The 144,179-nt window shown below is 40.9% G+C and overlaps 1 protein-coding gene across 4 annotated transcripts; it reads right to left on the bottom strand.

The window, feature by feature from the left end:
* Positions 1–48,553: 48,553 nt before the first annotated feature.
* Positions 48,554–139,368, bottom strand: tafa3a (TAFA chemokine like family member 3a). Of its 4 annotated transcripts, none has more exons than XM_030050785.1 (5): positions 138,970–139,368; positions 80,571–80,683; positions 57,033–57,182; positions 56,037–56,161; positions 48,554–49,361 (listed from the first exon to the last, which is right to left on the bottom strand). In XM_030050785.1, exons 2-5 carry the CDS (start codon positions 80,680–80,682, stop codon positions 49,350–49,352), a joined length of 399 nt encoding a protein of 132 aa, XP_029906645.1. In that variant the 5' UTR covers position 80,683; positions 138,970–139,368; the 3' UTR covers positions 48,554–49,349. The 4 variants fall into 4 exon arrangements, with proteins under 4 accessions (XP_029906645.1, XP_029906644.1, XP_029906646.1 ...); XM_030050784.1 differs by lacking the exon at positions 138,970–139,368 and adding an exon at positions 84,173–84,355; XM_030050786.1 differs by lacking the exon at positions 138,970–139,368 and adding an exon at positions 84,216–84,343.
* Positions 139,369–144,179: the final 4,811 nt, after the last annotated feature.

Raw genomic sequence — 144,179 nt, 5'->3', positions numbered from 1 at the left:
ACAATTGCAGGACGAATAATTAATTAATGGCGCTTGTTTCCTCAAGCTCAAAAGCAAAAGCAATGCACCTGATAAATAAAAGCTCCTATGTGGATGATTTTTTTTTTAATTCAGTCACCTATTGTAGGGTCAGAACTGAACTACAATATCCCATAAAAAGTGTAATTACCTCTAAATGGATCCAGCAATCAGCAGTTAGCATTAGCAGTTAAAGTGCTGGGACCAGCAGTTTTATTAAGTTATTAAAAACAAATTCACAAGGGAAAAAAAAAAATGTTAAAAACCCACCCTGCTGGTCAGCCAATGAAAGAAGCTGAAGGCATCGAAAAAATATCACAGCAGTTTAGATCAAGAGCAGAGGTGAAGATACTGTACTGCTACACGTTGCTGTAAAATATACAGTGCCAAAACACAGCGATGCAGGGAAATGCTCCAAACTCCACTGTGCCACACCGAACAAACCCTGCCTCCGTGTAGCCACTCACTACTCGCCCTGCAGGGAGACACGAGGAACAAAGTTAGTGTAAGGGCAAATGCTCACAATTAACTCTTCAGGACCTTATTAGATAATCAGAGTTTGAAACTGGACATTGAAAATTCACAAAGATAAAAAGTTGGCAAGTTCACTGAGACACAGTCTTTGCAGGGGTGACAGGTGTGTGTTTCCTTTCCTTTTTCCTTTTTTAAAGGTCTTGGAAAGTTGATTCAAATGGAGCTAAATACCTCAGATGTAATAAATGAATGCCTCAGTTGTTTGTCTGTCCATTTACCAGTGATTTTATGTGTGTAGCATAATATCTACAAAACATATAGACTTCTCATTTCTGCTAATCTTTAACCAAAGCAAGCGGTCATTTTAAAACTTGGATATCATTTTTCCAAACTTTTCTCCAGCCATTGGTTTCCATTCATTCCACTACGATATGAAAATGAACTTTCAGAGACTTCACACCAGTATCCCACCACTGTAATAAAGTTGTCAGCTTGTGTTATTTAGGTGCACATGGATCAAATGATGCCAGCAGATACAGAAGATGATGCTTGGTCCTGATCAGATGTTTCAGGGACATTTACCTAAATAAATATTATAAGTAGAAATGCTTTTACTGTTTTTTGGGGACTCCGATGGTGACTTAATTACATATCAGATCAAATCTCAAAAACCCAACCTAATCTCACAGAACCTAATCTCACAGAAATAAGTGAAATGAACATGACTTTCTTAACAACGCATTACCTTAATCTAAACAGGACGGGTTAAGATTCTGTCACCATGGAATCAATGCCAATGCAAAGTCAGTTAAGAACAATTGTGTGCCTCCACCACGGGAAAGCTAGCTCATCTCTGTGAACACTTACTGCATTTGTAGTATGACTCATGTTCAAATATCTTTAGGGCCACTTGATGATGCAAATGCATGTTAAATCAGTTCATCGTATTTTTCTTTCACATGCCTACTCAGAAATGCCTTTTCAGGGCAAAATCAACTTCTGTCGTTGTCAAGCATTCTTGTTTCCTCTATACGTCAGGTCACAGATTGCCTAAAATTGCCAACAGTCAAGAATAAATAAAAACAATTTATCAAAACTAACTTTGCAATACTTGTAGTTTACCATGAATTAGATGCAACAGGTTGCTTTTGTTCAGTTATTTCCCCTCAGGGATTTTTCTGCAAGCTTTCTACAGGCTTGGTGCATCTAAAGGAAAAGGGACGATATGCTTTTACAATTCTGACATTCCATACATCAAAACACAATTCTGTTTTTCTCCAGTGTTTACAAAAACATAAAAAAAAAAAAAAAAAAAAGCATTTGGTTTTATAATACACTTTGATTTTCAGTCGTGTCTGGCGCTCATATTCTGTCGGTCCTTTTATCAAGAGTTCCCGTGCTCATAAATGTTAAAATTCAAATTCATGTAAATTACAAGGAGGAACATCTTTATAATTGTCATCATAATCACTCTCATTATATACCATTTAGTTTGATTTATGTGTTGTTTATACAGATACACAGACACTTGTGCTGTAGCAAGGATGGCAATAATAACAGCGAATTGTTGCCATATGGTGAAATCACTATATAAAACTACTGAAGAAGCAGTAATATTATTTTAATACACTATAGGGCAAAACTGCTGATTGCAACAATGTTTTTGGTCATTGCTGTAGAATTTCTGCAGATGCAAGATGAAAAATTGTTATTGCACAATCCTTTGGAGATATGAGGACTGTTATATTCTTCCACTCACACAGAAGCATGTGGTTTGACTGCTGCTGGAGAAGTTGGAGGAATCGATCCAGTAATCTGCAGGATGTGGCAGATTTGATTTACTGTGAGAGGAGAGAAGATTCTGCTATTCAGCGTCCAGGTGTGAGGTGTAGATATTGTTAGTGAATATGGTATATTCCATGCTCGAATGTTTACTGATTCAATTTAGAGTCAAAACACTCTCCCCACCTTAAATGCAGACGCTCTCCACCTGAGCTTAGACCCTCACTGCAGGTTGGTGATGCCGGGACTCTGCAGGACATGACATGTTTTGTAAATCTTTAGCATAATTACAGTGTCTTAAATATTGTGCAGATGGACCAAACCCAGATCAAAGCGTGTAAGTAACCGTCAGAGGACAGTCTCCAGCGAGGGCGGAGTGTCTGAGATTAAGGAACATCGTGAGAGGCGCTCCAATCATGACTGTGTTACAGCAGCAAGGTGCTCTGCACTGTGGCAGCCGCTACAGTGCTCTGCATCATTCAGGGCTTTACAATGCACAAAAGAAAGTCATCTCAGATATTTCCAGGTATAAAATATTTTAAGACATGAGTCATCAAATGTTATGCTGCTAAATTTCCCAGGTGAGTGTAGCAATGAGTTACTGATTCCCTGCAGGAGAAAATATAAATTCAACCTCAATTTTCACTGGGTTTGGAGTGGGGGGGAGGGAGGGAGGGGCACGACAGGCTTGGGAGCAGTACTCAAGGTTGAGGTTGTCAATAGAGCCCCAGCATTGTTAGGAAGAGGAGGCAGTGGAGCCAGCCAGAAATAGCATGGAGTCCAAACCATTGTCATGAAAGTCGTCTCCATTTCCCCATGGGTCGCAGAGACAGATAGAGATCTAAGAGGCAGCGCCGTGATAAAGATCACAGATTGACTGGGAAGCCTCCCCCAGGATTTAATTGAAGTCAAACCAAGTCACAACATCTTAGATCTAAAAGATGACCCAAGCAACACTCAATTTTTCATTCTTGCTTTTTATCAATGTGTCTCCTCCGCTATGCTTCTTCATTTCTAGCTTTCTTTCTTTTTTATTTCCTTTTTTTTTTTTTTTTTTTTTTTTTTTTTGGAACTACACAACGACCATGAAATGACTTTGAATGTCAACCCAGAAGCCCCCCCATTGGCTACAGCCCACCCCTAATTGATTGAGCTTATGATCTACCTCATGGGTTTGATGATAAATTTCAAATGTTTTCATATGCTATGTTGTGCCATTGCAAAGAAGGTTAATTTGAAATTAAAACATACATAATGTGGCATTATCTGTCATGTTACATAAATTAGACCATTTCGACCATTTCAATGCACTGTAATATGCACTGTTTTGTTTTGACATGAATGTGATTACAGCGGTGTGTATTTGATCCAGAAAAGTCCACGCCTGCATGCTGCTTCTTACCTTTTTTCTCAACGATTGGATCAATTTGCAATTCATACTGCAAGGTATGTCAGCCTTTATCTTGTATATACAGTGATTCATCTATTGTTCCCTATTGTTTTTTTCCCACCCGTTGTGGGGTCATAACACCTGTCTTTGCTCAGTCTTTGCTCTGACAGTTCCGCCTACATCATCCATTGACATTGTCAGAGAAAGTAAAGCCTGACAGCCATTCGGGAGGAATCGCTGCAGTCATGTATTCAATCCCTAATCTTAATTACCTTTAGCCTGAGCCTGCCTTGGCCTCTCCAGCACAAGTTCAAGTGCATTCTTATGGTGGGATCCAGCTCTTGTTGTCTCCGTTCAGAGCTGTCAGGGTGGGACAAGCAGTCAGTGATTGATGCATTTCCCAGAGTGGCGGATTGTTCCGCTGAGTTGCCTCATGCACCAATAATGACACATGATGGAAACCCCTGTCAGCAAGCCATGATAGGGAATGAAGATGGATAGCGTCTTGGATGGGAACTGATTTTGTCGGGCAGGAAGTTAAGAACATTTTTGTCGTGATAATCTCGCACAATTACCGCCGATGGTGCAGCGTTTTGAGGTGTGCATGGAGGACATCGATTCTAGGCTACCCTTTTAAAACCAAGTACTGCTTCTCTTTTGCTTAAATAGTATTTGTTATTATGTTCTATATCAACCTTTGTATTTTGTTGTCGGTTTACATCATGACTTACAGGGACTGGAGTTCTCAGAGTGTTTTTTAATTTGTATGAATAATGTATGCTGCCCATCGAATCCACAGTACTGCAAAAACAAACTAAATTTAGGGTATTTGTAGATGGATATGTGAGAGGGGAAAAAAAATCATGGATAGATGATAGTCTGAAGATTAATAAGCCTGCCATGTGTTTAATATGCCTGTCACAAACATGCTTTTTATATTCGCAGGATTAATAATGTTCTCGTTATTAATGGATTACTTTCTCACTGATTGTTACGCGCTTGTCACTGTCACACACATTTGCAGCCCAATATGAAAGCCCAGGAGCCCGAGGTGTGGTTTGTGCAGAGACTCCTGCGCAAACCACAGCAGGAAACTGTCACATTGTTTCAAAGGCTAATTAAAACAGTTAAGCATTTTTAACGGCGCTGTATTTTCATAAGAACTCCTTGGATCATGACACATTTGACAGGAGGGAATTTTCTCAGGCCCGCACTGTAGATTTTGGTGAAATGAATCGGTGCATGGCTGCGGCTCAGTGAGTTAAGCAGAGAGCACAGTGGCCAAGTGCACAGTGTGTACTTGAGCTGGCCTTGTCACAGGAAAACCGAGCTCGAGCCCTCCTCCTTCCCCCCGGTTCGCAGCTTTAGTCTCTTCACTTGAGCTGGGTGATTTTAATTTGTCAAAACTGTTTACTAGCATGCCTCCAAGGCTATTACCGGTATGTCATGAGGGAGCAGATAGGTAATGAAAAGCATACAAATGGCAGATGAAAAAAGAATTGCTGAGAAGGGGAGAGGGGTTGGGTGGATAATGTAGGTGGATCTTTCATGTAAAAGGAGGCCGGCAGTGATTTATTATTCCATCTTTTCTTGAGAATCAATTATGCTAAAATGCTAATCGGGGACATTATGAATTTCTCTATTTGCTATGAATAATTCAAATATTTATTGGGCGTGGGTAGACAACTAAACAACTTTGTCCTCAATACAATGCATAACCTATACAGCCTAATGAGATGATGGCAAAGACACATCAAAACCTTTCTTTTTTTTTTTTTTTTTTCTGCCTTCCTCCTCTCACCGGCTCTGCCCGTGCCTCACCTTTACCAGGTTCAATAGCAGTAACAGGCGTGAGAGCCCAGCCCCCTGAATGGATAAAAGACAAACTCTCTGTCCTCAGATGCTTCAAACTAAATCCAGTTCTAACATACAGCCCCACAAATACTCCCGTCACAGTGGCTCACAGCTAAGCAGCAATGAGAGGGGTACAATGTGCCAAGGAAGAGGAAGAGGAATGCAGCAGCAGCAGGAGGAGGAGGAGGAGGAGGAGGAGGAGGAGGAGAAGTGTCACTGGCCAAAGAAGTAATGAGGCCACACAGACACAAGGATGACAAGGACACGTCTGGCTGGCTGTCGTCATTTAAGTCCCACAGAGCGGACCACCACACAGTCAACCCGCATTAATGTCACACCAGCCCATCATGGGGAATTAATTACACAACTGTTAATGACAGGCCGCTGGAACGGTTACCTCTAATGTCCATCTGGGTTTTTCTGAGTGTGATGCCTTATCAGATGATGGTGCGGCAGTTGTTACATCTTGTAATCAGAACACACTGGCGTGCCTATGATCACTGACTATTGGTAATATGCTAACTACAGTAACATATGCCATTTTGGCAGGTGCATTTACTCAGCATAGGGGCATGAGTGCATACATTTTCAGCTTGGATGCACCCAGTGGGAATCAAACCCCTAACCTAGACAGTGACCAGTGCTCCTCTGTAGCCACTGAGTGATGTTGTACCACATATACACCTTTAACATCTTAACAGTGTAAACAGGTTAATGGTACGCTGTGTCAAATTGCATTGAAGTGAGGACCTTTTAGACTCAATTGCCAAAAAACAAACAAACAGACAAACAAACAGACAAACAAACAAGAAAAAAACATGGAATAAGCATGAAAATTGATGGTTGAATTTACATGTTTTTTATCATCATGATGATGAGGACCTTTTAGACTCAGCTGACACAACTATTCCATTCTTTTTTGTTTGTTTGTTTTTGTTTTTGTCTGTTAAATGGCTTTTTACTTAAATCACCCCTCAGTTTTGAACTATGCTCTATACCAAATTGTGGGTTGGCACAAAAACCTGGCATTTTAGTCCCATGCTGGCTTTTAACTCTGCAGCACAGCCACCTTCTGCTCTGACTGGCAGAGGCACATCCTGTGTTGGTTCAATCATACAAAGCACACTCTATATTTTAGGTAGGCAATCCTAACCTGACTTTAACCTATGCAATATAATAAATTACCAATAAATCACCATCTTTTGGATTGGACCTTGACATATACACATAATGTTTTTGTATCAAGAGATGACTGGGGTGAAATGTTGGAAAAAATACCGCAAACATATCATTTAGGTTTGAAGATTATGACAGCAACATATTAGTGCTTGTCACCACTCCACTGTGTAGTGCGTGTTGGTTCAAAACTGTGAGCACTGAGCTATCAGAGCCCTTGGGGGGCAGCGGTGTGAGAACAGCTGCCAAACTAACTTTTGAGGAGGATTCAGCAAGGGAGTGCAGCCATGACACACTAGTGTTAATTAGACGGCAGCGGTGGAGGGATCGCTTGATCCAGTGCTCTGGCAGCCAACTGCAGCCTGGTAATCAGGTCACGCAGATTGATATGATAATCCCAGGGGCACAGCATAAAAGGAAAGGCTAACTCTGCATTGGCAGGGTGCGAGCCACGGATGTGAGGGGGAGATATCCCTCTGAAGTCGGAATCATTCTCAGGCCTTGGAACGCAAGCTGAGTACTGGAGGGAGATAGGGAAACAGAGAGAGAGAGAGAAAGAGAGAGAGAGTCCTGCCTCCACATATAGATAAAAATCTTGGCTACTATGGAATTTCGCTCAGCAATAAGAAAAAAGCGGAGACTTGAGGTGCGCCAGAAAGAGGGGAAGTGGCACCCAGGACTTGTGACAGAAGATTGGGCAGCATTACAGCATCCTATCTTGTTCGCAGTCAAGGTGTTAAGGCTTAGGAACTAAGAGTAAAAATAAGATGGTGCAGAAATCCTCAGAGGAGTTTCTACGGAGTGAGTCACAAGTTAAAGTTAAAAAAAAAAAAAAAAAAAAGCTTCACCAAGGTAGGGCACATTTCACTTTGCAGGAAGCAATCAGACAAACATGAACCCGACGCATCATAAAAAAGGATTCGAGATAAAACATGCAGTGTGTGTTATAGAATCTCATGTGACCGGCATCACGTTTTACAGGACCATATGAAAACAGGAAATGTCTTGGAGATATGCAGTGGATAATCATCATCATCTGCGGGTATCTATTTGAAAAATGGGACGTGCGCCGTGCATCTCATGTCAGGATTTATCTGAAAATGTAGTGCCTATCATTTCATCTGTTCAATGCGGTCTGTCCCATTCACAAAGCATTGCATGTATGGAGCAGTTGCTGGTGTACGAGACAACAAACACACCCTCTCAGACTGACACTGTATCAGTTTGATGTGCTCCTGGTCTGCCTCCAGCTCACATGAGAGAGGCAGCATTTTCCCATATCAAAGGAGCTCGTCCCGTGTGGCTGCATCAGAGCCACATGGGGCCGCCCGGCTGCAGTCACTCATCAGCGACGCACTTTTCGTGACATTTGCAACCCGAGCGCCATTACCAAAAAGGCCTTGACTTTCCTGGACTGACATTTAGGCCCTGAGTGAGATATATCAACATTACACAGTACGAGTGGGGACCAATATCTCCTCTGCCTTCAGAGAAATGTTATGGAAACAGAGAGACTGTGTCAGGTGGGAGGAAATACCAAATGAAAAAACAGTGCCATACATATTCTGTAAAGCCATTAAGAACTCTCTGACACCTTGGCCTGACATGCTGTATGGGGACAAAGTCACAAGGATTGAGGCTCTCATGAGGGATAATTAATGATGCCTTTCCTTTTCAGCTAATCTTATTTTTTTAAAAAAGAGAGGTTTCACTTCACTGAACTTCACTTTTTACTGCAATAACACCTGACACTTCCCAGGGAAGAAGAAATAGAGGGCTCAGCCATCTTGAGGTGATGTACTATAATAATGTCTGTCATCTTCTTTATTTTAATGAGATCTCTATCCTCGGACTATTCCTATTTTTTCCACACACAAAATTTTCAATATGCATTATAAAAACCAAACAAAAACAAAAGACTGCAGAAACAGATTACACAAAATTTACAAATGTCATGGTGCGCTATGTAAAATTGCTGGGGGTCAATTTAAGTGAGGACTGCTTAAATTGTCAAAAAAATTAGCGAGCAAAAAACATAGGGTGTTTTTGCAGCAGCTTAATAGAACCTCTAGTAATTGTCTAAAATGAAGAGACCTCGGGCGTACGGTGACCAGACATCCCGGTTTGGATGTCACGATGGATGTCCCGACAAATGTAAAACACTAAAATGTCCTGGTTTTTCACTATTCAATCTGGAACTAACATTCACATATACCAAAAAAAGCTCATTATTTTCAGCTGAATTTAATGGAGTCATGGTCGAAACAACCTGACCTCTGTTTTTGACCCTACACCCCTCAGAAGCCGGTGGCGTCATGTTCAACACAGATTTTGGTAACAAAGCCACACAAAAATGTCTTGCTCTACAGGCACTTTATGTGTGTCCTCCTTCCCACATTTACAAACAAACTCAGACATGTTATACTTCAAAATGTCCCACATTTTCTGCTGAATCTAATGACATCAGGGTCGAAAGAGCTGCAGAAGTCACTGGCAGAGAAAGTGTCACAATGAAACATTTGCCTAGGCTTGTGCACACTCATTAATACCTTGTGTTTTAATTTACTCAATACATATGTTTTATTACAGCCATGCAATAATTGTGTATTTTTTTTTTAATGGTGTTATTATACAGTTTTATACAGTTACATGTTTTTGTCAGTTGTCTAAATGGTGCCCACTTAAATCAGCCCTCATCAACATCACATTCAAATATATAAGCAGAATTTTACTACGTCATCAAATCTGTGTTTGAAATACATTTGGATCAAAAGACCCACTTTACAGGCCTGTAAAGGTAAAAAAAAAAAAAAAAAATCATAGCTTGTTATTTTTTTCTGTCCAATTAAGAATGTCACGCAGTGCTTTCACAGGATATTTCACAGGTGTTTCCTAAATATCATTTCAGCGACTGGTGAGGAGTCAGGGGAGAGACATGCAGACTGCACTGAGAACAGAATGTTCAACACAGAGAGAGAAAGAGGCGCTCTCAGATACATTTTAGACACCATGTAACCCAACAGAACGACTGTGCTTTGGAGAGGCTGGATTGACCTTTTCAGTATTCATCACCAGATTGCATCTCAGACCCCTAAACCAATCAGGACCGTGGAATTTCCAGGTCGGTGTAACCACCTCAAAGTAAAGGTCAGTATGAAGGATCCAGGGTCGGCAATAACGTGGTAGATGGTGCACGACGGAGAGAGGCTTATCTTGCTGGCAAATGACACATTACCTCACCTTGGTTTGAGTCCGCCTCACTCAGCTTCAGAGCTGGCTCCACTGGCCGGGGAAGATGACCTTTCCTCTCTGAAACTTGCTGGTTCAGACGATGACAACCTCAATTCAGATTTCATTGATGTGGCATTGTTTTGGGGAAAAAAAAAAAAAAAAAAAAAAAAAAAAAAATCTGCATATTGTTACTAAGCATAGTGCTGCTACATTGTATTAGTCTGACACTGCAGGACATGAGGTAATCAAAGAAAGGCACCTAACAATCTGTTAGGTTAACACACTTATAAACAAGTGAAAGCATTACATTCCACATACATGTCTATGAATATTAAAGATGCGATATTGCTTTGAAGCATAACATGATCAGATGAAATGCCACTTTCACGTCAGCTCACATTCAGACCATCATGCAGGCCTCTTTATCTCAGTGGGCACCATCCTAGTGTTAAGATTAATCAAAAGCCTCCCTCAAAATCAAAGTGAGCCCGTTCACTTGCCCCCTGCCAGTCGAACATGTGGGCACAGAGAGGGAGAGAGAGAGAGAGAGAGAGAGAGAGGAATGTGCCCTTTTGGAAAGAAAACAGACGAGAGCTTTGCTGTTGTGTGCATGGTGATAACTCTCCCTCCCCTTGAAGCCACTCCACAAGGTGATACTTGCTACAAACATGAAGGTTTCTTACTTCAAAGTCAATTGGCCTGGTGAAATAAGGGTTAAAAAAAAAAAAAAAAGACTCGAGGAGGAGATTCTGTGGCACGACCCCCTGAAGCATGGCTCCATCGATTTCCAACAATAGTTGTCTATCTGGACTCTCCAACTCCACCTCACAGGGATAGAGATCAGAGCAGAGATATCAGAGGGCCGATGGGGGGAAAAGCACAGGACACAGTCCAAAGTGTTGTTGAATTTATCCCCAACCACTCCCACTTACTCCAGATTTAGGACAAAGATCTGCTGTTCTATACCACTAACAATGAATACAGATATGCAGAAGGGCTTCTGTTCTTCTTCTTGCTCTTGTTCTTCTTCTTTTCAAGCAAATAAAAGGGCATCTAATCCAAGATGAAGGGACGTTTGTTGCATCTTTGGGCAAAAGCAACATTTGAAATTATTTTGTCCCATAAAAGAGCCCTTGTTCTAATCACTCTGACAGATTGTATTCAATATGACAGTAAGCACAGCTATAAAAAAGCACAAGGCACAATCAACAGAGAACTCACAGCAAAAGCAGAAAAGCTTGGCTAACAACTATTTATTGCACGCTTTGATGTAAACCACAGCAGCAGCACTACCCTCTTCATCGAGCCACTGCATGTCCCTCTACAACCACACTCACAACTGAAGAATTTAACTTCCTACTGCCAAATACAAGTTATTTGGAATGGTTCTTATAACTAATTACAGTGATTATACAACAGCAAATCATGTTCAGTCAGCAATATGAGCCACCGAGTTACATACAAGTGAAATCTATCTTATTTCAAGCTTGCCAGCTGTGAGCATCTTGGCAAATCCTGTAGCAAGTGCAAACGTTTTTCTGTGACAGTGTAATGAATAAAGAAAACATCTTTAATCTTTTAGCGTGACCACCCCTTTGAGACAACCAAATGTTTGTAGTATTATGATGTTACAAGTCGCTTGTTCACAAACGTGGATAACAGCGTGGCCAACGAGTGATAAGATGAAGAGCTTGAGCATGAGAACAACAAAACATACATCAAACAGCACAATGATCTCCTTATCAAAGATGAAATGAAAAAAATTGTTGTGAGTTATTGTAATGAAATAGGTGTGAATGCATGATAATACGGAGCTTTATAGTTGCATCAGCCACTCTTCATTACAAATAAGGTGTTACATGTGCATTTTATGGGTATGGTTTTATATGCAAAGGCTGTTTTATTTAGAACTATGTGCTATTCTTAATGTTTTACCTGCAGTTTGCATGATTTTGTTTTACGTTTTAAGGCGTTCATAATAAAAATATAATGTGTTTTGTGTTTTTTGTCACATCAATTATATGTATTCATCTGTTTGCATGTGTTTCCCCCTACAGTCCAAAAGCATGCAGGTCATTTACATGGAAATTCTAAATTGTCCATAAGCAGACCAGTCACCAGGAAACAGCGCTGTCATTTTATATCACCAACAAATTGGTTGAAATGTCACATTTTGAAGTTTTGTGATGTAATACAAAGGGAGCTGAAAATATTGCATTAGGAGGTGGCTGGTAACTTAACCATGACATTTTCCAACCTTAACCATGACTTGGTCCTAACATTAACAATGACCTTTCTTAACCATGACTTTTTCCAAACCTTAACCATACATTTTTCCATACATTACCCATGACCTTTGCCTAACCAAGCCCTATTCATAACCTTAACCATGACCTTTTCCTAACCAAGCCCTATTCATAACCTTAACCATGACCTTTTCTTAACCAAGCCCTATTCATAACCTTAACCATGACCTTTTCCTAACCAAGCCCTATTCATAACCTTAACCATGACCTTTTCCTAATTATACCCGTGACCTTTTCTTAACCGTACCCAAAGCAAACAAAGCAGTGGGAACTTGTTAAAGTAGTTAACAAGCTAATGTTAGTTAGTGCTATGCTAATGTTAAGAGTCATATGATGTTGATGCAAGCTCCACCACACTGGCTACAAGTCCTAAAGTTGATATGCAACATATTGTTGGCTCAGAAACACTGACATTTCAGTGTATTTGCTGATTTGCAGAGGCACAAAATTGGAGCATTTATTCTGGCAACGGGGTTTCCAGTCTCAGTGAGAGTGACTGTCTGTGTGTATTGGACTTGTGACAGACCGGTGACCTGTTCAGGGTGTTTCACTGGCTTCTGCCCAGTGCATGCTGGGAGAGGCTCCAGCCCCCCCATGGCCAGGAACAGGAATGTGTGGATCAATGAATGACTGAATTAATATTTGTCTAGGTGAGAAGTTATTTATTATACAAATTGATTGTAAGAGTACCAGTAGAGTTCTTTACGTTTTAGCGAGATGGGCACCATAGTATTTCATGATACTGCACTTAATAAGTCAGACTTAGAGAAAGTTTTGTGCTTTGACAAGGTTCAGCAGAGTGGTATTTTAATTATTTTTCTTTTTACAGGTGCAGGTCCTGATAATATGATATCCATCATATCAAGTATATCGCAGTCACCTGGTGTAGTTGTTATTGGTTTTATGTTGTTGAGTTGAAATTAGCCTCAACACAGTTCAGATATAGAAATGTAAAATTAGTCAAGTTTATGTAATTAGCAGTGAAGCTATAGTTTTTAGTCTAGTTTGATAGTTTTGAATGCATCCATCCTTTTGTTTTGTTTTGTTTTGTTTGTTTGTTTGTTTTTTGTGACATTTGTCACACAGTGATGTGTCTTATGAGCATCCTGCATGAGTGCTGTCAGCTAGCCTATTATTGTTAGGACCACAGGCATTACAGACATACACAGGTGAACAGGACTTAATGAATCTGCCACAGTCACTTAGCACCTTCAGTAGATCCAGAGGGATCTACATGTTTGCTCAGCTGGCTAATAAGTGCATATCAATAGCATACCAATCAATACAAACAGCTTTTATTGGTTGAACATTTATGATATATTTCTGCATGTGCTAAAACTTCAGATGTCTTGAAAGGTAAAGCTAAAATAATCAAATTTGCTGAGGGTTGATTTAAGTGAGGACCATTTAGACTCAACTGACAAAAAAATATGGCATAAGCATGTAACTTGACTGTTAAGTCTAATTATGTGCTTATTCCATGTCCATGTAATTCCGGTTATTGCAGCATCTAAGAATAACTCAATATGGCAGAAAATGTCTGCTGTACCGCCCTCTAGGGGCTGAAACTTTTAGGCATGTTACACTTCCGGCCACACCCAGTACGCGGTGTAGCTGCGGGTACTTTACTAATGACAGCTGAAAAAAATCCCTGCTGCCATATCACTCACTGAGTGTGGACAGAAGGGCACCACGCATGAACGTTTGAGCAGAGTCGGAGTGCATTCCAGCAGGACAGGGGAGAAGTTCTGAAAAGTCAGACTACAAGTACAACTGTTGCAACAGACAGACGGCGGCTGAATGCATCTCTGCTGCTGCGTGGCACTAATGGTCAAGAGTGGCCACTAATGCTCTAGCGCTGGATATTTAATCACCTAATCAATCTTACCTGCGACAAAGGCTCCTCAACATCGCCTCGGCAAGAACATCTCTGACTGCAATCTCCCCCACATTTCCCCCTCAATGGAAGAGGAGAATAGGTGAAGAGGAGAAAAGAGAGGAGGGGGGAGCGAGGGGAGGAGATGGGAAGAGAGGAGCGAGGAGGAGGGGGTGTTTAATCTACTGATTCAATTCCTGCCAATGCCCGTCATTCTCCCTCTCTTGTCAGAGAGGGCAAATGGAGCATGCAGCCCAAAACACTCAGACCAAATCACATTTTCTCCCAACCTCTCTGTCTCTCTCTCTCTCTCTATCTTGCATCTCTGTCTGGCTGTAACACCTTCTCTCCTTCCCTCTCTGTGTCTCTTTCTCTCAGTCTCCGCTGCAATCCTCCTCCCCTTTTCTCACCTACTCAATCACTGATGTTCTCTCCTTCTCGCTGTCTCCTTCAGCCCACTGAAAATGAAGCTTTTGAATCTGACGGTGATCTGAGAGAATTACCAACCTGTGGACAGCTCTGGGAGAAATGAAACTGAAAAAAGATCTAACTTTGTCACCCACTCAGTACATTCAGTGCTTTAATCATATCTCTCATTTAGGTTAGGGGTTGGAAAACATCTATTTATGCGATAATGTCTGACATAGGGGAAACCAGAGGCAACAAGAAAAGAAAAAGTATTGAGGATTTGGAGACTGGATAACTAAAACTGTTTTCATAACATATAATATTAACTGCTGTGTGGTGCTGAAGGTGTCGCTTGGTTCACTGCTGTTTACATGGCACTGTTTTGCTTTAACTTGTCTTACCATCAACCTGTCCAGGAGGTACAGATTAAATTTAACCCAAAATTACTAAATCTAACACATTTACATTAATGTTATGGTTATTATGGTTCTTGCATTTTAAAACTAATACATTTATGAACTTGTAGCTTATAATTATTATTCAGACACAGGTGGACATATCCTAATATTGAATCATGCAGTAGTAGCTGTATCATTTAAAGGATTCCTCCACTGTTGCTTACAGTTAATCTCATTTTCTGGATTTACACCTCTCCCAACCATTGTTTTTGTTTTAAACCTCTGGATTGAATAAAAACTTTTGATGGCCCTCATTCTATGTAATTATCCTAACTTTTGAGGGCAGTCATATTAAAGTCTCATTTTAGCCTCATTTTGGCTAAATGCATGATAATACTGTGAAAACATCCCGGCCCTGTCTCCAAAAAATTGTGTTCCCATACAACTAAAACTGCATTCTTAATTACAATTAGGAGGAAAAATATTTTGCTGCAGATTACGTTTGTTTCTGAGGGATTGCATTTTAACTATTTTTGTTACCTTTAGCCAGGAAAACTATGTGGTTAAGGTTGGGGAACTGAATTTTAGGCATGAAAACGTTATTGTTAAAAGCTGCACCAAAGCCAGCAGCCATACCAACACATACCCTGGCTCTGCCTAATTCTGGAAGCTAAGCAGGTATGGGCTTAGCTAGTCCTTGGATGGGAGACAAACTGGGCAAATTCAAGTTCCCCTTGGAACTGGTGTTGGTGGGCCAACAGGGGCCACTCTTCCCACTAGTTCTGATAAATCCTTGCGTTATAACACAAAAATGGCTTCCATGCATTACCTAGGTGGGTACTACAACATGGTGTTGCTGAGTTCCCACTATCCTTCACTGTGAATACCGCAGGTGTGTAGATAAAGTGCTATATGAATGTAATCCATTATTATAAAAATTGGGTTTAGGCATAAAAACCACTTGGTGAAATCTGGTTGTTTGGCCCATATACCAAACAAATGTAATCCACGAAAATATACGCTTCCCTTGAAATGTAATTGAGAATGCAGTTTAGTTTTATGAGAATGTCATTTTTAGAAGACAGGGCTCAAACATGTAATTTCACCTATCAGTCTGGATAATAAGGCTATCTTTCACCATCACCAGAGGAATCCTTTAAAATGTAAAATATTAACCCACATGAAATCCCCCATATTCTCATGTTATCCAAGACAGGTCTCTATCTGCCCCCTTTCTTTGACAACACAAATAAAAACAAAGTCGGATCCTATGTATTGTTAAAGGAGTATACCAAGAAAATATGAATATGTAAGTTGATGGTGCTGCCAATCTGGTGATCCTGCAGATTTATGACAGGGGAGGTAGGTTAGGATGTCCTCTGCAGTGACTGTTTGTGGGTTAGTGCATGTGAATTGGGCTCCTACAGGATTTTTCCCCCTATGGATTGCAACATGGTAGAAATGTTTAAAATAATATGTTATCACAAAATACTTAATTATACAATCACTTGCTTAAGCATATAATTATGTTGTAATTAAACAGATAAAATGAAATGTTACTCTCTTCCTTAAGTACTTCTGATAATGAGATGCAATGGATTTCTTTTTATGCTACACATTGTTTGTTATTGGTGTGATGTATAAACAGGTCTAGGAGGGTAAATATATGTTGTGAGATGATACCCTTTTATTATTCTGTATGCTCCTGTATAATTTTCTCACTTCACCCTGTCTAATCATTCCACTGAATCCACATCTCCATCGCTGAGGCTTTCTGTAGTTTGCACAAAGAGACAGAACCAAAAGGTCGCTATACAGCAACTGACTGCCTCACTCCCAAAGGACAAATTGGATAAGTTCCATTGTGATAATTTTCATTTTTCCCTCTTGTTTAATTGTATTATTCACAAACTGCACGCTCCCATTCTTCACAGAGGTGAGTGGCTGCCATTGTTTGCCTTTGTTTGTCCAGAACTCTTGCAGGTCGGTTTGCTTAACCGTGCAATACAGTGTGCTGCAAAGTGAATGTACTTGAGAAATTCAATGTCAAATCATTGGGAAAACTTATATCAAAAAGTATACAGTATGTAATTACCGAAATGTCTGTGTCTCAGTGTATCAGCTTTGCGTTGCAATGCCAGAGATGAAGCAGCTTTCTTCATCCTCTTGCCAGCTTACTGAGTTGACAAATTAGCATACATGCCTTATGTTCTGTCTCTTTTTCGTCCTCTTTTCATCTGTGCAGAGCCTAAGGCAGAAAGTGAACTGTGCCGCTATAAGCTTTGTCACCCTCACATGGGGCCCTTAGCCTCCTCAGTCCTCTCATTTACACCCAGCATAATTAAGAGCTTCGACCCTAAAAAGCTGGTGGCTCTTGTAGAAACAACTCCCAGAGGATTTCACACCAAAGCTGCCAAAGCAGCTGAGGGAGTGAAGTCAGAAATAACACCAAGTGAGACTTCCTGTTCAATGGAATTATACTCAGTAAAGTAGAGGAAATTCAAAAAGGATGTTCCGTTGACCCTGGACAGTGCAGTAAATGGCAGACTAATATTTCTGGACGTGTTCATGTGGAGAGATTTCTCCGTATTGTTCAAGTAAAAATACCAATGTCAGCAAGTTTTTCTGATCGTCTCAATTATTTCCCTGCCACCTTTGGCACGTCTCTGGGGTTCGATGTTTTATGTAAGATCTGTAACTAACATCTGTTACCCTCTGCTGCCAGCTGGATCCATAATCCATCAATGTAAAGTGAGTCGAGCCAACTTATTGCATGTACCTTTCTTGTTCTTTTCAGGGAACAACGTTTGAAGGCAGTTGAGAGATAAGTGGCATTTGAGTAACTACGCTCAGCAGGAGCAATATAATATAAGTTACTCTGGAAATGATAGCTACGCTTTTCTGTGTACAAACCAGAAAACACTCACTTCAGTGACAGTTTTTACAGCCTCATGCAACTGAGCATTGCGTGGCATTTGATTAAAGAGACCCTGCCCAAATTACAGCTATAAATCAGACACTGCACAATGGGTCTATAGATAATCTACAATAAAAAAGCTACAATAAAACAGATGAGCCACAAAGGGGAAGAAACAACAGTGTTTTCTTTCAAGTGCCCACTAAATGTACGTTATTCATTAGGTAGCCGTTTTATTAAGACTTTTACTACTTTGAGCTCATTGGAACAAATGTCTGTTTCTTGGACAATAAAGGCAGGGATATTCAAATGTCAGCTTCTAATAAATCAAGTTTCCTCATTCAGGTCTGTAGTGGGCCACCCAGAGTGCAACCAATAACCTGCAAAGAAACTATGAAAAGAATAATCAACAAGGCTTGCTCTCCGCTCCAGCAGTCTCTGACCTCTCTTATTATTCCATCAACAGCAGAACCAATAATACAAGTAAGATTACCTACAACACATGTGTAATGTATACAGGGAATGGCAGGCGGGTGGGCTATATAATGCGCCAAATAACAACACACCTGCACAGGCTGGAGAGATCCCCTGTGTCGGAGATTAAAGATGTGACCCTTATTTCCCGTAGGAGCACTTACACCCACCCACCTCCCCCAAATCCCCACTGAATACATGATCATCGCTGAGACTGCGGCCTGGAGGATTGGATGTAAACATACCAGAGAGAGAGAGACGGAGAGAGGCTGGCTCTCTGGAGCTCTTCTATCAACTTGATGGTAGGTGTTATTTCTTAAGCAGGCAGCCAATATCCATGAGATCTGTCAAGGGCAGGCAGAGGATGACTAAGGTAAGGCAGCAGACAGCACAAGACGCCATACAACATAATGTCCTTTTGCGGATGCACACACACACACTCAAATACGCATACACAGTTGCCAATCCTGAAGTGCTTGTAAAATTTAACAATAAAAGGGATTGGAGATCTGTGTCCTGGAAAGCCACGTCGTTACATGAGAAGGATTTCATTCTGGATTGTGAAAGGATGATCATTTTCCAATCGCAGAGTGAGAACGAATGAAAGGCAACCAATTACTGCCACTGTGTCGACATGTACGCTCCACCTCATTCTGTGCAGGTATTCCCTGGGAGCAGAAATCAGAAATACGAGTCAGTAGACCAACCTGTGCCGCGGCTCTCTGGGCGGTCTTGACACATTTCATCTTCGTCACCGACACTGTCATCCTCAAATGAGCCGCTAGTTGTGAATTTATACATGCTCTAGTAATTGTAAACATCATAAAAAGGATTGCTGGACAGTAACTGTGTTTTGTTGACACTGATGCAGAGCAGCAGGTCCTCCAACCCATATGACCCCAGAGGATGTTTGTTCCAAGCCTCTAATACTACACACAGGACTGTTTCCTACATTAATAGCACATATGGCCAGTGTTGGGACCAGTTACTCACAAAACTAATAAGTTACAATTACTAATTACTTCTGTAAAAAAGTAATTTTGATTACTACTCAATTACTGCTGCAGAAGAGTAATTCAATTACTGGGGAAAGTAATTTTTATGATTACTTTTTTTCTTTTCTTAAATCCTCTTATTAATGCACATATTTTTGCGTTGCTGTTGCAATGTGGACATTGCTGTCAAATTTCATCTATCATTGTCAGTGTTGGCCACGTTACTTTGAAAAAGTAATTCATTATAGTTTAAAGTAGTGATGCCAGCTTGTCCAGGTGGGGAATTGAACCCTCGGTCTTCTGTATGGCAGGCGGAGATACTATCCGCTCTGCCGTCGGGGAACACATATGCTTCTTGTAATTTGTGCTCAGTCATTCTCCATGCATGTTGATAAGTTATGAAAAACTGCAAAGTCCGACTGGTTTGAAAATTGACACACCGCTTTTTCTCCACAAGACGCAAATTTTTTGAATTGGATAATAAAATAATAATAATTATTAGTAGTAAGTAACGGCTAGTAACGGCGCATTTTATTGTCAGTAACGGTAACGGCGTTACAACGGGGGAAACAGTAATTTCTTTGATTACTCGTTACTGATAAAAGTAACGCCGTTAGTAACGCTGTTTCTTTGTAACGCCGTTACTCCCATCACTGCATATGACCCACAGCAGCGTCGCTAGTATGACCCATAAAAAAGTTTCCTGAGTGATCGAGCTAACCTGAACTGACTAGCCATTAAAAACACTGGGTTAAAGTTAGGAAAAGGGGATGGCTAAGGTTAGGGAAAGGTTTGCCATAATGGTTAAGGTTAAGAAAAGGTCAGGGTTAAGGTTATGAAACGTTAACTGACACTTGGCAAAAATGAACACTGCTCTCTCTAGAGACAGGATTTGAACTCGGGTCAGTGTGAAAGTCTTGTCGACCCATCCGCCACCCTGCCAGCCCTCTTACATGGACTTTGTTTACCACTAGAGGTCGCCTCAATTTAAAAGGTTGTAATAAGCTGCTGTAGAAATGCCATATTGGAGTAGTTTTTTGCTAGAGGACAGTCTCTGCAGAGACATGTCAAAAGTTTGCAGAGCACCACTGAGCACCTTGACACCTCACATACAAAGTGACTGTTCATTTCCTACCAAGGACAGGTGATAAAGCATCCACAGTATTGTTTTGGCAGGAGAATCAACCCTTGAATCTGAGACAGGAAAGAAATAGTGTGCAAACTAGAGCATAGCTAATGCCAGATGTCCACAGCAGCATAATGGGCATTTTTCTCTTAACCTCCATAAACACAGCTTTGGCTTTGAATCAGTGGAAAGGATTTCCCCAGTTGTGCTTTTCTAAAGCAGTATTATTGTCTGAAATGACATCTCTTTTAAAGACATGTTCTGCTTTTTCTTATTGATTATGTTACTCTCACATTGTGTAACACCTCTCATTTTTTATTCATGCTCACTGATGTACCATAACATAGATCAGATGTTTTCTAATCAGTATGAAGTGGCAAAAAGACACATGAAACTGCATCTTTCCTATCCTGATTTCAACCTCATGGATATTTGATTCAAAACCCTGAATCCTGAAGCATTCAACTTTCATTTGGCTTATATCTGAGAGCTCAAATTGGAATCTGTTATGACAATAAGCAATTCTTCTTTCACGGCAGTTTAGCTGAGCCAGTGTTAGTGGGAGGACAGGGAGACAACAATGGAAAGAAAACAAAATAGCTGACTTGATTGGTATTTGGGGAGACACCTCGCTTCAGCCAAAAATCAAAGGTACACAGTGCAACTGAAATGTGTTTGAAACAAGCAGGAGCAAGCAGGCATAGGTAGAATAACATGACGGCTTCTGTTATTGTTACTCACATGTCCTTTCGACATCTCTGTCAGTTGATATTGGTGTTGGATATGGGTTACATCCTTGAGCAGATAAACAGTGATTCAAAAAAAAAAAAAAAAAAAAAAAAAAGATACAAAGCTATGAAAGCCTGCAGTGTGGATGTAGCCTTCAAGGTGAAAATTTGTTTTGGAACTTTAATCAATCACAGCTCAAAATGTGGGACAGTTTTATTTTTGTAAAACACTTTATTTATGGAAAAAAAAAAAAAAAAACAAAGTTTCCAACCTGAAAATAGAAATAAAATATATGTGATTCTGTCTTGTATCAAAAGCCAAAACAATATATTTCATTCGTGACAGAAATGTCTTTTTAGTCAATAAAACCCTATGTAAAACAAGAATCACTTGGCTGCTGTAATGCCCTGCCACAATCACTATAGTCTATTACGCATAACTAGTTGCTAATGACTTTATTAATTAAGCCAGTTAATGCAGTAATATGAAATGTTTGATATTAAAATGAATTTTGCATCTCAAAGCATTAAGGAAATTTGTTTTTCTCATTAATATGCAAATCGATGCAGAAAGGAGCTCCAAAATCAAATCACTCTATGGGGGTTACCTGCGGTGTCAGTGTGAAGTTCCTATCATGAGTTTCTGAGTTATTGTGTGGCATCATATTGCAATTACAGTACAGGTCGGGTCTTGAGAGGCATGAGTAATGTCAAGAATTTAATCTGTGCTCATTCTGAAATAAAACTTTTAGGGTGGAAAGCGGTGTTGGGTCATCACTCTTCATAAGTTGGCCCTGGAGTGCTCTGGTCCAGGAGTAGCTGGTTTATTATCAAGGCCAGAGGGGAATGTCAGGGGCCAGCAGAACTGTTGAGCTGGAAGTCCCAGCTTCACGGCTTGTTGCTCCCACCTCTGCGACCCACAGAACAGGGTGCATGGCTTTGAGCAAGGACACCAGAGAAAGGGAGCTTATTTGGGGCTGAGGGCGGAATGTAAGAGAGAGTGCCTTTGCCTTTGCACAAGCGAGGGTGGGTGTGTATGCAATGCATGAGTCCTCTCTAATTAATCTCTTAACATCATGTAACATAATTAATGAAATACCCCAAAGGTTGTTCGCATCACTAACTTGAATCTAAAAATGTGCCGTGTTCCTCGAAAAACGGCCACTGCGTTATCATTTCACTTGGTCTGCCTTATACCTGTTTACAATTTCTCCATGTAAGAAAAAAAAAAAAACTTTGTGCCTACAAACACATATTAATAAGCAAGCACAAGACAGTGGGAAATGCATTCATCTGAAGTATACTGGCATTTCTGCAGATGTATAATTCATGGCACACACCTGTTTTCTCCCCGGTTGCCCCCCCCCCGCTCCCTCTTTGTTTTGTATTCTGCCATGTTCCTTCCCTGTGCTATGATTATTCATTACAAGGACCTTCAATCCACTGTGACAGAGCTCATTATGATGGAGTGGGCTTTGTTTGAGCTCGCACAGCTGGACCCTCTGAATGCGGAGTAAATCTGCCTGTGCAGGTGGAACGCTGCCGCACTTTTGCTCCTTCACTTATAAATCTGGAATGTCATTTTTCAACCTGATACACTCACAGTTGATGTCCTGTTCAGCAGCAGATCTCCACCTCGCTGCTGGATCTCGTCTCTAGTGAAAGAGACAAGATTGTGGAACAGATTGGAAACATTTTTTAGGGAGTCTAAATGGATGCATAGCAATACAATCTGAAGAAAAAAAACAGCTTACAGTCTCTACGGGAATTGTCTACTGTATATAAGAATTATTTGCAAAAACAGATGAATTCCATTCCTGAAAAAATGAACTTCCTGTTGAGTCCAAAATCCAAAATTTGCCAGAAAAACTAATACCACCTATGTATTGCTCTACTAGTGTGATTACTGATTGATACCATCTGAAAAAATACGGTTTATAGAAATGAATACAGTTGGACATACCTGTTTTTGCAAATTAACTCTTCATTTCCAGTCTTTCTCTTGTTTTGTTGACAAAGCCAGACCACTGATGTATTGAAAAGATGGGCCAAAAGGCAAGTCAACCAGTTTTTCTGTTATTCAGTTTGGAGATAGATATTTTCCATAGCTTGCTGCTGAGGCAGCCTAAGTGGTGCCTTCACATTAAGTGGTGCACTGTAGTTGCTAAATGATGAAAATAAACCATCCATTTGATTGACTATGTAATTAGTCATCCTGTAGGCAATCACGGCAGCTGACACAGTGAAGAGCTGTTTATTAACTGTTATTTTAAAAGGCTGTAACAGAAAAATCCTCCAGTCTCACTGCCGAATGAGCCAATGACACAACATAACACAAATACAGACTCTTGCATAATTAGTTTCCATAAAAGTGCTGAATTCTCTTCACTGTGTATCAGCAACCCTCCAGATTCTCATTAGAAGTCACTGAATGTGTAGTACGCGGGTTTTATTCAGCATCACTACCACCCCCTGGTAAGTGAGTGTGAGAGGTAATGAGTGGAGAGGGCACGGTTCAGGACATGTAGGAGGTTGATCTGTATTCTCCACAGGCAGTCTGCCCCTGGACCCCTCTCTGGGGGTCAAACGGATCAGAGGCAGCCTGCTGCTGCTGCAGCTGCATCACAAACCGAAGTGCTGGCACCTCCATCAGCAGGATAGTAGCAATGTAGTGGAGGGCTAATGTGCTGGAGGTTTAATATGAAGGTTTATTAACGGGCTGCCTGTTCATCAGTACCTGGAATTTCTCATCTGGGTAGTTTGCTTAAGAGGGAGTAGCTGGAGTGGATGGAGGGAGGCTGAAATCATACCAGCTGGGTAAGCATAATGTTACACTAAATGGGTCAAATGAGACAGCGCTGATTACTGGAAGTAATAGAAGTGAGTGTGGGTGGTTGGCCTCCAAACCCACTGTGGGCCAACCTGAGTGGTTATTTATGTAACACAGTGGCTGGATCTTAGTCATGAGAGGGCTAAATGCTTTCCTTGAAGGGTTATGAGTAGGTATATCGGAATATCAGAATCAGACGGTATTGGCCTTGTTGACTGCCATCAGCCAATTAGATGACACTCACCCATGACTGTGGCCAATATTTATCTGTCCATTTTTGACCAGGGTTTGAGCCTAATGGTGTCCCATTGTTAAAAAAAAAAAAATGTGTTTGGGATGGACAGACTGTTCTGATTGACTCCTCCAGGACAAAAGGGACTGGTTGTCCCTTTAGCTGATTGAACCACCAGACTGGAGAAAAGTATGATTCTGAAAAAAAAAAGACGCTGCACTGTTTAATGAGAGCATCCAGAGGCACTGTCACCGATGAAAGTGACATACAAACCAACGCCAACACCAGGGAACTGCATCTTCTGATCAGAGTGGGCCTACAGGTTAGGACTGCAGGTCACAATTGATCATTTATCATTAGACATCACATCAAGTTACATTATGGTACATTCAAGCTCTATTCAGTAAAGATGACTATCAAGCAAAGATAAATTGTTATGTTATCATGTTGTGTTCAATATGTGTAGTCTTGCACATATTGAAATTTTGTTTTTGGCAGGATACTAGACTTAAATAGGCTACACTGAAGGAGAAACTTGTGGCAGTAGGTACGTGTATAGTGGGCTGGAAAGGCTTTTCAAGGAGTTAAATTAGTAAAAAATTTCTATCTATCTATTTATCTATCATGACATAACATAAAAAGATGACATAGTCTAACATAATATAACATAACCAAAACAAAAAAAGATCATGTAGTAAAGGATGACAAAACATAAGATAAGACAACATGACGACAAATTGCTGATGTCACTTGACACAAGAAACCAGATGCCTTGTTCAATGGCATGTTTAGATGGATTTTAGATGGAGTAAATCCTTGGTCCATTAGATACTTTACATTTCCATCACAGAGCTTATCAGTCTATCTTGATATGACAGCGGTGCAGGATATACCCCCGATGGAGCAGTGGGACTGTGCATGGTGTCATTTACACTGAGTCAAGTTACAGCGCTGCTCTCAGCGTGCGCTGTAACCTCACAGTAACCTGTCATCAAAACACCATTTTCAATGAAAAGGTTAGAGGTTGTTCTGTAAAGCTCTGGGGCTCCAGACCAGCTGATTTAACCAAAGCCCCTTCTCTCAGTCTCTCTGCTTCCCTCGGCTCGGTTTTGTTGTTGTATTTTCTACCCACCCCCACACCTGTATGTCTCTCCATTTCTCTCTCTCTCTCTCTCTCAGCTTCTTTTGGCTTTGACCTCATCTCCTTCCACTTCTACAGCCAACAAAGCACACACAGCATCATATTTAGCTAGTCTAAGAAAACATCATCCTCTCACAGGAGGGAATATTTAATCAATTTGAACATGTTTTAGTCGTTCTTTCTCATCAAATAATTTAGGCTTCACACACATGTACCCCTGATAAAAAAAAAATAAAAGAAATAGAATATGGTGGCATTCAAACTGCTGCGAGATAAAAGAAAATTGATTAAAAAGGGATAGCTGAAATTAAACAGAAAGGGAGGCACCCTCGGGGACATGCTTAGCATATAAATGGAAGGCAAAGAGAAGGGAAACTTCAGCGAAAGTTATTGGTTCAATTATTTAACTCCACTCCTTGGGGTTTAGTGGTCTGTATTTATTGAAGCAATCAGGCCTCTTATCACTGACACCAACCAGTCCGTCACATCTTAAACAAGCCAGAGTCATTAAAAGCTCGGTAACATATTCCTTTTATGTCCTTTAATGAAATAATGATCTGCCTGCTAGAGGACAAAAGAAAAACACTGTGGCTTTACTGGAGAGCTGAATCAGGCCCATCGGCACAGCCTGCTTGAACGCCTGCAGCAAACACGGAGTTATGACACTCTTAAAGGTCTAATGCCACGTTATGTTAAGTATAATTTAGCCTGCAGTGCATGACGTGCTAAAGAATTCATGTTGCCTATGCGAGTGCTCAGCTTTAGTCCTTTATTTTTATGTGCCAGACACTTTTAAAGGTCCACACTTGTCAAATAAAGAGAGTAAAGCAACGGCTAGTCAAATCATCCAGAATTCCTGATGCAAATTCCTCTGCAGCAAATGTCTTTGAGCATCTGTTTTATTCAAAAGTTGTATATTTGATACAGTGAAACACTTTCAGCTGCACTGTCATCTTTCTCATCTCATGGCTCAAAGCAGCCCTCTCAGCTCACTCTTGATATAGTACATCATAACACTTCCCCAGTTTTCTCACCTCACCCCGAGCACACTGTGAAAGCCTGCGCATCACACCGGGGTGTGATGATGGCCCGCTCAGAGTCACACAAGGGCATCTCAGACAACCGTGGTTTAGCATGCAAAAAAAATAAACTAGAGGTCCTACATCGCTGTGCAAAGAAACACTGCATACCCCTCAGTATTCTCATTCTCAGCGGCAATGTGATATGCTGTTTATAAACAGCCTGCAAAAAAAGCTTTTTTGTTATAATAAATAAAGATTCATTTATGTTGGTGTACTTCAGCTGTAACAGAAAATGTGTCTCATTAGGCTAGGTTGCACCAACAAGTTCCAGATTTTTACACATATACAGTAGCGGTATTAGTTGGTCTATGAGAGTGTAATGCATCCACCAAGTTAAATAGAGCTCTGTGACACAATTAAAAACTAATCCTGGCTTGGCAAATCCATGCACTTTAGCCTGAAAAACACATTGTTGCAGTGAGTAAGTGAGTAAGTCCAGTTTTGAATTTAAAAAAAAAAAGCAAGCAACTCTTTTTTTCTCTCTTTTTTCTTTCTTCTTTTTTTGTACAAGGACAATAAGTTAGGGATTGTCTATTTGGTTAGGGATTATTCATGCTATCTTGTATTTTTGCTATAAACCTAACTTTCATTCCTTAAATGTCTTCAAGGAACTTAATTCCAATCAAGGATCCATCCTCCTCAGATGTCTGTTTAAAGGTAATACCAGATCGTAGTTTAAACTGAAGTGTAAAAACTCTGGCACGATTTAAAATTTAGAGGCATATAATTTAATGGTAAACCATGATTTAACCTGGATTAAAAATTAATGCTTGGTGGTGCAAACCAGCCTCATGCCAACCACAACAACATTAGCTGTGCATTCTTTCTTTACCATATGCTGTATTGAATATGGCTTAATAACATCTGGAGGGTGGTATAAAGTAATTAGACAGGTTTGTCTGTAACATCAAAGCCCTCCATACTTGCTGACCTGGGTGGGAGATTCAATTACCAAAGCTAAAAAAACAATCAAACATCTCTTTTTTCACTGTACTGCAGCAAGTGCCCTAGAGCTAAATGATATACTTATGTTCATTTATGTTCCTCTATTAGAAAGCTAGTGTCTGTGTGTTTTACTAATCAGTGCAGAGCTTTAGTAGGCAACACACTACAGCATCGCTGTCATACTGCTCTAGTCACTCTTTCACCAACTCCAGCCCCTTTACAAATGCCAAATACGTACTAAATCGACAAATCTGGACTGTAAGTAACTGATAAATTGGCAAATTGGCCACAATCTCTGTGATAATAATGTTATACATTAGTATATTCTCTTATTTTGATCTGGCCATTCTCTATATTTTAAACATCATTGTGATTATGTAATGCAATCAGCTCACCGCTAAGTATAGAGAGGGATGATCAATACAAAACTGATCAAATTTCATGTTTCCAAATATGGCTGTCACCCATGACAGTTCACTACAGTTACCATACAGTTAGCATGGCAAGTAGCTTATCCAAGTGTCCACTCAGCATATATGATAGCATCAAACTTGATAGTTTGCTAGTATCTGCAGGTTTATCTTTGTACCTAGGGAAACAGGGTTCATGTTCTAGAGCTTTGGAGAGTCATGTGATTTGACCGGACGATCCTCCTGAACACTCCAGCATGAGTGGAGGACCATGTTCAAGTGAACTTAATTTGTAGAGTGGCCAGAGTGAATGAATATGTAGCACCCTTTGACTGACTGTAATGTCTATGCTAAATATGTTGCAGTATATATAATTATGCCTGAGTTAATCTGAAAGTCCACAGTATAGACAGTCATCACTTATAACCTCTGAATGCACCGCTCTACACTCTCACAGTCCCAAATGGAGGCAGGAGGATCAGCCACAGATGAGAGGAGACAAGTCAGCAGAATTGACATAGGAAGTTCAGAAATCCATTCATTCATTTTCCAACCTCTTATACTTATTAGGGTCGCAGGTGGCTGGAGCAAATCCAAACTTGTAGTCTTTTGAACATGAAAAATGCATTGATTGACCACAAAAAAAAAAAAAAAAAAAAAATACATTTTTAATGTGAGGTTCACAGTGAGAAATATGGCGGACAAAGTGCTGTCATTTTAAAAACTGGGTTTTACTGGGTTTTAACTAATTAAAAACAAAACACCACATGGCTCTACAGTTATGCAAAATAATACAAATTTCCAAATCACCAAATTAACAGTATATGTGCAGACCAACTATAAAGATCTTAAGTGCGGCCAACTGAGTTTTGGCTGAGAAACTAAGAAAAAAATCTGTAAAATCAGTTTAATTTTAGTTTAAAAATAGCTAAACTGGTAAATCCTAACAGTTCTCAGAGGCGACAAATATACATACCGTATTTCACCAATTAATCGCCCGGGCGTTTAATACGCAAAATCGACTTGGACCCCGGGCGTTTAAAAGAACCAGGCGGCTATTCGCTGCAGGCCTTTATTTATTTTTGCACCAGGTCATTATCGTGATGACAGCTACTGTCCAACATATTTTCAGTCGGTCGATTTAAGATTACAGTACACCCTTTTGTTGTAACGTTAGCTAGCTCTCTTATTTTGACAGAAAACGGAAGTGCTGCACAGTTATTGTGCGGCTAACTGTTTACTTCTGCAAAAATAAGGTGAATAGCCTTATTTTGGGTTACCTACATATGATGCAAATAATCGCCCCGGCAGTTATTCGGGTGGGCGTTTAATACGCAAAATGCGTGCAGACCCCAGGCGTTTATAAGAACCCAGCGGCTATTTGCGGCCGGGCGATTAATTGGTGAAATACGGTATGCTTTTGGTGTTGGGTTGTCTGGGGGTACAGCTACTGGAACATCAAGATGTGGAGCATACAGCGGGACCAGCCCTACAAACGCCTCTATATCTCTGAGTGATCCAAGTTAGACTGACAGAGTGATCAAAGTCACATGATTGGTTCACCAAACAGCGATGTCACTGCTAAACATGGAAGTGGCCAGGCATTAATGGCGGTGGCTACCATTGGTCGGCTGTGTGTTGGAGTTTTCCCATTGGCCGTTACTCTTTCACTGCAAAAAGTCAAAATCTTACCAAGATTATTTGTCTTATTTCAAGTCAAAAATGTCTTATTCCTAGTCAAAATACAGTATCTCATTACACTTAAAATAAGACACGATCACCTCAGAAGTAACTTGTTTTTAGACAACTGTCTCTTGTTTCAAGTGAAAATTTGTTTGTTTCATTGGCAAAATTTGTTTCTTGTTTCTAGCTAATTTTCACTTATTTCAAGTGAATTTTCACTTTTTCCACTGGCAAATTTTGCCAATGAAACAAGCAAATTTTCACTTGTTTCAAGTGAATTTTCACTTGAAACAAGTGAAAATTGTCTAAAAACAAGTTACTTCTGAGGTGATCATGTCTTATTTTAAATGTAATGAGATATTTTGACTTGAAATAAGACAAATAATCTTGGTAAGATTTTGCGTTTTTGCAGTGTTCAAATGCTGTTTCAGGCCGGCAGCCCCAGACATCCACTCCCCAAAGATCAAAATCCATACAAACAAGCCCCACATCTCACTACAGTATCAATGTGAAGCCCAGAATCTCCTCTTTAAAAAATAATAACATGTCCCATTGACACTTTTTATCCATACTTTTTTTTTTATTTTTTAAGATATTCACAATGAAACAGATGACAGAGATCCATTCAATTCAATCATTTTATACAAAATCTCAGATTGGTTTACTAATTATACTCGTCAGTATTAATATTTTAATTTATGCAAATTAGTTGTTTGCGTTGTTCCACTCATGGTTTTTCCCCATTATACCACAGCTGAAAGAAGCCCCCACCCTGCCACCCTCAAAAGCAAATTCTTTATTTAATGTACTGTAAGTGGTTTTAATTACTGACAACTTGCCAGTGCATACAGTAGAGCAACTTGAATTGATTTTTATTTATATATTTATGTGTTTTACTTGAATCTAAAACCAACTTTATGAGTACTCTCTTCCACCTTGAAATCAGGTCAGAGGAGAACTGCTGCCCCACCCCTCACCCATCACTTTATGGATGCAAGGTGTTACAGGGAACACACAAAGGACAAACATCATCACTGCCGTCCCAACTTGTCAGCAATGGCTGCAATTTTTCTGTCCTCTGTAGCAGAGGCACTGTATCATTAAAATCAAGGAGCACAGTGACAGGGACAGGAACATTAGGGCACATGGGTTAGTGCTAACCTATACAGTGGGCTTGCCATCACAATGAAAGTGGGTGCTACTCCTTGCATGATCAAAGATCAGTCTGCCAACAAGGCAAGTCAGGATAAGCAATATATTGATATCATATCAGCATCATGATATGGGACTAGATATCGTTCGGGATTTTGAATATCATAATATTGTGATATGGTGTATTTTTTTTTTTTTTTTTTTAACTTTTCCTGGTTTTAAAGGCTGCGTTACAGGCATGCAATTTCAGACAGTAGCTGGGTTATTATTTGCCTCTACCTGCTTGGTCACCATATCCACATTAATATAGATTGTTTATCGGAAATTTCTTATGAATAATTATTTTCTCAAAGCACCAGTAGTCATCACACAATATTGCTACAATACAGTTTAGTCAAAGATAAATGACTGTGTCCATACTGCCCACCTCCACGATACCATGCCTGTGTGCAATTTGAGTCTTTGGCATGAAGAATAATGTGTTGAAAATAAAAAGTCACTGAAACCCAATTCTTCACTTTGAGTAGGTGTTGGAAATTTCATTCTACCCTTTGACATGCCTCTCTGCTTTAGCTTTATTTAGCTGCCCCATTTTTAGTCACTGGGCACGGGGCGGAGTCAGGCCAAAACAACACCACCAACATCAACAACAACAACCAGCAGCTGATGAATGACTGCTGAGATGGAGAAGAGGATCGAAGGGATTGATCCGAGCCCTGCTATCTCATCCCTGTTTTTACCCTCTGTCAAACAGGTGCTGAGGGGAGATGGATTCTGTCTGCCGAGGGACTGGATTAATGGCAGTGGGAGAGAGGGGGGTCTGGCTGCGCCCTGGACCCAGCTGAGTGCTGCTGTCCTCTGGGCAGAATGGAGGTGGCAGAGGGCATATTGACAAGGCTCCAGGAGAAGAGGAGGTGCCAGTGCCTCCGGTATAGTGGAGAGAGGATTGAGAGAGGAGAAGCTCCCCCGCACGCAGACACACAGACACACAGCCATACACACATGTGCACACACGGCACTGCGACCACCCTCCCAGACTACCTCTAGCAGGCATAATGATGGATGGTTAGAGGGTTCAGCCTCACGTTCACCTTTGTTCAGACTTCCTGCTCTGTGAATTGAGTGGCCACGGTGATGAATATGCATGCATGCGTAGATGATGTTCACAAGCCCAACACAGAGCATATAAATTACCAATTGCTCTGAGTTAATGACACAAACATAACCCTTTGTTCAATTTCCATTGACTTACTGTGCACCAAATTAATTGTCTGGCTTCCAATTACAATGGATATTTTCAGAGCATGGAGATGTATTCTGTAAACATAGATTACATTACTCTAATTGAGGGAAGGGAAAATATGTCTAAATCGTTCTTGGTATCAAATCAGCGCTAATGGCAAAGCAAATCGGCTGAGCTCCATTAATCTTTGACAACAGTAACTCAATTAACCATGATACAATAGATTTAGCGCTGAACTGGCAATGCACAATTGGTATTCATAGTAAACTTTGAAGGTCACAGTCCAGGAGCTCGACTTGTGCGGAAAAGTGCAAGAGATTCGCTTTCTGGCTAGGAGGCTAGGAGTGTTGAGAGGATGGAGAACAGAGGATCTCTGTATGCTACTGGCAACTCACCCCCTCTACCCCCCACCCCTCCCAGCACATCTCTCCCATGAAACATCACTGACAATTTCTCAATGCAGCAGAAGTGCTAATGCTGGTTTTTATAAAAGATGCTCAGCAAGACAACAGGGTGTGCCCCGTCTCAGATTAATGAGTATTTAAATGCAAGCAGACAGCAGCGGAATTAACAACAACCTCATCTCCCTCCAACTCATCCTGCCTCCCTCTTCCCTCCCTATTTTTTTTTTTTTTTTTTTTTTTTTTTTTTGGTGTGTTGTGTTGTTTTGTTTTGTCAAGATCCTGACGACTAATTAAGGAAACCACATCATGAGACGTGCACATCCCACTCATCACCGCTTAGTCCTTCATCACAGAGAAGACGAGAGAACGCTACCGTCCCACTCTGCGCTCTGACCGTGACAGACAGGCTCGCCGGCGATCGCTGCAGTAAACAGCAACGCGGGGTTTCCGAGACACGTGAAAAAATGGAAAAGTGTGAGCAATTATGTATGACGAATCATGGTGATTCACAGGTGAAAGCGGTGTAAAACAGGCAGAGTTGGATACGTGTCAAAGCAAAATCTTATTAATACGACGGGTTTAATGTGAAGAACAAGTCGCTGCCTCAGCTTTTCACACTAGTAAACATGAGTGAAGTTATGTTCGAATATGGACTCTACATAATCACATATGACTTGACCTCTCTGATGGAAAAAGAAACACAAACCATTAAGACGGTCAATGAAGTAATGTGTTTCTTAATTGAACATGACAGTGTCTGATGCACACATAGTAGTCCAGTCATTTTATGAAAAAACCTAGGACAAATTGCAAGAGAAGTAAACTCAACTGATTTTGTATCCTCAGTTTGTCCTGAGTGAGGGAAAAAAGTCCCAAGAAATCCCATTGGTGGAAAGTTTTGAAAATCACCTATTTATGACCACATATTACCAAAAAACACTGTTTTTAACACACAGGGGAAAGGGGGTCAAACTTTTTCTTTCAGATATCACTATAAAAATTCACAAGTTGATTACACACACAAAGACAAGAAAAAAAGTCAATTACAAGTTCTTTGAATTATTCTGTTTACACATGCATATCACACATTATCTGATTTGATATGCGCTAATAAGGAATATAAGGAATAAATGCCAGAACAGATATTTAAACTGTGAATTAAAAGGTTACTATATATACAGTAACCTTTTAATTCACTGTTATGTAGTAACCTTTTAATTCAAGGTTACTATATATATAGTAACCTTTTAATTCACTGTTTAAATGTCTCTTCTGGCATTTATTCCTTATATTCCAATTAGCGCATATCAAATCATGTGTGATATGCATGTGTAAAAATACAAAATCAGTTGAGTTTGCTTCTCTTGCAATTTGTCCTAGGTTGACCCCAATTTTGGCCTAAAATTACTGGACTATAGAGAAAACTCCCATAAGCAGACAGATCACACACACAACACCTACATTATACATGTGAGCAACATATGCAATATCTGTCGCTTTTACCAGAGGAGGTTGCAGTTTTAATGTGGATGCGCAATACAGGCGGAAAGACAAGTTACATATAGGTTATTGAAAACACTAGGGCATGCTTGCTGTGAACTACAGAACTGGCAAACTACATGTGTTAACTTGAGAGTTGGGTGGGTGATGGGAGTAGATGATGGGTGTTTATTGACCTTTTGCCAAGCTACTAGTACCAGTTAGCCCCGGCTTATCTTCAGGACACCCCGCTAGAAGAATTACGATGTTGTGTGGCCGAGATGCATCATTCAGTCATGGGAGAAAGCAGCAATAAGGCCAGGAGAGATGGGAAGGTGGAATTGGGATTAAGAATCAAGCGATTTGCAGACAAGGCAGAGGCAAAGGTAGCTGGAGGGTGGGTGATGGATTGTTTTCTGTGAACAGAGGAGAGGACTTGGAGTACTTTTTCTACTGTCCCCAACTGTCCCATTTGTCTGTGTCACAGCCAAATACAGATGTGTGAGTGGGAGAGAGGAGTTCATTTTGAAGAGGGTTTGGTGGAAACCACACCCTTCTGTGATGATCAACTTGATCTATGTTTTTTTGTTTGAGACGTACCACACGAGCAGTAATCTCTGAATCTAAGTCTGAAATCTGTGCTAGGAGGCAGACGGGGTGACAGATGAGTCAAACAAGCATTTTGAACCCGGGCCACCAGAGTTCACGTCCAGTGCAAAGTGATAGTGGTGTTTGTTTGTTGCAAAGGTCACATTACGTACCACAACCACATCGTTTTTATGTCTAAACCTAACTTTTCCCCAACCTTAAACACATCATTTTGGTGGCTCAGGGTAACAAAACTGTCTAAAATGTTGCCCCACATGTTATGCAAGATATGTTGATTAGAGACATATTTGTAATACGTTAGAAACCAATGTAATCTAGCAATAAAATACGTTTCCCCCTAAACATAACTGAGAAGGCAGTTTAGTTGTATGGGAATATAATTTTTACTTGTTATTAAAGGTGTTACATTTATGTGGCATTTTGACATCATCAAGTTCACATGTTGTCACATTTTTATGACATTTTTCAGAATGGTTCATTTTCCACTGGATAGTAAGTATAATTATATTGTCATGTTAGTTATATGTAGTACTTCTTAGTAATTAACTAATATATTTGAGGAAAATATTCATTTGACTGGAGTTTAATTGATTAGAGATAATAATTGATTTGGCACCCATTGCATTCCTGGCTGGCCTGGATAGGGCTTCTCTCTCTCTATGGGCCCTCCCAAGATTCTTACATTTTTTTTACATTTATCTATCTATCTATCTATCTATCTATCTATCTATCTATCTATCTATCTATCTATCTAGATCTATATAGATAGATAGATAGATAGATAGATAGATAGATAGATAGATAGATAGAGGTCTTGTGTGTTTTCTCGTGCTTCCTCCTGGCTAGCTAAATCATTTGCCTTGTCTTTTGGAGTCTTTTGGCATCCATGTCGCTTGCCCTGTTGCCTAGCAACAGCATTCTCATGACCATAGCTCACAACTTTACTACAAACCAACGACTTCCAATTCAAAGTGGCCAGAGGTTACCAGTCATCTCATCTATGGTCTGATTTGGTCCCTGTAATTAAGACATGGTATCACAAGTCATTTGGCTACGATATTAACACTCCATTATTGAATGAAAAACAATGGCGTAAGGATGGACTGACTCTGTTTCATATATACAATACATGGTTGACATTTGTCACCGGAAAAAAATAATTCAGAGATATTCTAAACTGTATGAAACATTAAAGTGGTTCATAACTGGGGGGAGTAACATATCTGAAAGAGGCCCATGTATCAAGTAATGACCTTCCTCCAATTCTCTCCACTGTCTATCCAGCTGAGAGCTCTCCTCTGCCTGATATCTGGCACACATCAGCTGAGTTGTCCCTTGCAAGCCTCCTGTCACACAAAATAAATTGCCTTCACTGTGAATGGGTCAAAACAACACAGAGATGTCATTATTTCACTGCAATTGATCATACCTTGGGAAACACAAGTCAATAGTTTCTATAATTGCAATGTCTCCAGACCCTTAGAGGCTCTTCCATGAGGGCTCGTTGCCTCTCTTCTTACTACTGATTTCTGTTTTCATGTTTCATATTTTCATTGTCCTTGGTCTCTTGAGTTTAAAGGACATTATCCATTAGGAAAAAAATTCCTTTTAAAGCTTTGTTGGGGGGGGGGGGAGATCTTTTGAACGCTAGATTTAAAGCTATTTGTTTGCTGCATTTTTATTCTCCGGTACACAAACCTCGACATGCCTCTCTGTGAACCTCTGACTTTGTGTCATTCCCTTTGGAATGTATATTTACCACCAGCATCCAAGCCTTTACTGCTGATGTCTTTTGATCACGACACTGAAAAAAGTATTTATGCTTTAGAGGTAGTGCTTTCAACAACCAGTGGAAAAAACTGTGAATAAATAGAACAACCAATATCTGCTGCAGGATTTTGACCTTTTATTAAAAATCAGCCAGTCTGTGTTGTTCACCACCAATATGATGGATGTGCTTCAGTTTGATTACATATTTACTCAATAAATAATCAATACTACACCAGTGGTCCATGGGAAGACCTCAACCTGAATTCTAATGGCACATTTTTTATCAGATTCCATGCAACTATCCATAAATTATTATTGACATTATTATTATTATTGAAGTTTTTGTGTCCCACGGTCTAAATGCTGTTGCAAAGGCTTTTCTACGGTGCAAGGGGAATCTGAAATGAAACCTGACACTGAGCACTTGTAATTTTTTGTAGTATTTTGAATAACAACACATAATATTGGCTATTGAGTGCTTCAGTTAGATAATATGGGCCACTAAAAAACACACTGGTTGAATTTTAATCTGCTGGTTGTTAATGAACCCACATGAATCCACACAATGCACACATTTCCTTGCCAAAACCTACAAACAACATCCTGTAGTGTAACGCAAATATAGAGCAGTTATGTTTTTATTATATGAGCAGCACTATTGTAACCAAAGCCATAAGGTTTCTCTTTGCAGTCCACTTCAGTGAGCATTCATCACAGGATTAAATCTACTACAGAGCCAACTTACCTTACAGTAGATTCATAAAAACGGAGCCATGCAGGGATGCTAAAACTGTATACAGCAGTTAAGGAAGTGAAAAATGGTAGCGCTGTGCAGAGAACAGCCTGAACAAAGGCAAACGTGCTGAGACCCACTTGGAGTTTAATGAAAGTCCTGCAGAGTTGGGCCGACCAAGCCTTCTGTTAGGCCTCACTTGTTGTGACACTGAGAGAAGAAATGAGTCATGCTTGATGTGCCAGCGCTCCCCTTCGATCAGGTTCAGACAGCATCATGTTTGACGCAGCTCTCACCACTTGCTTTTTGCTCTTGTAGTTGACCTGACTTAACGGTAATAGACTGGCTTTACATGTGTTTTTAACAAACTTCACTTCACATTTACAACAAAAACAGTGCCTCCACGGTGAAAAACCCCAACACAAAGAGGAAGTAAAGCCAACAAAAAGGCAGGGAGTGCAGTTTCTATAACCTCCAACATTTCCCTTTATGAAAAGGTGTCTAAGCTTGACATGAAACTCAATATACTTATTTACACAATTTCATAAGAACATACAAACAACATATCAACAACACATAGGAAACATGATAAGTGGAAATGCTAACCTGCACCCCTCAAAATAAAGGTCCTTGCTTCAGGCCATGTATAATGGCCAAAACGTACAATGCCCTGTGCATAATGTAATGCAACAGCATCACACTGTTCCACACGGATATACTAACTAGCAAGATATCTAACAGTATACAATAAAAATAATATGGACCAAGAAAATGAGAAAGAAAAACTGCAAGCTAATGTTAGTAGATTTGCCAACCTCTGTGGGAAGTTATAATAGTCAGCTAACAGGCCAGCAGTGGCCTTACCGTATGAAAGTTGGAAGAAGCTTTTAAATTAGGCCTGTAGATCTAATATGATTGAAGATCCACCAACTAGATTGCTTATTTCTTCAATCGAACTTGTTCAGACAGATTTTGGTGGACCTCTAAGGTGAAATAAGTGAAAATTTCATTACTTACATCAGAGAATGAAACCCTACAACTAATGCTCAAACCTCACTGGCTGAGAGAGATGGGCCCTCAGGAGGAAGGTCAGGCTCAACCCTCATTGGCCCACAGAGGCAGGGGCTTCAGGGGGGGATCTGCAGTTGGGCCCTTCTCACAGAATGAGAAAGAGTTATACCATATTAGCATATATTTAGCAAATATCAGTGTGAATATTGGTTAAGATGCAGCGCACACACACATGCAGATACAACAAATGCCTGTCTGTACATGAGTTACACACATACATGCAACATCATCACTATCATCAGTCTCTAATACCCTAATTTAACACATGTACTGACTGGACGTAATTTATACACACACACACACACACATACACACACACACACTCACGGTGTGTGCATGCATGCACACACTGCATTGTGTCAATATCATCAGTCCCTAATGTAACCATCTGCTCTAGTCTGTATTTCTTTTATGCATAAAATGCTAACCAACTCTTGGCAAGAGGCCCTCACTCACCATCTCATATGCATCACAGCAAATTAATGAGTTACCTGAGAGAGAACATGAATAGATCTTTTGTGAGTCTAATGGGAAATTAAAAATGGCTAACAACCCTGAATCAGCCAAACTAAAGGAGAATGCTGCTGAGGCCTTTCTGGAAGAAGCCAGAACAGCACCTAAACTGCCAAAACACAGAGTGATAAACAAGAGGACCAGCAAGATGGCTCCATAACAGGCGGGGCAAATGAGCGATAAGTTTCATTAAAAAATAACCCACGGTGTTCCAGCAGGGAGTGCAGAACATTACTTGGTTGAATAGTGCTCCTGTAAGCAGCAGACAATTTTTTTTTTTTTTTTGGACTGAGCTGAGAAGTATTGGATATGGTTTATCTATAATGAATCTGCACACTTTAAATTCATGATTCGAGATGTGAAGTTTTATGCTGAGCTTTTCCAACTTCAGATTCAGAACTTTGATTCAAACACAAGCACAAGTGAAGAATCTGGACCAAATGCTTGCTCAATAAACAGAACTGAAGTGCAGTATGCAAACAAGTCTTTCAGCTGAGAGGCTTATAGGCAATCAAACACTTTGAAAATGCTTATGTTTGATAAGCAGTCTCTTGGGAAAACATCAGGTGACTAATTATGCTGATAAATATCCAATTCCTGCCTTAGGGTTACTAAAAATTACCTAAAATTATTTTTAAAAAAATATGCAAATAAAAATTGTGTGATATGTGACATCACACTTGTAGTAGTCCAAATGTGAAAGTCGTGTGTGCACTATGTGCATGTGTTACACTGCAAAAACGCAAAATCTTACCAAGATTATTTGTCTTATTTCAAGTCAAAAATGTCTTATTTCTAGTCAAAATATCTCATTACACTTAAAATAAGACATGATCACCTCAGAAGTAACTTGTTTTTAGACAATTTTCACTTGTTTCAAGTGAAAATTCACTTGAAACAAGTGAAAATTTGCTTGTTTCATTGGCAAAATTTGCCAGTGGAAAAGGTGAAAATTGACTTGAAATAAGTGAAAATTAGCTAGAAACAAGAGACAAATTTTGCCAATGAAACAAGCAAATTTTCACTTGTTTCAAGCAAATTTTCACTTGAAACAAGAGACAATTGTCTAAAAACAAGTTACTTCTGAGGTGATCATGTCTTATTTTAAGTGTAATGAGATATTTTGACTAGTAATAAGACATTTTTGACTTGAAATAAGACAAATAATCTTGGTAAGATTTTGAGTTATTGCAGTGTGGCCATCCTCCAGAATTATTATAAGAACTGTTTTCAAGTAGGAACCAGTGAATTTAAAGGCAGCAACATCAACACCCTTCAAATCCACCCTTTACACCTCCTTTGACTTCACCTCTTCTATCAGCCAACATGGTTTAATCTGAAACACAAGCCTCGGGTTGCAAAAGTCACTCTACATCTTGTCAGGACAATATTTTCACTGCCTCCTTTTCCCAGTGGCAATGACCTTCCTGCGTCTCTCTGATCTGTACAGCACAGACACCCAGCCCACATTATCAGGGCTGCGAAAGGCAGCCAAGCATATCTTAATCCATTCTAGCTCTGCTTGCTCTGGCCTGGGTTTTCTGAGGTGCTGAGTTCTTTCCATGTATAGGAGGGGTTTTTCTGAACCTTCTAGTCCATTAGTCAGAGTGGGAGATGCTCGCAAAATCTTTGCGTTTTTAGGCAACTGACACAACCAGAGGTATTCTGTCATCTCATGTTATGTAGCTAAAACTGCCATTTTTCTCTGACCTTCCTCCTCTTGAAATATTTAGGCAATGTTTGTGAAAGTATGCGCACTGTTTCAATTTGCTCTCCTTGTAAACGCTCCTTTGTTGAATTATTCATTGCCATAAATGTGCCAACATGCTCATCGCGGGGAATGGTGTTAAGAGCAGAAAAGCTCATCTTCGTCTCAGAAGCTGAATTCCTTCTGAAAAGGGATTCACACAGCATTAACTCTGCACACCAACTTACAGTACCTTTGGATCCGCTCACTTCCGCTCGCATGGCATATAAATACTCAAATTCCTTTCAGTTTCCTGCCTTCACTTTCTCGTTGAATTCAGCTCGTTGCGGAAAATGAATCTGATCAAAAACTTTGCTTAAGGATGCATAACAAGCCAACATGCTCAAAACTGACCACCACTCTATTGCTGTTGGTGTTTTGCAGAGCGCATTCCAACACATAACAGCTGTTGACTGCTGCACTTTACATAACTCCCCTCCCGTGGAGCTTAAACAGCAGGATAGAGGGATATTTGCACTTGAAAATGACAGCTAAAGGTGTGTGTGTGGTGCTGTGTGATGCTGGTGGGCTAGTCTCTGTGAATCTCGCGTTCCCTTCACAGATGGAGAGGAGTGCCCCAGGTAAGTGGAGACCAAGCCAAGGATATGAAACAGGGATGACCAGGCTCCCACCGGAAGACAGCAGGGGAACCGAGGGATTCTGGGATCTGTGCTACAATGGATAATTAGTCAGGAACATCTGTTGGAGGAAGTTCCCTGTACCTCAGTGGGCCGCAGATCTTAAATCACTCTTTGGCTGGGGGAGGATGGCAAGCAGCTCCAGCTATTTACTTTGATAAATCATTTGTATTAATCACCAAGGTCCACCTGTACACTACCATATGGCTGTGACAGGGCAGTATGTTGAAGCACGTTACGAGAACTTCAGTCGTTCCCAGTGTGGCATAAAGCTAACTAAATATCAAATGAGATCAACTGAATTAAACATTTGAAACAAGTCTGAAATTTCTTGGACCTTATCTGTTTTCCCTTTAAAGTTTAATCTCTCACATCTCAACAGCCCTGCTAAAATTAACTGTGTGCGGGTTATCTAATCTTCTGTGCAGCTGATTTTGTTTGAAATATGGACATATGCTCTCTCTGCAAATTACATCAAAAGCGAGAGAGGGTAGACCCCACCCCACCCCCAGCCCTTCAGCTGGCTTACAAAAAGGGGAGGTGTGCATGATTTCCGCTCGGGTGTCTGTGAAATATTGTGAGTGCGTCTGTGTTAAGCAAGGTGGAACCAACACGGAGCCATACTGCCAAATTGGATTTCTTGATTTCCTCTCCCTGTCAACATTTAATAAGCATCATTCTGAGAGACAGTGTCAGTGATGACGGGGAAAAACACAAGCAATCCATTTGCAACCGAAACAGATAAGGGACACTTACATACAAGAAATATATTTCTGGATCCCACTCAACAAAACTGTGGTGTATTGCAACACATTCTCATTCCCAGCTTATCAATTACTGCAGGTTGGTCACGCTACTTTTGTGTCTGATACCGACGCCAAACACACCCTTTGGCATCAGTATGAGACGCATCAGGCTCTATTGCTTTGGTCACGTGACTTTATCACATGTCAGTGTCACGTGGTTAGGTTTAGGCGACAAAACCACTTGGTAAAGGTTAGGGAGAGGTTAGGTCAAGGCAACAAAATGGAAAGTGTACATGGTCTCTGTCACACACGAAAGGTCTCGCTGGAAAAGGGAATCAAATTTGGGCTTCATGTGTGAGGGTCCACCTCGACCACCTCCCTAGGTGGACTTACTTGGTCTTTATACCTCGTCACCATCCCCCACATCTCATACTGATGCCAAAGGGCGCCTTTGGATTCTAATGGGTGTTCGGCGTTGGTATCAGACGCAAAAGGGGCACGACTAAGCTGCACTATTTGACAATCTGGGGAGGAGAATGGGCCATCTATAGACCTTGCTAACCTCTCAGAAGGAAAACACAGAATGATTCTTTAATTTCACCAGCATCATCAGCGTGTCCTTCAGCTCTGCAACTACCTTACTGGGGCCAGCCCAGCTCCTGATGCCGTGTAACCTGACCATTAGACAAAATCTACTCCCTCCTCTGGAAGCTATTTACAGCGGCGAGAAATAAATAAAGAAATAATAAATGCGGACGCATCATGAAATGGGGCCAAGGAGAAAAAAGGCAGTTGGAAATCCATCAGAATGTCATTTTGTCTGCGTGCATGTGTCTCTCCCTCTCTTTCTCTCTCCTGCTCTGCCCATCCAGATAGATATCAGCTCATTCCAATCCTCACTCCCATTAACCTGTTCACAGGTTGCCAAGAAAGGAAGTAGTATTTTTCACCTTTCCGTCAACTCCCTCCGCCTCTACACAGGCGCCTCCCTCCCCTCCGCCCTCCCTATCGTTTTTCTTCCCCCACTTTCCGTCTGTCTGAGCGAGTTTCACAAAAGATAATTTCCTTTTCAAATTACAGCGGGCCTTTCCGCTGACCCGCGGGCATTGTGATAATGCAGTGTGGGAGTGGAGAGTGTCTCTGATGAAGGGTAAGAGCAGATGCACTGGCCAGCACTAATGCCTTGTCAACACTATACTTGGACACAGGCGCCTATAGCATACCGCACAGCTTCGGGCTGGTGGAGCAGGGCCACTCAGTGGGATTCTGTTGGGCCGAGTAAAAACCCAGAAGCCTATGATCAGCTGCCACTTGTCTTCACGTGGAAGCAGTCGTTAGCACATGAGAAGGTACAGTACGGTACGTGTTGCAGCAAATAGTCAGGCAGAGAGCAGGCGTTGGAGAGGAGGCCTCAACAGGATGCAAGAGTGACTTGGTGTAGCGGCTTGCAGGCTGTGTTGTGATATGTCGGGCTAATCGCCTCTCAGTCCAGCCAGGCATGAGAAACACAGAGGATGAGGTGTCAGGTACAGCGCGGAATACTTTGATATTAAAATTCCAGGCGTCTACGTCTTGCCTGGAGCAGGATAATCCCATTATGCCTCGGGTCACAGCAGAGCGTACATGGAGAGAGGCACGACCGACTTCAAAATAAACTGCTTACGGATGACGAGAATAACACAAACAGCCGTCAGAAATAACATCAAACTCCGACCCAAAGTGAATTAGAACATCCAATTTAGAGAAGGAAAACACCACAGATATTGAAAACGGAGAGAACAACACAATTAGATGAACAAGCCGGGGAAGCTTCTCCAGCCAGACTTTTACAGTTCATCTTGGGTGTTTTCAAGATCGAGTGGTTTTTCATTACACTCTGTCAGCTTTCATTACAAAATGAGAAAATCTAATTTTGCTTGGTGTATATGACAGTTTTTCAAACTAATTCATCCTGTCAAGATAAAGCCCTGGCAAACCAACCAGATGGTGTTTGTGTAACTGAGAGCTTTGTTTTTGGTGTGCACATTTCTTAAAGTGCAAGACCTGGGTTGATTCAGATCTAGATGTGCAGTCTTGTGTTTCCGGGGAGACATAAAGGCATGTTTTTCTCCACTGCCCTCTGATAACTATCTCATTATTTATATTAGATAAGCTGGAAATACAAATTGGTTGTTAGTGCTCTTAATGTTTTTTTATTCAGGTGTTCCTTAATCTTAATAGTGCTTGGGTATTCCTCAGCACAGAGCAAAGAGAAGCACCACAGACAGAAAACTCTGCAGTGGGTTTCGACTAATACAGTATATCAGGTTATTGATATTTTGGTCAGGCATTGGCCTTTCATTAAAACTCAGATATCTGCCAGTCAGTGTTGTCCAGTTCAAATATGATGTAAGTTTCTCCCTGACCATAGCTTGCGAATATTATTTTTTTCTGCTATTCCTTTCATTTCAGATGGCTGACCAGAGAAATCCTCCCAGTGAGGTGTGGGTGGATTTCACTGGGCAGCTTGAGGGGAGTCAGTCTGTAAAACCTGCAATGAGACCTGCCTCACCTGCTTTCAAGAGCTGCTAACCCAGCTAAAGGAGTTTCATTAGTCTGGGTTACAGTGGAGAGTTTGCGTGTTCACAGGATTTTGCACACTGACAAGAAATACTGAATACTTGAAGGGAGTTTAATGATACTGAATACAGGCACAAGATTTTGTCTTTCAGCAGCTTCAGGCAAAAATATCTCTCTGCCAACATTTGCTGTTTTTCTTTTTTCTTTTTCTTTTTCTTTTTTTTTTAAAATATTTTCAAGACTCCTGGATCAAAGAAATCAATAGTCTATGCGAGAAATGAATGGAGTTTTATGACTTTTGGACATTTCCTTGTGTTCAAAAATTTCAGCCGTTTTTTTTTTATGATCCAAACATGATAGGGATTATTTTATAAAACAAACTGCTAACAGCTAAGTGGTTAGCCATCCGTGATGACCCATAATACAAAGTGATTCTCCCACCTCTTATCTGGTCAGATCTTCCAGGGTGCATTCAGTTTCTTCATGTTTTTTTTGCTATGGTGAAAATCAAGGGTTTCTCACTCTTGCTTGCCAATAATTTGTCCTTTAAATATCCACCACAACATTAGATAGACCACAGGTTGATGCATTACTTGTGTTTTTGACTTACTCTATTTTTAAGTACACACAGAAAAATAAAGGTGGCAACTGGGACCCAAAATGGTTCTTCAGAGTGAAGAACCGGAGTGAAGCTTTTCTGGTCTCATAAAGGGTGCTTTTCCATTACATGGTACTGGCTCACCTTGGCTCTACCTAGGCAAAAGTTGGAGCTAATGCCTGGCACCTGATACTATTTTTGGAACCACCTCTAATTGGTTGAGTCAAGTCACCGCTTATAACCAGGAAATACTAAATTGAGACTTGTGAAACTCACACCATTGTTGATAATCAATCCATGTAAAAAAAAAAAAAAAAAAAAAAAAGAAGAAAAAAAATCTCTAAGCAAATTTCGTAACCCTAACCCTAATCAATACTGCTAATGCATGGAGCATACTGCTAATAATGGAGCAGTCATCTCGAGTTGGTTTGATTTTTTATAAAATAAAATATACACAAATGTTTTTATGAAACAAAACATTTGAGTGAGGAAAAACTAGTCAACACGCCCACAAGCAACTTGCAGGGTGATGCTGTGCAGTGGAAAACAAATCCTGAAAAGTAACTGGTACCAAAAGCAAATAGAGCAGATGTGAGTAGAACAGACACTATGTAATGGAAAAGCAGCCAAAGAAAGAACCTTTCAGACCATGGTTCTTTAAAGAGGTTTTTGTTTAAATGGCTCAATGGTACCTCAAAAAAACATAAAAACAGTTGTTTGAGGAACCAGACATAGTTTCATCGAGGAAGAGAGAAAATAGCAGTTATCTTTTCTTAAAGGAGAACTAAAGGTGACAAACATGGTGCTTCAACTGTATAATTTTAACCAAAAAAAAATATTTAAAGCACCTTTTTCAAAAGTAGTTCTTGGCGGAGACAATTGGTTCAGTAAGGAACCCTTTTCAAATGTTTTTTAAATAAGAAACCATCGGCTAATTAAGTTGTTCTTGAAGTTAATGGTTCTTCATGAAGCCACACAGTCTTTTAAAGAACCATTTTAGGACCATTGTTATCAGGACTGTAAAAATGTCCAGAGATGTTAAGTTCAATGTCAACTACTTTACTGCTGGACCAGCTGATACTAGCAATTTTTAAATTTTTTTCATTACAGCTTGAGACTTCTTCCACGCCTCATCAACAATTAAAAGACACCTTCATTTGATGGAACCAAGAGCTGCAGATCACCTTGTTGGTATACAGGCCTACTGTTGTTGCTGTCCTTGAACACAGACAGCAGATCAGCATCAGCCAAAGAAGCAGATGTGGCAGCTAGCTAATCAGGTAGGCTATTTTTTATGGCTCAGCAGCAGGTTAGATTGATTCAAGTTGTAAATTTATCAGGCAAAGCCAGTCACAGAACAGCCAGCCATGAGTTTAATGGTTGCTGCAATGTTAGCTCTCTCTTAGCAAAATAATAATTTCTATTGGAAAGGGTTAGCAGAATTCAGTGGATCCAGTCCCATTTAAGAGAAAAATGTGTGCAGCTGAAAACGTCCAATTTTCACATGCCAGTTTAAATCATGGATTGTGATGGGGGTGATTGTTTGAAAAACCCATAGATTTTCCCCACAGACAAAATGTGTTGGATCCAGAATTCCATATCTGGGCAGAGGTTTGCAGTCAATGTTATGTCAGATTTCTGAGGTCTATTGGTAACAGCCCTCAAAACCAATATCAGCCAAGCCAGACTGTGCAGTGATGGAGAACATGACTTGAGTGTGGATCAGCTGCAGTTACAGGTGGTCTACTACAGCACAACAGGTGACCCATGTGATCCGTGACCACTGCCAAATTCGTCCTGGAGTGTGTGCCGCCCGTCCCGTTTTGCTGCATGGAAATGCCAAGTAGAAAAGCAGCTCATAGACATGCGAGGCCAGTTGTCAGTTTCACAACAGCTCTTTTCAAAACACACCGAATTTCATTCAACTTTTGTGAAGGTCTTTTATGCCAGAGCAGCAAAACCCAGAGGATCCATGGTATGAAAAGACATTTCAATATTAATAGAATATTAGCGCACATAAAGGTGGATGACTGATGGATTGTGTTTCAACACTATAGGGGCTATAAAGTGCACAAAGGTTAATTCTCTGATCCAAGGGTAGATTTGTATCATTATTGAAAGGGTTTTTCCAGGGGATTGGATTCATGTCTTCTCTCTCTCTTCCTTGGAGCACTGTGGCGGATTGCCGGTCTGATTTATCTTAATGAATTATGCAAATAGCCTTTATCTCAAATGATTTAGGAATGTTTCTGTATTGTTTTATTAATGCACTTTTGAATTACTCTGTATAATCACGTAGCCTTTTCTCAGCCGCTCAGTGTTTGTAATTCATCGCCAGCTCTTTATTAAATCCATGGTGGTCTCCGGCGGATTGCATGCAGGAATGAGAAATTAGTCATTACTGTAATTTAATGATTTCTAACCAAACAAGAAGTAACCTGGATCGCTAACCGTAGCAGCTCTCCACACCCCTCCTGCACTGCGCTGGTCCCTAGGGTCTGATCTTTGGGAGCATGTCTTCTACATTTTTGCTTAATTAATTATGTTCATTACAAGGAGCATTCTTTGATGAATGCACTGTTTCAATTACAGAGTAAAATTGACTTACAAAATATGAGATTCCCCATAAAGCACTTGCTTGTTTGGTGTCTAGACACCCTTTCAATCCACTAAAGGGTTCTGTGCTTGTCTGTGTGGATTAGGAAAGTTAAAGTCAACTGTGCAGTCTTTCTATCTTTTTTTTTTTTTTTTTTTTTTTTTTTTTGTTAAACCCAACTCAGCAAGATTTCTGGAAATTCTTTGATTGCAATTTTTACACAGATGGTATGCTGATGTGCATTTGGAATCACAACCATGACAGGCATACAGTGAATTTACATTTCAGAGATGTTCCTTATTATCACATCAGAGGAAAGGCCCCACATTGTATATAGTTCCCTGTCCCTGAGGTGAAAATGTCACATGCGGGTGAAATATAAACACATCTCCACCTGTTCCCTGCCAATCTCCCCGCCTGCCTCTAACCTGTGTTTGGCTTCCACCGGGAGGGGAATGGAGCTGCATGTTGATAAGGATATCAGTAATGATAATAGCCACAGTATATATCCGTGTCAAAATGGAGGGACGTGCCATTCGCCCTTGGCCCCCGCCGATTATGGTAGAAGGCAGGAAAAGGCAGCACGGGTACTAGGGCTAACTAATCCTGTTCCATTGCGCTTTGGTTTCTGTCATTGTCCATTGTCACCCACCCCCTGCTCCACACTGCACAGCCTGAATCCCTGGGATGGTTTATTTTCTGTAAGCTTTTAATGACATGCACTAACAACGCTTTTGGGATTTCTCACAGGCAGTGCCTAACAGGAAATCACTCAGACAAAAAAAAAAAACATAGGATGTCTTTGTGGATGACGGGGGGCATTCATTTAACAACCACACAATAAATGCAGGCTTGGATAATGACAACACTTAGTTTTTGAAATGAATTAAATAGGCTTAGGGTTGTTTTAGGGAGAGAGCTAATTATCAGGCTCTCTGCGGACCAGATTTCAGGTGGCTTACAGTGAAGTCTGCTCATTTTAAGAAACACTGCCATGAGATTTTCCCTTTGTATTTCTGAGCACAGCCTATTTCTGCATTTGCTGATTTTCACATTTCCATCATGAGCACAATTTTATCTCCTCTTCCTCCTCTTTGTCATATTATTTGCTTGACTAGCTAATTGCAAGTCCCAGCAGTTCCTGCTAATACAGCATATAAAACGGATATATAAATAGTGTTAATACTGAGAGTGTAAAAACCCAAACTTTTCCATTCTGTGATTTCCATTGAGTTAGATTTATTGAGATAATACTGACATTTGTAATCAATGTGAGTCACCAGGCTTTGAAAACAACAGATGTCATTAAAACAGCTTGGCAGAACTCAGCTCGTGTTAATTTAAACTGCTGCATTGACCCCTGGTGACTCCTAGTCAAACATCATCACATTATTTCTGTACTTATTGTTGTGGCATCACTTTTTGATGTGTCAAGCCTTTGAAAAGAAGACTCGATGTTCCACCAAACATAAGAAAGCCGAACACTTGATAGTTTCAAATCAACAAAACCTTAAAAAGAAGAGATATCTGCTTCGTAGGGCTAAAAGGAATGAAAATTCTTATGATCTCACTAGATCTTCAGCACAGATATGTGTCAAGAGTCCTGCTGCTCTCTGTGGAAAGAAAAAAAAAATTCACGTCACATGGTTTTGTTTTAAGGGTGTGTTTTTCTTGTGTAATCCACAGTCATTCACTCATTAAATATCTTCAGGGTAGAGTCTTCTAGCCCATAGGAATAAAACTATGATACAAATTGAAATGTCGTGGGCAGTACAGTTCAGAGACAGCTACTGTCGATGCTGGATCTAAAGTCAGTAGTCCGTTTTGGATATGCAGTCTCACATGATGTCCCCTGGTCATCGTTCTCCATTCGTTCAGTGGAATGTCAGTTATTATTGTCCATACTGGTCCCTGGTTTCCACCAAGCCTCAAAACACATCATATCCAGAAGTCCTATGGTGTCAGTCAAGGAAGCGATGTCTGTTTCCAAACAAGGTTACCCTGGAAATAGAGGACTATCGAGTGACCTAGATGAGAGGAAGAGGAAAGAAAAAAAAAAGTCAGAGTTAGGAAATGGAAGATGAGGAATTTGTGTCAGTGACACAAACGGATGCTAAGGATAAAAAGGGATTTGACTTATTAATGATGACACATAACAGTGGTAACACTCTCAGAACCAGTGCTGTCTGACTTACAGTGTGACACACACCCACTGGGAGAGCAGTGTAATAATTAGATCTACTTACTCATTCCCAGAGATCCATCTTTGGCTAAGCAGAAGTAAAGTTGTGGAGTTATATTTCAAAAATTAAAATCCAATCCAGTTAAATAAAAAAGAATTCCCCAAAGTTTATGATTAAATATCCTCTTTAAAATAAAGTGTTTCTTTTCTTATTTTGTCAACACAGGCTTATGTGGCCTACTATCCTTTAACAGGTACCATAAATCACTTCTTTATGCAGGCATTTTCAAACGGTAAATATCATCCTGTGGCTGCACATCTAACAATGGCAGACATGTATATGTGAAGTGTCACGTGGTCACAATGTTTAAAGTCCCAGCTGGCATGTCCCTCATTCACATCTCTTTGGTGTAATATTAATAGTTATATTATAAATAGGAAGAAAGTGGACTGGAAGTAAGACACAATGCGATGTCTATATCGCTGATGATTTCCATGAGAGCACAATGACTATTATTATTCATGGTGACAATCTGCTGGTTTGGTATTCTCAGGCATTTTCATGAATATTAATCTAATGGATTGAAACAAGACACAGTTTGTACTACGCTTACTTATGGCATTGGTCTATAAATATATGTTAGGTGAATGTTGTCCTCTGTTTGTTGGCTTGCCCTTTAAAAGTGGAACACAAGTGACTCTTTGACTTGCCCTCCGATGCAGGAGGTACTATCACACATACGCAAATACAAACAAGTATTCCTTTTTTAATATTCACACCCATTAGCCTTATACTGTCATTCAATTAGCGGTTGGCAAGGACTCAACTGTATGATGTAAGTGTGATTTTTCTGTTGCCTAGCACTGCGGCAGAAGATGCGGCGCTCGCTGTTTGGGGAGGCACAATTTAATCTTCACTTGAACATGGCAAACCTCAGGAATCATGGATGAGAGACGATATGGAATCTATTTGGTCTCGATACAGTGGAGGCAGCAGGCTGTGGAGCTAACGCAGCAACGCACATTCATACAAAGAGTCAAAATAAGTTGTTTTGTCAGACCACTGGCAGAGACAAACTTTATTAGCCATAGCCTCCAGCATATTTCTGTTGGCAGCCGTGCTTTTGGATATGCATGAGGGGTGCCATAATGCAGAGTCGACCCAAAATGGTGATTACGCCAAATCTAACACATTTGCAAGTTACATCGGTATACTGATCATTGTTAAAATACAGATTTTTATTTTCCACAGGCGCCACAGTCTGAGCTTAGTTATCTTTTTGAAATGCAAAGAGGGTCAATTAAAAGCAAATTCTTAATCACAAGGACAGCTTGGAGGGAAATCCACCTCATAGGGGAGAAGGGAGGGGATAAAACAGTTCAGACAGACAAAATGCACTCAATCCTCAAGGACAAAACTAGACAGTATTACTGAGGGGAAAAATGCATTAACAGGGAGGCAGTGAAAACAAAAATGGGAAACTCAATGAAACCATATCCAAGCAATTAGCATGCCAGGGTGCTGTGAATGTCACTGTGAGGGTTATCAGTGGGTAAACACACAAAGGGGCATCAGGAGAACAGAAGGCAGCTCCTAATGGTTTGATGCTTAAGCTGTTTCAGGATGAAAGACCACACTTGACTGGTCAGCTTGAGGTTCAAAGTCCTACTGACAAGCAAACTAAGACTCTACCATTGATGAAAAATCACTGATCACAAGTGTGTGTGTGTGTGTGTGTGTGTGTGTGTGTGTGTATGTGTGTGAGTGTTTGCATACAATCTTTATCTTTATTTATTAGATAAAGCAATGACAAATCTAATTACAGTGGCTTGCATGATTGTTTTGGACAGTTATTGAGGTAGAGATGATATTTCAGTCTGCTGCACTAAAATCCCAAACTGAGGGTCAATTTCAGCCTCCGGCCATGTTTTAATGGGACATAAGAAACAAATCAATGGTCGATACAATGATTTAGCATCTCTTTTCAGGCTATTCATTCACAAGCCTTATTGATAGAGATGTCTCACACAGCGTTTTATTTATTTATTTATTTGTTACCTAACACATCTTTTGTTAAATGCAGCAAGCAGAGCAGCTTGGTTCAATTTCAGCTGCATTGCCTTATATCTCGTGTTGACGAGCTCCATTGCTTTTAGAATTGGGGAGACAAAACAAATGACAAACACATTTTGTGGCAGAAACAGAAACTACACCTGCTAGTTAGTCTTAAACTGCTTTCAAAGAAACTTGAATTCACACAGCTCTACATCTCCCACCACACGTAATACCTCGAGCTCAGGAGCTATTTGCATATAGCTTATCAGTTAGGCCGGTGCCTCGGTTTGAGCAATGGGCTGCAGGATCTGCATTTTAACCTTCTCATATGCATGATTCTTGCAACAATTCATATAGAAAATTCAATTTGAAAGAGCAGGAGGGTCAGTGTTATTACTACACCGTCTATTTAAACAGACTGTATAGCTCAGTATGAGGTAGTTAATGCTGTGAGAGAGCACACACAAATGCTTGACTACACAACCTATACCCATTATGTGTGGTACAGTAAATTTCAAACACATTTTCATTATATTTCTGAAAAGAAAGCTGCCTTTGACAGCCATCCATCACCAACACTGAACACAGTCTCTATAAGCTTGGTAGCACCTGTCAAGTGGAAAGGCTCCATGGGTTCCTTTGACTTCTGCCCCCTGATTGATAGGAAGTGAAAAGCAGGAGCTCCTGGGGTTATAATTCCTGACATTACCAGCAGGACTATAAAACTAGCTGCTCTTTGACATGCGGAGAAAGAAGGAGCGACTGAAGTTGTCTGAGAAGGGCCTGCAGGGGTTTAAGGCGTCTGATTTATTGATGTGACTTTATCATGAGGTGAAATGACACCATCATTTTTTACCAACAATGGCACAGCTGGACACCAAAAAAGGAAAGGATTTATGGCACTGTGTAACTAAAGAGTTCATTTACACAATGTGGCAGTGTAGTACGTCCACTGTGAAGGAAAAAAGAAATCATTACCTGACGTCTATCTTTTCATATTTCTAAAAATTCTTTATTTTTTTTATTTATTATTTTTTTTTTTATAAAACCAAGGATTTATATTATCTACTGTGCTTTGAGGACCACCATAACACCTTTTCATTTTCTTCTAAAAGGCATGTAGTAAAAGCAGGTGTCCTTCTCCTCGACAGACAAAACAGAACACGTCATTAAGGCACTACACCAGTGGGTCGTGCTGAAACGATTAGTCGATTAATTGATTGACAGAAAATGAATTGACTACTATTTATCACATAAAAATACCTGTACCTAATATAACTGTAAAATTAACACTTCAGGGTTTTTTGGAGACTGATCAGACAAATGAAGCAATTTTTAGACATCATTTCAAGCTCTGATAACTTGTGACCGGCACTTGTCAGTATTTTATAGATGAAATGATTAATCAATTAATCGAAAAATCAATACTGAAAATAACCATTAGCTGCAGCCCTACCGATGGCACCGACTTATGGCAAGCCCAAGCCTCAGATCCTTCACCTTATCTTTCACCGGAGCCACCTGTTTTCCCGCAGCACGTTAATTGTGCAGGAAGCCGCGGCACAAAACCCCTCCAGCATACGCTGACCCTCCCTTGCCGTTTCTCAGTGGGAGGCAGTGGGGCAGTGAACATGGAGGGACCCCCGCAGACTCCCAAATCAAAAAAGAGTCAAGGTTCTGACGGGTTCTACTAGCCACCTGGACCCCTGCTCATCTCTGCCTCTGTCTCTGCCTTCCCGCGGCTGTGTGAGGGGGCATGAATTATTAACCTGGCTAAAATAAAAAGCTCTGCCGTCCAGGCCTCCTGTAGCCATGAATAATGGAGGAGGCAGCTCAAGTACAGGCGTTTGGTGAGTCAAACACTGGACCATGATGGATGGCTGAGGGCCCACTGTGTCACCCGCGAGCCCCCTACACCTACCACCCACTTCAGGTCTACCACACCCTGAAACCAAAAACACACATCCAGATAACCTCTATTAATCTCTGGGAGTTGTACAGCCCGAGCCCTCCTGCCCTGCTTCAGCATACGCTACTTGACAATTTGGCTTCCTGGAGGGACTTTTGTTTGTTGTTTGTTTTCCTTTGTCTTTTTCTTCCCTTTGTTTGCCTTTGTTTTGTTTTTTACTGGCCGAGCCTGCTCTGACTTTTCAAAGGCAGGACCCGGCTCCAGTCTGTTCTCTCATCTTTGCGCCAAAGGCAAGTGGGTCAGACGGACACGTGACGGTTGGTTTTCTGCGCCAAATCTGGGATGTTGTGGTATGCAAGTCCTCAAAGGGTATGTTTTCCAATTTGTACCAATGAAGACAGGGGTGTACAATCATGCTGTGTATTAAACAAAAGCTAATTGATTTTCTGTCTACAAAGTTGCCATGTGTTATGTACCTCCATATTTCAAATTGCACTTAAAACTATCAGCTGAGGGATATGTGTCTCATGACAATATTACGTCTATAGTTGCAGCATCAGGCATGTTTTTTTTTTTTTTTTTTTGTTCTCAGCAGAGAGAGCTGTTGCTTTGATCTTAGTATCTTCAAGAGAACAGAATCTGACATATTCTTTCAACCATGCAATTCTGCTTTATTTTAAATTATACAGTAGGTCTATGCTGAAACAAAATAAATGTCTCACACATATTAATGTGGCATATATTCATTAATAATCTTGTTACCAAACATTCTGCTTTGTAGTTCTACAAAAAAGCTCAGTGATCATATTGAAAAAAATGATATAATATTTAATTATTCTTGATGAGGATTCTGTCATAGAATAGATATGGAAATTCATTTACTAAACTACTAATGACTTAACAATGAAAGAATTTTAACATTTTATTTGCTGTAAATATAATCTTGTTTTCGTGAATTAAGTTAAATGTAAATTTATTTGTTTGACCACTTCTAGAAAATTATAATACAAAAAATACAACTCCAAAATTCAAAGACTTAGTGCTTAAGCCCCAGGAGAAATATTTGTCTAAGGTCGCACACAGAAAAGCTAAGAGGGTAATTAAGGCTTCTACACACAAGTTTTGTGGAGTTTTGTTTCCTTATAGGAACTTTTTAATTGAAAATTTAGCTTCTAACTTACTACCTAAACTACTTTCTAAAGAGAAAAACCAATTAAAGAGGAGACAAAAGTTAAACTTCTGTGAAACCACAGAAGTGACCCTGTTCATCATCAGCGCCTCCCTCAGGGCTCTATTCTCGGGTCAATCCTATTTTCCTTTTACATGCTCTCCTTAGGGTCCCTTCTTACAAAATATGGTATCTGTTATGCAGATGACACTCAAACTTACTCGCCTTTGAGCCTTAGCTTTTTCCAGCTAAGGCTCTTGTCTAAGGTCAAGTCCTTCATTTATCATTTAATGATTTTGAAAGGGTTATACATGCTTTTATCTCGTCTTGACTTGACAGCTGTAATGCCTTTTATGTTGGAGTTAGCCAGGCCTCGCGCTCACGCTTGCAGTTGGTCCAGAATGCTGCAGCTTGTCTTTTAACAGATTCATGCAAGCGAGAGTACATTTCTCCCACGCTGGCTTCCCTTCACTGGCTTCCTGTACATTTTGATAAAACATTGATTTTAAGATTTTATTGTATGCCTACATATCATTAAATGGGCTAGCTCCAACCTATCTTTTTGACCTCTTACAACCATAAGTCCCATCTAGGTCCCTCAGATCTGCTGACCACTTGCTTCTGGTTAGCCCAAGATTAAGGTTGAAGCACAGGAGCCTTTTCAGTTGTAGCCTCCAATCTTTAGAATAAGTTGCCTCTCCATATTAGGCTGGCCCCTACGTTGCCTGTTTTTAAATCCCATCTTACAACACATATTTATTCCTTGGCTTTTAACTCAATATGAGTTTCTTTCTTCTTTTTTTTTTTTTTTAATTTGTCTTTTAAAATTTTGGTCTTTTAACTAGTCTTTCTCTATGTTTTCATTTTGTCATTTTAAGATTTTGCTATTTTGATTGTACAGCACGTTGATTATTCGTCTTAAATGTGCTTTATAAATAAATTTGACTTGAGTTGACTAAACTTATCCTTCCTTCGTCACGAGCATAAAATCCATCTCTTCAACAAATACTTTTTTGACTCCCATGTGAATTACAGCTACCTCACTCTCCTCCTCTACTTGCTCTGATATGCTCTTATGTGAAGTTTATAAAAAATTATAATAAAAAAAACCTTCCTCCTCCTCTCCCCTCAGCCTTGTTTCTTTTATTTCCTTCTAAAGCTCTTTTCTAGCACGCCTCTGCCTTACAGGGTCACAGTAATGTTTTGTTAGATCTACGGCTGGGGTGCTGACCCTTGCACTCCCCACCGCTGGCTGCTTATAATGTTGGTGATCTATGAATTTGAGCATATTCTACTGCTCCGTTCCCTGTAAGTCACTCTGGGTAAAAGAGTGTCTGCAAACTGCCTGCAATGCAAATGTGCACAGAAAACAATGACTGTCACTCACCTTGGTTGTCTTTACTTTGTTTCCTGTACTGCAGCTCCATCCTTTCAGATCTGGCAACACTTTACACTCTTCCCCATCCATGCAAGGATGCATCTGGCACCACCACTTCTGTGCAACTATGGATGCTGTGAGATAAAAGAAGGATACAGTGAAGGGCAAATGCAGGCAATTAACAATATGAGGCTCTTTGCAGTTGTAGATGAAGATCTGTGATTCCGCTTTGGCCGCTGCAACAAGAGCTCAGCCCATATAAGGCTTTCTGCTGTTATATACATGTCAGCAAAAGTGAAGAGAGCTTTGTTTGATCTGTGGCTGACAGCGGAGACCCATCACTGCCGCCCCAGTGTGTTTCAGGAGTGAATTACAGGGTGTGGGTCAATGTCAAGCCAGTGAGTCTTGTGAGCAGGTGTGAGCAATGTGAGCCGGGGGCATGTGTATGTGTGTGTGCGTGTGTGCGCGTGTGTGTGTGTGTAGGAGGGGTAATAAAGCGAGCAGCAGAGGTTGGCCCGTCAAGGTCTTAAGTTGCTCTGAGGAGGCCTATAGGGGGAGAGACAGTTTCCCTTGACATTTCTAAAGCAGAGAGAGGACTGTCAAAATAGAGGAAGCCCCTGTCAGAGCCATTACAGTGAAAAGAGGAGATAGGGATCGATTCACCTGTAACAGAGGCCACTGTTGACATGATATTAAATGACCTGGCCTTCTCTCTACTCCGCTGAACACAAGGTCTGATAAGGCTGCACAGACAACAACAGGGAAAGGGGAGAATGATTGAACTGCTGGGCAATATAAAAGATTCCAAAACCTCTGGGAAAGGATCACGAAAGCCCCTCAATTTTATTTTATTTTTTGAATGAATTAGTCGTCGCCAAATTTCGGAATGAGCGGCTGAAGCTCGGTGACATACGTGACAGTTTGCATGCACCGTGCCGCATTCCGAACCAAATCAGAAGTCAGTTTCAAATCATCACCTGCAATATAATGAGAAGCCTGCCTTACCGTCCACGCAAGATGGAGCCGCTCTTGTTGTTCCTGCCACCTGTCCAGGGAAGCAGGAGCACTTGACAGTCTGGGATCTCTCTTCGATCTTGTTCTTGTTGCAGCAGCGGTGCGCGGCAATTACTTCACAGGTTCCCGCCTTCACATGCACTGCAGACACAGAGACAGACAGCGGCTGAGGCGCACAGGAATAATTTCACTTTTGTTGACGTTTCTTGGCACAATGATGCCGTGACAACGCTGTGACCGACAGAAGTGTAATTATGTTACTATTATTATACCTCCATTGGCACTTTTCGGTTATGTATATTGATTCTTAAATTATTCATCTTGTGGAGCCCAGCGAGATTCAATGAATTCTGATCCCTGAGACAAACCCAAAAAAGCAACGGTGCACAATGTTTTTGTGGTAATGGAGCACTGCACAGTGACTCATGAGGCCTGTCTAAATATTCAAACTGAGTTTTTTTTTTTTTTTTTTTTTTTTTTTTTTAATGAAATGATATCAGCAGAGGCCTGAGTTGAAGTGGATGAACTGTGCATTACTGACGCAGGAACAAGCCCACAACTCACTTCCCTTATGGCTCTCCAATGTCCACGTGTAGAATGTTCAGTATACAGGAGCTTTCCTTGCCAAGTGCTTATGTATTATGCATATAGAGCCAAGAAGGCTGTTTTTAAAGATGTGCGAACTACATACAATATGGTATACACACAGCAGCGGGAAATGGTCAGTGGAGTTGCATCGTGAAGCAAGAGAGATTCCTTTTTTATCTGATGTGATGCTCTCACAGGTAGGCGCTAAATCATTAATCCATGGTAGAAATCAAGCTGTAAAGAGAAGAGAAGAGCATGCACATTTTCTCAGTAGTACTCTCTGTTTCCATCCCTTGGGATTAAGAGTCCTGCGAGGGCATTTGAATAATTTCTCAACGCGGTCCTGTTTTGAAACATTCAAACGCAACGGCTACCTGAAATCCAGGTCACCGCCCAGTTGTAGGGGCCGGGGTTTGTTCTCCCATGTGGCCGTATCTGTCAAAGTATCCTTGAGCAAGATACTTAACCCATTGAACCTGCACACCAACCAGAGGGCGAAAAGAGTTTATAAAAAAAGGAAAAAAAAAAAAAAAAAAAACGAACCCTATAAAAAAAAAAAAAAAAAAAAACACACACACACACTAGAAAACCCACTTAACATCTGTGTATGAACCAGTGGCGGATACAGGACATGGCTAATGGGTGGGCCTAAAAAATTCTGGATGGGCCTGTTATTTCATTTTGTTTATTTTTTTAGATAGACATGTATAAAATGATATGATGAAAGAAAAAAAAACCTCTCGGTAAACGAGCCGAGAGGTTGTAAACGAGCATAAAATACACGTTGGAAAAAGGACATTAAAACATTTATTTATTTAGTTAGTTATTTTTTGGTCTTGAATCTGATAGGGTGGGCAAGCTGTCAATCTGGGTGGGCCTACGCCCATCCAGGCCCACCCGTAGATCCGCCTCAGGTATGAACTGCTTATTTGGGTGAAAGTACATCATAATTACAATCAAATGGACATGCTTTTCAATGACATTAAATTAGATCCAACATCGATACTGCTATCCATTTTATATTCATGACATTTCTGCATAGACTCATCTCCATTCTAAAAGGGGTGTGTATTTACACAAAATAGTCAGGGTTGGATGGGCAAGGGGAAAAAAAAAAATAAAAACATTGAGAAGCATTCTTTTCAGATAAGCCTTAATTATGCCTGTAAAGATTTTCAATTTGGAACTTGACTTGAGAATAGATTGAAGTGCGCTTCCATCTTCCCATTAGTTAGCAATCCAGAAATCTCATCTACAACATTAAAAACATTTTGCTCCCAATCAATAAGGTGCTATTCACATTCCCACAAAAGGCAGGACAACAATTGCCGATTGAGTGCTTTTCACTGAGCAGAAACTTACTGATGCATAAACAGGTCAGGGTCTTTGCCCTTGATGCGATTATCTTTAAGCCACAAGCACGCCCCCCGGTCAAAGTTAATTTCGAAAGTTGGAATTGCCTGGCTAGAATATTCAAACTTTGTTTAAAAGATAGCTGTGTGTGGACAATAGGCAATCGCTGGAGGTGCAGACAAGGAGCAAAGACAATCATTCTAAATTGGCTGATTAGAGGGGAAAACAAATGACATGCCTTTTGGTGCCGAGCTAGAAAGCACTTGAGCCAATTTCAGCATTACAAAGCAAAAGACCACAAAATAGCCCACAATCATATGTATCTTTTATTCCCTAAGAATAATTGAATTAACAGGCCAAAAGACACACTGGGTCAAGGGAGAGCCGTCAAACCCACAGCCTTTTGAATCTGTTTAATCTGTGTCAGCCGGTCTTGAGATGTGATGAGGCTGATGGGCTGTGGCTTTGCCCTGAGTACGCCCACTCCTCTAGTTGTGGTGTGAGAGGAGGAAAGAGAGCCAGAGTATGAGCTGGGGCTAGCCTAGGCCTGGGACTCTCAACTCATTAAGGTGCAGGAAGCGGCTGGCTGGGGCTGCTTGTGTGGAGAGGCCCGGGTGAGCTGCTGATTAAAACTGGGGCTGCTGGCCAAGGTCACTGACTCTGGGGCCAGACCCAAATCCACGATGCAGTGCTGGCAGAACAAGGGGTCAGAGACCAGGGCACGGCGGCGAGTCTGAGCTGGTAACTATCCATATAAGTGGAAACAGCCATGAACTGTTTGTCTTCTGCTCTTTGTCATTATATCAGAGCTCGGCTGAGAGACAATGGTGAGACAATTCATTTTAGTGAATTAACTTCATTTCTCAATCTACACACAGCACTATTTGTTGTTCTTCATATGCCCATTGAGCCACACACATTGTATATGTATGGATTCAAAGCCCTGAGCTGCAGCCCTACACCAAGTCAGAGGTCAATATTTGGCTCTAGGGCACTTTGACATGTAAAGTAGACAATTAATTGACAACAATTTTGATGATCAATAATTCATTCTTGTCGTGTATCAAGTAAAAATACCCCCCAAAATTACTGCTTCATAAATGCACAAGTAAGGTTTGCTTGTGTCTCTTCATTTCATATCATAATAAAATACACTTTGTGTTTTTTTTCGGCTGCTGCTCAGGCTGAGTAAGCAATTTTAAGGTATCATTTTGGGCTATGTTAACTTCTGATAGCCATTTGTCATTAATATTTACACTTTATAAAAGAAATGAATAATCAGTTATTGGAAAAAAAAAAAAAATTAACTGATACTGAGAATAATGATTAGTTGCCAGCCTAGACCCACTGGCTGTAATGGGGAGTGAGCCTGGTGTGGTAGGTGCCTCTGTCATCGTGTCCATGGTGCACATGTTGTCTTTATGTGGTATTAACGGGAGGAGCGGCTGAGTCAGAGGAGTCGTCGAGTGCAACATGTAGCATGTAGCAGAGGAGCCGTCTGTTTTCTCCAATGTGCCCGGTGAACATCCGGCCTGCGTAAATGCCTCACAACACCTGTGATCAATACGTTTCATTTAGAGCACTTAGGACTGTCATCAGTTCGAATCAGCGGGCCGCCACACCAGCAGGAGGGGGGGATGAAAGAGAGGCGGAGAGACAAAGACAGCAGAAAGGACAGGGACCGCTAATGAGGACTGGCGTGAGGCTCAGCCCTTAAAACAATCAATATCACTCTGAAGCATAGCACTCCGCTCCACAATCATATCCATCGATCTCTGATTGATAAGTGCAAACATGCAACAAGCATTCACAAAGTGCTGGTTATAAATCACCTCAGCTTAATGGCACCAGGGATAGCTACATCAAATCCAGTGTATTGCAAAACAATATTTTGCAGGTTTTTCAGGTTGTCTCCTAGCATCAAATGATGGGATAATTGTATTTTAAGGCTCTGAAAAAGCAAATGTAACCCAATAAACACAGAAAGCAACAAGGCTTAACACTGGATTTGAAACTTTAAAAGTCAAAGCAGAAACAGAAAAGGCACCTATCTGGATAAAATGCAGATTGATGCTATTATTTTTCTTGCAAATACACAATTACACAGACATTGTAATTGTATCCTACAATGTGCCAGTGTGTTTGATCAAATAACGGCTTCTCCCTGCACTGAAATAGCACGTCCCCTGTAAGCAGCAAATACGTGGCTGTGGTTTGTGAAGTGTAACGGCTGCATTAAGAGAAGCACATCATCCTGAATTCAGCCAGTGGTGACTAAATGCAGCTGACATAAAACAATGATTCTGACAAGCAGTCAGTTATTCAAAACAGATTTAGGCGATTTGCATGTGTAACAAGTATGTGTCAAAAGCTATGAACTTCAAAGCTCCATGCATTAGTTTATGGTGATTGTACATCTAAAAGTGGAAAATATAAACCTGTCTTTTTCATAGTGAGGGTATAGGGCATTTATAAATAAGATTTTGCAACATCTGAATCCCGTGACACAAAAAAGGAAGACTTGACGGATGCACTCTCTTTTCAATATGCTTATTTTACTCGTCACATTACCCAGTGCACTTTCTTTCACTTGATGTCACGCTTTCCAATGATCAGTTTGCTAACATGATGACAAATGGCAGACAGGAAAAAGAAAAAAAAAATTCCCATGAGTTTATTTATAAAATGTTTTCATGGGGAATTTGCATTTGTGTTGCATTTTTTTTTTTCTGTTTTATTACATAAAGGTAGCAAAGAAATCAAGCAACAAGACTCAAACACAAATACAACAGAGTGAAAAAGAACCCCTATTTTTACAAATTGCTTAGCACTGGTTTAATAAACACCTGTGAAATAGGGCTGGGAAATTTATCAATATCATGATACGCGAAGCGTGGTCATCTGGGATTTTGGTTCATGCAGTATTGTGATCTGACATAAGTGTTGTCCTGTCCTGGTTTTAAAAGCTGCAACACATTAAAACGGTGACATTTTCTGAACTTACTAGACTGCTCTAACTTTTATGTTATTTGTCTCTATGTGCTTAGTCATCATATCCACATTATTAATGATTGTTTATCAAGAATCTATTGTGTGTAAATATCACCAGTAGACATCCCTACAATATCGTCACAATATCAAATATCAAGATAAGATAAGATAAGATAAGATAAGATAAGATAAGATAAGATAAGAAAAGATAAGATAAGAAAAGATAAGATAAGATATCCCTTTATTAGTCCCACGGTGGGGAAATTTCACGCATTACAGCAGCAAAGTGGATAGCAAGATATGAAGCATAATTTACATTATAAACAGTATAACAGTATATTTTATTCCAAATGCAGATATCTACAATAAAAATGTAACACCATATCTTGCAGAATAAATTAATAAATTACTATGTTATTGAAGCATGTCCATAGCTGACACAATCATACCTCTAACTAAATTATTATAGTGAGTTACTGATACACACATATTTATTTTTTAATGTTACATATATAAGTATCTCATTATTTGTTCGAAATGGATGTACAGCATTTTTTTAATTAACCCTGAAAATGCATTGATGTTGTATGTCAATGGCATATTCATCTGAACAGCCAGATATAAATGATGGTCTTTTCCAGCTCCGTTAACCCCTAAGAAACTCCACTGCAGGATAACCCTTATGGGGTGACACGGTACATTTAGTCCCATATCCAAACTTGTTGCCACTCACTAGGTGAAGTCATATCCCGCTGTCCATACCACATGCTGCAAAACTAATAAAATAGGTTCCATGAAGGTTGAAGTTACTTACAGCTTCTACAGCAATCGCACAATTGATCTAAAATGCAGGTAGGGAGGCATCAAAAGCAACACAGGCTTCTAACTGTCAACTGCGTGACTGAATGTATCAGCCTCACCTGGCCAGTCAAGCACAAAATACAGTACTAGAAGCACAACAGGGGATACATGAAACAGAGAGGCAGGATGTTGATTCTGATGCTGACAGCACGACTTCACCGGTGTCTGCAACAAATCAGAAGCAAAGTGAGAAATACTTTATTTGCTGAGTGTAATGGACAGGGGGTTTGATGGCAATGGAGACACGGGTGCAGGAAATGCTTGTCAGCTACAGTCCAGCTGAGATTTTTACAATGCATAGTGATATAACATGTATTAATGCTGTGCTGTACTTTTAGAGGACAACAGGATGCCACATAGTGCAAGGTATAACCGAAGAACAAAAGAATTGAAAAACAGATGATATCACCAGTGTTGGGAGGAGTTACTTTTACAGGACATTAGTCACTTGACTTTGTTACTCAACTGCTCAACTCAACTTGCATTACCCACTTCAAAAAAACTAGTTGCAGTAACAACAAGTCCTCCAACCCATTTGACCACACAGGTCATTTGTTCCAACCCAATAACACCACTCTGCTAAAAATATACTGGGAAATCTGCAGTAAAATGCTGGCAGCCATGGTTGCCAAAACTTCACCATAAAAAAATACTGAGATAATGTCCACATTATGGTCAATAACTGCTGTTCCTTTATAGCAAATTAATACACCAAAAACAAATGTAGAGTAAACCTGTTTACAGCCATTTTCTTTAAAAATAACAGTTGTAATACAAACCTGTTTACAGTATATTACGGTATATATTTGCAGTTTGAGGTATGTTTCTGCTGCGTGATGAAGGGTTTTATACTGTAAAGTTAAATGTACACATGAGCAATTTGTAATTTAAACAAAATAATACTTAATTTTAGGGTAATTGCATGCTTTTGAAATTATGGTATTTTCCCATTAATTTTACCCAAAATGTTGATTTTCACAGTAAAACTGTGTGTTTTCTACATATTATGACAGTAAAAATTAAAGTGATGTACACTTTCTTGGCCTGCGGTAATTATGGTCTTCTGCTGTTGCTATTTGACAGTTTTTTACTGTAATTTCTTTTTTACACTAGCCACTAAAAATACTTGGTTTAGGTTAGGAAACAGTTATTGTTAAGGTTAGGGAAAGGTTTGTCATCATGGCTAAGGTTATTAAGTATTAGCTAATGTTCACTAATATTATGTAGTTTACAGGACTGCTAGAGGTCACTTAACTTTTCTGCTGAAGGACAGTCTCTGCAGTAATATAGCATGTCCACAGCTTGTGTGATCCAACTGTCATTAATCCATCTTTAAAATGCAAAGGAAGAGTACAGCTCCTCTTGTTTTCAGAAAATTTAACCAATTACATTTTTATCAAGCATACATATATACATGGTGAGAAATTCACTTACTGGTCCACCATCCACAGTGTCTGGTGGATTTCTGAATTCTTCCAGACACTCATATCTCAAAGTGTATAACCTTTGCATGTCTTGTTTACATATTTTACCAAATGACCAATACGCATTAATTGTCGGTCATTAATTGTCAATCACAAGCGCGTACGTACTGCTGTACTGCATCATGGCAAGTGTGATGTGTAATTGACCCACTAGGAAACAAATCACCCACCCTTATACATCACGCTAAGATCAACAGTCTGTGATTGGTGGTCTTGGATGTCAGTCAAATGCCTTTTCCTGCCAAAGTAGCTGGCTCTTGGTGGTTCTCTGCTATTTCATAGCTGACCCGTAGTTTGGCAAATGTATATGCCACTGCTCAAAATCACCTGCAATTGGTTGGTGGCGGCTGCAAATTTCCCACCCTGTGTATACATATGGTTGATATTCAATTGAGAATATGTTGTCTGCACAAGATGCTGCATAATTTTCATCTCATTATTGTAAAAAGTAACTATATACTGCATTACAAGAACTGAAAAACTTGCCTGAAAGTTGCTCATCGCTGAGTATTCCCCATACGCACCATAGAACACATAACATCTACTGATTTATTATCTTTATGACAAATATAAACACAAAGACTGCACTTTAAAACTTCTCTTCATTATGCAGTTATTATGCAGAAACAGTGAAGGTCATCTGTTAGGCTGTCCTAATGTCACTCTAGACTGTTTGGACAAGAGTACTGTAAAATGTACAGAGTATTCTTCAAGGAGTTATGTGGACACAAAGGTTTGAATTCATCAAGGCCCCGCTACATGAAAAATACAAAAAAGACACAAAGACTTGAATATCAATGACCTGTTACATAACTGCAGACAGGGGAATATTCAGATAAGGCTATTTCATGGTTAGCTACACCACTTTGATGGTGATTCACTGACATCAGAGAAACGAAAAACACAATGCCTTGAAACTGATAAGGTCACAATATGAAGCACAATATGATTTCTTTATTAATGACTGTATTCCGCAATACAGAAGGGAATCAATACACGGTGAATCACAGGCAGGATTTAATCTAGTTATATGATTATCAGCTGCGTACGCCCCTGCATGTCCTCGCGCTCACTCACACAGAGGGAGCCAACATCGTGCAGAGGGAGAAAAAAAGCTTTTTGCAGAACTACATTACAGAGCCGAACCAATTATTTAAGCAATTGCACAGCAATTTACGGCAAGTCACTTATGAAATTGTTGCGAACTAATGAAGAACCTGCCCATCTGCATGCAGAGTGCAGGGATCAAACGAGCCCACTTGACAAGCCTTGGTAACCAATCATAGCAGGCCAAGTCGGGTGCCCGAAAATGTTCCGCTGAATTAATGTCAAATCAAATGCTATTTCTTGACTGCCTTGTTGACATGAACAGCTGTATCAGCCTGACAGGAAACAAACTTCTTTGTCCACTGAGGCACGAAGCAATAAGTCCAGCTTCAACAGGCTTTCACCAGAGAAGGAAAGAGAACAAAATATACGTATTTGCTCTTGCCTCATGCAGGGTGCTGCCAGTCGGCCCTTTTCAGTCTGCAAATACAGAGGAAGATCAAACCACTGAAAACAGAGTCACGTCCTGGCCACAGGCCCAGACCACAGAAACAGCAGCAGCCATAAAAACAGAGGTGGTAGGCCATACAATAGAGAAACAGTATGAATTAGTAATGACTCAAATCATACTGTTTGCTGGAGATGATGATAATCCATTTAGGCGGACCCAGCAAAACCTCTGAATGCACAAGTAACTGCAGCATATTTTCCAGGTAAAATAACATTGTCAAAGTAAGGACTAGAGCAAGCATTTTCATACAAAGTCAAAAACACAAAGGGAGACGTGAGGGGGTATTAAAAATAGATTGAGTTAAAGCAATTCGAATGGATAGATGTTCTGTGCGGGCCAAAGAATCCTTTCATGTCGCAGTGTAGGCTACAAACCACAGACACAGTCCAGTCAGGTATTGGTTTATGAAACATTCATCGCCCTGCCGAGTGAGCAACGCCGACAGAAGTCTCACAAGACCTGCGTTTAATTGGATTACGGTATTCAGAAAAGATTGACTCATTTCTACCCAGCTGTAAACCTGCTGAGCTGACATTCATGTCCAGCAAGGCCCACAAAATGAGCCCACAACAGAGAGCGACACTCATAGCCAAGAATCATATCAACTGCAGACCAACAGCAACATGAAGCTTTTGAAGACACTAGCATACGGGAGCAAAAAAAGGAGACTTTCATTCACTAAAATAATGGATCAGTACTGCTTGCTCATTGCCCTTAATTCTCACAGGTCAGCTCCAGACAAAAAAGCTCAATTTTCCTTTTATATGTCTCCTCACTGAGGAAATCTTAGGAGGGAGTGATGAGAGGCCTTCACATTCCCTGAACGTATTATTCAGGTAAGTTGAAGTCTGTGTCAGCACCATTCCTCTAGCTGCCACAGTGTTAGAGCCCACCACTGACTGATCAGCTGGTGTTCCTCAAGGAATCATGCCCCCTTGTAAGTGAATGGCTACTAAAGTTATTAAATCTAGGGGCAGCATCCAAGCATCAGAGGGGCAGGAATAGATATAGACCAGTATTCAAACTTACAGCAAAAGTGTTGCTTCCCTGCATGAACCCTCCAGTCTGCTTCCTGTTGTCCTGCATGGTCTGCATCGTGTTTCCCCACCAACTCTGCCAGACCTGCCTCCCGTCTCCCAGACACCGCCAGTTCAGTCCATGCCTAGCACTACTGTCACTACTGCCCAGTGTTTAAATGTTACCACTCCTGAGGGGTTCCATCCACATCTGCCTCAGCTGCAGGCGTCCTGTCTGCCTGAAGGGTTCTGTCCCTGTCTGCCTATCTGCCGGGGGAGTACGGTCCCTGTCCCCCAGAGGGGTCCTGTCCCCATCCACCTGAAAAGAACCCTGTCTGCTGGAGGAGTCCGGTTACTGCTCCTCTATGGGGTCCTGTTGCCATTTGCGTGAACTTCAGGGGTCCCACTTGAGGGATTCCGTCCATGCCTGTCAGCATCCGTGCTTCCTGTGACTCCTGCGGCAACATCCCTTTAGCAGTCTTTAGCAGCCCCACCTACAGAGGCCCCACTTCCTGCATCCAAACTCCATGCCTCCTGTCTGTCCTGTTCCTGGTCCCTCGGTCTAGGACCAGTTCCCCTATGCACCAGCTTTCTGGATATCTGTGCTCTGGGCACCCACCTGAGAGCCCCCACCCCGGGCGTTGGTGCTCCGGCCAGCCACAAGACTTCCAGCTGCCCCCAGGAAAACTCCTGTCTGCCCTGCTCCTTGGCCATGCACCCTGACTGCCTGTCCTTGTTCATGGCCTCCTCCTCCCCTCTCTGTCAACAGCCAGCCATCCTGTTCTGCTAGGGGGGCATACGGGCGACATCTCCCTGGTTTGCATTTCGGCCCACTTGCCTGCTCTCCCCATGACAGATTCAGACACAAGAAGGATCATTTCCCCAGGGATTGGGGCCTCTTCCCTATTTCCTGCATATGTATGCATAAGGATGCATCAATTTCTAGTGCTTAACATTGTGTGATTTTCACTGATTTAATAAATATTTTGAGGCTATAATGCTGTGTAAATATTACAGGCTACTCCTTATAAATTATAAATAATAATAATAAATCAAATTTATATAGCGCTTTTCTAAGTACTCAAAGACGCTTTACAAAAGCAGACACAAACAAAATTTACAGTCAACTACAGTCAGAACAGAGTTACATCTAGCTTCACTTTCTGTTTCTAAGATATATCTGGTTTTGTTTTGGCTTGCGGGTTGGCTTGACTGGTTAGTGACTGACAGAAGGCAGGTCCTGATGTAACTGCAACCCCAATATAACACTGGTTTAAATATTTACTTCAAAAAGGAAAAAAACAGAAATCATAAATCACTTGAGGGATCTCACCCCTTCCTTTCCAAGCAGAAAGCAGAAGCAAGACACCCCTCCCTGCCTCGTCCTGGTTCTCGTAGTTGTCCCTGAATATGAAATGAGCATCTTGTAGTGAATGGAACCTGTTTCAAAATGTACAAGTTCATTAGTGTTCTTTGCACATCTCAACCATGTTTTTTTTTTCATTCCAAATGACTGATTACCGTTACTGGCCAAAATTAGTTAGTTTTCTATGCTGTCTGGAACTGAACAGGAGTGAATGAGCCTGAGAGGTCTGGCGAAATTAATTTGAAAATATCAATCATGGCGTACACATGTGACAATTGAATAATTTTCTTGAACTATTCTGCCTTGTTTTAACATATTCATACTTGTTCCCAAAAAAATTTCTAACACAAGTGAAACTGCAGGGAAGCCCTACTGATAGATTATTTACCTTGATTGTAAAAAGCGATTTTTAAGACTATTCTTTAAGAATATAAGACTACACAGCCTGTTAAGATAGATACTGTTTACAATGAATCCTAGTTCTAATCTGTATGAGAAAGATCTCTCTTTCTGAAAAGACCTCATATACCATGCTTTTGCCCTCTTGTCTTTTTCTTGGTGTAGGCTATAATTTAGATCAATGGCGCCCAGTAATTTCAAAGTCACAACCAACCTAGAATTACATTCTCTAAACGTCCATCAGTCCTGGTCCACCTGCCACAGACTTCCAAAGAGGCAGACTAAAGACAGAAGCAGACGCGTGATGCTACTCTTCCCTCTGCTCTCTCAGCTAACATGGAGACACACCGGTTATCTGTCAGAGACACGTCATGTTTGCTTTAAATGGCTGCCATCTCTGCTCTCCAACTGGATTCCCATGTTTTTCATCTTAAGTAGATTCCGTTAATGCCTTTCAGGGCTGAGTGACAGGCGTAGTGTCACGAAGCACAGAGCGCTTGCTGCATGGGAGACGTGGGTCCTTTTTCACTCCAACAGCGCCCGTTAAACTGTACATATTGGTAACAGTGACATAACCACAATGATCTGAAATGCAGACACATACATCTTCATTACACTGAGGAGAAGACACACTCCATTATAAGTGGAGCAACAAGCACAGTTTAGAAAATAAAGACAGTAGTTAACTTCCAATTACTCACAGCTGAAGACAGACATTACTCCTGACATATAACCATGTTAACAATGCTGACTCAGAAGCACAATTATTCTGTTGCTCTCAATCATAGCTCATACTGGAAAACCTATTATTTAGTTGGTAGGAAGTAAGGCTAGGTTTTCCGCTGTGACCACCTGAGTGATATGGCAATGTAAATATCGAGATATACATGTGGATTCCACATTGTCAGTTTTAACTGCGATCCACTTTTCAGTAAGGCAGAAGTTGTGCATGTTCACTGCAAAAAAATCTCGACAAGTCATTTAGTCTCCTATTCACTGTTCACATTTTGAGTGAAAACAGTGAAAAAACCTGCCAATATAATGAGATCATCCCACTTACATCCAATTTAGTATCACTAGTTTCAGAAGCACAAATGTGTTGAAACAAGGCAGAATGAGGTAGAGCAGCCCACTAGGATCAAGAAAACACCAGATTCTGAAGAAAATTCTGGAAACAAGTTGATTAGCACTGGAAACTGATTTTTTCCCTATTTTGATGAAAAACAATATTTTAAAATAAAGAGTGTAAAGATTAACGACTGCTGATGCATGGCCTTGACTGAAAATTAGGCATAGATACATACAAAATAATAATAAATGTAAAGTTACATAATATTGATATATGTCTAAAAAAAAAGTATATGACATCATTCTAGAGCCACAGTGGAAAGGCAGCAGCCGGCGCTGATCCCTTGTTGAATTGCTGGTTACCTGAGGACACTATTTAAGGAGCATCTGACCTGTCCACCCACTGACAACTCAATATAAATGTTCCTCTTTTTAATAGACCATCCTGCTGAGAAATATGTCGACAAACCTTTTAAAAAAAGCCATTCCAGGACAACTCAAATGGTTCCACCCATTACATTTTATGCTCCAGTCCATTCACATAAACTTGATGCTCAGCCTTGGTTGCTGTTTTTATGGTCCGGTGTGGACACTCGGCACCGCACTTCATTCCTGGGGAGATGTGAGCCGGAAGGCAAAAAGTCACGGAGCGGAGCCGGGAGATGGAGGGAGGCAATTGATAGACTGCATTTTAGAAGCTTATATTTCACTTTATTCAGTCAGTATCCAGCCTCTGGTGAATAACTACCAGGCCATAGCGTAGCATTACTTTAAAAGAAAGGAGAGGAAACTACCCAAGGCTGAACGGCTGACGAGTTTCTCTCCGACTTCCTTCCCAACATCGCCTGGCTACAGATGAGCACTCATAAATGTCTGTTAGGATTTATACTATCTAACTGCGCCTGCACAGAAAAGAGGTTTCAGGGGACAGTTGTTAAAGCAAATGTGTTAAATTTACGATTGGGGGCTGCCGATCTGTAATAGTAATAAGTACAGGGAATTAGCGTTTAGAGAGGACATTAAACTTTGCTGACATATTCTCAGCCATCTTGAAATAGTACTGCGCCAATTCAGAGACAGATGTTGAGCTGTTGGAAAAGTCTTCGCTGGTGCTAATGAAGGTGCTGGCACAACAACTAGCTCTCAAAAGAAAAAAAAAACCTAGGGGCACATGAGAGAGTTGTTTCAAATGAGGGTGACAGCTAGATTATATGTCTGGAAGCAAGCTGTTAAGAATAATGTCCGTTTTCTAAGCAGTCAGACAAGCCCCTCTGTGTAAATCACCTGCCCGTGATTATGAAACCATATGATTTGCAAGACGTCTCAAGTATTCAGACTTGGAGGTCTAGCCCAAGAAGTAATCCATCAACTGCTTTTGTTTTATTTATTTATTCATTAATTTATTATTTATTTATTTATGAAGATTATGTCATAATGCTTTATATTACTGCCTGAAGCACTTGTTTGGAAGACTTGGCGTGTAGTTAGAACTTTTTGTACCTTGTACTTTACTGATGTTGTATTTCAGAGCAAACCCTGACGTGAATAGGTGTGTATGGATACAAAGATCGGGAACTGATGTCACTTTACTGATTATGCTGGGATTATGCTGTTCTTTGTTGAAGGGTCATTTTTTTGACATTCAGTTTGCATGATGTACATGTTGACTTTGCTTCCCAGTTCCTGAAGCAAGGGCAAAATGTTTATGTAGGGAAAAGCTTGCAAAGGAGGACAAGGGATGATACGAAGAAAAGCTGTGTCTCGTCCATGCTGTGGATTCATACAACCAGTCTGTGCTCAGTTATCATGGTTTACTGATCCAGACATGCTGCCTCCAGTAACAGTCACCTATAGGAGCACCTGTGAGTAGCTGAAAAATGTTAAAGTCCCCCACCAGTAATTTATTAAGCCCCTAAAAAATAATCTATGTTAATCAAGATTACATCTTTAGAAGGTTTTTATCCATTAAAAAATATCCCTTAGTGCCATTAAAGGGCTTAAATGTAACTCTAAACCTTGCCCTAATTAAAAAATTTGCAGATCTATGAATATGCAAATACCCCCCAACCCCCCACACCCCGCCTGCTCACACACCAACTTGGAACCAGACAGTGTTGCCAACTTGGTGTTTTGTCACTAGCTTTAGTGAATTCTCAACCCCCCTGGCGAATTTATTCCTCAAAAGCGACTGTTGACAAATCGAGTGACTTTTTCTGATAATTGGGAGAATATCTGTGTTCACACATTAATGCAGTTTACGGCACCATGATGTTATAACACACAACAGTTCGTTCCACACTTCATGCCCCTAGCATGCTAATGAGTGTCCAGTACTCCACCGTGAGTCTCCTTCCCACAGCACTTATGTGGGTCACTCTCTCTAGGATTGCTGCGGTTCAAGAAACAGCTGTGCATATATACATATGCATACATACATATACCTACATTCATACATATATTACACACACATACACACACACACACACACACATACATAGATAGATTGATAGATATCATCCCACGACAGTCATTAATATTGTACCATGTTAATGACTGTCATTTGATTTCATCTGTGCCATTTGATAATCTAACCATGAAAAAATATTGTTCACGTGAAACAGCCATTTCATGATGGTCTTGTTGTGCTGTTGTTGTTTTGTTTGTTTGTTTGTTTTGAGAACAAAACATGACCAGAAATCAGGCATCAGCACTGGACATAAACGGAAGAAAAACATTTTGAGTGGACCGTGTCTTTAAGTCACATGCACTTTCCAGACAGATGGGTGCATGACCTGCAAACCCACAAACACATGTACTATCTACTACCCTATAGAAAGGTGGCAGCGTGCTGAGAGCATGAAGGGATGACAGCACCAGTGACATTTTACAGACTGCTCAACTAGGATGTGTGTGTCCTATTTCTTGACCACAAAATTTCATTGCATGGATAACAGAGGTTATCTCTCTACCCTGCATTCTCCTCTTTGTCCATCGACAGTAACACGTCACAGGCCTCAGTGAGCATTGTTCTTGTGACAGACTATAAGCATGCACTATGTATGTCCCGCTAAAAGACTCATCTAGAGCCCTTTGTAGAGCATTTACCAGAATACAACTCAACTTGAGCATTCACATACACAGTTGTTATAGCCTCTGGCAGCTCGTTCAATATGTGTGAGCATGAAGTGCTCTCTGAAGCTCCACATCAGAGAGGCAAGACTTTAATCTGTGATGTCACGCTGATGTGCAGCCTGGAACTACTTCAGTGGCCAAAGTTGGGAGGAGGAAGGGAATGTGTGGATTCATGAGCAACAACATGCACATCCACCACTTGACTTCATTTTACAGAGAGCAGTGCTGGGAGCACCATGAAGCCTAAGTTTGAATCATATGAAAGATGACCTCAACAGCAATTTATTTTACTGACCTTTCTGTCTCTCAAAATTTCTGGATGCGTTATGCAAAAGGTAAGGTTTAAGTGATCTAGAACGTTCTTATTTTTTTTTTTTTTTCGAGAAAGACAAAATTCATGGGAAAACTGAATCTTTGGTTAAACATAAAAAAAGAAAATGAACTGCACTTCATAACTAAGAAGACTCTAAACAAGAGAATGTTACCTCTTGCCCAGAAAATCATCTTGAATACCCTTAATTCATATTTTGCACCATTTCACATTTATTCACATTTATCATTCATATAACATCACAGATTAAGGAACAGATCAGATTGTCTTTTGTTTCTTGCTACTGGACACAGGTCAGTGTTGCCAATACTGGAAAAACTGTAAGGCAATTATCTATGTACATATATATGTATGTACGTATGTAAATGTCTATCTATCTATCTATCTATCTATCTATCTATCTATCATCTATGAAAAGACTGTTTATGCCAAAGTCAATGATAAGCAACAACATGCAGCACACAACAAACACCCTAGCATATAATACAGTCTTTAAAGCATTTAATTATCGTGGCTGACAAATTTACCACTTCAAAATCCTTTAACACATTAAAAATTCAACAGAGCTTTGAAGCCCAGTGATGAGCCTAGGAACAGGGCGGTGGCCAATTTTAAAGGGGATTCTACCCCCTCTCTCTCAGCTTCAACCAAGCATAGATCGTTAACAGCAACACAATTGACTAACTTTAAAGGAGGTTGCTGTAATTGCTGGGTAAGGACAGGCTTTTAGTTTGTAAGACCCAATTACCACCATGCTGTTAGCACTTCTCCGCGAATTGCATTCATCAGCTCAAATTGCTATCACCCTGCTCTCCTTCGATTTCTATCAAAATCCAAAAATCCTCGTTTCTTTGACATTCAGAATAGCTAGAGGTAAGTCATAATGTGGCGAGGGATAATGGGCTTACATTTGAGCTGTAATTAGAGTGGGAATGAAGATGGAGGACTATGAGTGTATCTGATTCTTAGGAGCCCAGCAGGGGTCCTCTGCCACAAGGAAACATGGAGAGCGATTTTCCTCTAACCACTAGCTTAATCAGCATGTGCTAGAGCACATGAATGCAAGCAAGCTTTAATGCAGGCTGGAGTACTGTTGATGGCATTAAACACTGCATGGAGGAAGATATATATATATATATATATATATACGTATATATACATATATATATACGTATATATACATATATATATATATAGATATAGATATAGATATATATAGATATAGATATATATATATATATAGATACACACACACACACATACACAAATACACACACACACATATATATATGCATGTGTGTGTGTGCATGTATGTGAATCACTAACGATATATAGATAACATAACATGATGCGCATAATAAAAGGAACAACTTCATGAGTGCATTTCGATTTACTTCCATGTGAGTTACTGCTCCCGAAAACTAATGACATTCTCACAGAATATACACCAGCAGCACCCCCTCCCTCCCCGTCTTCCTCTTTCTCTGCACAGGCAAACACAGCGGATAACCAAGGGCCGCATGCAGCCACTCACAGCGCATCTACACAGCTGCCATTCAGATGCGGATAGCACAGGACGTTTGACGGTTTTCTAATCTCGGTAGCTGCCACCAGGAGATGGGGCTAGCTGACCCCTGTCATCCCCACGGTGCATCTCAAACAGCTCCACATCTCCATCTCAATCTCCCCTATCTCCGTCCACCATCGTGTCATCCACCTGCTCTCCAAATGTCAGGCCGAATGCACCGCAGCCACATTCTCACACATCTCCAGGGAGGGGGGTGACCTGCTCCGCCGCCGTCCAGTATAATGTCATGCCTGGGGAAGGGTTCCACGCTGACCTGTTGTATGGATTGCGGAGCTGGCTGATGCAAGCCATCAAACCACAACAGAGATCCCAGCACGGAGTTTCACCGCACTGCTACGTGGCTTTCTTACAATCTGAGCTAGGAAATTGGAAGGACTTGTTGTGTCTAGCTCCCAGGTAGCTCCTTATAGGAAATAATGAGGTGGAAAATGCAAAGGGAGTGGGTCCAACTGACTGGAATGAGCTCCACCCCTCCAAAAAAAATCCCTCATTTGAATTCTTTTGCCGTAGTTTGTATAGGTGAATTGACAAACGAGGCACTAACTGACCCATGGAGCAATCTCTCCATTGATTTGCATCCTGGCACAATTTCTCTGACACTTCCCCCTTCTTCACTTTTTGTCCCATTTTTCTTCTTCCCACTACCAAGTCTCCCGAATGACAATATTTCACACTGTCACTCCAAAAATGGGAGGATCCTTTGACCTAGTTGAAAAATGAATATAGACGAAAGCATAAGAGTGACATGATTTCTTTCTTCGTGCTCCTGTACTACTGTTGGTACAAGCACCTGCAGGAAAACCAATCAGGTTTATTGTTCAAAAAAACGCTGACAAAGTTGACCAAAAACTGCCCAAGGGAATTATTTTATTATTTTGAATTAATAAATCAATTTAAGCCTTTAAGCACTCTCAACAAAAGTGCTTTGCCAACACCTGGTTCCTCTCACTTTTGAGAACCATCAAGTATGCAAAGTGCTCCTCGTGGCCTTTTTTTCACAGGCTGGTTAAGGAAAATAATATATACATATTTTTTTATCTAGTACGCATTTTTTCATTTACAGTTTTTATTAATGTGACACAACTTAACATATCTTTTTCCAATATTAATCTGACCGGGCCAGAAAGGAAAAAAGTTAACACTGGGGAACAAAAAGTTAATGTTGGATCCTACCATTCATTTGTGCTCCAGAGAATCAGTTTGTTCCTAATATGAAACACTAAAAATGAAGAGGAAATAAAGTTAAAGCTAATTTGCATAGAATACAAAAAAAAAATCCCCTGAAGCATGAAAATCAGCTTGAGCATGAGCCCTTAGAGTGCATCACAGTTTTTAGAAAGTCTCTACCATAAGCAAATATGGAAATATTCCACTGTATTCAAATGAGACCCAGTGCACAGTTTCATCTTATTAATAAGGCAGCATAGCCTCCTGTGTGTGTGTGTGTGTGTGTGTGTGTGTGTGTGTGTGTGTGTGTGTGTGTGTGTGTGTGTGTGTGTGTATGTGTGTATGTGTGTGTGAATAGAGAACGGGACCTTGATTTAAACCCAGCACAAACCTGAGCTCCAAAGTCATTTTGATTCCAATTTGTGGAGCCATCCATGAGCCATGTGGCTTAATGCCTCACACTTAAAAATGTAACCGAGTTTACGACCTGTAAACGGCACTGCTTGAAGCATTTTTATCTCAAGAAAGGGAAGCTACAGTGACACTGCATCCAATAGCCAGACTGAAGAGTGTGCTTTTTTCCACACCTGTTTTTGTGTCTGCTGCATTTTAGCATTTAGAAGACAATGACCAACAAACCACAGAAAGCTCAGTGATGTTTTAAATAATGCACAGTGAGTTACTGTTGAAGAAAAGTACCAAAGTAACCAAATCGCTGTTTAATGAGGCTCCCTTTTGACCTGGGAACATCATCAGTAAATCCTATTGACAGGACTAAAACAAATTGTACAGCCGAAAGGTACTTGTTATCTCTCTCTCTCTCTCTCTCTCCCCAGACCACTCTCCCCTCGTCTCTCGCACCCTCTCTCTCCCCTCTCCTCCCTCTGCACTCTTTCATGACTAGCTAATGAATGTGGATGGTGCTCTGGGGGGATGCAGTAGTCTTATTACGGGGGTTATGTGTGAGCGCTGTAAGCTCGGCGTGCACTCGTCAGGATGCGGTGAAAGGTTCAATTGCTTTGGCGAAGCCCCCACCTCAATAAACAGAGAGGCTAAAGAGGTTTGTTTAGTGGGCCCACCTTGACTTGACCTCAGTAGCTCGGGGGACAGGCTGCGTGATTACCTAAGTGTCAGCCCGGCCCGGGGAGACTCGGGCCAGGCTACTCGTGCTGGTCCTCTCTCTCCTAATAAATCACAAGCATAACCGCACAAACACGACGGAGGAGCAAATACAAAACCACAGAGACAGTGATGTATGAGAAAATGATTTATCCAATGTTTTTGCAGTCCAACAGCTAGGATTTAGTACCACACTTCCAGTCTTAACGCTGATCAGTATGGATAAAAAAAAAAAAAAAAATAGAAAAAAATCTCTGTAGGGTTGGGCGACATGGACAAATATTGGTATCACATTACCTTGATATCAACATGATGACAATACTCAGCCCACTATCAAGGAAAAGCGTGTGACAGACCTGCTGGTCCACCACTGGAAAGTGTGTCAGTGTCATGTTTTTCATCACCGAGGTATGAAAAATGTATGGTTTTATGAAGGAGCAGTAACGTGAGTCCAGAGGAAGGTTTGTGGTGGACGGGTCAAACACGCAGACTGTCCCAAGCTAACGAGCTAACAATTAGCTAACGATAAGCTAACCAGCTAAAGTTGACAAATATTCTTCCTGACCTGACGACTGGCAGCTTAGCTTCTAGTTGTGACGCCTTGGCGACACAAAACGTGACACTGACACACTTTCCTCTGCTGGACCGGGCGGTCTGTTACACACTTTGGCTCTATATGAGGTTGTGATATTGAAGGGACGACTACTTGCGTTTTGATAAGATATTTACACACAAGAGATTCCTGATAAACAATTGGAATGTGGTAGTAAGTTCAGAATATTGCATCCCTTTCCTGTCATGCAGCCAGGAAAACACAACACTTACGCCATGTCAACAATATCATAATAAACAAAATCCCAGTCCATATCTAGTTTCATACAATATCCACTAAATATTGATATATTGCATAGCCCTAATTATTTGTACCAACTCGATTATAGAATTTATATTAAAGGGGTAAACCCCTTAACCTTTTATAGGGCAAGTGACTATTTTTGGTAATTTCAGAAATTTTACATATCAGGCCCATCCCCTGTCTCAGTTAGTTCAGTAATCATTTGGTCTTCACCCAGCCAATCAGCAAAGATCGGCATTTGACCAATCTCAATGGCTTTGATTTTCTATTACAAAATGAAAATTTTAGAAAAATTTTATAGAAGTAATAAAGTCCTGTCATGTTCTCCAATAACAGTCTAGTTTTTTTGAATTTCAAAGTATTTCAACGAGTGCCCTATAAAGGGTTAAGATGTCGCATCTCGTTCATGGGATCCCATGAAAAACATGAAATGGTTAATTAACCAATTAACCACTTATTTATTAGTAGTACTTACTGCAGGCCTTTTAAAGTGTCTTTTTTTCTGATGTCTTTTATTTTGTATTTTGAATTTGTGGATACTGCTGGAAGATGTGAATTTCCTTTGGGATGAATAAAGTATCTATCTATCTATCTATCTATCTATCTATCTATCTATTTATCTGGTGCGCCACATGTCAGTTGGAACTGAAACTATTAAAATGTAAAGTGTTTGGTATTAATAGGCAGTTAGAAATGTCAAAAGTTAAAATGTTTGAATGGGTGAATTCTGCGTTGCAGCTTTTTCTTGGGCTATCTTTCACCTTGCAGTTGTCCCTTGGTTTGACACGCACCAGACAAGGTGCGCTCTATCTTATGCAGTGTTTTTTAATAATGTTTATCCTCTCCCTATGCTGTCTCTCCTGTCACAGCCCTGGGCTCTGATGCCTTATCAAAGTCTTTTGCTGGTCATGTTTTTGTTTGCAGCAAATGCGGAGACATTTCCCTCCAGTCATTGGTTGCAGTTTTCCCTCCAGTAGAATATGGCTCATTATTTCAATGTGTAGACACAGTTTGTACGTTTACGCCCAGGGATCAGGCCATCTCGCCATTAAGGCAAATCTCTTTGAAATGTCTTGTCCCCTGCCACACACACAGACATGCATGTGAACTTGCACATACATGTACTGTACAGGTATTGTTCTTTCCATGTCATACATTATTGATTACAAATCTGAAACACATGCGCACACACTAACACACACACAAACACACACACACAAGACATAACCTTACAGTACAACACAACCCTGTGTTAGTGTTTAAGTAATGCTACTTGGCAATGGAGAAAAGTAGAAAATAAAGCTCTGCTAATTATGAGAGTTTCTTCAGCAAAAGTTAGAGAGAGCAATGAACCGCAGTGAACCGTGGAACCAGTGCTTATGAATGGTCTTGGACTGGCCTTCTGTGACCTGCTGTGGCTGCTGCACCACTTTATCTGCAAAAACAGTACAAAGCCTTGCATATAACAGTGTGTTGCCATTCAAGTCCATGGTATGACGGGTGATGCAATGTGAGTTAATGGTCCTCACTGTGTGTAACCTTGTGTCTTATTCCAGGTGGCTGAAAGGAACAGTTTCCCCAAAATACAGATAACAAAAAAAAGATATTTTCTTTTTTTATCCTGAGTGCATCCAGATAGTTTCTGTGGGATGTGCCTGCAGCTATCTGACCAAAGAGTAGTGCATGCCTTGCATTCAGTGGTAGACAGTAATGAAGAAAATTTACTGTGTGGACTGGACTGAAGTATAATACAAGTGGGCTTTAGGACCTACCCGTCACTGCTGATGAACGTTACACGCCCACACACTCTCACCAAACAAGAGCAAACGTGCCTCAAAGTCTGTTGCAAAATGTTGCACACTGTTTGGAGGAAACATATCCTCCAACTCCCTGGTCGTAAATAAATCCTGAGAAAGAGTTTTGTTCGTTTGTTTGTTTGTTTGGACTTGAACTCTTGTGACTTGGACACGAGGATTACTGGGACTCAAGGTATGGTGACTCAACTATAACCGTGATAGTAAGCAAAAGCAGTAAATATTAAGCAGCAATACAATTTTAATTTTTTTTTTTTTTTTTACTTTTTTTTCTTGTTTTTGGGTACTGTATGGTAATTTCTTTGTAATTTTAAATATATAATAATTCAAAATATATATTTTTTGCAATTACCTTACTTAATTGTATGGAAATTTTCTTATTTTTATTTTTTAACTTAGTAAAGGTATTTATAATGTTAAATTGCTCTGGTTTCTAGAGGTTAACTTGTAAAAAAAAAAAAAAAAAAAAAAAAAAAAATATATATATATATATATATATATATATATGAATTTCTGCTAGTTTAATCAGTCTGCATACATGACCTACGTTGGTTAATTCCCTGGAGTGACTGGAAAACGATATAAGCAGGCGACGTGAATAAGTGAGGCTCTCCTCCCTCAGCAATAGCTGTCAAAGTTTCAGCGCTCGAGGAGGCACTTGATCCCCAACTTCTCCAGGAAAGCTGTTGAGTCGCCAGCAGTGGAGGACTGTGTTTGTACTGGGCAGCTCCCAGTTTTGAGTGTGTGTGTCTGTACGAATGTTAAACACCCATTCTGAAACAGAGCAAAGCTTTCGTGGACAAATACAGGTTGAAAAAAAAAAAAAAAAAGCCAATACCTATGTGGCTTCTGTGTGATGTTGCGATGGTCAGCTGTCCCCAGAGAGACACCAAACAGACGGCCAGCAGCAGCACCCTTCTGCACATGCTCTGTAGGTCCCTCTCCCGCATTCTGGAAAAGGGAAACAAAATCGCCACAGGTCAGCCATTTTAACTCACATGAAGGCAAGGCAGCACTCAGAAGTGTAGGCCGGCTCACTTGGGCTTCTGCCAAGCAGCTCCCATAGCTTTGGTTTGGCAGTCTGAGGTGGTCAATTAGAGCAACTCCTGAAATCACAAAGTATGGATCTAAAGAGCTTTAACAGGCCGCCTTTGTTGTGTTAAGGATTAGCTTACCGAGGGCCAGGAACAACAGGGCTCCCCATGGTGCACCAAATATGGCAACCTACTGCCAGGAAATTTAAATGCACTGTAACAATACAAGGCAGTGAAAAGCCTTGTGTTCCCACACTGCCTCCTCACATTTTGATTGCTTGTGAGGACTCAAATTGTCTAAGCAGCTTTCTTCCACCAAGAACAAATGTGCTCATGTTGATTTAGAGCTAAGTGACTGAACAAAATATTAGGTTGCATTACACATAAGCATACATGTACGTGTCTGCCTCCCGCATTCTAAGGCATTCGCAAACAAACTCACAAACACATTCAGTCATAACTTTGAAAACTACAAACACATTGCAATTGATGACACCTTGTTGGACCTAGAGAGAGAGAGCGAGAGAGAGAGAGAGAGTGAGAGAGAGAGCGAGAGAACGAGAGTGGGAGAAAAAAAACAGTGTGTTTTTCCTCTTCATCCCATCTCCCCCACTTGCTGTCATCCTCTGCTGCCTGGGAGGTGAGTAATGCTGTTTGTGTGGTCTGTCTTGGCTGCGCTCAGCTCAGTAATCTTCATGTACTTTCTGAGGGTTGTTGTCCAGTAATACTCTGTGTCTCCATCTAAGAGGCCTTTAGAGAGCCGAACAAACAATGCAATCAGTGGCTCATCTTATTGCCAACCGAGCTCGCTCCTCTCATGAGGAAAACCAGTCGCAAATCACAGCTCTCCTTTGAACTCTGTTCCAGTGCAGCCACTCAAATTAGCGAAACGATTGCTTGAATGCAAAGAGCTCAACTCCTGCTTATTTGGCAAGGGCTTGCAAAAGAGAGGGAGATGTCTTGCTGTGCCCCCCTTTGTACTGACAGCCAGAGCTGGGTGAGATCTTAACAGGAGGTTTCTAATTCTCTGCTGTGCAGTATTAGACAGCGGTAGTATGAGGCAATGACTATGCTACTGGCACAGTCTCAATTACCTCTCATTACAGCACAGAAACACACTGCTGGATCTAAAGTAACCAAAGTGCTTTATTTGTATCCCGGAGTTTACTAACTAATTTTCACCTAGAGTCCCTGGAGTCTGGCATCACACTTTTCCTGTTCCTGCCAATGACAGCAGGCCAGATAATGTGATGGCACGACAATGTGATCAAGCATTTCTCTTTGGTAGAAGAGTTCTAGATGTTGTAATGTTCTAGGACAGCAGTTCCAAAACTCAAGGACCCCCTGTCCTGCAGGTTTTTGTTTCAGCTCTATTCTTTCGCACCCAATCCATTTAAAGGCTTCATGCTGATTGGTAGAAACAGGTCTACCTGCACAGGACGTGCATGAAGGTATGTGGGCTGGGGTGGATACCCTACCCAAGCCCAAGACCCAAGCCTGTCGGGTCCTGATGGGTCCCAATGGGTCCCAGTGGGTGCAAATTATGTTCTGGTTCAGAACATAATTTGGTCATGTTGGCAAGTTTACATGTAGGCCATTTCAGGTGGTGGAGCGATGGAGGACAAGAAAAATCTTGGGTTCGCGTCGGATTCAGACTCAAATAAAAGAATGCCTGTCAGGTGCAGGTCAGGCTGGGTAACTGTGCACCCATTGTTGGGTTCAGACAAAAATATGTTGCTAAATTGGGTCAGGTGTGCAAGACAAGAGCTAGAACAAAAACCTGCAGGACAGGGTGTGCTTGAGGATGTGTAGGAACCACTGTTCTAGAAGACCCATCCAGCTGCCTCTCTGTTAGCTCTGCTAAATTTATGCAAATGAACGCTTATTTTTGCAGTGTTGGTTAGGTCAGGCTGACTCCTCCAAGATATGTATTGCATGTTTCCCAGAATGTGTACAACGTGACTGTGGTTAATGTAGGTAAACATACTTTCCTGTTTTAGGATCCAAGAATCCAATAGAATACAGATGAGTAAAGAATAACCTTACGTGGGCACATGGGTCTAGTGAAGAAACTTTCATCACTTGTATTGCTTATCTATCTTCTCCTAAATCAAGATTTCAATAAATGTTTTGATGTAACACACCCATCCAGGTCTCCAGATTCTTCTTCAGTTCTGAGTTAAATCAATTCTCAATCATTCTAAACCATTTCATTCACAGTACCTTTTGTGAATGGTATTAGTCAATGGTGGCTGGTGACTGTGAAATGCTCATCAGGATGGGGAAATGGTTCACTCTGACTCACCACTCTGTGAACTCTCCTGCCGACACTGCTACCTGACCGGGCGAGATTTTCAAATATGAACACTGGAGAAAACATCGAGGAGAAAGTGTGATGAACACTGGCTGCAATGCCAACCACCTGGACAAGTGGGACCATCTCTGTATCCATCTAGGCATCGGTGGGGGCACCACGGCACGGAAGGCTGCAGGATATCGAGAACTGTGGTGTCTTTTGTTTCGCCAAGACTTGGCTGGGTCCTGGCATACTGGACTAGCATCATTTGTCACCCTGCCTAAAGTTTATTTACACCAGGCGCTTCGAGAATAAGGCTAGGAGAATCATTAAAGATCCAAACTACCCAGATAACAGCCTTTTCTTCCCTGCTTCAGTCCGGAAGACGGTACTGGATACAGATAAAGACCAGCACCATGGAGCTGAGAAAGAGCTTCTAAAAAAAAAAAAAAGAAAAAAAATTGATTGATTGATGTATAATTTGATTGACCAGATTATAATGCCCATTGTCATAGGCACCCAAGAACAGTTAGCCACTAAACTGGACGGCCACCTTACTATATTTTGGTGAAACTGGTTTAAAAACTATTCTCCTGACACCTCAAAAAAGGAAAATGTGACCCAAGTAATATGATTTCATGCTTTTTGATTCATCATACTCTCCAAAAGCTAAATCTGCAGATATTAGTAAAGAGAGCTAGGGAAATAATGGTGACACTGGCTCCCCAGAGTAGTCATTATATGAGTTTGATTGCATTAAATGACTAAAAAGTAGATCATTAGTAAAAAGTATAATGTCCTACCGGAGTGAAACGTTGGTTCAAGACTTTAGCAATTAGTCTTAAGTTGTTAGCAGATTTTGGCCAAGGTGTTATTCCTCCTACTGTCTTTTATCTTTTAGAGGACTGTGCTCAGGTGGCTGGTCTGCACTGGTTAGCAGGAATATGAATCCACCATATGCCACCGGGACCACATGGCTCATCATAAAATGGGCTAAAAAGGGAAAACCTAGTTTGTGGGTTAGTGCTGGTCTTTACACACACAAGGCACACATGTATATTTGTATATACGGCATTTTTGTGCCAATACATTCAAAAACATCCTACTTACGATGCATATGTTCAATGGCACATATCTCTTCCAAACAATGCACCTGAAGTTGTGGACATGGTGTCTTTTGGGCCACTCCAACAAAATGTTCCAAATTTACACTTAATTTAGCCTGTCTGAGCAACATGCAGCAATATGATGTATTTGCAACCCAGCATAGTATATCCCTCTGTGTCCCTCCTGTTTTCCTGCAGCCCCCCTGCCTGCTTTTTCCACACCTGCCCTTCATCAGTCTCGTCAGCCCTGTCCTGTTCCCGTTGTTCTCCCCAGCCAATCAGCTCTGTACGGTACCTGTCCTCCTGTCTTGTCACCTGACCCTTATTAAAGATTTTTTTGGGACATTTCTGCTTAATTTGATAGTCACAGTAGAGACAGGATATAGAGACAGATAGAAAGACAGGAAAGGCAGGGGAGAGGGAGATGATGATGTGCAGAAAGGGGCCTTGGGTCGGATTCAAAGCCCGGCCACTGCAGATTGGACTAAGCCTTGACAAGTGGAACACACACTGAGCTCCTGGAGTGTCCCTACCCATACCTTGTAGTTTTATTAGTTCAGCAATAGGGATGTAACGATTCAATAATCCCATGGTTCAGTTTTTGGGTCATGGATTTGCTTCAGTTTGTTTTGTACATCACATAGAAAAAAAAACTACTACCATTTGTAATGTTCTCTGTACTTTGTCTAATTTGCAGAATTCAAATTTCATTCAGAGTTTTGGGATAACAATATGAAATCAACAGATATTCTTTTAAAGGCAAAAGTCTACTCAGACTATCTAAGGCAAACATACAAATATTTTCAGTTTATTCAATATTTCATCAGCTAAGTGTGTGGTTGTATGGCTCTGGTTGTATGGTGGTGGATTGAATGGTTCCTTTTTTCTCGGTTTGGTTTTACGGCCCTACTCAGCATTATTTAAGCCCTGATCTTAGTTCAGTTTTGCCTTGCTCCTGAGTTCCTGTGATTCTCCATGGTGTAAGAAAATATTCTGCACTTCAGTCCTGCTGGGTTGCTTTCTCCTACATTTGGGTCCACCTGCTCTACTCGACTTAACAGAGTCTGAGAATACAGTTACACGTCTAAAATGTTGTAACAATGTGAACAGAGTCACACATAAAGCCAGCCAGACTGACTACAAACCTGCATTCAAGCCGCTTTAACTGCAAGACCCATGGTATTAAGCAAGCACCATTGTGAGTAACATCAGTGTCACCCTCAAGTTGATTGAACAAACAAGTCAACCTGGTTAACCGTCAGGAGAACACACACACACACACTTGTAACACACACGCGGTGTTTTGATACAATAAACTTTCCCCAAAGCACTCCTTGCCTAATGGCAGCAGTGAGTCACTGGGACCAATAAGACAGAGGAGTGCGTTTACTGCTGATGCATGCCACCGGGTGGATGAGGCTGAGGTGGATGTTGTGGTTGCAGGGCAAAACAAACTAATGTTGTTGTTCATGTTAGGCGTTTTTGTTTACCTCTTATCCAAATGTGACTCGCGGTTGGTTGTGTACCAGCAGTGATGCCCGGAGCCAAGCCCTGCTTCACTGACATTAACAAGCATTACACTGACACACAAAACATGGATCAAATTACAGACTCTGCTGAAATGTAGCAGAATCAGTCCGGCTGAATAACATTTAAAGCTAAGGCTGCTCTCCAAATGTAGTTCTCATTGAATTTAATATTAATCACAGAGAATCTTTAATCTTATCCCATATTTCACATCCAATGATTCCTAGAAGAAATTTACAACAAATCTAATTCAAAGGGATGCAATGAAACTTTTGAGGTTGGACAAATGTATGCTTTTGACAGCAAAATTTAATGAGTGAGTGAATGAATATTGAGTTTTGTATCCTCTTACAATTATAAGGTCAGGCACAGTATTACGAGAAAATTCATATATTATCAGCTGGATGTGCCTAATAACACTGAGTCAATTCAGGTTTATTCATATAGCGCTTCATCCTAAACACATTTCAAACAACCTTACACAGAATGAGGCTACAAAGACCAATCAGCAGTCAGTTACAAAACTAAAGGATGTAACACAGCATAAATCAAAATCAAAGTCACAAAATTATACGGCCAACAGACATAACATGCCTACCTAACCTAAACACACAGCACTACCAAGCTTAGACCTTCTTCAAACACAAGGAGGGCATCCCATGAAAATGTTATTAGAGGGGAAAAAAAAACAAGGAGGAAACCTTAGGTGGGACAAGTCAACGAGGGGAGCCCCCAGCTGGATGCCTGAGCATGCTATAGCTGCGTATTATAAAACAGACGGTAGGGTCTGGGGTTTGGACACAGGTTATGTTTTTGCCCCATTATTATTAGTGATGGGCCAAGAAAGAACAGATTCACTTTTCATGGTGTCTGGTAAAAATGGGGTGTGGTGGTGGGCATCACCAATCACAAAAACTTCTGAACGGATGCACATAACATGGCAAAACTTTGTGGAAAGCTTGGCCATGGAGCAAAGAAGTCTGCACGCTGACTCGCCAAAAGGGATGGTGAGTGTGGCCTGAACAGAAACACTCCCTAAATCAACCACACACACATTATGGTCTCATTTTTTAATTCATTAAACAAGAAAATATTACCTTCAATTAAAAGCATGTAAAGTAAGAATTTACAAAAGCTTAATCTAAACTATGTGACGTGGAATTGGCATATCAGAATTGCATTGCGTTGAGTGGAGGCATGCACTCTGAGTGCCATTTTTCTAGTTTAAAGATAGCATCCATTCATAAAATAAAAAATCAAACCAAATATTTAAAGATAATAATTACAGTGTGCTGTTTAACTCTGGCTACTCTGGCAGATTTAACTCTGGCTATGTGTATGCAAGTAAATGCAAAAAGCAGTCATTAACTTGACAACAGCATGGCTTTGTGGTTTGAGTGTTTTCCTTGAGATATATATAGATAGATAGATAGATAGATAGATAGATAGATATGTGTGCATATATATATATATATATATATATATATATATATATATATATATATATAACAGCACAAATGCATGTATATATGTATACATGCATTTGTGGTTAAATATTCACACTAAATCTGTTACCAACAAAGGTGTTCAGAATTACTGAAAAAGGCATGGGTGTAAAAGAGAAAATGCAGCCTCAACACACTGTTAGATAGTCAGTAATGAACTGCTGCTCTCTGACTAGTGGATCTGAGCTCCCTCATTTTATGGAGGAGTGATATGAATGCCTCTTCTCGGTGCTAATTAGTTCCTCTGCCGTCCGGCCATGCATGTGGGAAGGCGTCTCACATAATGTAGTTCTTTCTTTTGTTTTAAAACACTTGTCATGAGAATAACGATGAGGTGAAAAGGAGAGTTCGTTTGGAAGCTAGAAATGATCCAAAGGTTGGGGGGATGAGCGCATTAAAAAGTGAATGGATTGAAGAGAGCGGCCAGTTCCATAGACTGATGGAATTTGCCCTAAATGTGTTTTTCTATCCACAAATCCCATGCAATCCTAAAGACGACTCCAGACAAGTCAACAAATAAAAGCATTGCACATAATACAACTTCACTATATGACAGATTTGAGACAGATGAGCTTCAGGCAGCTTGTCAGCCCCAGCTTTAACTCTGCAGGACTGATTACCTGACAAAATCATCAACTTCTTAGGGAATGCTGCATGGCATGTAATCAAGAGCACAAAACATTTGGAGCTTAAAGGCAATTAACATTGAAGCATATGGCTCAGTTGGCAAGCAAATGTAAGATGTATAAGAATCTAAATATGGCAGTTACATATTTCGAAGGAAAAAGAAATACTGGTATATTGAAAACCAAGGCAAACTCTTGCTTATGTACATCAACATTATGTTTCTCCAAAATGGTTTATGGTTTATCATCTTTCAGTAGAATCATATTGTGAGGATATGGTGATTAATGAATCCTGATGCACAAAACTGGTAATGACAAGGAATATTTTATTTAAAAAAATCAAAATTGAATTTGGTTTCAGTTGAAACCACACCCAATATTTCTATTTCTTAGCTGCGGTTTCAACACTGAATATTAATATGATTATTTAACACGATGCTGCATGCACAAATCATATCATGATACATATTGATATAAAAACTTCTGATTATCATGACATTGATTTCAACCAAGTTGCCAAATCCTATATCTAATATACAATGAATTCCAGGTTAACAGGCCTGTTTAATACTAATCATCATTAATGTTTGCAATACTGGTGAAAAAGCGAGTCCAATTACCCTCGATATTCAAAAAGAGGAGAAGTATACTGGGAGGAAGCAAGTCCAAAAGGCATCCAGTAAATCAACAGTGTGTGGGGCCACACTGCCTCAGTTCTGCTTTTGAATCAATCAATTAAAGCTCAGCCCACTGTGCTCCCGGGGACGACAGCAACACTGTTCCAAGACCTATTACTCTGCACTATTTAACAATAGCTCCAAGATATGTGGTAAACAAATTGCCTTCCATTCAGAAATCTTTGTGACTCGGAATTTGTGGCTGCACACGTGTCAGGAAGATAGGGAGAGAGCGAGGGCGAGTGAGAGAGGGAGGGAGAGAAATTTTCAACAGCTGTGTAAAAATCTGATTTGCATAGTTATTTCTGGTTCAATAACTCACCACAAACAAATTCTGTGCGACTTGCAGCCTTCATTGTGTCTAATGCTGACAGTGAAAATTGGGCTTATGAAAAGCAGTGGCGAATTTAGCGGGCAGGGGTGGAGGACTGTGGCAGTGTTTCAGTGTTTACTCCCCGCTGGGCTCGGTGTAGTGTTATTTCAGAGGTGGCAGACCAGCAGAGGCCGAGCGCTTCGCTCCAGAAGCCAACATTAGGCTCGGACCTGTTGGAAAACATCCCCTCCGGTGCAGAGGCAGAGGTCATCTTAGTCGAGCCGGAGTTCTCTGCCACACTCGGCTAGTCCCTCTATCTCTTTCTGTCCCTCCCTATCTCTCTATCTCCCTCGCTCTCCCTCTCTGCTATTACGGTTCAGTGAAGTCTACTTGCTTCTGACTCAACCTCTCTCCTCATAGCATGTTCTATGCCACTGGACACACGGTACGACACAGCAGGGATCAGATAGCTGTCCTACTGCATCATCACACTACGCACAAACAGGGAACAGAGGAATGGTCAGCCGCTGTGGGTTTAAAGCAGCGCTACGAGCATCAACATGCACTGCAGCTATTTGCCCATGCATTGTTCGAGTCACATTTTAGGCACACACAGGCATCGCAATGCATTTGACACAATGCAAGTTCACATCAGGGCATCACAACAAGGTAAAAGCTTAAATAACCATAACAATAAATTCTTTAACTCTGTTGTTCTAGTTCCCTATATATTGGTCTTCATTCATTCAGAACAGATGTAAGAGTGTGTCTAGTTCCCTCATCTGTAATTTGTCGCACTGATGCAAACTAGGGGTAACTAGACGTGATACCAGAGTTTCGATTGTAATCAGCAATGAATATTCAAAGCTTTGGGTTAGGGTTAGGAGGTTGACAGCACACAGAGCGCCGTACAAAATGTCAGTTCAGATAGGTTACATAGCCTGACATTTCACCACTGGAAAAAAAGACAAATAAAAAATTAAAAAAAAAAAAAAACAAATATCAACATCCCAAAATTGAAAACCGAATACCCATCCACCAACAAATAGCAGTCCAATATTTGGGCCCAAATTCCCACGGCGTCCATCCTCCTCTGACGTCACGCTCAGGGAGGGAGGCTCAAATGCTGGACTTCAGTTGCACTGCTGTGTTCCAGGCTGCAGCTTTTAGAAACAGAGCTAATCTGACAAAACCTTATTGTTGCACTGCTTCCAAACTGATGAACAACTGCAAAGCCAACAGCAAGTGAAAATCCACAGGGACACTGGTCCATATTTGAACACCCGTTAGCTAGCATTACACAACAGCTAACGTTAGCATTCAGCTACTATTGAGTTAATGTTACTGTTTAATAGTATGATGTGATAAATTCTGAAATATCAATGAATATCTTGGACTCATTTCTAGCTAAAGTGTGGAGGTTCAGCCCCCTGGATGAGCTGCAGCTTGTTTCCTGTCTTTTAACCTCAGAAATGCTCTGGCTAACTCACTCATGTTGTCTGAGGCTTTGCTCCCTACAACACAGAATTTAATTCCAAGCTTTAGCAAGAGACTTAAAAACATGTGTCCAAGATGGTTTTTTCATATTTCATAATGATTAATGTTTACCTATCCTATCATGTAGCATTATCAAATGGTAACATTTGATAGTGATGAAACAGGTGATGAAATCTGTTGTTTTACTCTGAAATATGGCCCCATATTCCTCCATATTTTCACTATCTGCTGTTTTCTCAGTTGCTGATCAACAGGCTAGTGGTGAACCAATAATGTTTTGTCAGATTCCCTACATTTACAAAAGACACAACCTGCAACATGGCAGTGCAACATGATGAGAGAATCTGAACTTCCCTCTGAGCGTGATATCACAGCAAAATGACGAATGAATAGCAAAATTTTGGAAACAATACCAATACTAGTGTTTTTAGTGTTATTGTAAAGTAGCCTTAGTCTGTGAATACTTGGAAGCATACAAAGCAACTGAGAAGACTGCCATATTTACTGTTAGAGCAGTGCATTTCACACTGTTCCTCTAATTTTAAGTATTTAAGTAATTTTAAGTAGTAATTTTGAGTATTTTCTTTTGTTTTCTAGTTGAAGGCTGCAGGTCAAAGGCTTGCAAGTCAGTGTAATGTAGCCAATAAGTCTAAATACTTGAGACACATGACTTTTCCGTTTATGTTTATACGAAGCTTTTAAATAACAGGAGTGTGTGCTGAATGGGATTTCTATTTTTGCCGTGGTACAGTATGCATTTGTGGAATTTCACTGGTATTCCCCCCAGAGACATCACTAATGCATAATGCCATAAAGAATAAAGATAGAGAAGGTGACTCTGACAGTATCCAGGATAATGTTTCCGGTGAATGTAGTACATTTTCAAGCTTTGAACAATTGTTTGGTCACATTATAAAGCGTGTTATTTTAAAGCCTGCAGGTGGTATCATCAGCTCCAGGTTGTAAATAGAACAATATCACAGATTAAAGTTTTGATTTCTACAGTTCTCTCTCATTCACTCTCTCATTTTTAGTTTTCAGAGAGGGATGATCTCATTCACAAATGATTGCAGAGATTTACAGGCATAATAACATGTAAATCCTAAAATTGAGTGGTGTGCACAATTCACACAAAACCACGGCAATACATGCTGGCTTTGCTGCATTAACATTTCACTTTGGACAGTATTCATGAATTTGGGGATACTTGACAGTAATTTGCATTTTAATCACTAGCTCTCCTACCAAGATACGTTTGTTGAATTTGTGTGTGTGAGTGTGTGTGTGTGTGTGTGTGTGTGTGTGTGTGTGTGTGTGTGTGTGTTGTTTTCCCCCACCAATACTGTCACTTCTGATATGGACTCACACATAAAATGCTGTGTTGGACTGTGTGCTGTGTGTACCGTTGACTTAAATGAATATTCAAAAGCGTGGAGAGAATTTTGACATAAATTGAATGCATGAGCTAGGCATAAGCTGTAATAAGATCAAAGTAATGCTAAGTGGATCTTCAAGCTTTATTTCCACATTTCATCCAACAATGTGTCTGCTGAAGCAGAAAATTATGCTGCCGCTTTAAAGCAATATAAGTCACTCTAGAATAAACACTGTGCACCCTGGTCCTCATATTCATACAATTAAGCTCAAACGACTGACTGAGCAGATAAGAACTATCAAGAAATTGAGCCCGAGTAAAATGACTAATGACGGCACTAAAGCAGCGGACCAACAACCTCTGTATGTGTAGTTACCAGTGCCCCTCAACGATTTCGGGAGCAAGTGAAGTGGGACCCATTTCAAACACTGCTGTTTGCCCTCCCCCTCCACTCCACACCTAATACAATGCAATTTCACCACCACAAACAGCATAATGCATTCTTGATTGCTCCCCCCAGCCCTGCTTAACCAATCTGTCAACATTCCTATGCCCTTGTAGCTGCTAATGCATAGCCTTGTCTATTATGTTGAAAAACGCAATATTATGTATTTCATTTTTGTCAGTGGACAATGCTAGTAATGCTTTCAGTTATTGTTGGCTACTGCTGGCTGAAGCCAATTTTATTTGAAAGTATTGACCCTACTAAAGAATGCTCCTGCAGCCCTAAGTGCTTTAGACTGCTGGATTGAAAAGCACCAAAACCCAACACAGGCCCATGTGGCTGCGATCAGGGCGAACCTAACTCCTGCTGACCTCCGTTTGTGCACCTATACTAAATCTAAATTTTGCATGAGGTAAACTCTTATGTCTCTCAGAGGAATGACAGACTCATGATGCCCCTCCTACCCCTTTTTTCAGCAAGCAGCACACTGCTTCACAGCAGTTACTACACTGAGTCTTAAATAGGTCAATTTCATTTTGAGAGACAAGCTTTCCTGCTCAAAAAAGGTTGTCTAATAGTGTGAGCTACTGGCAGAGTATATGGGAGCGGGACAGCCCTCTGCATTAATGTTGGCCAGGGGCGATGCTTCCTAAAATCAGTTAGGGAGAACCCGGCTACAGTTGAGTCAGTTTTAGCCATCTATAAGCTTGATTGTTCTCTATTAGAAGAATAAAGTTTTGTTTTAGTGCTAAGAGGCATGACTCTGCTGTACTGGAAGTGCATGTCATGGCCTTACGCAGCTAGTGACACCGCAGCGCTCTCTAGGAAAACACACCACACTTATAAATCATAGCGCCACTTAAATAATGAGTCCCCTCGCTGCTGTGGCTTGGTCATAATAAATGTATGGTCAAAAGCACAACAACTTGGATTGCTGTAGTGCACCTCATTAGCCCCACCCCCACCCCCAGGACAGCAGAGTGAGTGTCATAACACCAAAAGGGCAACAGATCAGGACCAGAGCCAGCATTCAGGGGCTCCGAGTCAACATTGTGCTCTACTACCTAAAAGTCCAGCAATACCTTTAAAAGACTGCAGGTTCATGCCAAATGTATTATTTACGGTGGAGCCAGGCAGGGCTCCCATTCCATTTGCTTCAGCAGAAGTAGCTTTGCATGCACTCATAAATAATAAACACGCAGCACAACGCGTGGGAACGGGGGAAGAGCAAGCGTAAAGAGAAGCCCAGTCACACAGCATGAAAGCGGACGAGGATGTGCTGCCTAATTCTGGGCATGGTAAAACACAGTCCGCGCAAGCGAGTCACCCATGAAGAACTAACAGCCAGATGACAAAATGCAGACAGAAAAAACACAACAAGGGCGAGGAAGCCACAAAAGAAAAACAAAATTTGCATCTCTGGTAGCATTGGGCATGTTGCCACTCTGCTGAATTGATCTAATCACCAGCTGGCAGGGGAAAGAAAGTAGACAAGTCACCGGCTGAGATGCATATTTCATGTACAATACATGAGTATGAAGGTATATTTCCCCTAAAATAAACTGCATGTACACTCAACACTGGGAAATGGTTGAAGCAAAATTGAATTACAGATCTAAACTCAGTTCTGTAAATCTATAAACAGGATTGTGCTCTATGTTTTGGAGAATCCTCAGTTTTTACAATCACAAATCACATCTTATATCTTTAAAGACAAACATGGGTTGTATTTTACAACTCTGGAAACATTACTTTACTGAGTTTTGTGATGTATACCTTAGCCAAAACAGAAATATAACATGCACATCTCCTTCAACCTAAAACTTCAAATAAAAAATATATAATAGGAAGAACAAATAACCAGAGAAGAAGCTGTTCAGCTTTTAATTGTGAACATCTCACTTTGTTTTAGTTGCTCTGGATACAAAGCTCAGATTATATGAACTGTGTAATAATTTCCTATACAGACAGAATCTGCATATTCTTTCACTGCATCCCAGACATATTATGTAGAAATATGATTGTAGCAACGTATTACAACATAATAACATATTTTATTTATTATTATTTATTGGGCTTATGAAAAGCAGTAGCAAATTATTATTTTCTAATTTGGAAAATGTTTGCTTCTACACAGCCAGGCCAGCTTAGACCTGATTTTTCTTATCACATAACATAGCAAGCTAACTTGTAAAAATAAATAAATAAAATAAAATAACATGATATAAAATATCTTGTAGTTGTAAATGTCAAGGTGGAAACTACTTTAAAAAATACGTAATTAAGTCTGAGCAAAAAAAAAAAAAAAAAAAAAAAAAAATCATCTGTAAATTATAAGAATGTCAAATTAAAACTATATCCGTACATAGAAACATATCCTCATACTTTAAGTATAGGTCATTTGCCAATGAATCCCAAACTGATTGTGACTGAATATGAGCATGTCAAAAACATATATGAGTGTTTTAGCAAGATAATGAGCTAGATATCTAATGAGCTAGTGAGCTGGCTAGCAAGCTAGCATTAGCTCGCTAAAGTACTTGCTTAAGGTTAGGAAAACAACATGGCTTGGGTTGAAGTGCTTCGTTGAAGGTCCAACGTTAGGGGTCATGGTTTGAGTTTTAAGACTTCAATGTAATGGTTAAGGTTAGGAAAAGGTCATGTTTGAGTTAAAATACTTTGTCGTAACAGTTAAGGTGAGGAAAGCCTCACAGCTTGGGTTAAAATACTTCTTTGTAATGGTTAAGGTTAGGAGAAGGTCATGGTTTGGGTTGGTTATGGTTAGGAAAAGGTCATGGTTAGGGTTGGTTATGGTTAGGAACACGCCGTGCTTTGGGTTGGTTATGGTTAGGAAAAGGTCATGGTTTGGGTTGGTCATGGTTAGGAAAAGGTCATGGTTTGGGTTGGTCATGGTTAGGAAAAGGTCATGGTTTGGGTTGGTTATGGTTAGGAAAAGGTCATGGTTTGGCTACACAGGAAATGAAATCCAACTTGGGTCTCCAGTCTGAAAGCACTGCCTTCCATTGAGCCACCCACGGTTCCACTGCCTCCTAACACCAACACTGTGGCTCTTTCTACTGCGTCACCCCGCCTACATTACGCCAACAACACATATATATTGGTCGTTTTAAACCCCCTCAACAAACGGCCACTGTTTTTCTGGCGAGGCCAAGCTGGTAAATAGCTATTCACAGACATGACTCATGACATAAGGACTTCATTTGGATCTTGTTTACAGATTTAGAGAACCCACTTTGGATTAAAAAATCCCTTTTGACAATTCAACCATTTCACAATCTAGGGTTTGTGTGCGATTTGTTTTGGGGGGGAATATAGTTCCATAGATGTGAGGCTTTCCCTGACAGTCGTGACAACTGAGATGAATACAGTGAGATCTCCTCTCTTGTATGTTTCCAGGCAACTGCCACTTGCCTCCTAATTCTTCTTCTAAGCTGGCTGGTGATACAAGAGAATTCCACACAGACTGCAGTGACTGGTGCCATTAAAGAGAACAAATCTACTGAATGGGATTAGAAGTCAACCCTCACCATCTAGCGAGGATTTGTGGAATGTTTGGATTCATGTTTCATAAGAGAGTAGTTAATAAAAAGTTGTTACAGCCGATAGCCTTGGGAGAGCAGAACAGCATTAATTGGATGTCTACCTGAGTCCTCTGACATGTTTGGACAAGCTAATTCTCAAAGCAATTTAGAAGGTTAGTTTTAACTCAGCATAAGGCTCCTGTCCCGTTCTCATGAACAAGGCCTAAGTTCATTTTTTTTCTTTTTCTTTGTTGCTGTTTTTTTTTTTTTCCAGCACAGGGAAATGATACTGAGTGTCAGTTTTTGGCATTTGGCTGCACTGACATGAAAAGGAATCTCACGGGAGATGCCATGGTTACCTCCGCTATTGCTGACCAGTTGATAAGGAGGAAGAGAAGTAAAGATTTAGACACAAGTCTGTTACCAAGACAACAAGTGGACGACCATCAGCTCAAGTCTCCACATTAGAGATGAAAAAAAGACTGATCAAGTGTTTTCCTCATAGCAGAATAAGAGTGCTAATGCTCTCTCTGTAAGGTTTTCTGCCATGGAAAAAAAAAAAAAAAGATTTGCAGTGTGGCTCTGCTGGTCTGCAGTGGCTTGGCAGGCAGGCCCCTGTGCATTCTGGGAGAAGACGAGAAGCTAAAAGAATTTCTTTTCAAACCACAGCCAGTTTAATTTTTTGACAGGCCTGCTTAATTCCCTTTTAGAGTCCCCTCAAAAGATTTTGTTCTATGCAGCTCCTTTGTGTATTTCCTGCAGGGAGTCTTGTGTTGTTTGTGTTTCCCGGGCACACTTCAGCCTATTTATGCAAGCTAATTTAAAGTATAAATGAGGGCACATTTTTGGCGAGTGCACAGACAGTCACAAGTGGGAATAGAGTTTACAGTTTATTTGTTTCACCTATAGCTGGTTGAGGAAAAATGTAGACTCTGCCTCCGCTTCTTATGAATATACTGCTGCTGCATATGATCATAGAATTCAAACAATCCATAGGTTACACTTTACATAAAGTGGGACTTGCTGTGAGTGTATTAAACAACAATATACATTCATTACTCGAACACCACACCATTTTTTTTTTCCATAACAAAATGCGGTTTCAAGCAAACAAATACCAGCAAGGAAAACTGTGATGCCTCTCACAACAAACTCATCCATCATTTATCAGTGCAGTGTAAAGGCCTGCAGTAAGGACAGCACAACAGGAGAAACAATATATTGGATGTTATACAAGTGGGCGAGCTGATCAAACACCAATCAACTGGCTTGGACTGTGAGAAATTGCAAGATAGATGGTGCCCCACTAGCACTTCTACTGTAACAACTTTACTGTCCAATATGTTTATAATAAATAATATATATCTTATTCAAATGCTATAATACACATAAAAAGCTTAATTTTTAATGATAAATTGCTCTTTCAAAACAGTATAATAGCATCACGTTACCACAACACCACACCACAGCAACATGAAAATGGCCGGTACACAGAGCTGGTTTATATCTAACAACATCTTCCCCCCCAGGTAACCCAGGACTCACATGCCACCCTTTGGTGATAATGAGCGCCTCACTGAGCATGTCACAGTATTATCACGCCAATGGCATGGGCATCAGGGAAGGGGCTGCCCATATGGTCTGTGTGTGTGGGTGTGTGTGTGTGTGTGTGTGTGTGTGTGGACGGTGGTTACTTATGAAACCATATAGGCTATGCAGAGGATGCATGTAAAGGTTTCCTGACAAGTTCGGCACTAGACTGATTAGGGTTAAATTTAGGGTTTAATTTCATTATTCAACCTGTTGTATAATGACAAATAAACTTCCTTGTATCCTTGTATTATTTTTAGCCATATTTCATGTGCAACAAATTTAAAATTTGAAACAGGAAAAAAAGCTTGTAAAACAGTAGTGAAAAATTGCCAGAAAATGACTAGAAATTTATCAAAAAAAAAAATATAATAAAAAAAAATAGGGGATTAGGGAAAAAAAATCTATATTTTAGATTATGCATTTATTTTTCATCTGGTTATGGTGAAAAGGAAAGAAAAGATTCCTGTTGTTGACAAACTGGTTAGTTTCCTTGGCTAAAAGTCTAAATAACATAATCGCAGTATAAGCAATCAGAATGCAGTTTATAATGCTTTCTAATGCTACTGTATAATGCAGATAAACATTAAAAAATACCAAAAATCTGTTAAATCTGCTGCAACATTTACAGAAGTCAAACATGAGAATCAGCTCAGTGCAAGTATGTGCATGGTTAAACCCATCGCTGTCTGCTGCCCTCTCCTCCTCTCCTCCTCTCTCCCCTCTGTTTTATTTGTCTGACCCTTTTCATCACACTGCAGCACAACTTGAAGTCCAGTCCCTCTCCATTTCCTCTCAAGGTATCTGAATCCTGTGCATACCTTCCGCTCTCCTGTGTGAGAGAAACTGCTCTCAGCTTATCTTACCAGCCCACTCGGGGGAATTGATTTATTCATCACTGCGAGGTGTTTTTAATTACAGTGTCAAATGATCTGTTAATGGACAAAGTGAAATCTATTACATCATTCTATATATGAGTGAGCTTTCTCTGTACAAGCCAACGATCCCTGGTCTCCAGTGGCTGAGGTCATACAGAATTACTGATATATGAAACCGTATTCAGAGGCAGGGGCAACACTTAATTAGCCGCTGCCTGCTCACTCATCACCATCTAATTCTAATCCTACAATATACTGTAGCTTTGACATCATTTGACATCACTTTACAAAGGACATTTGCAATGCCGCCTCAAGTGCCAATCAGACCACGATATAAAATTATGATTTAAACATTAAAGTGATAAAAGTGTCTGACTTTGAACGCGGTGTTATTTAATCCTCGCAGCTCCATAACCAGACTGCAATGTGGGGAGATGGGACTCTACTAACATGAGCTCAAAATGTGAAAAGTGTGCAACCTTGACACTGTGGTAGAATAATTGGTGGCATGTGTTGCCAGCCTGCAAGGCGAGCTCAAGGCCCCGAGGTTGAAAACTGCTTTCATTGCGTTCAGCCCCGAAACGATGGCACAGCACATATTATAATGGCATTCTACCTAACGTCAGGTGAATGTTGATATGTGCTGTGTTATCAGTTTCACAGAGACCCTTTTGAAGGCTTTTCTCAGCTTTGTACTTTATTCCGTAAATGAAAATTTAATCTCCAGATCAAGGACGGAGAGCCTCAATTATCTTTGTTTCAACAACATATGTCTAGACAATCCTTTTTTTTCTTCTTCTGCTTCTTACGATTTTTTGTTTATTTCTGACTTTTTTTTTTTTTAACCATTCTGAAAGGCGAAGGGGATAGGGTGGGGCAAACATGACATTTTCAATAAGAAAGATTTATGGATGCTGTCTGACCTAGAAATGGGAGGAATTCTTGCTTTGTCTCCAATAATCTTCCCTCACATAAAGGATTCAGAAAATAGACCTTTGAGATCACCAATATATCAAAACATTCCTATATTTATTGGTTAAACCTGCCTATGTTCTTGACATGAAGCCTCCTCTTAAACTGTGGCTGCATGCATAGATAATACAGAGACTGGCAAGAGATCCCCCAGCATATGAAATATTATTATATCACAACTAACTGAGTCTTGCAGGCCCCATTAGCATTGAGAATAAGCAAAGAGAATACGCAGATGTATGAGGCGTTGACATACACTGTAAACTGCTGTGCTGCTGTGGTGTAATGACGGCATGAATCCCCTGTGCCCACTGCCAAGCTGTGACATTTATGAAAAGATATCAAGAGAGATGTAGTTACTGAGTGTCAGTCAACACTGGAGTTAGTGAAATGGAAACATGCTATTTGAAGAACAGTGCGAGGAGGAGTGCTTCTTCTCAAAACGACGTGCTCTTTGAGTGCCGCATTAAAAAAGTGCCGTGAGTGACAGTTTAGTGGCAGCATTACTCTCTAATGCCCCTCTCTTGATCTGGGAGCTGAATTGGCTCAGTGGGGGCTGTGGTGGTGATCTAGTAACCGCCGCTCATTAAAATATTACCTTACACTGCACCGCCACTGCGAACAGCTCCGTCCGTGCTGCTGAAGCCGATTTCCACTCTTTTCCTGTTTCCTATCCCCGTCTATCCCTTTTAACCACACTTAACACTCTTTTCCACTTAGTGCTGCCCATATTCAGCAGGCCCCCGGGGACAAGCCGCGCACATATGTCGGTGGAGGAGGGTGGGGCACAGCACGGGGCTATTAGATACAAATTCGGGAGTTCAATCTGTGAGGGCTGCCTCGGATCTGTGCACTACTCTCGCTAATTCCTCTAACCGCTGCTCTCAAAGCGTTGCAGAATTAGAGCCCGCTCGGCCACTTGTGGTGGCTGGAGTGAAACGCCACTCTGTGCCTGCTCTTTTTAATGTAAGCTGCTGGATTAAACACAGCTCTGGGACACAGATTGGGTCATGCATTAGGAGAGGCCTGATTGGCCCGACAGATGGGTTTTAGTGGAAAAAGAAGCTTTAATCAATCCAGTTTGGGCATTGTTTACTGGATCTAGCAGCACAGCAGACTTTAACTGTGAGGGGGAGAAAGAGAGAGAGAGAGAAAGAGAGGGGCCTGGGGAGATATTAAATAAATGTGCACATCCTCTAATTGATTTATTTGTCTTTGTGTCTGCTTTTTTATTGACCGTATCATTTCAGAGTAAACACAGCCGCGTTCGAATTCATTTTGCAGCAGTCGGAAAAACAATATTGCAATACCTCGAGTAACTTGTGTATTTCAAAATGGCACAAATCTGGAGCAGTGTCTCTCCGGCGGCCTGGAGCCAATAGCATGTGTGCATGTGGCAACAGCTGTGATCATTAGGTGACCAGCACCAAGGAACCCTCAGGTATGTTATGTTATGGTATTTTATGGTATGGTATGGTATGTCATGGTATGGTACGTATGGTATGGTATGGTAATAGTATGTTATGGTATGTTATGCTATGCTATGCTATGCTATGCTATGGTTTGGTATGGTATGGTATGTAAGGTAAGGTATGGTATGGTATGGTATGTATAGTATTTAAGGCATGGTATGGTATGTAAGGTAAGGTAAGGTATGGTATGTCATGGTATGGTATGGTATGTATGGTATGGTATGGTATGGTATGTCATGGTATGGTATGGTATGTCATGGTATGGTATGGTATGGTATGGTATGTCATGGTATGGTATGGTATGTATGGTATGTCATGGTATGGTATGTATGGTATGGTATGGTATGGTATGTATGGTATGGTATGGTATGGTATGTAAGGTAAGGTATGGTATGGTATGGTATGTCATGGTATGGTATGGTATGTAAGGTAAGGTATGTATAGTAATAATAATAATAATAATAATAATAATAATAATAAAACTTTATTTGTATAGCACCTTTCATACAAGAATTGCAGCTCAAAGTGCTTCACAATAAAAAGCATTAAATAAAACATTAAAAAGAATAAAACACAGTATGTAAGGTAAGGTATGGTATGTATAGCATGCAATGCTATGCTATGGTACGGCAGTACATTTGCTTACATGTTGGAAAAATGCTTCCAGTACGATAGGGTAAATGCTCAAGGACTGAAAAATGTGGCAGATGTCAACTTGATTTTGGAGCTAATCTTAATTTGATATTTCTATTGGAGTTTCTCACACTACTGTCTAGGAACAAACATCGCATCCACTATTATCATAATATCCCGTGGACATGAGGACATTACACATGATATGATTCAAAAGCTAACACAATCAATAATGCCATGAATGGCACTTCATGATTCAGTTACACTGGGAACAGAAAGCCATGGAGGCGTGAAGTCCCAAGGTTGTGGCTGAAGTTGTGTCAGAGACATAGGAAACATTACAGAATGTGTTGATGAGCTCACAGGAAAGCGATGACAGCTGATTTGACTTGATGTAAAGTCAATGAAAGTGCTATTCAATGTGTATGTGTGTTTTTTGTGGTGGTTTTTTTAAATGTGAGTTTATCATCTGACAAATGACTGACATTTTTGTGAACGCTGGTGTAGAGGAAGAGATGAAGATGACAAATGCCTGTTACGAAGCATCATAGTCTTGTCATCATGTTTTAATGAGATGTTCCAAGGGGTGAAAATGAGATGTACCAAGGAGTGAAAATAGATCCTTCTATTTATATTGTAAGACATATACAGTGGTCTTTTTGACAACTATATAAACAATTATAGGTGAAAATAAATATATGATGTAATTGACTGACTGATCAAACCTGTCTAAAGTGCTCTCTGTACAGATTATAACAATAACAGCATGTTCTCTTGTGTTATCTACATCTGCACATTCTCCGATTTCTCAAAATATTCAAAAGTTGAATTCCTCTGGTACAAAGTGTCTTTAAAAAGCCTTTTTCTGCTGGAATACACAATTAGATCAACACTGAGTGAAGTGATGCAAGCACAAATTTTTTCTTCACTCCTCAAATTTGAGACCAAATTTGCTTCAGCTTTCAAGTAAATCTGACACACTAGCAAGTTGCTTTTGTTTTGATTTTGGTAGTGCTTTTTCATTAGTTCAAGGAAGAGAAACCAACTTTTTTTTTTTTTTTTTTCCTTTGGTTAAATGAGCTCTTTGGTCAACTTACCAATTTGGGACAAAAATAGTACCGTTTTCACCACTTCTGTGTCCCACATTGATTTGGTGCGTGACTGTGCATGTTAATACCTCATCACATGTTGTATGCTGCGTGGATCCTCTCATAAGTGTTAGCATATGCACCGTAGCACACTAAACACCACACAGACGCTGAGAGGTGAAGCTGCTAGCGAGTTTCTCCTCGGCATAACAGATGGTGAACGTGGGGTTGATCAAAGAGCTTTCTTGCCAATTACGCGCTGTTTTTCTTCAACATGTTAAGCTGGATGCACCTTAAAAACAAATGCAAATTGTCGGTGTCGTTTCGGCATTAGCATTCGGTGCGTATGTCCATAAAAATAATGTATGGAGGCCAGACACTGCCATGCTCTTCTGAGGTCCACGATCCAGAATAATCTGGGGAGAGGTTTTACATGTTGCTGACTGCTGACTCCAAGGCTTTTTTTCTCCTCTCTTTTCATTTCCTTGCCTCATCTTATCTCCTCTTCCTCTCCTCACCTCTTGTATCCTCTGCCGCGTCCCTCTGCCCTCCACTCTTGTCCCCTTTCTCTTTGCCTCTCCTTCCCTTCTCTCTGGCAGCTGTCTGTTTGGCTACCTGAAAGTATCACCTTCCACACAGGGACGTTTGCTGTACAGCTCACAGAAATAAGCCTCTTTTCCCACCACTGTTTTGCAGCAGAGGTACAGATAAGGAAGAGACGCGTTTGCTGTGAGACTGACCTTTTTTTTTTTCATTTCATGATGAAAAAAAAAAGAGCAAGCAAAGAAATAGCATGCCAAGGCATTAGCATGGATCAAGTGAGTAATCTGCCAGTATGCATGTGAAATATGCAGAGGAGATTTCTCTCCCTCCTCTGTGAATACTATGTACAGATCCAATGAATATTTTCTCTTCTGTGAATGAGATGTTCCAGGAATACCTGAAAAAAGCCCACAACCTATCTGGACAATACGGATTAGCATACAGAAAACTGATTCTGTGTGCCATGAGATTGTTTTCATCAATGTAGCCCTTTCATTTTTTTTTTTTTTTTTGTTCTACTTTTATTCTTCCATCACATTTCACATCTTGTTCTTCTTGCATTTGATCAAAGCATTGTTACCCCCAGACTTTCTCTTTGTGTTGTCCCCTGCTTTCAATTCTATTGTAGAACAACAATATACAAGCAAATTTCCTCAGGTAAGGTGGGTATACAAAGAGGTGCGCTTCTATTAAGCTATTATCTCAATATTTAAATATAGTCACGGTTCATATAACCTACAAATTACATCTGTACATCTGTATGCATAGCAAATTGGCATCTGAGGCAGGTCACAGAAAAAAGGTAATACTATGTGAATTAGCAAGGGAAATCACCAGGGCCTCGACTGATACTGACAAGGCCTGGCTTTAGCTCATGGATTCCAGTTAAAAACCTGTTTCTCTATTACCGCTGCAAAAAATGCACAACTTCAATTCAGCCTGAAAGCATATTTTTCTTGGTACAGGTAAAAAAAACATACGTCATCTCATAGAACAGGACAAAATAGGAAATTCTGTATCAAGGAAATGATGCACAGTCTTTTCTACTGCAGTCTTATTTGTAATGTAGGCTATAATTGGTGTATGTTTACATAGAAATCTAGCTTAGTGCAGCTTTAAGGCAAAGATTTTAAGACTCGCAAGATTAAATGACTAGTCGACTTGTATATTTTTGCAGTTTCTCTTGCAAAGCCTTGCTAATGCAACAATGCAAGTCCATTACATACTCCTGGCATGTTTCCTGGCCATCTCTCAGAAGTGGAGCTTAGTGGCAATCTGCTATCAACATCAGCCTGCAACCTGAGAGGCTTGTCATATTGAGTCATGCTCAGCTCTGTCATGTTAAATTGCAAAGGACAGCTGAAATGTGTCACCTAACACACACGCACAAACACCAATACAAACCGGTCAGCAGCTCTGACCTTGCCTGATGCTCAGACCCAAGAGGTGATATTGAGACAGTAAAAAAAAAAAAAAAAAAAGCTTGTATGGTTTGTTCTGTAGTATTTTTCATGTCCCAGCTGTCCGTTGAATGATGTGTTTCATCCAAACAAGTACAGTCTGTTTTGGTTTACATTGGTGTACATTAAATGTACATGTATGGGATGTACATTTAATGTACAAGTTTTTTCTTAGTTGTTTCGTAATTTATTTATTTATTTATTTATTTATTTATTTTGAACATGTTGTATAAAAGGGCAACAGAAGAAAAGTACAAAATCAATAAATTCAACGCTATTTTCTGGCTGGCCAGCACATGTTCAAAAGGGAATAGGAAGAAGTTAAAAACTTGAGTTCCTACTTATTACATATATATTGTATTATACCTAAGTAATTATCATCAAAGTTATATATTAATCTATGAAATATAGAAATATAGAATCTGTGTAATTAACATCAATATTGTATTACTAATATATCAACATACAGAGAAATGTAAAGTCTTATTCAATTCTGCATTACCTGTAGTACTACTTACAATGCACTTATATTTAGTCATTTACACCCACATACATACATATATACATATATACATTCACACATACACATGCCTATGTACATACACATACATACACACATATATGCGTATATGTGTACTTACACACATACATATACATACCCACATATTCATACATACACACCTAGATTGCATACAACACACATTTATACACATTTATTTTCATTCATCCGTGATCCTGTATCTTTTGAATATGTCCTCCTTATATTTCTTCTTAAACTGGCTTATACTTTGGCTTTGTTTTAGCCCTTCATTTAAGCTGTTCCACAATTTTACACCATAACTTGAGATACAGAAGCTCTAATTCATGTGATATAGTATAACAATCTTGGAACTTTCAAGCATTTTGATTTCATTTATCTGACTAAGGTTGCAAGGGTCAGAAACTCAAAATGCCCATGGGAGATCAGCTGCAGATTTTGTTACCTTTCATTTCATTTGGTAAATATTCAGTTCCAGGCAGTAGGTCATTTGTTATTTTTTTAACATGGGGGCTCAGAACAGGAAAAACACTCTGCACATCCATTTCATGAGACAGGAGTGTAAGAGCAGGGCAGGTAGATCAAAAGTTGCAGATAAACTCTCACACACCATCTAGCTTGCAGTGAAACATTTAATGTGACGTTTCAGTACCAGACCTTCATCAGGTAAATGGTTAGTCACGATGGAAAGGCATCCTAAATGGCTTTCCACTGTGACTAACCATTGGCCCATTGGGAGACACACACACACACACACACACACACACACACACACACACACACACACACACTGATGTACACCTCCCAAAGGACATTGTTGCATGCCTTTCTAATTCTACAGTTCCATTTTATCCAGTTATCTTCCTTCTCTCCATACCACACTTGTCTTTTTGTAACTGTGTATTACAGTCATGAGTAAATACACCTTTCAGTTGTATGCAGCACACTTAGTTTATTCAGGCAGGTTTTCTCTGGTTTCTCACAGTGCTCTACAAGCACAGCCAATTTAGATGCCATGACCAACATGACCCATTGGAATTTTTTACCATCTGTATTTCTTGTAGGGCACACAATGAACATTTTACAAAATGGAAGAGAGCACATTAATGCCTAATATATAATAGAAATATAATGGAATATTATAGGAATACTACAGGCAGCAGTGTGTCTCTATGATCCTCTTGCTCATCTGAGACTACACTATTGCTCCCTGTCACTTTGATCTTGAAGGTGACGCCAGAGCATATAAGCTACAATATCTTATAGTATTGAGTATTTATAGTACAGAGATACTACTACACCACCACGTTCAGCACCATGGAGTTATCAATACACAGAACAGTTCAGTTAGTGATATTTCAGGTCCATTTTGACGCCACAGATTCTGACTTGCACAAACCTCAATCAGATAAAGGATCAATGAGTCAGGCAGACCAGACTAACATATTCAGCTAAACAGTCCCTCTGTCCCTGCACTCTCTCTGCTACAAGGGGATGGAGAGGGGGGGTCTTGCTGTCTAGGGGGATGGAATCCACACACACAAATCACAAATTCTAGACCTTTCTGTGTAAAACCACCCCCATTTAACGGGAATGCACCGTGCACCCCTGCACGGTGCATTCTTCCATCACATGCAGATAACTGTCGGCATCCCGTTTAATGGGAATTCGGTAGAACTACAAACCTTTGCTGCGCAAACCTCCATCACCTGTGTACTGCACTCTTTCATCACCTGTGCAAATGCTCCTCAGTATCTTGCACACCAATGCAGTGCTACTGAGCCCACAGTGCTGCACTATCTGAGCCAGAGGACTACACTGTGTACAGGGGGATTCTGATGATGTTACTGCAGTGATTCCATATCACACGCACATTATTCCAAAACCCTGGTTGGGTTATTCAATGAGAGAATGCCACTTAAAGAGTACACTCACTGAATTAAAGCTCAACCCACAGAAGGTTTTGCATTGTCTGCTTATGATAAGGCAAAAAGCTTTATGTGACTGTCTGCATGACATTGTAAATCGAGCCTCCAGTTTCCCTGTTGTTCCTGTTCACTCCCATTAATGCCTATGTAAAGTGTCCACCTCTGAATATTCCTGAAACTCTGAAAAGCTAAACCTGACTGACAGCCTTGCATTAAAATAAACATCAGTGTGTCTACAGGATTTAGCAAATGTATTTCCAAGGAAGCTACATTTCATGACAGATCATATTCCATGAGGCGACACACAAGAGTTTGCTGCACTACCGCTCGCCCTCCATTGGTGACGGTGACATAAAAAGCTCCTACCTGTAACATTCAGGTGTTTCAGAGTAGAGGAGGAGAGTATGAGAAACACAAATTAAAAGAATGTATATGTATATGTTTTGAAAGACGACTACTTTCTGACCTCGAGCTGTAAAACACAGAAAGCATCCAAAAAGCCTGAGACCCTGAAAAATGAGAGCACCCTCCCTGTGAATAAATGCAACTGATTAATATGTGTTGATGGTGTGTTTCTGCGTAAGAACACATGGTGCTGTAATGCTTTAAAAACTGCAATCAGCTGCTGCAACCACACACACACACACACACACACACACACACAACTCAAACACAGGCTGGAAAGCTGCAGGCGTCCATACAGGCATGTGATGGGTGATGATGACATCTTTCCCTCACATACACACCGGCCTCTGTCACACTCATCCCACAAACATATGCATGCATCAACAAACATGAATAAAAACATTCATAGCCACAAATACAGGCATATTTGCAAACACTTGTGCATACTAGCCCCAGCCAGCTGTTTCTATGATGCAGCTGAAGCAGTTCAAACACATAGGACTGCTAATTAATGGTATGGGCCAGGGAAACCTGACAGAGCTGTCATAACGGTGAATATTGATTTTTCTTTTAGTGTCTCTGTCTTTTCTTCTTTCTTTCTCAGATGAGGTCATGTTCAGCTACAACTCACCCCCTCCCCCCCACCCAGCTGTGCCTTTATGAAGGTGGCTGTAGCCTCCACCGCATCCGAGTGAAGCAGAAATAATTGGTGGAACGGCGTGACAGTTCACAGTAACGGCGTGGAAAGTGTTCACGTGCTCAGCCCCGTTTGAAGCCGCCATAACTCCCGGATTAAAGTTTGCTGTTGACTGGTTGCCCGGGATAATTATCCTCAGTTCTTTTATGTCGAACACACGTGCGCTCCTTGAAGGATACGTTTGAGTTTGCGTTGTTCATGAAGCCAAACATTTCAATGTCAGATGTAAACAATAAATAAGTAAACAAATAAATAAATAAATCAGGCCTTTGCATTTGATTCATGCTGAATTAAAAGGAACACTGACAGAGCGGCTCTATTTGGATGCTTTCAATTCTAAAGGCTTATTAGAATGGAATGAAAGATTTACATTTTTCTAGAGGCTGATAAAATGTTTCCGCTGCATAAAGTAGATCTGTGCTGCACAAAAAATGTATACAGCATCTACATTTCTTGAAGGACACACTATGAACATTGTACAGAATAGAAAAGAGAACATTATAACCCAGTGTATCACAGAAATATTACAGGAATATATAGTAGGAATACAGACAGCAGTTTTTCTCTCCTTTTGTTCATCTGCAACTACAAGTGCTGTGCATCTGCATGGATTCCCTAGCCTGTGTGCCTATATGTATTGTTATTCACTTTAATTTCATATATTGACATCTACATTTTAGTACACTGTGTTTAGTAAATGCATTGTGCTAATTCTGATTTAATAAATCGGAATGGGAAATTTGCGTGAAATTGTTTCGCGCCACCCAGCTGTCACCCAGTTTATTATATAATATGTTGTATATTTTATTAGTCTTCCCTGGTGTTATGTAAAAGGTTGCCTTTTAAGTCGTACTTATCCATTGTCATTCAGTTTTTCAATGTATCGCGTTACAGATTGTATCGTGAGGTCCTTGCCACGGGGAAATGTGAAGTTCATTTCTTTGCATGTTTCTCCAAAGCAATGCAAAGCCAAGGTGCTTTACGTGTCACGGTGAAATGTGCCCCCGCTCTCAAAGTGCAGTTATTTTCTACAGGTGCCTCGTCTAATAACATTAGCGTGCTAACTCAGAAAATGTCTGTTTTGTAACTGGATAATGGTGGGATTCAGAAGAGACGCTCGCATCTCTAATACATCCTGTGCAGACACCAGCACGACATGAGCACTCGCACGCGCAAACACCCACCCCACCCCACCTCCCCATCATCACCCTAACATGCAGAAAGTGACAAGACAAGCAGGCGGTGTTTTGAGTGCTGCTTGAGACAGTGTGAATCCTCCTCGCAAGACTGCCTAATGAATTGGCAAAAGCCCCCCGCGTCCCCTGCCAAACAGCAGAGAGTATCAACAATATAGCCCTGGCATCTGTTTCTCAGCCAGGCGGCCCATCCCTCCTTCATTCTTTTTCAGTTTTTTTTTTGTTTTTTTTTACCTCCTCTCTATTTATTCTTCATCACTTCTTCACAATCTTTTTTTTTTCCCCCTGGAAGAGCAGCGTGTTTCTAATTACATCAGGGCTATTCATTACAAATGACACACTCCACATTGCTCTGCGGAGATATTTGGAGTGCTGAGGAAAATGGGGTTTTGCCTTCACACTGTGTTCCTCTATATTGATGAAAAGGGAGATAGAGGGGAGGAAAGCTTTTATCTTTGACAAAATACTATGCCGGGGCACAAATATCTTCTTTTATTGTGAGACTATCTCCTCCGCGAAGAACCTGTCAAAGGGAGTTGGTCTTGCCTGAGAGAGCACGGAGAGAAAGTTTGATCCTGGCTAATCTGTGGCTGTGAATCACCTGGAGAAGGCATGCATGCTACAACTGACATAAGAAAGATTAATTACGCTTCGAAATGATCAAACCCTTAGGAGGCATAACATCTACGCCGGCACAGCCTGTACCACCGCCCTCAGTTTCCATTTCACACAAAACCATAAATAGCCCGTGTATCAGAGGACACACGGTTTTCCAAATCGAGCGTGTCTCTCTTGGAAAATACTTTGGGGGAACACTTTGCCAGCATTTTCACATTTTTACTACATCAAGCACTGTTTTGAAACAATAATCAGGCATCCAGCTGCCTGTCTTGCTTCCAGCCAAAACTTAAATAAACATATTCAATCAGCCCCCAGTGGCGTGCATCATTTACCTCCTGCTTGTTAAGGCATAGCAAGTACAGCTGTCAACAAGGCTAATGTCGCAATCAGGCAATCAATGGCGTGACGCGAGCACTTTGTCCCGGCTTTTCTCAGAGGGTTTTCATGTTTGTCGGCTGTGGCTAAAGCAAAGCTGGATCAAAGAGTATTTGTGCAGAGTTCTTAGGCTTTGTTTCCACCTGAGCGCTCACCAGATGGGTGAGGGTTTACCAAATGACACAATACAATGAGGGAGAGAAATCTAGAGAAAATCACTGACAAACTGCATAAAAACAAAGTCGATTGATTAGCTTGCCTACTTTTGTGTGTTTTAAAGATCAAAGAACACAAATAGACTTTGAATCAAAAACTTAATATATTAACCCCCTGAGCTTTAAAATCCATCAATGCAACATGTCCAACTTCCTTTTAGCGGTAGAAAAAAGGACGAAACTAAGCCTAAAAAAGTGATTTTTCATTTGAATTATTTTATTATACATGCTTCATTCAATAATTTGCCAAAAAATAGTCTTTCGTTCAATCCAGATCATTCAAAAAACAGAAAATTCTGTGGTCTTCAGCGGATCTGAGACATCTTGATTGATTCAGGTGAGCCCAACAGTCACGTGACAAAAATTCACTGAATTTCAGTGTGTAGGCAGCAGTAGTAACATGGAAGGGCGCAAGGCAATAAAAACACCTAAGTTTATACAGGTTGGAAAAATGTTAATATTTCAGGAAATACATCATGTGAAGCCCTACTTTTTTTCCTGGATCAGTGACACTTGTGGGCACCTGAAAAAATGTTCTGTATATTTATTCCAATGTTTCTCGATTTTTGTAAAATAAATTATCAAAAAAAAAAAAATCAGTTTGCCGTTTTTATTTTTTTATTATTTATGGCACTATAACTCTTTCATACTGTGTGAAAGACATTGGTAGCAACAGCTGTGCTGTTTCCATAGAGGTGCAGCACTTGTAATTGCAGTGAAAAACAAGCCCACAGTGAGCCAAAATGTGAGGGGAGCAGAAAACACCCAAAAACTGCTTGGGGTTCAGAGGGTTAATGCTTTTGAATAAATGAACACTGGAGCCTTTTTTTTTTTTTTCGTGTACAACCAACAGTGTGGCTGCTAACAGGCAAATCCCACCCGTCTGGTGCTCCAAGCAGGTTAAGAATGACTTGTAAATACAGTTTGCCAGGTCTGGTAACACTGTAGCACATGGGCTCTCTCTCAGTATTCTGCCTGTGTCCTCCATGAGCCATTCATTCTAATATCAAACAGCCACAGTTAAAGTACACAGATAAAAAAAAAAAAAAAAAAAATGCTGAGAATGGGGAATGGATAAAGATCAAGGAAGTTTTTTTTTTTTTTTTTTGAATCAGATGGTGACTTGGCTGATTGGAATGAATAGGAAGATTCTGGAGACTCCTTGTGAGAATCGCACATCAGACCAATATTTTTCTTATTTCTACAGCTAGCAGGCTAAATGCAGGTGGTCGCATCATGACATGATATTTTCAGCACAGCTACAATGGAGTCTGGTAGCAGCAAATCCTGTATACAGGAAGAATTCCATCACAGAAGAAGAGAAACCAATTTCACAGACAGCGGCAGCCTCAATAGACCATAATGCAATGCAGCAGCAAAACATTTGGCATCTTCAGCACAGAGCGCAACTCTCGCTTCTCCTTGAGTGGAGAAACTCGCGCCAGGGTTGGCGACTCTCACAAATTTGGCATCACACTCACAGGTCCTGTCACACGTTCTCATTCTCCACCAGCCAATCTCACACCACTTTAAAATATAGCATTTCAAATAGAGCACGATTCAGAGTCAGAGTGTGAGCAAAGCCAGTCGGCTATTGTTAACAGGACAGCACGCACAATATTTTTCCCTGCATGATGAGATCATATTGGCTCATATACAGTAAGGACAGACTGTGGATTGGATCACTCTCTTCCACAAGACTGCTATGCTGCTTTCTGTGTGCGCCACACTTTCTGAAAATGCAAGTTCACAGCATGATAGTTAGAGGTAAGAGCCTCCATCCACAGTTATTAGCCTATTTTTTTTCTTCTGTTGTTTAAATTGTTCATATTTCTATTTTGTTTTTCTATATTCCTTTTTTATAATGTTTATATTGCTTTTTGCTATTTATTATCTGTTTATACTGTTAATAATGTAAATTATGCTTCATATTTTGCTATCCACTTTGGCTGCTGTAATGCGTGAAATTTCCCCACCGTGGGACTAATAAAGGAATATCTTATCTTATCTTATCTTATCTTATCTTATCTTATCTTATCTTATCTTAGCCCACACATAGGGTCGCATGCTGAGCCGGTCACACGTCACATCCTGTCACTTAACCAAGAGCAAGATGCTGCTTTCCTTTAAGAGTCAGTGTGGACTGAGATGTGCTCTGTGGTTTTCCTACTCAAGGGATGAAAGTGTGAAGAACACATTTATGAGTAATAATCAGGGCCGGCGCTAGCCATTTGGGTGCCCTAAGCACAAATGCTTTGTGGTGCCCCCCCCACGCCGCCGCCACCGCCACCAGAAATGAACAATAATTCAGTATTTGTCATTGCGTTTCTCTTTATTTTACAAAATAACTTTTCAACATTTATGTTTCAAAAACTGTTGGAAAAAATGAGAGATAAATAATAATAATATTTTTTTTATAACACACTGACTAAACACTAACTAAATATGGCACCAAACACTTGAATAAATAAATAAAATAAAATAATTTAAAATAAAAAATAAATGACACCACTATTAAATAAAGATCTGTCAAAACTGTAAAAACAGTACTAAGTATCCTTGAATAAGGAACTGGTTGGTGATTGACGTCTGCTTGTGGATGGTTGATGTCTGCTTGTAGATGGTTGATCATCTGGATCTTCCACTTGGCTTTGTGTTCCTCCTTGCACATATCGAAGCATTGAGCCTGTAATCACAAATACAAGACAAAATACTCAGGGATTCTACAGTGAAATACAGTTTTGAACCATGGTACAAAAATATTTCAAAATTAATTATAGTATTATGTAGTAGGCCTATATTTAAAACACTGGTACATGAAAAATTTATTATTTTACCTTTATAGACAAGGATTAATGGGGCACAATATAAAAATTCTGTACATAGTTTGAAAACTATGAATATGAAGAGGGGAAATCTACACAACTTTAATATTGATTTTTTCAAATTACAGTTTCACCAGCAGATGTCGCTCTTGGCCTATGAACCTCACGAAAATGTTGTGTGAGCTGCCGGCCAGTCGGTCACCGTAATGACTGGTGTATCCGCACTCCATCGGAAAGCTCCGGCTCTCTGCTTTTGGAAACCGTCGTAATTTTTTCGATAGCACAATTGGTTCAGGATTTACGGTAGTGCCAAGCTCACATTACAAACTGGGAATCTTCTGTGATTGGACGGTCGAAGTGTCAGTAGTCCTACATGCTACCGTAATGGCACTCTATATAGGCGCAAAGCTCCGGTTTCAGATGTTTTTTAAAGTTTCTGAATATCTTCAACGGTCACGGAGACACCGTTATGTAACGTCGGCATGCCGAATCCTGCCGGCGCCGACATCGCCGGTGTAAGAGGGCTGATAATCAATCACCTGTCTAATTTGGCATATCACATCAAAGTTCAGGTTACCAAGACCCGTTTTCCATTCATCAACTCATTATTTTTGTTTTTCACTACACAATCACATACTCGTTGGTTCATAGAACATAACAAACGCCAAATACAGACATCTCAACTCCAGATCCATATCCATATACACAACTAAAAATAACTAGCTAGCCCAGCATCAATTATTTGAAACGTAACACTTACATCTGAACATGGCTAGTGGGAGCTAACGTTACAAAGGTTGTTGACGGTAGTATTATCTGGCACGAGCATAGACATGCATACTAGGGCTAAAAGTAACAAAATTAACATTTGTTATTGTCTTACCTGCAAGTGACGCGCGAGCATCATCTCATTGTTTCTTTCTTTTCCTCTTTTCCGCCCCCGACTCTTGTTGCCTTTTCGATGACAGGTCCAAAATAAAGGTCTGCCAAACTTGCGAAGCGTAATGGAGCAAACCACTAGGGGATGGGGGAGGGGGGCACCAAAGTTAGACTGGGGAGAGGGCCGCGCAGGAGATTCATGTTTTTCTCGAGCAAATAAGCCTATGTTATTTTTGTATTGCTTGTATCTATTAACATGTTTTACACACTTTACACAATTAAATATATCATTATTATGATTACTATTATTATGATGATTTTTCACGAGCTTGTTTTTTTTTTTTTTTTTTTTTTTTGGTGCCCCCCCCAGGCACTTGGTGCCCTACGCGCAGTGCGTGATAAGCGTGTGCGGGGCGCCGTGTCTGGTAATAATGAGACCTGAATCATTATTAAAGCAAAAAGTGACCACAGGGTAAATATGATAGAGAAAACGTGAGCCAGTCACTAATAGCAGCTCTCTCTCTCTCTCTCTCTCTCTCTCTCTCTGTCTGTCTCTCTCTCTCTCCATCTCTAATTCAAATTCAAAAGTGCTTTACTGGCATGACTAATAGGCATGTGTATTGGCAACACAGATAACACATATAGGACAAGAAATCAGTACATACTCATATCCAGAATCACAGCACGTACAGGTGTATAAAAAATAATAATAATAATAATAATATTTACAATGTATGTAGTTACAATGTATGTGATGTTGCATCTACTCACAAACATGCAAACGCAGGACAAAAAAAAACTGTACTTATACTTAAACTTATACTTTCTCTCTCTCTCTTTCTCTTTCTCTCTCTCTCTGTCTCTTTCTCTCTCTCTCTCTTTCTCTCTCCCTCCCTCTTTCTCTCTTCTTGCCAGGTTATGGAGTTGTTGGAGTAGAACTCAGATTTGAGTGTTTGTCAGACCTGGTTACAAGCCTTTCTCAGTGCTGAGTTAACGTAGCACAGCACTATTCAGCGTGGCTCACACTGTGAACGGCTTTTCATTACCTGGTGTTTTCACTCGAAATCAAACCAAAAACTGTGCATCTACAGCACATTTGATCAACCTGACATGCTCTCTGCAAAACTGTTCGATTTACCGTCAAACTCCATCACACAAACTTAGAGTTGACAGCACATTGCTAGTGTAAATATGAATACGATGCAATATATTGGAAATCATTTGAAAAAAGTGGGAAATGGATAGATACAGATATAGATATAGATATATTGGAGGAAAAAGATAAACAGAAACACATTAGATGTCCATCCTGTCTAGACTGGAGGGGAAGGGGTGATCCCATAAGGCTGGATCAAGTCTGACAGTTCCTGAATTCCAGTACCGGGCGTCAGGTTCTGTCACTTGGTCTCATGGTTTCACACTAACCCTGAACCTCCGTTGGAGTGTGTGTTCCTCAGGTTTTAGGTTATTTTCTATTATATTATTATTATACCGTATTTCACCAATTAATCGCCCGGGCGTTTAATACGCAAAATCGACTTGGACCCCAGGCGTTTAAAAGAACCAGGCGGCTATTCGCTGCAGGCCTTTATTTATTTTTGCACCAGGTCATTATTGTGATGACAGCTACTGTCCAACATATTTACAGTCGGCCATTTAAGATTACGGTACACCCTTTTGTTCTAACGTTAGCTAGCTCTCTTATTTTGACAGAAAACGGAAGTGCCGCACAGTTATTGTACAGCTAACTGTTTACTTCTGCAAAAATAAGGTGAATAGCCTTATTTTGGGTTTACCTCAATATAATGCAAATAATCGCCCCAGTGGTTATTCGGGTGGGCGTTTAATACGCAAAATGGGTGCAGACCCCAGGCATTTATAAGAACCAGGCAGCTATTTGCGGCCGGGCGATTAATTGGTGAAATACGGTATTATATTTCTATTTTTTCTATATTCCTTGTTTATAGTGTTTATATTGCTTGCTGCTATTTATTATCTGTTTATAATGTAAATTTGCTTCATATTTTGCTATCCACTTTGCTGCTGTAATGCTGGAAATTTCCCCACTGTGGGACTAATAAAGGAATATCTTATCTTATCTCTTATCTTATCTTATCTTACATACTGGTAGTATCTTACAAGCAAAATGGATGAGGCATTGTTGAGGACATGTGGCCGAATGAAAAAAAGTAGCTCAAGCTCAATTATCTAATTATTGTACATGAGAAGTAATATTTGTCATAGAAAGCTGGGCTGAAAGAGGAGTAGACTCCCCACAGTGTCCACACATTTTAGACAAACTCCAAGTCTGCCAGTGGAAAATGGCGGACAATACTAAATTGTTTGTGAATGTTATGTGAAATAAATAACGATCGACAGTTAAGATTAGTTAAGATAGAGATAGACAGATAGATAGATACTTTATTCATCCCGCAGGAAATTCGCAGTTTTTCAGCAGTATCCACAGATTACAGATTAAATAAATAAAAAATAAAAAATAAAGAATAAGATCTAAGTACAACAGAATAGGATCTAAGTACAACCCAGTGTGCAAACAGCAATGTGCAAAAAAAAAAAAAAAAAAAAAACATGTGCATGGGTGTATAAAATGTGCATAGAGGTAGGTCAATGTGCAAATTTAGAAGAAATATACAGTATACACAGATGAATAGCAGTAAGCAATATAAACACTATAAACAAGGATTATATAAAAAAAAAAAATAGAAATATGAGCAATTTAAACAGAAGTATGAACAATTTAAACAGCATCACATGAAAATCTCACTTTGGCCAGTTTAGCGAAAAATGGCAACCCTGCTCTTGCCCTCTTGCTCTTAGTAAACTCTCGCTATTTTGCTCTCTCCATCTGGCCGTACAATGCAACAAGTTCACACCCACTCTCTGGGGGTTATCAAAAGCCGCTCTGAGAACTCACTAAACGAAGTCGAGGAAAAGAAGCACTGCAATGCCTTGAACATCACAAGCGGATGGCATACATCAATGCGAGCGTACCAAAGGATGGAATTTGTGTGTGACTGCATGACCTGAAACACACAGCCCGTCTCTTATTGTAAAGATCTGAAAGTTTTCCGCGCTTGTGTTCCTGAGTAGTCCATTCTCCACAAGGACACGAGTATCAGCCTGGTATTCTTACAGGAGAAAATGACCTTGAGAGAGTGCTGCGGCAGAAATGAAGTGGCTGCGGATTAAATTATACACTTCATTCAGAGATCACAGTAAGCTGAACAGACAAGTCTATACGCCGTGTGGATGGCTGGTTGGTTGGTTTGGCTTCGTGCAGCTCACATCACCACTCTCTTCATTTTTCCCATTGTGCACGTTTACAACTTCGCTCACTAGATTTATACGAGCCCGGGAAGGTTTGGAATCTTTATTTTCCCAAATAAAAAAAGGCTCGCCCTTCACCACATCCCTGTTCTGATGTGGACGGGCCACGTTACCTCTGAGACAAGCTCCAGTCAGCTGTGAACACACTCAAACCAAAGACCACAGGGCCACGTTCGAAATAGCCTGGCGCTTCTCTGAGAGCAGGGCAGGGAGAAGCCACGGGAGTGATACTCAACTAGGAGCTGAGCGGAGAGCAGAGGAAGGAGCCAAGGACGGGAGGAGAGGCCAAATGAGAAGAAGAATAAGGAGAGAGGGAGGATTTTCATTTGAAAAGAACATGAAGGAAGACAGAAAGACGGGCACAAACAAGGCAGGATGAGAGGGAGCGACAAGACAAAGGGGTAAAAGAGAAGGAGAGGAGTCAGCGAGAGACAAGTGCAATAAAGTAAATGAAACATCATAATTGCGAGTGGAGCCATAACGACACAAAGAGCCACAGAGACGGATAGAACGAACTGTAGGGGCTCAATTATCCACATTTCCCGCTGCTTCTCTCTCAGCCCCTCATTGGGCGGCTGGAATATATCACCTCTCACAACTCGCTAATGAGTGTTTGTTTGGGCGATCATTTCAAACAAAGTTTAATTTTGCATCATTATCACGCACCAAATTCCAAGCTGTTAGCACATTGTAAACATTTGATTATAATTAATTGAGCAGTGGGGGAGCGCTGGCAGAACATGCGGCACAAGGAATCAGATGTTTTTTGGAAAAAGATTGTTCGCAAAAACTCTGTCTGAGAACCCTTGGAGAGATGATGTCATTACAGGCTAATAATAACAATAATTTAGCACACTTTCTCCACCGCTCGCTCTCAGCTCTCGGCTTGCTTTTTTGTCTCCAGCGTGCACACAGGCACGAAACCGCACAAACGCACGCCTCCACGCACACACACACACATTCATCCGCTCATATTGAAAATGGCATTAGACAGATACTCATGCATCTGAGGCTGACGGGGGCCAGATCAATAAAGCTGTTGGATATTTGAAGACAGAAAATGACTGAGGAGGCACGCAGCCAGCCCAGAGCTGCGCCTGCTTCGGCAATGTGTGTATTTAGAGAGCTATTCCTGAGGGAAAGGCAAAGAGCAGCAAAGCTCAAACAGAGCCACAGAGTCATTATTTTTAGTCCTGTTTGCTATGGGCTCGTTCGAACGCCCTCTCTCCTCCCCAGGAATAAAGAGCAGCAGCGTGAGAGGAGAAATGGAACAAGCCCTGAGGAGAGCGCACACAGGCACACACATCATTATAAAATCAGATACAACCATAATTATAATCACTTGGTTTCATTTTTTACAGTTGGGCAATATCATTGCAGCGGCGTATACATGCTGGGAGAAACGACAGCAGGCTGGAAGCTGCGTATCAGCGCGTTACAGCATACATCTGACTCGATTTTCCACATCAGGCTATATTATGTTACCATATTCTGTTCTGGCGGCCTTTTACAGGTCATTAAACAGAGGAAAGGTCTAACGTCGGGGTGCTGTGGGATTTCAGGACTCAAAACGCTCCTTTATCATATCTGGTCTCGTCTGGTGTTCCCCCTGCAGGTGGATGTGCACATGGGTGTGTGCGCGAGAGAGTGCACGTATGTGAGTCTGTGCGCACACGTGTGTGTGTGCATGTGTGTGTCCTTGATCCTGAGTTTGCATGCATGTGTGCATGTGCCACTGAAACGCCATACAGGAGCTCATTCTGGTATTTCTAACACAGAACAAAGCAGAGCCAAAGATGACATCTATGATCTATCACACTCAGCCACCTGCTTCCCCAAAAAGCAGGCCATTTAAATGCCACATCTGCTCCGCTGCACCACCATTCGCCAACCGTAAAGCAGAAAAGAACATCAGAATATAGCGCACATAAAGCACACAGGATATATCCTGTGTACAGTGTACACACACACACACACAGGTAAATGCATGCATGCACATACGCAAGAAGGAAAAACTCGCACTGTAGCTTGACACCCGTTCTGAAAGCAAAAAAAAAAAAAAAAAAAAAAAATCTAACCTCATTTTCAGTTCATGGCAACCCATTTGGAAGCAGTTCAGGCATGTGTGGCCGTCGTGTGTTTTAGGGGGGGTCGGGGAGAGCTTCAGAGGTCACTAAAGCCTCGCACACACACACGCAAAGCCCAGAGCACACTGATGATGAGCTCCCACACAGAATTACCAACTGGCTGTGTTTGGCTCCACTGTCTGCACTGGATCTCCCCGGACCTAAAATGGCCTGGACTGGTTTGGTCTGGATCACCAAGATCAAGACAGCCACAGTCTCTGTCCCCAGGGTGTCCAGCTCTGCTGCTTACATCCTCGAGTGTGAGGGAGAGAGGAAGACAGAGAAATGGACGAGATAGAAAAAGAGTTTCTGTGTGTATCTGTCAAGACAGACACATCGCTCCCGTAATTTCCAAATGCTTCCACCTCCCCATCTGTGTTTCTGCATGCCTTAAGTGACATGGGAAGTGAATGAAGCTAGATATTCGGCCATTTCCCCCACATCTGTATCCATTTTCCACTCAGGTCAGTCAAAACACTGCCAAAGTGATTTGGAGCGTCTGTCTCCATCGCCCGGCCAGAAGAATGGGAAAATACCCCAGAAAAGTAAATGACTGCCTCACACTCGGTCCGAAGCCGACCTGCCTCGCTTAAATTCTTTGGATTTAGTGTGGCTGTTTTTATTTGTGTACAGTGGTCCCTCGTTTATCGCGGGAGTTACGTTCTAAAAATAACCCGCAATAGGCGAAATCCGCAAAGTCGTCAGCTTTATTTTTTACAATTATTCTAGATGTTTTAAGGCTGTAAAAGCCCTCACTACACACTTTATACACTTTTCTCAGACAGGCATTAACATTTTCTCACTTTTCTCTCTTGTTTAAACTCTCAAAGTTCAAACCTTCGTAGAAAAATAAGTCCAGTATTACAGAATGAACGCATTCTGTACTGTACAGGAGACACGCCACGGAGGAGACTGATTGACAATGGTCTACAGTCCCTTAGCCAATCAGGACGCAGAAAACAATGCGTGGGCTCTCCCTTAGCCAATCAGGTCGCAGAACACAATGCGCTGTAAAAAAAAAAAAAAAAAAAAAAAAAGTATGCAAAATTGCACTAAAAAAAAATCCGTGAAACAGCGAGGCCGCGAAAGGTGAACCGCGTTATAGCGAGGGACAACTGTACATGTATATATATATATGTATTTGTTTTGGGTTTCCACTGAAAGGAAATGAAATATTATTTACTGTTTAAAAATATGTGCATAAGATATTGTCTATTCATATGTGTATTTGATTTTTGCACCTTGAAAATGACCGAAATAAAACATTCACTATCACTATCACTATCACTATTTGCCGAAGTGGTATGAAACAATTGTTAAGATGCAATGAAAAAATCCCAAAATCACCAGCATTAGCTTGTTTCACATTACAGTGTGGGACATCCGTCAAATTTGATCTATCATTGTACCCATCATGAATATGATGACAAGTAAGTAGTGGAACAAAATAAACAATAGATAAATGTTTCTATTTTCTGTTGTGGTTTAGTTTTAGTCGACTAAAATGACAGGAATTTTAGCTGACTATAAATCTACAGTGGGTTTAGCCAATGAAAACTAAGAGGTTAAGACACAGTGTAGTGCATCAGTTTCATCATTGATTGATTGATTGATTGATTGATTGATTGATTTAAAAATATTCCCTCCGAAACATCTTGATGAGATGTGCTCACAGGCCAGATTTGACCTGTGGGCCGCATCTCTGACATCTCCACTCTGCTCTGCTGATCTGAGGTCAGCTGGTTTGACCCTCGATCGCCCCGCTGGCTTGTCCCACCTCTCGACACCTAGGCTACAATAAGCATGTCAGACTCAACTGAAGCCATGATAATCCCATAGGAAAAACTGCCTGAACCTGATGAAACGAACAAAAAGATAGATAGAAAGAACTGATGAGTGCCAGGCCACATCTTTCTACTCTACAGAGATTTTCATCATGTCCCGAATGGATTTATGGACTCTTTTAATTTGACCTGCAGCAATGACCCTCCAGTCCAATGTGTTGAATGCCTGTGAGCTTGTGTGTGTTTATTTACATGGCTGCCCACATTTTGCCCACAGATGACACTGGAACAGGAAATTGGGGGGATAGGCCTCATGTGTTCCTCTTCTGCAGCTGTCCATTAACCAACTATTTTCACACAAGACAAAAGTAATAAGTCCACTGAATATTCCCTGACTGTAACTGCGTTATGTAGTTTGACAAGTTCCGTATTGATCTGAAAATAAGACGATATTTTTTCCATTGAAAATGCCCTGAAAAAACACCCTCGTCTAATATTGGGGGTCTAAGCAAATACACATGTATTGTACTTGCATATGTTCCGTGCTTGAATACAGTAGGCTACACTTCCCCCGCTCTGGCACGGTTGGAAGGGGTGTGCTCCAGCACGGTCCGGGCGTTCATGCACGAGCACATGAACGGTCACGCACGCAGCACGCGAACGTGGATACAACGTAAATCATGCAACTTTCCTCCTGCCTCCGCAAAATCGTTTAATGTGTAGTGCAATTACCAGCGAATGGCCGCATTGCGCAATCAATAATCAACCATGCTGTCTGTGTCGCTGTCCATGGTGCTGCTGCAACCGCGTATAAACAAAAGCTGATTGATGATGAAAATATGGCAGTCTGTGTGCGCCGGCAGAGGCACCGGCCGGCATCAGGTGGGCCGGCCGCAGCACCACACTGTGTGCACCGCCACCCGGTTGAACGTAGCAGCCAGCTGACATGCCGCTCCGGCTGTCAGTTGGACGCTTTCTGAAGTTACCTCCGAAACTGTCAAGGTAAATAAACATCCTTTAACCCTGGCCCTGAGTGCAATGTGAGACGGTGGCGGTCTCAGAAAGAAGAGCTAAAAAATGCCCACAGCCAGAGAAGAGCTTTTCGTGGTCCAAAAACTGGTCGATTCAGCGAGACTGACAGGAGGGTGTGCGGTTTTGTGAATGAGAAACGTAGTGAAGGACTGCCCGTTACGAGGGCTGTGATGCAGCAAAAAGCACCTGAAGCTGCCACAGAGCTCAACATACCCCGCACTGAGTTTAAAGCTAGCATGGGCTGGTGTCGCAGAATGTCCATATAAAAAGTATATTTCCAAAAAAGGGTCTTGAAAAAGAGGGGTCGTCTTAAAATCGGGGTCGTCTTATATTCAGATCAATACGGTAATTAGTAACATTTCTAATTACCGCTACAGTCCAAACTCTCTGTGGAGCGTGCCAAGACTGTGGAGGAGCGAGGCTGGCTTGACAGATCACTGTGTATGTCTACATGTCTATGACAGATCACTGTGTATGTCTACATGTCTATGACAGATCACTGTGTATGTCTACATGTCTATGACAGATCACTGTGTATGTCTACATGCCTGTGTGTACACAGCGCCCATTGCCTTAAGGGCAAATTTCCCCCTCAGATACTCTCACACTGTTAGACTGTAACAACTTGTGATAATGTGTGTTTCGGGACTGTTGTAATTTACTGTTCTGGTATATCCACTTTCCATCAGTCTGTCTCATCTGCTTCTAGTGATTTTGTACATTTCTCAGTTGCTTGAGGCCACCCTCAGAGAGGGGGGCTCTCTGTGTTGTATATGTGTAGGTGGAGAAGAAAACAAGTGATAACAAGAGTAGAGTAAGTTTCTCCAGCTGAGACAAAGCGAGAGTGCAAAGAGAACAGTGCCATGGCGTGCTGTTCCCAGTTGTTCAAATTACAGAAAAAGAGGCATCAGAGAGAATGTTTTATTTCCCATGCAGTCGACAACAGATCCGCAAAAGTGCATTCTGGTCTATGAAGGCTATTGTCAATGGGCTTCCTCTGCTCTGGAGCTCCCCCAGTGTGACTGTTCTACATTGGTGCAAAATGAGTCTACGAAGCTCCATCTCTTCACTTCTGAGGGAACTGACACCAAAACCTGACGTTTAGCATTTCAGATCATTGAGAAATCTTCTGCTTCTCAAATTCCATTGTAGCCATTTGATGTCGTGTCATCTCTCTTTACCGGGACATGAACATACTTTTACAAACAAATGCAGTACATACCGCCACTTAGCTCATTTTATCAGTGAAGTGTTTGAGGGAGAGTTTTTCTTTTAACCTCTTCAACCCTGCTGGCCCCAGGGGCGGGTTCCTCACTCCAAATGCATACAGAGCAGCCGAGCTTTGTTCAAATCCACCAAACTTTATTTTACACTCTAGTGAGGATCCCAAGACATCAAATGTCCTGCTAAATTCCAGGAAAATGTGGATAAAATGATGCACAAGACATCTACATCTTTTCGATTTGATGTGATGCTGCAGCCATGAAAATATAGCACACTGGCTTTGAATATTTCACTCAATATAAGTGTGATGTAGTATCAGTGGAGCATTTCAACCAGCAGACACAGAATATATATGTGACATTGTTGTTCAATGTGGAAAAAAAAAACATTTACCTAACTGTGAAGGTTCTTCAGGGGAAATTTACATGAAAATCAGAGTTCAAGGTGTTAACCAAATGTGTATGCGCTCCGATTCATATGTCCATAGGTGTCAGAGCTTGGGATTGCTGGACTGTATTTATGCGGAGTGAGTTCACTCTTTGACCCTGCTTGTTTGCGAGGACAGCTGGCTCTGGTTCAGAAGCCACAGAGGAGACTGCCTGGGCTATTTTAATGAACTCCCTGCTTCAGAGTGATGAATAGGTGTGTCTGAGCTCGCTGTCTGCCCCACCCCTTCAGAGGGCTCCACTACCAGGGCACTCGCATAAGCACAGACTCATAAGTCCTTCCCAAACACGCGCGCGCGCACACACACACACACACACACACACACACAGATGTGTGAACACAGCAGAAGCATGCATACCCAAAAACACATCTATATCTATATCTATCTATATATGTGTGTACGCTGCAAAAAGTCAAAATCTTACCAAAATTATTTGTCTTATTTCAAGTAAAAATGTCTTATTTCTAGTCAAAATATCTCATTACACTTAAAATAATAATAATAATAATGATAATAATAATAATAATAATAATAATAATAATAATAATAATAACAATGGAACAAGCTAATTTTTCCTTGTGACACAAGTGAACAAGTAAAAATTTCCTTGTTCCATTGGCAAAATTTGTTTCCTGTTTCAAGCTAATTTTCACTTGTTTCAAGTAAATTTTCACTTGTTTCAAGTAAATTTTCACTTGAAACAAGTGAAAATTGTCTAAAGTTATTTCGGAGCTGATCATGTCTTATTTTAAGTGTAATGAGATATTTTGACTAGAAGTAAGACATTTTTACTTGAAATAAGACAAATAATCTTGGTAAGATTTTGACTTTTTGCAGTGTATATATACAGATAGATACATAGACAGATAGATAGATAGGCAATTATTACAGATAGATCGATAGATAGACCGATAGATCGATAGATGGTGATATACCCTTAAAAAATGAATGACAGCAATACACATTATGGAATAATATTGAAGCTATCAAAACTTGTACTTATAAAACAGCAACCTATTTTGGAAGAAGGCAACATTAATGCATAAGACACTTGTTTCTCCAAAAGGATAATCATTTTCGAATGGGACCCTTCCCCGAGGATCTGATGTCAGCGCTGAATGGTGATGTAGTGTGATGTCTGACAGGGGAATGCTGCATTTTTTTTTTTTTTTAACCTTTAGTTATCCACAGTAGGCTTAATGAGCAGTTCAGCTTTTTTTTTTTTTTTTTTTCCCCAGCGATGCACTAATTCACATCCCTATCCATGCCTGGGAGCGGGCACGGGCAGGAGGCATATACCATCGCTGGAACCCGTTGTGGCAGACTAGATGGAAGAGACGGCATCTACAACAGTTCATTAGCTGTTAACCAGAACCATTTCATTTCCCCCCTTTTCAGCAACACTTTATTCTGCTCTTCAGAGTGCTGCTCTGTATCTGTCAGGATCTTAAACTTGTGTCACGGAACATGCTCTTTGGAAAGGACATGCTCTACATGGAGGCTGGTCTTCTGCTCCAGCTCCAGCAGTACAAGAAAATGCCTTTATAACCTTTGGTGTAATGCAAATGTACAACTCCATGTCCAACTCTGTAGTTCCAGTGGAGCCTAAGGGGCCTTCAGGGCGAGATATGCCATTTCTTAATGCAGAATCACTGTCTGTCAAGTCCCACACCATTAATCCTATGGAGTCTTCACAAACTGTTAACTGTCAAGCCATCAGCTCAGCCTCTCTCTCACTATCTCTGTGCTTCTCCCTCTCTCACTGCTTATGGGCCTCATTTGCAGATAATACGCCATACAGGAGAAAAGTGCCCTTTTTAATTATCCCAAGGATTATGAGGGCTGGGTCGCTCCCAAATGCTAATACACTGAGCGCGGCTGTGTATCTTTGCATAAGGAGGCGTATACTACCCTTCCGTTTGGCCTCTGTAGCTGATGGCTTACAGCAGATCTCTGCACACCTCATTTGATAGGAAAATATGTGCTCGGAAAACTCTGCATGGCAGATCTGCATGTGTAATGAGGTTTTAAGATCTGATTAGGAAATAAAATACCAGAACTCAAACTTGCAGTGACAGAAATGATAAATTGCACTGATCAATATCAAAGTATTTCATGGAAAAACACTGATGAGAATAATTTTACCCATTCAAGCTAAGGCAGCATAAGATATATATACTAGATTGGGGTTAATATTTGCAAGTAATTCTTAGTGTTTGTTTTAGCTTTGTAGTAGCAGATGGGGGGGTTGCCACAACAAAACTATTCAGACAAGTAAGCTGTTAACCACAGAAAGTATACTAATTAGACTTTCAAATATTTTCCTGTTATCCTCTAAATTTTTTTCTGCATGCGTTGTATCGCTCTGTGTGGCAAATCTGCCCATCTGCTACTTGAAGTAGCTTGAAACAAGCACAAAAAATGTATGGCACACACTATTTGACCCGGGTCTAGCTTCTGCAAAAATAAACTAGTGTGGAATTACAGTGTATTGAGAAAGTGCTGCATCTGCTTCCCACTGCAGAGCTTAGCACAGTCCTGAAAATGTTTGATGGGCAACAACACACATATGCTAATTGCATACAAACCTCGACACATCCAGCCATGACCCAGTGTACAGCATCAGCTGAGGAGGAAACAGTAAGTGATAAACACAGAGAACACAGAAGTTTGTGCTGAATACTTGGACGGTTGCAAAATGATTTTTTTTTCTGAGTCTAGATTCCTACAATGTGCACCATAAAATATCACTACAGGTTTCAGCAAATCAATACATTCGCAGTCTTCATTAAATACAGCTGCTTTGCAGGGGTATACAGGATTTCAAATCACCCACATGTTCTATATACAGCCCCCAATCCCCACAGTAGAGACTTATTTATTTTCCTCTCTTTAATTCTGTATTTTCTTCTTGGCTCGGTTAGCTGCTACTTTGTCAGCGAATGTGGGAGACAAAATAATTGCCTCTATATTTCCTGAATTGATTTCTTGCACAGTTCTAATACAGTGGTCAGGCCGGCAGTCAGGCATCCATGACAGGCTCCGAACTGCAGGCTTTGTACTTCAGAATGGAGCACTTAAAAGTCAAGCCTCCTTTTTCCTGCACCTTGTTATCAGGGTCAAACGTTAGCAAGTCAAAACACAAACCCGTTTCCCGTACGGGAGACATTTTATAAATTGCAAGCCACATCTGAAGACATCAAGCGTGTTCGTAATGAGCTCGAAACTGCACTGAACTGACCTCATAATGCCATGTAGAAAAACTACGAGCAGATGACAGGTATAATATGAATCTATATATTAAACATGCACTGTATGCCCTGCCGCAGATTTGAAATGCAGTATTAGTCTCTGCTAGTATACATTGTCTGCAACGAAATCACAAAAAGTAGAAGGGCAGAAGTGAAGCAAAAAACTCCCATTTTGCCGAAAGCAAATTCCTCCTGTCGTGTCCTCTCTTTGATGGGGAGAAAAGACAGAAGTAAAGCCTTTCTTGTATGATTTTGCAGCTCTTAATTACTTCACTTTTCATCCTGCTTTACCCTTCACGTTCTGTTCCCTGTGGTGAATGTTCAGTATAATGACCCCCTTGAACCTTCCCTTCTGGTACAGACTGCTCTTTAAATTAGGCATCAGCAGAGGAGGTAACTACCACCCACATACTCAACTGATGGGATGAGAATGTAGGGCCCGGCTCAGGAGGAACGAAAGGAGGACAGAGGGAAGAGACAGAAGTAAAGAAAAAAAAAAGGAGAGAAATGTATGCTGTCCGCTCATACCAGCCTTGACTCCTGCAGTCTGGCTGTGAAACGACTTTTTCCTTGAGCTCTCACCCCTTGTCTAACATGGTCTTTGTTCCCCTCGGGGCTAAGGGGGTGAAAACACCCTCTGAACCTCTCCGGAACGACTCCGTGACATCACGCTTTCCGCGAACACCCTCATGCCCTCCGTGAGAGCGGGGACGAGACAAGGCATCCGGGATAGGCAAGGAGAGAGTGAGAGTGCATTAAACCACTGGCGTCAACTGAGGCATCAATTAATGAGCGGGCTGGGGATATGTCCATCCAGACACACCCTGCTCTGGGACACCGCAGGAGGCCATGCTGAGGCTACAGACGCCTTGGGGACATGAATAATTGAGGTCCCTGCTTTAAAAGTTTAAATGAATTAGGGCCAGGGGAAGGGGTGTTAAAAGACATACAAGAGGGAGAAAGAGAGTGGCAGCAAAAATATCCCCATTATGTCTCTAATCATGAGGTAGGGAGGTGTTCCGTGTCAGTGTTAACAACTCACTGCGTCACATCAATAGCAGGGTGAAATAAGTGCACTCCATAACAGCAGCTTTCACATTTCTATCAAGTAAATCTGTTTTTGTCCCTGACTCTTTAATTGGCAGCGAGCAAGACTATAGGAAAACCTCTGTCTGTGAATTAGTTGGAAACTGCTGGCCTCATTAGTCAAAAAAAAATCCAACAAATAGTATGCCATTTGGCCAGCCTGGTTCCTTCCAAAATGACAGCACTCCATTCACTGAATATGGAGAGGTGTGTGAAGGGGCCGAGCCGCCACAGCACAACACTGTGACTAAAAGTCCAAACTCAGTGCCAGAGCATTAGTGTCAGGGGTTGATCACAAAATAATGTGCTGAGAGCAGTGTTGGGCGCAACAATCACGTTACAGCAATCACGTTACATTCCTCTGAAACACAGTAATGTAACGCATTACTTTTCCCAAAATTACAATCACATTACAGTTCCAAATCAACAACTGGGGCATAACTTACCAACAACTCTCCACTGCTATGAACACATCAGATGGGCTGCTTTTCACCGGCTTTACTCTCGGCTTCGTGATATTACTTCATTAAAGAGTATAAAATAAGTATTTTGTGTATGTACTTCATATTAGGATGGGGATTTGTGCTGACACATGGGCAGATGTAAGGTTTAACATTATATTTTTAACCGGCAGTTATGTGATAATGAATCTTAGGTGATGTTGCAGAGTAATACATAAGTAATGCAAGTATTGTAATGAATGACTTTCCACAGGGAGTAACTAAGTAAATTAACCCTAAAAAGCCGGAACTATGAAAGAATTGGCAGAAAATTCCAATTTTTTGAAATTTAACCCTTTATTTAGTCCTATAACAAAATATATATATAAAAAAAAAAATTCAAAAAATATTTTATTACACGACCTTTCTGGTGTATGATATATGATATGTACTTGAAGTGCCAATGGTATGGTCCAGGGTGAACAGGGGAAGTGTTCAAAGGTATACAACAGTATTTTGGTCAAGTATTGATTAAACTGAAAACAAAAAACGGAATCGAAAATGTGTATCATAGATGATACAAATGGCTTTATAGGGTTAATGCAATTCTTTTCTTAAAAAAAAATAAAAGTAATAAGTAACTAATGAGTAACATTACTCATTACTGAGTAATGGGTAAGTTTTTTTTTGTTTTTTTTCTGTAGGGATAGGCTCAATTGGTACCCCCTCACCTCTCCCTCCCAAGAAAAAAGGACAGGTCTGTCTGTGTCTCTTCTAGCCCCCTGCAGAGTTAATTATAGGCTGTTGAAGGCTGTGCAATACATTGCTTACAGTGTTATGACACATAGAAAGAATATTCATTACATGTAAGGCATGATTAAGGGGTTCCAGTTTTAGTATGGCTAAGTATGGCTTACTTTTCTTACTAGACAACACCTGACATGAGACGTTGCTTTTAATGATAACGATGTTGCAATATGGCAAGTTGGTTTCAAAAGGGTGCCACTTTACAATAAGACCACCCTCATTTATAAACCCTCATTAATTAGGTTGTAAAGACTTTATAACTCACAAGATCTGAAATACAACAGATGCAGCACAGCAGTAACTTGATTTTGCCAAATAATGAGCCTACATCGATGTATGAAAACTGTATTATAACTTATTTAGAATTGTTTACTGATGATTATTGAGGCTTTTTAAAGTCTTCTAAGTAGTAACTGTAAAAGTTACATTCCCCAGCAGTAATTAAGGGGGGAGTTGTCCTCTTTTCTTCTCTCATCACCTAGATTTTTAACAGCATCTCTCATTTAGCCAAGATTTGGGGAAACAAATAAATAAATAAACCTGTCTGCCTCTCTTTAAACAAGCATAAACATTTTCAATAATATAAGCTTTTTTAATCAAAGATTTGGTCAAAAGAAAAGAAATCTTACAACAAAAAAAAATTGCTGATAACTCTGAAAATTGAACTTGGCACCCAAAATAATGAGTGCAGAGCCCAAAAATCCCTGATGTTTGCTGGGACCCTAATCAGTGGGCATGATTGGTACCTTCCTAAAAAAGTGCGTACGGCTCAAATAAATGATTTCACTTTGCTGTTTAATGATTTTTTCAAAAGGCAAAGTATGTGACACTGTGACAGCTGATATTTGTAGCAGCCAGCTGTCAGCAGGACCTATAGAGTAAACAAAGCCCTGCTGATTGGCAGCCATTCCACTCTACAGAATTCAACAAAGACGACTCAAATTGGATGCAAAAAAGCACGTTTGGGTTTCCATTTTTCTTCACAGATGGAAGCGCCGCGCAGTAGCTTGTGATTTGTGTCCAGTACCTGCAACTGGGGAGTAAACACTGATTAAATTGACATCGTCCCAAAGAGGCTACCGGCGTGCTGCGTGCTCTGGGCTCACACTGGTTCTGGGCGAGTACAGAGGGAGAGCCTGACAGAGGAGATGAGAGAAGATATCAGACCCCTTCGATGTGGGCGGCTTCCTCTAAGCTGCCAGTGCACCACTGCCTCTCCTCTCTCTTTCATTTTCTCCTTTTCACCCTCTCTCGCTCCCAAGTCCAAAGCCCAAGAGAAATTAGTCAACCCACACTGTGGTGAGGGAGTGTGTGTGTGTGTGTGTGTGTGTGAGAGAGAGAGTGTGTTCAAAAAGTGTGAGAGTGTGAGGCAAAAGGAGGGGAAGAGAGGGAAAGAGAGAGAACAAAATTGTTTTTCATTCCGAGGCTTATAATTCCGCCCAGTATCTGAAAATTGATGCTATATTGAAAAAAAGGTCTCTCATGGCCTGGAAAAAAGGGACATCAATCTAAGCATCAGAAATGTGCTGCAATAAAGAGAAGTGCCTCCCTGTACTGTAAGGACACGGTTACAAGAGGAAGTAAAGATAATGGATAGAGAAAGAGCTACTAGCACTACAGCTCAGAAATGATCACAATGCAAAATGTTTTTATTTGCATCAAGGTAATATATTTGCCTGTCTCCCAAAGAAAACACAGCCGTGTTTTGAAGCTTGTGCATCCTTTCCACACATGACAGTGTTTCATTAGTTGATCACATTAGTGGGAATATGAGTGATAAATCAAATTGCAAATGGATAATTAAAGCGAGACGCTCTGTACGTATTTATAGTACAACGTGCATTGTGCACATACATGAATGACAAAGACGACGTGACTGAACAGATGAAAGAGTGCGAGTGAACTGCAGCTACCCCTGAGCTAATTCCATCGCGGGGAGATAACAGAGCTCTCCAGATTTCTGTTTCTCATTCCTGTCTTGTGCGCGAGATCAAGGCTCAGACGCTGTGGGTTCGGCACAATACATTTAAAGACACGAGTACATTCGCTTGAAGAAAGGAGCTTTCTTTGACGTCTCCGCGGCTCTTCCGCTGTGGGATCTGATGATGAGGAGACCGGACCAGCCTCTGCGATGGATCTGAAAATCCAACACCATCCCACCCTACCACTGTGAGGGCCATGAGGGCAGGGGCGGATCTAGACAAATATTCATGGGGTGGCAAGAAGGTGGCATGGAGACTTTACGGGGTGGCAGAAATATATATGCTGATTTAATACCAAACGGTCACATATATCAGTATTTGCTTGGAAAAGCCCCAAATGAGGATATTTTAACTCAAAAACATTCTATTATTGTGGTACATGAGTAAAGCATTGAATAGAAAACCAAAAGGTGGCATTAGAAATATTTATTTATTTATTTATTTATTTATCAACCCCTTAAATAGCGGGAGTGTCATCTTTTGCTGCATTTACTTGCACTCGGACATTTGAGTCTCGTAACAGCGAGTTTCCGAACAGCCACAATTAAAAAATAAATAAATAAATTGTCTGAAATTGGGGTGGCAACTAGGATGGCAAGGCATTTTTCTAGGGTGGCAGCTGCCACCCCCTAGAACCGCCTATGGCTGAGGGCCAGGAGGGCAGGAGGAGGGACCGCCATCATCATGCCAGCGAGCCCAGACAGAAAAACCCTCAAAAGACTGCAAACCATTTTGCTTCAACTTCTAGCAAAAAGTCTGGACCCCGACGCTTCCCCGTGAAATACATGCGGGAGAACTTTGACATAATTTCCAGCTTTATTGTATCCTATTCCTTTAATTATAATCAGAACACAGTTGCCTCTCCCTTCACTTCTCAACAAAGGAATAACAAGCGTAGAAAATAACAGGCTCATTTTTAAACCGCGTAATTGCAATTTTCTGCCCAAATTGCAGTCTAATGATTACAGGCATGAGGTGGAGCTTGACAACAACACCAGAGAAAGAGCGAGGAGGGGAGAGGGGGAAAAAAAAAAAAAACATTGCCAAGGACCCTGGGGCACCAAAAGAGAGTGAGGGGGGTGGTGGAGGGTAGGGGGGGGGCGTGTGCCAACAAAAAATGAGAGCTCTCCTCCTCCCATAGGAAACAGGGTTTAGAACTGGGCTGCTCAAAATCTGCAATTCCCCATCCTTTTCATCGGGGTGACGGTTAAGGGCTCGGAGAATTGAGTTCTACGGTGCTGTGCTGGAGAGGGAGCTGGAATTCTGTGCAAAGGCACAGTATTGGGACTGAAGGCTGCCAAATGCTAACCACCTGAAAGAAAGGGGAATAGAGTGAGAGGGAGAAAGAGAAAGAAGAAAGTAACAATGGGAAAGGAAAGGAGAGGAACAGAGAGGGAAGTCGAGGAAAGGGAAGAAAAGCAAAAACAAGCGAGGAAGAGGAAAGGAGGCTGCCTGATGCCCGACAAAGCCGAAAACCACCTTCACGGAAGGATGGCTTCACTAAGCTCTGCAGAAGCTCTTCTCCACTGCAAACTGGCTGCCTCTTGGAGTCCTGACCACTTCAACAGACAGCTGGAGAAACTCTCTGGCAAAGTGACCTGATTCCTCCACTGTACACAACATGTGCTGGAAACGCTCTTAAAGGGAGGCTCATCTGAATTTGGGCTTAGAAAACGTAAAGGGCTTGAATGAGTTTGTGGACATCATCCCCAGACAAAAAGTAGCCATTTTGAAATGATGTCAGGTTATAACCCAGATTTTGGATGCAGTTCCAAACAAACTGAACACAACCAAGGAAACAGTTTGGCAGACATGTAAAATTCCTCCTTTTGGTTCACGTGGAAAATTTGGATCTAATCTCATATTAGTCTAATGATGTTGCTGGACTATTCAGCAGAATACTCAACTGGTTCTATGGGACAGGATGTAAAATGTTTAAGTGCTTTAAAATCAATCCTATTGATTATTCCTCAAAAAAAAAAAAAAAAAAAAAAAATCAATTCGCTTGTGACTGGAATTATCAATTGTTATATTATCTGTAAGCGCTAAAGCAATACTACAGCCAGCTGATCTTGTAAGTTCATTCTCATTCGACCTGTGAAACCATGTGGCCACACTCTAAAGCTTTACTGGAAGCCACAAAACAGCCAGGCCGCTCCGAGTCCTCTGAGGAACTACAGGCATGGTTTAGGGGATGACGACATGAGAAGCCGCAGTGCCCTGAATGCACATTTTCCTTACAAAAACAGCAAAGACTCGTGTACCAGCAAGCTAACAAGCCACAGCAAAATGCTTAAGAATATGCTTGCTCACTTTCACCTTAATAGCTGTGACTGTTTGTTCAGCTTCAGCGCTCTCACACTAAACCATTACGTTTTTTGTTTGATTGGATGAGTTAATGATCAACAGATGGATGATCCAATCACCTGCTATATATTTTTGTAAACGCCTGTTGCTGCTGCCCTGTTTCCAAATGGTTTGAAGCCAACAGTGTCCAGACCGTGTTGTGTAGTGAACAACGGAAACCAAACCATGGAGAACATGGCTGTGCATGGCCATTTCAATGTGACTTAGTCTGATTTAGGCTCCATTTTGCGTTCGTGGTAGGGATGGGCGATACCACACTTTTAGGATTCGATATGATACTGATACTTTTTCTTGCATTTTCAGCGATACTGATACCGATACTGATAATTTCTTACTGACAGTTTTTTTCATTCAAAATATTATTACATTTAAGACAAACACAAATACAGACCATTTATACCATATTTATTATGGTCAATACATAATAAAACTAAAATTAAAATAAGTCACATAAATATGAATGAGATAATATGAACAAAAATTTGCACATTTTCACTTTTCTTGTCAAAAAAAGAAAAAAAGACCGATCTGCCATTATTTTCTGTGTGTTTCTCCGGCTCCTGCATTCGAGCCACACTCTTGCTGGCTGTGCTGTCGGGCCGTCACGTGACACGGGCCTGCTCAATACACCACCAGGCACAGGGGTGTCTCGGCACATAGTAAGTGAAGTAAGCTATCTAAAACAGCTGAAAGTTATGCATGCACCCCCAATTCTTATTTGTTAGTATCGATATTTGTTTAAGGAAATTGATGCCAAATGAGTAGCGTGTGAGTATCGATATATCGATACCACAGGATCGATACGCCCATCTCTAGTTCGCGGTGCTCACAGCACAAACGAGCGGAGTGCATCATGTAGCCTCAGGAAGGTTTTTCCACTTCCTCTGGCACATCTGCCTCAACACCTGGCATTTCTCCTGTTTCTTTTCAAGAATTTGTATTCATTTGTACACCTTTGTAGTTGCAATGACGAGAGTCATGGAAATTCATAACTAACTTCCCTCATTTTTCTTCAAAACTTTTAGCTTTTGTTTATCAAAGAAGTGACATATCGGAAAATTCCTACCTCTCCCTGCACTGCAAAAAGTCAAAATCTTACCAAGATTATTTGTCTTATTTCAAGTAAAAATGTCTTATTTCTAGTCAAAATATCTCATTACACTTAAAATAAGACATGATCACCTCAGAAATTACTTGTTTTTAGACAATTTTCACTTGTTTCAAGTGAAAATCTACTTGAAACAAGTGAAAATTAGCTTGAAACAGGAAACAAATTTTGCCAATGTAACAAATTTTGCCAATGGAACAAGCAAATTTGTAAAAATTTGGTGGTCATGTCTTATTTTAAGTGTAATGAGATATTTTGACTGGAAATAAGACATTTTTACTTGAAATAAGACAAATAATCTTGGTAAGATTTTGACTTTTTGCAGTGTGGTCGTCACTTCAACCCATCATCATCTGTTTATCCAAAAAGGCCTCCACAGCATCATGCCGTGTTGTTACAAAAAATGCGGGGTGTGCGGCACGGCTGCACAGCTCCACATTAACCACCATCCCGTGCCTTTCAGGCCGTAATTGTGACACTGTGTCATTTGCACCGTAGCAAGCCTTAATTAATCAGCCTGTAGCTGAGCAATCTTGCAAACAAAATCACATTCTGTATTCTATTTGATGATACGCACATGACAATTGAAGTTCAAGTGAAAATCTACAAGCTCAATCAACAGGTTCAGTCCACTGTGGGGCCCTGTTCAAATGCATGGCATGAGTTGTTTGATTCCCCTGTTTCACAGCAACGCCACATGAAATCTCCATCATCGGGCCCTGCAGCGCGACAGCCTGCACCCCAATCAACTGGACAGCAGATGCAACCAAGATACACGTTTTTTTTTTACAATCCGATACCAAATCAAGAAACCTGAAACACGAACAACACTTTCTTTCTGCTTCACTGTCTCCCTCACTCTGGTTCACGTACACACACACACACACACACACACGCACACACACAAGGCAAATCAGCATAAATAAATAAGAGATGGAGTTGTGTTTCACAGCCTAATCTCTAAGGAGAAACCAGCTTGCAGCATCGGCACAGATCAGCCCGGGCGAGTGAGTGGGACACTGCTGGCTTCCAGGCAACCAATTTGTTTGTTTATTGTCTTGGTGTTTTGTCGCGGTTACAGTTCATTGCAGCCAGCCTATCTTGGGCATGCTCCTTTAAATGCCATCTATAAAACATGGGATGTGCACCCCCCCACACCCCTCACACACACACACACACACACACACACACACATCCTCCTCCTCCTCACATGATGGAGCAGCACACTAGCGTCACGATGCTGCATTTCGGTCTGGCATGATGGGGCTTAGAAATTCCCCTTAAACGCTCAACGGATTCACCTCAGCAGCTCCGGCTGGCGCTTTGAGAGGTGGAACAAACTGTGCTTTCTAAACACATTAGCCTGTGAACGGCGCTGAGCTGGGAATCTCGGGCTGCTGAAATCGGGTGTAATCATGTAGATAGATGGCTGACTTCTTATTGTTCCGCAAAGCCAAATGTACAGGGCTGGTGCTGAATACCAAGTTTTTGAAATGAGGCAATACCCGAGATTTTATGGTTAACTCGCGGTGCTGCAGTGCTGCGTTCCCCGTGACAAGACCCTGGGCTGTCACATGCACTTGTGCTGTATGCATAAACTACCACATTTGACATGCTATAGGCAACTGTGATTGCAGAGACGTCAGAGACAAACAGTGTTGGGAAAGGCGGCAGCTCGAGAAGGTTACCTTAATCGTGCAAGCACAAGTTCCACACGGCTTGGCGGGCATATGTATAGAGAAGAGAAGTCAGAGGGGAAAAAAAAAAAAAACAGTAAAATATATGTGCTTGTTTTGTTTCATGCCTGCAAACACGAGCCGGTGTCTCACGTTATATTGATCTGACAGAGGGAGCAGGAAGCTGGCGGAGAACACAAATACTGCCTGGGGTGGCTCCTTAAAACTAGAGACAAGCCTCTTATCCGTGGTGTTCTCTTCCTCTGGAAATCACCTGGTGGCTCATGCATATCAAGTGCGCTCTCCCAGCCTCAGCCTGCGCTCCGCCGTCTTCAGGCTCCGGTGTGATGGCGGCTTTTAAGCAACACGACTGAATTTGTGAGCTAATCTACCTATCCTCTCCGCACGATCGGATTGCGTGGGTGATGGTGGGTTTTTTTGTTTTTTGTAGTGTTTTTTGGCACAAGCTTGGCAAGGTTAATGCCAGGGTGTTTCCAGGTATTCCGAAAACTTCATGCCAAGTGATTAGCCCCACAACAAATTCTTAGAAATCACCGTCGTGGTTTTCCAGCGTTACTCTCAAGTGTCGTGGAACTGTCACACACACACATCCCATCTCCAATAATCCCAGGGTGGCCTTTGCTCTGCCTGTCAGCAATACCTACCAATAACACGGCACAATAAAAACCCTCCAGAAAAACAGTGGGCCGCAGGCAGCTTCAAGGGCTACTGACGGCGATCTATAAAACACTGTAATGGGTTGCCTGTCAGCGAGTGTGAAAGGGAAGATCTACGCCTCCTCCGACTCTCTGAGGGGACTTCAATTAATCACAGCAGAATTGTATCACCACGCAATAGGAGCCGTAAGGTTATTACCATCCTTGTATTCCGCAGGATGAAATGCGATGATGGCACTAATTGAGGGGAAAGAAGAAAAGGAAAAAAAAAAAAAAAAAAACAGCTGACCGCACAACGCTTGTCAAGGGGATGAAGGGCAGATGAAAGAATGGGGTGAACAAGGGAGATAGACCGGGATAAAAAAAAAAAAAAAAAAAGAGAGGATGTGAGAGGAGTAGGAGAGGGGAAAGAGAGGGCAGGGGGAGAAACCCAGTATTCACAGTGGTGTGTGTAAGCACAGTCATAAATATCCACAGGGGCTGACAGGGAGAGGCAGAGCTAGTTTTCATTAGGGGACGGCGCTCGTGTCATCCCAACATAATCCACAAAGATACTGTACTTTTCTAAGTCATAAACAAGCTGCTTAGCCAGGGCTTTTTTTTGTCTTCTTTTCTTTTCTTTTCTTCTTGTTTGTCTTGTTTTGCTGGGTGGGCGGGCGGCTGGGGGCACATGGCCCATGCTGTGAATCCAGCTCCGGCTCCACTCCCATTTCAGAGGTGCCATTTGACTTGTTTCTTAAGCTTACTGTCGGGAGCCTGTTTGTTTCTTTTCTTTCTCTCTTTTTTGATACCCAGTGTTAGAAATATGGAAGCTGTTGTGTAAATTGTATGTGGCTATTTATTTTCCAAATGCCACACCAAAACAATTAAAAAAAAAAAAAAAACGATAAATGACACAGACAAAGAGAGGTAAAAACAGTGATGAGTGTATGTCAGTGTATTACAGGATTTCCAGTCGTCAGTCTTTTTTTCCTCTCTGGAATTGCACTGATCCTACAACAGTGTCTGGTGTGCAGGAGAGGCCACACGCTCCACACACTCCCCTTTGACTAAATCCCTTTTTATCAAGTGCTGACAAGTTTTGCATTAAAAAAACGGAAGTTCCCATTTGCACAGAAAGGAGTTCCATTAGCGGCTCTCTGTACCCCAAAATGAACGCGCTGATCCCTATATGAGCAGGACGAGTGGGATTTAATACAGGCTCATTTATGCAATCACCGATTTCAAAGACATGTCCCCGCACTGAGCCGTTCAGAACGACGATCGCCTGAAATCTTTCCATATGTCGTGATGAATGAAACAGCCTTTGAGACAATCTGCGGCTCATTTGGAGTATTAGCCCGCCTAGAATTTACCTGCATCCCACCTAAAGTCGTCTTATTAGTTTGTAGTTCTGCTGTCTGGCAAGTTAATGAGTACTTATCTTAGAGGAAACGATCAATAGCCCTGATCAATAAGTTTAGTTTATTCATGGGCTTGGCCGGCTGGATATTTCGCTGACAAACTTGATCTATTTGGCTTTTGATTATTAGACTTTCAAACATGCCTCAACATAAATTATAATTCACATTACGGTAAAATATACATAGGTTAAATATATGTTCAGGGTTATAAATAACCTACCTGTCGTTGTGCAGTCAATTAATCCCGGGAAATTTCCCTCTCATTTGTTCGCCATTGTCAACCATAAAAACCCGAGATCTTTTCTTTAGAGAAATGCCATTTCCTTGCCGCTGTCAGGTGCCCTCCGCAACACATAACCTAAAAAACACTGGGCTGGTGTCAGAGCTCTCCAGACGCACAATCCCTGAGTCAAAGAAGTCTAAATTGGGCTGCGGGCTACTTGCATGCGATGCACTTGAGAGTCTATGAAAGTTGCTGGTCCTCGGGCTCTTTCTCACAACTTCCCATGTGCAAAGCGGCTGCAGGAGCTGCACTACACGGCGGACTGTCACTCATAGTTTCTGGATGCAAGCATGATGTGATTATTACTATCCGTCCACATAGCGGCTGAGGTTAGGTTTTGGCAGCGTCTTCGTGCAGTTAGAGAAATGCATTTGAGGTGTCCGAGGGATGCGAGAGGCGTGTGTGTATGTGTGTGTGCAGGTTCTCTGGTGGCCCTGTCTCGGTATTTCAGCGCCATCCAGTGGTCCTATGCGGCATTGGACGGCTGTGATACACGGAAGGATTTTGGTGAGTTAAGTAGAACGGCCCATTTATCTCAATCCAACCTCAGATAACGATTGCGCCCTCCTGGAGATGGCAGCGGACCATTTCGCAAATAAAGACTATTAATTGTCTTTTTGTTTGCGCAATTACTGCGTAAAAGAAATGGCAATAAAATGCACCTTAATGCTGGCACAAGTTGCTTTAGTGCACTATTTGTGGTTTCTGTATAGCTTTTGATGCAGCCAATATGGCTGTTGTGTTTATCTGCAGCACACATCGTGAGGAAATGTGCTGAAACCAAGTACAAGCAACCATAACTATGAATTTAAAATGGGCCAGTAGATGACATATTATTATTCTGGATTTGAAAAAAAAAAAAAAAAAAAAAGTGGTTAAGGGCATTTTGGGTGACTGCATAAAAAGATGTGCTAAGACCTGCGATCTTATGACATACATCAGACTCCCAAGCACTCACTAAGGTTATGATAATACATCTGTTTTGCTCTGACACTAAACTTCCTCCCTCCTCTAGCATTACTGCCCAGTCTAAAAAGGCTTCCCCCTAGTAATTGCATTATCATCTCTCCATTTCTCAAGCAGTCTCTTTTGTCTGGGCCCCAAAAGGCAGGGATGGGCGGAATAATCAATACAAAGCTTTGAAATAGCCTGTGGAGATGGAAGGCAAACATTTGGATTTGGATTTGATTGCTTTTGGAGACCCTCAGAGTGTTATTATCATAAACCCAAAGCCATCTACCTTATAGACAGCTCAGTAAACATACACAGGCACACACACACACACAGAATCAAAGGGCACTGCACAAAAATTCCCAGAGGACTAAGTACAAAAAATGTCAGCCAATTATCATTGCCCGGGCTGTGCTATAAAATTCTGGGCAAATATACAGACCTGAGTCAGGCATCAGATCACTTTAAACACCTGCTTAACTTCAGTTCACAATTTGCTATATATAGAGCTGTTATTTTGTTTCTATTTACACCGGTTCCACCAAGTGGACAAGCTTCTGTCTTTCCCTCACTCTCTCCCACGCATGCACAGAGAGAGAGAGAGAGAGAGAGAGAGGAAGAGACAGGGAGAGCAAGGAGATGACCTCATTAATCTCTGGTTCATACTGTAGACCTATCTTGTCATAGCCCTGACACTGTGGTTTGTGACACAGCACAGCTCATTAAATCATATGACAGGATGAGGTCAAGCATGAGGTAAGGTGTCTCAAGGTGTGGGAGAGGAGATAAAGCCAACGTTATTAGCTTCTGCTGCAGTGCTCGACAAAAGGCCACAAGCACGTAGGTCACAGACATGGCAAGTCGTGAGGTAATCCTGATTAGCAAGCGTTTTGCATCCAAATCTAATAAAAGACGGAACACTTTTCAACAGGGTCTGGTCTGTCTGAGGTCATGCCAAAAAGGGGGCTTTCACGCTTGCCAGTGAGAAACACATATCCCCTGCTTTTTAGGCATTGTGTGGTTTGACATCTTACAGAGGGCCCTCACTGCCTTGTCAGGTCTTCTTTAAGTGGCACATGGCAGAACAGTGTCATCCTGTGTTTACGCTCGCTTCACACAGGGAAGCAGAGCAGTGACAAGCTCCGCAGCCCAACGGGCCATTCATTGTGGTGGTTTATCTTAAAATAACAGGCCCAGCAGGGAGCATCGCAAGCCCTCTACCTGAACTCCTCCTTGCCTTGCTGGAAGACAGTGGGACGTCTACAAGAAAATTGCAAGTGGAAAAATAGGAGGCATAATGGCCTCAGGAATGGAGCAGCCCATCAATAATGCAGAGGAAGCAGCAGTTAATGCCTCCTTTAATTCAACAGGTCCGCAGACCCCAGTGCACTTATTCTTCTCGAGCGTCACTTCAACCGCAGATGCTAGAGGACAGACGGCTACATCAGGTTTTATGGCTTTGGGTGCGGTCTCACTGCCAGGTCTCTCCCCGACCTCAATCCTGATAGCAGAGCCATTAATGGGTTTTCATCAAGGGCCCGCCCTAATGGAGTTTCCAACTTCACCAACTCTCTCCAGTGCCAATGGGAAACTGTGACAGCACAGGAAGAAATATTGGCAACACAAAGCCAGAATATTGGTTAACTCGATTCATGCTGAACAGTGGGACCACTATAAAGGCTCTGATTAGCAAAAACAGAGCATATTTCAAAGACAAATGGTGTTGGAGAGGGGTTGTGGGTGTGTGCAGCCAATCAGAAAAAAGTCCATCTTAAGAACACTTAATCTTCTGGTAAAATCTGCCAGCTTTTCTCCATGCAAATCAAATTAACTCAAGCAAAATTAGGGGACAGCTTATCTTGAACCAAGGAAAACGTGGAATAAGCATATAATTTATCAGAGTCAGGCCCACTATGAGAGCCATATAGATTCAACCATCAAACTTTGTGCTTGTGGAATAAGCACAAAATTTGACTCTGACTCTAAATGGTCCTCACTTCAGTCAGTTGGTGACTTCACATAGTGCACCTTTAAATTGGATGATGTTGTAGTGGTACTTTTGTTTTCTTGCATTTTTTAAAAAAACACAAGTATGGAGCAACCAGCACTGAAACAGAGAGTAACAACTGAAATGTATACACATACAATACAACAATAACAAACAAAATACATATTTCTCAATTGGTGTGGCCAGAGGGGTGGCTCACCAGTGCCCTTAAGGGACCACAGACCCCTGGAGAAAACTATGGACCAGCAAAGATTTTTTTAAAAAAATATTTGTTTTATTTTATGCCAATATTGGCTCTTAAAATACAAACAATATCATAATATGCTATCATAATATGCAACCTACGGAATTATATTTTTAAAATAATAACATTTTTTTGTTAAATTGTTATAATCTTTGTTGACAGGTGTGGGGTGGGGTCCCCCATCTCACAGCAGCTGCTTTATGTCCCAGGGAGGGGCATTGCTGACATATAGGTGAGAATCTGTTCTAGCCCATTTATGTTTCTAGTGGATATGGAAAAAAAAGTCTTGCCAACATGCCAACATGTAATTTAATCTCATGAACCTGGGTATTAATTTTTGTGGTTGCATTTGACATGTGATTCTGAGTTGTGCTTTCAGAAAATCACAAATTTGCAATTTGCCGTTACAATTAGAAATATAGCTGCAAGTGAAAGTTTATAGGGCTGAAGGAAGAAGAAGAAGCAGTGTTCTACTAAATGCAAACTTCAGAATCAATTGAATTTGAATGTAGGCTTTTTTCTTTTTTTGTTTTAAGGAACAAAGCATCAGCATCAGCCTTATAGTTTTCATGTGGGCCATACCACATCTTACAAAGGATTTGAACCAAGGTTATTTTAGTGTACGAAAACTAAACTAAAAACTAGGTGTGTAGTGGTTTTAGCTCCTCCAATAAAAGTAAAAACTAGACTTTAGAAACAAAACAGGCATAAAAACTAATGAAAAATACAAAACTAAAATAACTCTGATATGATTCTGGGGTTTAAAGGCAAGTACTCCACCAACTGTACGACTGACCTGGTTCTCCTTATCCAGAGCCGGTGGGGTCCACACAAAGGCAACCTTAGAGACTGTCCAATCAGGCATTTTTGCTGTTTTAAAACAAAAATATTTCCAACAATTGAAGATTTTGGTGATAAAACTCAAATTGAGAATCAGACCTGTTGTTTGATCTATCTGAGCACCATTTGAAACATGCCATATGTAACATCAAGATAATGGGCCCTATCTTGTGCCACCCGCTACCCGCTGCCACTACCCGCTACCCGCAAATTGCGGATTTAGGGAGTCTGGCGCAAGATAGGGCCCAATGTCTGCGTCAGCCTTGATAACATTTGAATGAGATATAGAAGTTTATGGTCCAGAGTTTCTTGTGTTTTGGACTTTTGGTTATGGCTCCACGTTTGTTTCTCAGTGTTCTCTTTGTGTTTTGTGTAGTTTCCTTTGCTCTGCTGTGTCACTCCGTTTAGCGGTCTCACCTGTGTGACTTTAATAATGTCACAAAAAGTCAACTTTATCACATTTGGAAGTAATTTGATCATTTTATGGGGTATATAGTCTGAAAAATACTAGGCGGATTTTCACATATCTCATTGATTTAATTGATTTTGATAGTCTTGCAATTTGATATTTAAAATAGATATTTGACAAGGGCTCCTAGGCTAAAATTCAATAACTGACTCCTAAGGAACCATCATGCAAAAAATGGCACTTTTATCCGCAATTGCACAATCCTTTCACTAAGCCACCGGACTATGTCTGGTTACAGTCTTGTTTGCCCCTCCCAGTTCCACACCTGCCCTGAGTCTGTCCCTGCGTTCCAAATCACATACTTCTACTTTTTACTGTAGTATGTACTGCAGCTGCCCTTACAAAGTATGTAGTTTGGTATGCATGAGAATGCATACTATTGGGACACACTACATACATCGTCCCTGAAGTCCGGCCCTCTCGCTCACTTCCGCCGCCGTCCGTAGCGGCAAATTTGAATGTTGTTGTCAAAATGGTGGTGCTGTTTCATACTGCGCTGTCCTCTGTCATATTTATTATCTTCTGTCTTCCTGTCGCTTCTGCTGTCACTGAGCGAGTTTTGTGTGATATGTGTGTTTTGTTGTCGTCCGTATGTGGGTGTGGCTTGTACACGCAACTCAGTCAGTGCGACATAA

Source organism: Myripristis murdjan, chromosome 5 (assembly GCF_902150065.1).
Source record: "Myripristis murdjan chromosome 5, fMyrMur1.1, whole genome shotgun sequence".
NCBI lineage: Eukaryota > Metazoa > Chordata > Actinopteri > Holocentriformes > Holocentridae > Myripristis > Myripristis murdjan.
Note: the sequence above shows the minus strand (reverse complement) of the source record. Positions and strands in the feature narration are given on the sequence as shown.

Bases quoted from the DNA above. Each gene is read 5' to 3' on its own strand.
- tafa3a (XM_030050785.1), bottom strand. From the start codon at position 80,682: ATGCGGGAGAGGGACCTACAGAGCATGTGCAGAAGGGTGCTGCTGCTG. The intron at 57,183-80,570 runs GTATTGGCTTTT...CTGTGTCTGCAG, and splicing joins ATCACACAGAAGCCACATAG to TGCATGTGAAGGCGGGAACC. The intron at 56,162-57,032 runs GTAAGGCAGGCT...TTTATCTCACAG, and splicing joins GGCTCCATCTTGCGTGGACG to CATCCATAGTTGCACAGAAG.